Below are 144,179 nucleotides of genomic sequence, written 5' to 3' on the forward strand. Positions count from 1 at the left end.
GGATGATTCCCAGGGCAGCCTAGGCACAGAGAACGGCGCAGAATGGAAGGTCTATGCTGGATTAGGCCCCATCGACGAGGGCTTTGACCGGCCTTTGCCCAGTGTGAAGGAAGGAGCAGGGATCTCAGCTCACGCAAGCGCGCGGGGAAAGATCGACGGCCTCCGGGTTACATAACCGTCCACTTGCACGAGATGCTATGCCTGCGCGCGACCCCACCGCTCCCAGCATCTAAAACCCACTCAGTCCCTATCATTCTGGTTTTTCTCTTCCCTGAACTCGCAATAGCCCCTTCCCTAGGTAAGCTAAACCAACCTTCTGCCGCCTGGTTCCAAAACACTGGGTCTCTCTCATCTCTCTGTGTATATATATTTAAAAGTGTCCCTGACACCCGTCTTTCCAACCAAAGATAGAATAAATAATATTATATTATTAAGAAGCATAACTATCAGGGAAGAGTATTTTTTTTTTAAAAAAAAAACATTCTCATGTATCGAGATATATACGCACACCACGCAATTGCAAAACGCCAGACGCTCCTGGTTTTTCGATATTTATAGCTGTAGAGACGGAAGATAGTGTACACACGAACACACCGTACTACTGCAGAAGCCAGCTCTGAACACACACACAAAACCTTCCACTGGTTCCATTGTTTCAATGCAAGATTTTGGGGTGTTTTGTCATTCATGACTATATTTTCAAGATAAGAAGATATATATATATATATATATATATATATATATAGGCGGCGACGTGGGGGAGGGGGGAGGTTTGCAAATAGGAAGGGCTCTCCCTCTCTGAAAAGCACTGGGATGTAACCAATTTTTGTTCTGAACGTGGCACTCAAAGACGCCAGGGGCCAAACAAACGGACGGATTCTTCTTCTATTCCGCCCTTGGAATAGATCGTAAAACCATCCTGCGGTTGCTGGTGGCGAGGCGGGGCCGTATCCTTACCCAGACCGATCCACAAGCCTGTTAAGGCGCAGCACTGAACGGCAAAAGCCGCCCCAGTCCCAATATTTCCCCCGTTTTGAAAAATTGCGCGAGAACTGGCGGGTGGGTGAGTGGGGAGAAATAAAAGGGGGAAATAAGAAAAAAAAAATCATAATCCGGGTTTGCAAAGCAGCAGCAGGTCTGTCGAGGGCTGCAGACTCTTGCAGAACCATCCGCGAGAAATCTCAACCTTCAAGGTGTGTGGGGCGTGAGTAGAGGGGGGGGAGAGATAAACAGCAGCTATCCCCCCCTTTTGTATGTGTGCATCTAAGCCCAACTGTGTGGGCGAAAGCAAAGGGTGGCCCTGTATTTTTACACTCAAAAAATATTGCTTGAAATATTGGGGAGGGGGCGATAGGAAGAGGAGAGCCCAGCCAACGTTGCGCGCTCTCGGGTAGCGAATGCAGTTTCCATTCTCTCAGTTCCTCTCTCCTCCTGCTTCCTGCTCAGCCAAGGACGAGGGAGGCTCGGACGCCTCGTAAACTGCTTTAGCCTCCCTCCAGCTACAAGGCCGCGGCCGGCGGAGCCGAAAGCGCATCCTTTACCCGGCATCCACTCCCCATCCTTCAGCTGCGTTGGGTCCTCGGCTGCATCTTTCCTTCCCAGCACAAGTAGAGTCACATCCCAGCTGGGGAGAAGCGAAAGGAAAAGTCCCAAAGCGTTTCTGGCTTGTGCCATGTCCCCGAGATGGCACTTGAGGGAAATAACAATAAAGAGAAACGGATCTCTGGAAGCCACGGTTCCGGCCACAGTGGAAGCGCTGATCCCACTGGGAAAAGACGCAAAGTTTGTTTGTTTTTTTAAAAAACAACGCGCGAGTGTCATTGCTGAGGAGGGAGCCTCATTGAAGAGGACTGACTCCGGAGTAAACCTCCCCAATTGAAATAATAATAATAATAATAATAATAATAATAATAATAATAATAATAATAATATAATGTACAACTTTGGCTAGCTGGTCTTCCTAGTTCCTGTCATCCATCTAGGCCTTCGAAACGCCTCCAATCTTTCACATTTGAAGAGTTCAAAGTCAGGCTGAATTTCTACGAAGAGGCTGCCGAATCGCTTGTATTCTTTAAATCTCTCCTCCCCCAGTTCCCCTTTTTAAAAGGCACCAAAATGTGGAAAAGGAGGACATTTTTTTTGGAGGGGGTAGTAGCATAGGGCCAGTGATTATTTTGGGGGGAGAGTGAAACCCCCATTCCCTCGGGTGGGCAACCCCCCCGACCCCCCCCCCCCCCAAATAACAAAACAAAAACAAAACACCTTGCACCAGTCACCCAAACCAGCTCACCCCTCTTGCCACCCGGGTCCCCTTTTCTCTCCGGGCCCTTGTGCCCCCCCCCCGCCTCGCCGTTCTCTGCCTGACCCAGCAAAGTTAGACGGGGTGGGGTGCGATGGACGGTGGCCGTGCAGCTGTGCGGTCCAAATGGTGCTGAAGCGCCTCGGCTACCGCAGCCAACGGGCCTGGCTTCTCGCTGCGGCGGCGGCGGCGCGCAGCTTCGCTGTCCATGGTATTGATGCAACCCGCGCTCGCCTTCCCTGGTCACACTTGCACCCACCTCCGTGTAGGCTCAGTTTTGCTGCCTCCTCCGCCTCCCTCCCTTCTGCTCCCCTCGCCCCCACCCGCTTCTCAGTCTTTTCTTTTCTTTAAGCTGCCCCTTGGATCCCCCTTCCCCCATAAATCAAAAGTATCTGTAAGATCAACGTCCTTCCTTCCTTCCTTCCTTCCTTCCTTCCTTCCTTCCTTCCTTCCTTCCTTCCTTCCTTCCTTCCTTCCTTCCTGGAATATAAAAAATCCCAGCAATGGGGTTTGGGCTAGATTACCCATTGGGTCCCTCCTAACGCTACAATTCTATTATTTGCAATCCTTCGAAAGGCCGTGGTCTTTCACTGCGGAGCGGAACGCTAAACGGAAAAGGGGTAGTGGTTTTTTATTATCCGCGGGTGCATATTATCCACACAGCGATCTCAAGGCCCCTTGCCTTCTCTCCTGCCATTGTCCTTCCTCTTTCTTGATTGCATGTTCTTCGGGGCAGAGAGCCGCCCGCTCTCGCGCTGAAATTGCTCTGCAAAGCGCCCCACTTGACAGGCGCCGGTGGGTGAGTCGCATGTGGCAAGCAGCAGCAGATGTCGCCACGTTAAAGCGCCTCCTGGCCTCCCTCAGTGAAGCCAATTGGGCTTTTAAAGGCGCCTTGTACAGTTGCTAGTCCTCAGTAAAAACCGATCTGCTAAGTCCCATTTAAAGTCTAGCAAAGTTGACTGAGGGAACGGAAAAGGCACCACAATACAAGCAAGCAAGCAAGTACACTGAAAAGCAATTAACTAAAAAAAGCAAACGAAACGATTTGCAACACAGTTAAGCTTACTGGACACCAGAAACTGCTAGCCTGCAACCGCAGAGCCAATGCGTTCAGTACCACGAATGAGAATTGTTTGGCCTGCATTTCCAGCGTCTTCGGCTTAAGCGGGCTGAGGATCGGGGCAATTAAAGGTGGCGGTGAGAGATCTAGGCCGTGTTTCTACTCGGCTGTCTGAGTGTGCATTGCGGCGCGCGCGCGCGAGGGGGGTGGGGGGTGGGATGCGGATTAAAGTCCACCTGTCATTGAAATCCCCATCGCGGCTCGTCCTGGCAATTTTGCATTTAATTGTTCAGCCTCGTGGTCTTGAAAAGAAAGGTGGGAGTTGTTCCTCCCTATCTCTGTGGGACCAGACCAAGAGGAGGGCTCAGGGAGGTGGGGAGAAGAGAAATAACAACTTTGGGGTTTTGAAAAAGCCGGAGAAGGAAAATCGAAAGGTTTGTGCGCGGAGCGCTGATCTCCGTGGGCCATCTGAATACAGTTTCGTTTTATTTTATTGTTCAGTCCCAGGATTTGATTGTTTACAATCGACCTTTTAAAGCGCCTCTTCTTTTCTTTTGGAAGGGAGGTGTAGTTATATCTTATCCATTTCGCTGAACATTTCTCTGTTGGCATTTTCACCCTCTCCGCTTTAAGGCCAATTGCATTTCTTTAAATAATGCGCCCAAATGTGTCCATTTTCTTTCTCTTAATGATCAGAGGAGCCAATTGATTCGAAGACCTTTTCTTCCTTCCTTCCTTCCTTTCTTTCCTTCCCCTCCCCCCAGACCACCACCTACTGTTTCTCAGACAAAGAGATCGTAAACGTGCGAATTTCGCTCCTTCCTTCTCCAGACCTTCCAATACACCCGCAAAGGGGGGGGGGAGCGCATTAAAGGGGGGGAACCACCCCACCACCCCATTCCCCAGTCCATAAGACCAGAAAATCCACCAAGCAAATGATTATCCTTAAAAAACCTGCCGGTTCGGCACCTACCCCAAACGCAACGCCCCCACACGCACCTCGGTAAAAAAATAAAATAAAATAAGAAACACACCAAAACCTCTCTATGCAATTGACCAAGAAAGCCAGACTTCTTTCTAAAAGCAAAACCCATCGTTCATTTTGCTGATCTGAGCGACGCTCAACAAATATTTCCTCTCCGCATCTACAATCTTATTCGGGCTACAGATTTCGGCACCTCCATCGCTTACCCCCCACCCCTAAGTGCTTCCCACTGATTTATAACTGGGAAGATACTATCTATATAGTAAGAAGGTGCGTACACACAAACATCACACATCGGAGAGAAAGGGAGGGGACAAAATGATATATTCGCAAACGGGCACATGTTGTCAGAGTCAGACCACATATTATAGAATCTCTCTCTCTCTCTCTCTCTCTCTCTCTCTCTCTCTCTCTCTCACACACACACACACACACACACACACAGTATATTTTATAAAACATTCCCGCATCACATTCTCATCGAGGTGCACACAAACAGGCGCTCCGTAAACGCAGGTGGATCTTTTGTTGCAATGTCCCAAAAAATCTAGATGGGGGGGGGGGGAGGGAGAGAGAGAGAAAATAAAATCCACGTGGAATTTGAAAAACGAGGACAAAACCCGCTTTCTGGTTGGACTTACAAAGGGGCTGCAATCTTCTCTGGTCTTCTTGTCCTTTTCTTCTTCTTGGCCTCCTTAAGAGTTGATATTATTATTATTATTACTACTACTATTATAATTATTATTAAAAAAACAAAATAAAATAAAAAACATGGTGTGCAGATCTGCAATAAAAATAAATACCCATGTCTCCCTCCCCATCATCACTCACCTTCGACAGCCCCCAATCTACCTCTGGGTGCCCCCCTTTCCTCCTCCTCCTCTGATTTCTCAGAGTCTTTCTCTAGGTTGTAAAATGAGGGGACGCTGCGAGCTTTTCCCAAGGTACTTCTGAGATCCCGGCCCCTCAGCCCCTTAAGAAAGGAGGTGGGGCCCTTTGAAACGCATCCCCCATTCAATGGCATTCATTCTGCCCGCTCCTAACGGTCTTTGGCCAGCAAATCCATACCAAGGGGAGGGGGAGGGGGGTCTCGAAGCCCCCCTCCCCCCCTCTCCTCCTCACCTCCCTGTCTTACGAGCACACAATAGCCACCAGCTCACCAGCTCTTTCTCAAACATTCGCCGAGCAGAAGAATGCCTTCTCCTCCCGCCCCCCCTCGCCTCCACACACCCCTCACCGCAGCAAACTCCCACTGCCACTTCTCTCTCTCTCTCTCACCCCCCCCCCCAGCCCCACACACTTCCCACCGGCTCCTGAATGTATGCAGAATCGCAAGGAGACCATCGCCACGTTGGGGCTCCGACCCCCAGTTTCTCCTGCCCCGAGAGAATCCTGGTGCGAACAAGGAAATAAAAACAATTCCCCAAAAAATGCACCTTTATTAGCAGGAAGGAATAATGATTTCCCCAATCCACGCACCCACCACCTTCTTTCCCTTTTGTGAACTAGATAATGGATACATAATGGCATTTTATGCCATTTTTAGTCGTTTCTCAGGACAGCAAGGACCGAAATGGGGTTTTCGCTGCCCTGCTTTGGGCTGTCAGCACCCAGTGATGTTTTTTGGCTCATTGTGGGATGTTCCGCAGCTCTTAAGATCCTTGGAATCGCCACCCCACAAGTTAGAAGAAGATGGAGGAGGGGTTACTTTGCCCCTAGGAATGGTCAAGCGAATTTCCATTTATGCTCAGCCCTCTGATTGCAAGTGTGGGCGCTTCCCTTTGGGTTTGTGGTGGTGCTATTTTGGGCTTTCTCTGGCCACATTGAGGCGCATTTCCCCAGAGCCAGTAAACACTGGTGCAATAGAGAGTTTTGCTGGGGACTCGCTTAGACCAGGCAAGAAAATGGGCACCTGAGATCATATTGATATTGACAGCGATAAAAACAATGTTAAACAATGCCATGGTTTGTCCCCACCCCATACTGAAGCATGCTTTTAAGATGGCAGTGGCGGAGGAGGGGGTAAAGCAAGATGTCAGTTTGTCCAGAGGCTTGGAAAGGGCAGCAGGTCTGCTGGGCAGAACTCTGGCCACTCTGGTTTGCTTCATGTCTGCAGCCAACACTGCAAGGCACATTTGGCCGCTGATCATTGGTGCTGGGGAAGAGCAAAAAAAAGAGGCACATTGTATCATCTTGCATTGTTGTTGTTGTTGTTGTTTAGTCGTTTAGCCATGTCCGACTCTTCGTGACCCCCTGGACCACAGCACGCCAGGCACTCCTGTCTTCCACTGCCTCCCGCAGCTTGGTCAAACTCATGTTGGTAGCTTCGAGAACATTGTCCAATCATCTCGTCCTCTGTCATCCCCTTCTCCTTGAGCCCTCCATCTTTCCCAGCATCAGGGTCTTTTCCAGGAAGTCTTCTCTTCTCATGAAGTGGCCAAAGTATTGGAGCCTCAGCTTCAGGATCTGTCCTTCCAGTGAGCACTCAGGGCTGATTTCCTTCAGAATGGAGAGATTTGATCTTCTTGCCGTCCAAGGGACTCTCAAGAGTCTCCTCCAGCACCATAATTCCAAAGCATCAGTTCTTCGGCAATCAGCCTTCTTTATGGTCCAGCTCTTACTTCCATATATCACTACTGGGAAAACCATAGCTTTAACTATACGGACCTTTGTTGGCAAGGTGATGTCTCTGCTTTTATGTTGCATTGGGGACACTGAAAGCGGCCTTCTGCTGAGTCAGCCCATTGGTCTACCTACACTGGCTGGCAGCAGCACTCCATTGTTTCAGGCAGGGTTCTCTCCCAGCACCACCCTGGAGGTGCTGGGGACTTAAAACGGGGTCTTCTGCATGAAAAGCCTATGCTCTGCCACTGAAAGCCGCAAGATATTCTGCACAACAGCTTCTGAGCAGGAGCAGCCCATTCGCGTGGCGAGAGATTGGGTTGTTAGAAAGACGCTTGGTTGTTTCCTTATTTTAGCAGTTCCTGTGTGGCTCAAGGTGGCCTCCAATGATAAAGCGAGCTGAATTCATTTTGAACACACTGGGCTATAGTGAACTGGTTTGTGGGGAGCAAATTGGAAGCCTAGGCAGGTGCACCTGACAATTTATGGAGATGGAGGAGGAGGAGGAGGAGGAAAGAAGAGGAAGAAGAAGAAGAAGAAGAAGAAGAAGAAGAAGAAGAAGAAGAAGAAGAAGAAGAAGAAGAAGAAGAAGAAGAAGAGGAGGAGGAGGAGGAGAGGTCTCTGCCTCCAGGAGCTTACAGCCTAATCGTATGACTGGGCCAATTTGCTAAAACATATTTTCAAGTCTCATTGTTTTTAACTGGGGAGTTGGAGGGAAGAGAGACTGGAATTTGTAAAAAAATACTTAACTTTGTTGGGATTTGGAGGCGGGCAGGTACCACAGGGAGGCAAGAAAGACATAAGGCAAGCCATGCCCATATTAAACATTTAAAGCACATAAGCTTACCCCAGTAATCATGGGGAGTGTAGTTATTTTAAAGGGTGCTGGGAATTGCAGTTTGAGGGGTGCGGTGGGATAAAGCACAGACTAACAAGGCCAGAAAATGCTGTTTGGGAGAATGTGGCTCAGTGGTGGAACATCTGCTGGGCATGCCGAAGGTCTCAGGGTTGACCTCCTGGCATCGCCAGGTAGGGCTAGGAAACAGCCTGGCCTGAAAACCTGGAAAGCTTCTGCCAGTCAGTGTGGGCAACATTGAACTAGACCAGGGTTCCCCAAACTTGGGTCTCCAGCTGTTTTTGAACTACAGTTCCCATCACCCCTGGCCACTGGTCCTGCGAGCTAGGGATATAATAAAAATATAATGTAATAATATAATAATATGATAATTGCCCGGCTTAGTATATGATAGTTTCATATAACAAAGGTGAAGTTTTCACTGTCTATCCATTTTTCTTACCTTCCTTTGACCCTGTTTCATGCAAAGGGGGAAGAGAGAGACAAGACAAAGTACAGTATTTTTCGCTCTATAAGACGCACCAGACCACAAGACGCACCTAGTTTTGGGAGGAGGAAAACAAGAAAAAAAATATTCTGAATCTCAGAAGCCAGAACAGCAAGAGGGATCGCTGCGCAGTGAAAGCAGCAATCCCTCTTGCTGTTCTTGCTTCTGTGATAGCTGCGCAGCCTGCATTCACTCCATAAGATGCACACACATTTCCCCTTACTTTTTAGGAGGGAAAAAGTGAGTCTTATAGAGCAAAAAATACGGTAAGTATTTCTGATTGCCAAGCCTATGAAGTTGCCTTTCAGAATCACCTTTACCAGAACAAAACCTGTTTGACTGGAATTAATATTTGCATTCCACTTTCCCAGCAACAATGCTAAGCTCAGAGTGGCTCACAACAATAACCTTAACATCAAAAATTAACAAATGTCACAACCTCCTTAATGATGTCAAAAACACAGTTTCATATAAATAGGGCGAAAAGCCCCAGGAAAATTCATCAAACAATGAATAATACAAGCTCATAGTGATTCAAAGTATCAGAAATGGCTGCTAATAAACACAAAAACCCTTTGCCAGTTGGACACATGATATTTTGCTAAATTATGAATCTGCAGCATTAATGACAGCAATAGATTTCCTTTAGATCTAAAATCTCTCTCTCAAACAGCTGCACATTTTGCAGCATAGTAAACCATTCCAGGCTAGTTATTGCAGTTTCCATACATATGGCATGCCAAGATTTTGATTGCCTCTCTTTTATGTCACCTTAACAGTCATGGCTTCCTGCAAGGGATCCTGGGAATTGTAGTTTAGTGAACTGCGACAATTTTCCTGTCTGAGACCAGTAACCTTCCCTCGCAGCGTTAATTCCCACGGTGCCCTGTGGAAATAAATGACAAAACTGTACAATAAATCTGCAGCACAGAGGAGCCCAGGCTGGGCTTTTCAAAACAGAGAAACGCACAGAAGCGGGATGGAGATTGTTGAACGTGTTGCGGTTGTGCATAGGCCATATTTGCTGCTAAATGCATCTCTGCAGTGTGGCTAGTGGAAAAGAGTCTTGCGTGAAGATAATCAGTACTGATGCATTTATGTACTTTGTGCATTTACTTTGTAGGCAAATCTGAACTGCAGATGCCTTTCCACAGGGTTTCATGCAAAATCTCTCTCTCTCTCTCTCTCTCTCTCTCTCTCTCTCTCTCTCTCTCTCTCTCTCTCTGTATCTCACTGCAATCAGTTCCTGCTTGCAGGCTTCCCACAGGCATCTGACCGGCAAATGTGAGGGCAGGGTGCAGGATTAAATGGGACATTGGTCTGGTCCAGCAGGGTGCTTCTTAAGTTCCAATGCCCACTAGACATTGGCTCCAGAAACAAAATGCCCCTTTGAGGTGACTTGGATTGGTCTGCATGTCCTCTGATTGGCTCAAGCAGCTCAAAAAATTACATACAAGTGTGGTGTAGAGGTTAAGAGCAGTGGACTCGTAATCTGGTGAACCGGGTTCGCTTCCCCGCTCCTCCACATGCAGCTGCTGGGTGACCTTGGGCTAGTCACACTTCTCTGAAGTCTCTCAGCCTCACTCACCTCACAGAGTGTTTGCTGTGGGGGAGGAAGGGAAAGGAGAATGTTAGCCGCTTTGAGACTCCTTTGTTGTTGTTTAGTCGTGTTGGACTCTTCGTGACCCCATGGACCAGAGCACACCAGGCACTCCTGTCTTCCATTGCCTCCCGCAGTTTGGTGAAATTCATGTTGGTAGCTTCAAGAACACTGTCCAACCATCTCATCCTCTGTAGTCCCCTTCTCCTTGTGCCCTCCATCTTTCCCAACATCAGGGTCTTTTCCAAGGAGTCTTCTCCTCTCATGAGATAGCCAAAGTATTGGAGCCTCAGCTTCAGGATCTGTCCTTCCAGTGAGCACTCCGGGCTGATTTCCTTCAGAATGGATAGGTTTTATCTTCTTGCAGTCCATGGGACTCTCAAGAGTCTCCTCCAGCACCATAATTCAAAAGCATCAATTCTTCACCGATTAGCCTTCTTTATGCTCCAGCTCTCACTTCCATAGGAAAAAAATAAAGCAGGATATCAAATCCTGCTCCTAAATTAAGCCCAGGTTACTGTCCTCTTGAACGGCCTTTCATCACATTGCAAAGCCTTTTTGGAAGACTTTTGGTTAAATCATTCAATCCTGCCAGAAGCTGTTTTGATTATTTTATGGAGCACCTTTGGATTATTATTTTCATTGAATGGGATTTTCAGGCCACTTAGTGATCCATAACCTTTAAGTGGCTTGCAGAGTATATTTAAAAATATTGATAAAAGCAAAGATTAAAAGCGATTAAACCTAAAAAGCTGATCGCAAATTGATCAGCGTTTGTTTAAAATATGCATGTTAAAATGAAATTGTATGTTAAAATTGTATGCCTGGGTAGCATGCTATTACTATTTCAAGTTCCGCTGCTCCTGTATTTGTTAGCTTTATTTTCATTCGGTTTTCGTTTGTTGTTTGCCTTGAAGTCTTATGGGAAGAAAGGCGTGATAAAAAAAAACAGACAAACAAATAAATAGAATGAATCTGAAGCCTAATATAATGCTTGCGTATTCAGCCTGATTCCTGCATGTTTACTTAGCAGAACCCTCCACCCCACCCCACCCCACCCCACCTGGAATTCAATGTATCCTGTTCTTGCAAGACCTTTCTTGCCTCTTGAATCATCAGGGGTGGCTCTGCTCCATGTTTTACCTCCATCTAAACCACAGAGCCTAGGGCTTGCCGATCAGAAGGTCGGCGGTTCAAATCCCCACAACAGGGTGAGCTCCCGTTGCTCAGTCCCTGCTCCTGCCCTCCTAGCAGTTCGAAAGCATACCAGTGCAAGTAGATACATAGGTACCACTCCGGCGGGAAAGTAAACGCCGTTTCTGTGCACTGCTCTGGTTCGCCAGAAGCAGCTTAGTCATGCTGGCCACATGAACCGGAAGCTGTACGCTGGCTCCCTCAGCCAATAAAGCGAGATGAGCGCCACAACCCCACAGTCGTCACTGACTGGACCTAATGGTCAGGGGTCCCTTTACTTTTACCTAAGGTTAAATTAGTGGGCATGTGGCTGGTGCCAGGTTTACAGGGCTTTGTTACTACTACATTTCAATCCCACTAAAGCAGTCCAGGACGACAAACACACAAGCAATAAAACAACTGAAATGTCTGGAAATGTCTGAAAACGGAGGCAGGCTGGGAAAGATCTTTGCTTTAAAAGGTTTGTAGAAGAGGAAGGTCTCCAGCAGGTGTTGAAGAAACCACTGAGATAGCGCCAGTTTAATATTTGGGGGAATATTTCAAAGGGTAGGTGCCACAAAACAGAAGGCCTGGTTCCTACGTTGTGCACAACACACCTCCTGATAGAATGCATCTGCCGCAGGTCCTTTCCTGCAGAACACAGCGATCAGTTGCACATATAAGAGGTGAGGTTGTCTTTCAGGTATCCTGGCCCCAATGTGTGGGAATGTGCAGGGAGGCAGAAGAGGATATATTGTTTATTAATATCCTTCCTAACTTGTGTTGACAAGTTCCTTTACTTAGCAGAGTTTACATTCCCCTTTTACATACATAACGGATAGTTGGTTACAGGCTTGTGTAAGCCTCTCACTATTATGTTCCTGGTAAGTTCCCTTATATCCCTCTTAAAAGAATAAACATGCCACAATCTTATTTAAAGTCAGTGAAAGAAGTTTACTCACATCATCAGTTCACTGTTGGATCCCTGAAGGCAGACTTAGTTACGGATATATATATGTAGATCTATCCCATATGGAGATAATCCCAGTGTCCTCTGTTGGCTGAAAGCAACAGAGCATTTCTAGCTAAAAAGCTGCTCCAATGATGAATGGAGTGAGTGAGTGAGAGAGAGAGAGAGAGAGAGAGAGAGAGAGAGAGAGAGAGCTGTGTGTCCTGTCCTTTTGTGTTACCTGGACAGGTAAGGTCACCCCCACCTCTAGTTACATGCAAAGGAAGGATGTTCCAGCCCAGGAGGAAACAGGAAGTTTTCGACGTGCTGGACCTAACATTCCCCTGCATGTCCATTCTAGGAAAACAAGGAATGTTGTACTTGACTGCTTCTTATGTATCACATCCCACATGAATTTGTCCTCTTTTAAAGCCATCCCGGTAGGTGGACATCTCTGCCTCCTGGGCAGTACCATAGTTTGACTATGTGCTGCAAGAAGAAATATTTTCTTTTAACTGTCCTAAATTTTTCAACATCCAGATTCATTCGATGCCTGTGAGTTGTAGTGTTTGGAGAGAAGGGAAAAACTTTGTTTTTATCTGCTTTCTCCATGCAGACATAATTTCGTAAGCTTCTATCATGTAGGATGTGATCCATGGCAGGCAGTCAAGTACAACATTCCTTGAAATGCTAGAGAAGACATGCGAGGGAATGTTTGGTCCAGCCAGTCGAAAACTTCCTGTTCCTCCTGGCTGGAGCATCCTTCCTTTTCCACGTGATAGAAGGTGGGCACGACCTAAGCTGTCCAGGTAACAAAAGGACGAGTCACGCAGCAACCTCTCTCTTTTTGACTCCCTTCTTCATATGATCAGCTTTCAGCTAGCAGAAGCACTGGGATTATTCCCCCCTATGGGGTAGATCCACATGTACGTATTTGTAACTAAGTCTGCCTTCAGGAATCCAACTGTGAACTGATGTGAGTAAACTTCTTTTACTGACTTTGAATAAGATTGTGGCGTCTTTATTCTTTTAAGAGGGATTCAAGGGAACTTACCAGGAATGTACAATTCAATCTGAGACAGACTGAATTGAATAATAGCTCACACGAGCCTACAACCAGCTATCTGCTATGCATGTAAAAAAAAGGGGGGGAATGTAACTCTGCTAGGTAAAGGAACTTGCTAGCACAAGTTAGGAAGGATATTAATAAACAATATATCCTCTCCTGCCACCCTGGACATTCCCACAATTCATGGTTGAGGGAGCTATCAATGGCTACTAGCCAGGATGTCTATGTTGCAGCTCCACAGCTGGACGTCATAAGAAGAAGAGTTTGGATTTGATATCCCGCTTTATCACTCCCTTTAAGGAGTCTCAAAGCGGCTAACATTCTCCTTTCCCTTCCTCCCCCACAACAAACACTCTGTGAGGTGAGTGGGGCTGAGAGACTTCAAAGAAGTGTGACTAGCCTAAGGTCACCCAGCAGCTGCATGTGGAGGAGCAGAGACGCGAACCTGGTTCCCCAGATTACGAGTCTACCGCTCTTAACCACTACACCACACTGGTTTCCAAATACCAGTTGTTGGAAACCATGGGAAGGGAGAGGGCTCTTGTGGTCAATGGGCTGCTGGACTAGATGGACCATTGGACTGGATCCACCAGGCTATTCTCATGTTCTTATGTGCAGAAGAAAGGGAGAGAACGTAGTACTGGGCTACCGTTCACAATGACAGTCCCCTCTTTTGACCATCACATGTAGAGGCAGCCTAACTTCCATGTTTCAGTGTGTAGCAGTGTATTATATACAGGTGGCGACCATTTTGAGTGGGGGAGAACATTCCATTGCAGAAAGAGAAATCCTTTCGTTGATGGAATGTTCACTTTATGTTACCTTTGTATAGAACCAAAAGCAGGTAGGTCAGTAACAGGTCGACACAGTACACAGCGGTTGTGAAAAATCAAATGCCATGTTAGATATCACTAGGAAAGGTATCAGAACTAAAACTGTCAACATAATAATGCTGTCATGCAAAATTTGTGGGGTGTCCGCACTTGGAATACTGTGTTCAGTTGTGGTCACCACCTCAAATGAGGTCCTGTTGAGCTGGATTTTAGGTGCTGCAAGCCAATAACATCTCCTGGGGCACAGGTTAGTTACTCCTGATGAAAGCACTGGGTGAGGTGAGTTTCATCATCATCATCATTTATTATTTATACCCCACCCATCTGGCTGGGTTTCCCCAGCCGTTCTGGGCGGTTTCCAACAAAAGATTAAAAATCCATTAAAACATCAGTCATTAAAAACTTCCCTAAACAAGGCTGATTTCAGATGTCTTCTAAACGCCAGTTGTTTATTTCTTTGACATCTGATGGGAGGGCATTCCATAGAGTGGGTGCCATCACCGAGAAGGCCCTCTGCCTGGTTTCCTGTAACTTCACTTCTCGCAGGGAGGGAACCGCCAGAAGGCCCTTGGAGCTGGACCTCAGTGTCTGGGCTGAGCGATGGGGGTGGAGATGCTCCTTCAGGTATACTGGGCAGAGGCCATTTAGGGCTTTAAAGGACAGTTTTGTGTTCTTGGTGGCCACTCCCAGTCACCAGTCTAGCTGCCACATCATACCTCCCCCTGATAGGCCTGTGCTCATTTTTTAAAATAGAAAAATCAAACCAAAACTAACATGAGCCACTTTCAGAGACCATAATGGTACGACATTTATCTTGCTTATTTATTACATGGCCTGGATGGCTCAGTTGGTTAGAGCATGGTGCTGGTAATGCTAAGGGTGCAGGTTTGATCCCCATGACTAGATGATCCTCAGGGTCCCTTACAACTCTATGATTCCATACCCCAACTTTTGTCCAAGGAGCTCAGATTGATGTACATAACTCCCCTTCTTTCCACTTTAGCCTCACAACAGGACTGTGACGCAGGTTATGCTGAGAGTGAGGTCATCCAGTGAACTCCATGGCAGAGTGAGGATTCGAACCCTGCTCTCCCAAGCCGTAGCCCAACACTCTAGCCACTACACCACGTTGTCTCTCCAGAGAGTGAGAGAGCATCATAGGAACCTGCCTTATGCTGAGCCAGTCATTCAGTTCCTCAAGCTCAGACTGGGTACATCTCCAGCCCAGCTCTACCTGAAAATGGAGAAGATTGAATCTGATACCCTTCTGCATGAAAAGCAGATGTTCTACCAGGACAATAAAAGCATAATAAATACTTTAGGAATGGTGTAGAAATGTAGGGGAGTTCTCTGCACTATTTGGCAGGAAAGAAGCTTGCCAAATGGTTGCATCAGTGATGGACTTAAAAGGTAAAGGCAAAGGGACCCCTGACCATTAGGTCCAGTCGTGACCGACTCTGGGGTTGCGGCGCTCATCTCGCTTTATTGGCCAAGGGAGCCGGCGCACAGCTTCCAGGTCACGTGGCCAGCATGACTAAGCCTGGCGAAACAGAGCGGCGCACGGAAACGCCGTTTACCTTCCCGCTGGAGTGGTACCTATTTATCCACTTGCACCTTGACATGCTTTCGAACTTCTAGGTTGGCAGGAGCAGGGACCGAGCAACAGGAGCTCACCCCGTCACAGGGATTAGAACCTTCAACCTTCTGATCGGCAAGTCCTAGGCTCTGTGGTTTAACCCACAGCGCCACCCGCGTCCAGTGATGGACTTAGGGCTCTCAAATTTCAGCGGCACCCTGAGTGATTCTAAAATTTGGTACCCACTGCCTCTCACACTTTGTTCTATAGCACTGTTGATGTGTCCCTTGCAGTGTGGCACCCAGTTCACAGTTGGATTCCTGAAGGCAGACTTAGTTACAAATACATACATGTGGATCTACCCCATAGGGGGGAATAATCCCAGTGACTCAACTAGTTGTGTTGCCCTAAAACTGCCTCTGGTTACATGCACCCAATGACATGCTCTCCCTCAGCAAGTGTGTATGCTATATACCGTATTTTTTGCACCATAACACTCACTTTTCTCCTCCTAAAAAGTAAGGGGAAATGTCTGTGCATGTTATGGAGGGAATGCCTACGGGTGGCATGCCTACGGATTTTCCTCCTCTAAAAACTACGTGCGTGTTATGGTTGAGTGCGTGTTATAGAGCGAAAAATACGGTAAGTTAACACTTGGTACATGAACATCTGCATTCAGCCACTTTCTCCTTAGGAAATGACTTATTCAGGCTTACGATCACAACATCTCAACATAACCCCAAATATGATGGATTCTCCCTATCTTCAAAGGATGCATAACGGCTTGAGTTCTACTTGCGGGGAGGGGAAGAGGGAGGACTTTGCTGACAGCACTTATTTCACCAATTCGTAGAACCAGCTGTCTCCTTGTCATTCCCGGACTCGGTTCTTAGTTGATTGCGAATCCATAATTTGTAAATCTCTGTATCTTGCACGTGCTTCCAGCGTGGCTTGCTTCAGGATTCAAACGGCGACTTGTGAGTGAGCCCGCCTCCATGCCTAGCCGAGAATCTGCAAATGACAAATTGTGAAATATGGATTAAGCCGATTATCTTGCGCCAGTCAAAGTTTGTCAGAGTTTTTCCGAGGGTGTGAATGTGATTCTGAAGACTTGTCAAGAAGGGGGAAAGATGTGGCTGAATATGATTTGCGGAACTGAAAAAAAAGCCTCATGCGGTTTATAGGACTCCTTCTACCAATTCAGTCCAGTGAATATTTCCTAGATCAAAGAGAATGATTTCAAAGTCCAACTTGACAAATGTTGGGGCAGGGGAAAGATGCAGGCATACGTATTCCACATTTCATATCTATTTATCTGTTTCAGTTCAGTCCTATCAGATCCAAAACTCACCTTTAACTGCAGTCTGCAATACGGGAGCCATGTTTTTACTGTTTATTTGTTTGTTGCTGCTAGTGTTGTTAATTTTCTTGAGTTCACATACTAGCGCTGCAATCTATGATTTAAAACAGAGTCATCTCCACACTCAGCTTTACAAAGCAAGCTAAGCCTACCAGAAAGAACTCTGCCCCAAGGGGGTTCCAATCTTGAATTCAATGGGGGGGGGGTGTCTCTGTGTGTGTGTGTGTGTGTGGAAGGAAGAGGAGACCAGGAAGGTGGGGAGGGGGAGGGGAGGAGAGACAAAGGAGCAAAACAGCTGAGAGGGTGGGACTTCTCTCTTTAGGGGTACCAGATACACAGAGGGACATATCCTTTGTTCATTTTACAGCTGTATAGAGGAAAGATCTTGTCAGGGATGAGAAAAGCTCAGTCCCCTGAAATTCCCTGTTCTGCATAAGAACATTTGTTTGTGTCTCTTTTGTTTTCCTCCTCCCAGTTCTTCCCTCTTCTCTTTAAACATCAAGAAAACCATAAACCTAAAAAATGGTGACTGGTCTAATCAACCACAGGTCAGGATGCAACCTCCTTCTGGGTCCCAGTCCGCTTTGTGTCCTCCTCTTCTTTCTCCACCAGAAAAGCAGTAGGGGAGAGGCAATGAACTCCCACCTTCCCAGCCAGGCTACCTCTACTCTCTTTTCTCCTCCTTGCAAAGGTCCATCTCCTGGAGCAGAAAACAGGAAGTGATGTTGCAGCATCAGCAGCCCAGGAGCTGCCCATGTGCCTGTTTTCTCCCTACGCTTTTGTGACCCGTGATTAAATGCTTTCTATACATTGCCCTCCTCGTCTTGTCAAGGCCAGTTGGCCGATGGCTGCCGCTTTCCCAGGCAAATCACACCAATTTCAGAGTTGATGTTGAAGGTCCATCTTAGCACAGCAGGAGTCCCCGAGAAAGCTCTCATCCATAGAGCAGGGGTCAGATACTGCCTTATTTCCTTAGCAGAGGGTTCTCTCTCCTCCCCACCCCCCAACACACTTTGCAAATTCATTGGTTACAATAAATCTCTCTCTCTCTCTCTCTTTCTCTCAAACCTTGGCCTTGCCAGATTAAGAAACTAGGACTGAAAAGAAAAGGCTAGGAATGAATGGATGATACAGAATTCCCCCTCCCAGCAGTTCCTGCAGGTTTAATATCCATTTTCTCAATGGCTTGTGGACTTCATACATGTAAATTTTGAGAAGGTATATAAAAAAGGCTCTGAATTGCAGATAAATGCAAACAAACATAGACACACACGGAGAAGATAGATAGATGTATGTGTGTTTGTACACGCGCGCACACACGCACACATATGATGTATATATCTGACATAAGAGCATTGAATGCTTTTCTGAATAATTTAAAGAAACTATTGTCTGCTGATCACCTTTTGATGTTGTATTGCCATTTTAACTGCTTTATTTCTCCTGAATATTTTACTTATTTTGGTCTCCTGTTCACAGCTCTGATATTTTATAATGTGAATAGCATATAAACATTTTAAAAATAAATAAATACATGCAATATATATATATATATATATATATATATATATATATATATATATATGTATGTATGTATTACACTAGTGAATAAGTCTACATATATCTGTGTACGATATGTTTATGTTTGCCAGTATTTACATGTTCATATAATATGCAGAAGTTAATACATTTGCACAAACCCATATGTATTTGTTTGCTTGTATGCCTGCACTACATTGTGTGAATGAAATATACATTTTTCTCTGTCTCTGTATGCAAACACAAACATACACACACACAAGAATTGGGAACTTATCTACACATAGGTCTGTGTGCAATATTATGTTGCCATATAATATTTAGATATTGCAAAGATGCCACCTGAAACTACCATTTTTAAACTTTTCCCCCCTTCCAGATAGCCATAGGGATAAATGGCAATATCAGTAAATAGATGGATAATGGCTACAGATATTTTGCAATAAAATATCTTTTAGCCCCCAGACACTAAGAAGAGTGTTGGTTATTCACTGCCCCTCCCATTCATATATTTCTCTCTTCCAATAAAAAAAAAATACTAGTATTTTTTAATTGAATTAAAGCCTCAATAATGTTTTCCTAACTACAGCCCTCTGCTCCCTTTCGGAGTTGCTGGCAGAAAGGTATAATTTTGCAAACACTTTCTTGAAGAGCTGAGACTGAAGGACCCTCAACAATGTGGGCAGAGAGAATGGGAAACACCTCCACAAAGGAAAGGATTCTTAATAGCGGAGAATCTAAAAGGAACCCAGAGCAGGCCTGTCCTTCACAATAAGGACAGAGGGCCATGATTTGAATGGAGGGGGCCCCTACTTTTTAATCTGGACAAAAACAAAATGGTAATTAGGTCTGAAATCCCTGACTGGTCAAAGCTGTGGGGGCAGCAACTGGAATCTTTAGCTCCCTCCACCGCCCCCCTCCACCCAGGCCCCAAACAAGAAGAACTCTGTCTGTCTCCTCCTCTTTAACTTTATTTCATCAATTAGCTCTTTAAAAAAAAGCAGTTAGGGAGAGAGAGAGTCTTAGTCAACTACAGAAACTTTTAAAGGGGTGGGCTTTCAAAAAGAGGGCTCTCTTCTTCTTCTTCAGAACTGAGGGAGGCAAGACTTCCAAAGGGCAGGTAGGTTTTTTGGAGATATTTCAAATTTTTAGCAGCACAAAGTGGACTGCTGAGGGAAGCTTCGTTTGCATTGAAATTTAGGTTGGCTCTCTTCCCATCTCTTAACATCTCCTTGGCTTTCCCTTCCTGCTTATTCTAGATGCACCCAGCTCCTACAGAGGTTACCTAATTTTGTAGATTTCATTTTTTTTGTTTGTTTTAAGTGTGCATATTCAGATTTCAGGACTGGATAGCTTCCTTTCCGTCCAGCCCCCCCCCCCCAGCCTGTGATCTTATAAACACGTTTACTAAGGGGCAGATTCCACTGAACTCAACTGAAGTTACTTTTGAGCAAGCGCACTTTGCTAGTTAGCAGTGCACGCACCTTTTTGAAGTTGCAGTCACTCAGTTACCATGGAGGAGGTGGGTGTGAAGTAATTTAAAACGGTTGCAGCTGGTTTTGTCTCAGGATTTGTGCAGTTGGCATTTCATATTCCATTCATCCATGGGCCAGGATTTGACTGTGCCACATGTTGGCATTGTTCTGCAAAGTCGGTATGGTTGGAAACAGACAGTAATTATTTTATTTTATTTTGTCCCCGGGGTTTTGGGAGGGGGGTAGCTGCATCCTTCCTTGTGGTCTAGGAATTTGCCCCCCTGATGGTTTGGAGTCAAACCATATAGCACTAAAAGGAGAAAAACCCTGTAAGAACTATCTGAGCAAAGTTGATAGCAGGATTATTATTATTATTAGGAATTAGTTTGTGCAAACACCACAAATGACTTTGTGCCTGTGTCAGACCCGTTTCAGCTCTCTGAAAAGCTACTTTCTGCTGTCCAAAGCTATGACTGCTGTCCATAATGGAGTTAAGCTGCAATGCTTGCATCTTTGATGCTGATGCTCAACAGAGCTTAACACGTTTGTGGATGTGATTATGTCCTACATATTTTGGATTCGTTCATTCATGTTTAAAAAGTAAAAGTCGTGTGGTTTCTCTTGGGGAGGGGGGTGGGAGGCCGGGAGTTTAAACACCGAGATTTCAGGAAATATCCTGACTCTTAATTGATAAGCGAAGGCAATTTAAAGGAGGGAGAAGGGAGAAGGTTCCTAATCACACTTCCTGTTTCCTAAGTTTTGGGGTCGGTTGGGCTGGCATCTGTTCACCCCTTTGTTTATTTGGAGGAAAACGAGTTTGGATCTTTCTACAAACTGATGGTCTTGTAAGCGACACAACCAGCCTCCGATGTTGAAGAGGGTTTTGTATACACGCGTCTGTCTGCGTTATGGGAATGTAAGACGATTTGCCCCCGCCGTTATATTTCCCGTGTCTAAAGACCGCATTGTTTCAGCGATTCTCTCGGCTCCTGGGTTCTTTTGTCCCACAACTTTTATCCTCCCTTAAACAGAAGTCGTTCCTGTCCTCACGGAGATATATCCACACCTGTCCCGTTCACAAAATACGCCTTCCTCTGATCCGTATTAGTTAACCCCAAAACCTACCACGGGATGAATATCAGGCTTTTAGAAGCGAGCACAAGGATCTGGTCTCGCCCCTCTAGCCTGAAGAGGGTTCAGCGTGTGTGTGCACACGCGCGCTCGTGTGAATGGTGATGGAGAGGCAGGGCAGCTAATCCGGAGGCAAAGCGATCTGGGTTGGTTCCTGTAAACGCAGACCAAAGTGTTCGTCTGTAGGAGCTGCTATATACTGAACAGGTCTAACCTCAGCCAGGTGGTTGCATCTGAATCGTGCAGAGCTAGAAGGGACCCCGAGAGTTATCTAGTCCAATTGTGTCTCTGTATGTTTGTGTTTGTATTTGAGAAACTGATATGCTTCTAAGCAGATAATTCTTCGCGCACTATCAAGCCCTTTCATCCCCCCCCCAATTCCTTGCACAGTTGCCCACAGATTTCAAGTAGGAGGACTTAATCACACTATTGTAACTGCCCCCCCCCCGACATAAAATGGACCGCAGTGTGCTTAATTTTGGACCGAATGCTCCCTCCCGCCGTTCCCAAACAGAGATCAACGAAATGGTTCATAATAATTCCTGGTGCGTCGGTGGCAATTTGCCTTTCCTTTCGGAGAGCTCAGAGTTGCGTCTTTAAAATAAAACAAATAAAAAATCCTCGCACAACAACCTTGCGAGGTAGGCGACGCCCGAGAGATACCGGGCCGAGGTCACCAGCTGGTGTGCTGGGTGCGATTTGAACTCAGGCCCCAAAGCTCTGTTCAGCCAGAAACCCCGCTCCCCCCTCTTCTGATCAGATTCTGTGGATTCGATCTGAAACCGGTTCTAAGGAAAACCAAACCCCTGTGATGCGCAGATTATCCTTCCTATCGAAATTTAAGACAGGGACACGCACATTCTGTCTGGTGCAGTGAAATATTTAGCTTAGCTTTTGCAAACCAGAGACTCCCCGTTTGGGAAAGCACTGCAATGTGTGCTTTGGGTGACACGCTCCGAAATGTATCATCTCTGCCCTGACGGGAGTTAATTGCAGGAGCGTTTGGCCACAGTTTTTTTTTTTGTTTTTTTACTACGCTCGTTTTTCATTCGTTCCTTCTTCCGTCCGTTCATTCCATTCATTCATTCATTTTTATTTTTTTAAAAAAATGAGGCTAGGATGGTGCATAATTTTTCCTCCCTTACAGTCAGCACAGTGATTATTCTACTATAAAACCATTAATGCAAGAATCAAATCAAAATAGTTTATGGGCCAAAGCGCTCGTGCGTTACTGGAAGTAAATCACTTCCCACCCAGCGCCCTTCTCCAAAACGCAAACAGAAACCAGTCAGGGAAGGATCATAATTGTTGCATTAAAAAGAGGAGGGGGCGAGAAAAATACCCCCCCCTCTTTAGACAATGCGAGCCTCAGCCCTTAATGTTTACAATTCCACCCCCACCCAAAAATATGGTGAATTTAGATGTGTTAGATTTCAAAGTATTTCGTTTTTCTAGGATGGGTTTACAATTAAATACTTAAGAATACCTGAGCCCTGTGGGATGCCATCTTATAAAATGTGTCTTTTAAAACACACACACACACGAACACACAAACGCAAACGCCTCCTAAAACGATATCAATTAAAATAACCCATTTTTGAAAATAAAAAACCCTATTTCCCTCTTGATGTGAAATTCTATTCTTCCAAGGAAAACGGCTTCCTCTTTTAAAACTTTGCAGACTTTTTTTTTAAAAAAATTTTTCTGCTCAGGTTAATATTATTAACTGTGAACAGTTTTTCGCTTTGCACCCACCCCCTTAAATGATGAAAAATCGCGGGAGTCCCTTCCCCTCCCCAATCATTCTCCAACATCCCCAGCCGGAGCATAAAAAATATTTAATCGCAAACTTTATTGCGTGAATAACGCTGAGAGAAAGAGGCAATCTTTCAGTTTCACTTTAGTTTTTGTTTTCTCTCTGAGTCATTAAATGTTGCGAGAGTGGGGCCAGAGAAGATGGATTTCTCTCTCCCGTTTTTCCTTTAGCAGGAAGCTGTGCGGCGGGGCGGGGGGTGGGGCGGGGAAGGCAGTTGCCTTTTGTTATTTATTTATTCCTTTCTTCCTTAGATGTCCCAAAACGTTCTGAATTCTAAGGAAACAGCCAGCTGATTGATTCAGAAGAACTGCCTCCCCCCCAGCCAAAAACGAAACAAAACAAAGCAAAGAAAAAAAAAATCCCAATAGCACAACATAACCAGATATAGAGAGCATCTCTTTCTGGTACCCAGAAATGCTGGATGAAAACAAGCTTCCTTCCATGATTCTGCTTACAGGGTGTGTGTGTGTGTGTGTGTGTTAAGCATCAAGGAGAATCCATTGGTGGTTAAAATGGGTGCGCCAGAGATTATTTAAGGGATGGTGTGGGGCGCAGGGGAGGGAGAGAATAGTTCTTCTTGTGCTGTTTTCCTGAGAAACCATCACACAGATGTGATACGTTTATGGATCTCTTAAGCAAGTAATTGCAAAAGCATTGGGGTGGTGATGGTCAGCCTCTCTCTCTCTCTCTCTCTCTCTCTCTCTCTCTCTCCTGTGTGTGTCTACATTTGTGTGTGCTTTTATGCGCCAGTGTGTTGTGAGACCCATCGCCTCTTTGCCTCTCAGCATCAAACTCCCATCTATTTCCAACATGCAGGATGCAGCCTTCTTGTAGCCTCAATTGGCCAAATGATGAACTCCTGCCAATCTTGTGGGGGCAGCTGCCTTGCCACTGGGGTGAAGGGGGTCACTGGGGTGGGGGCAAAGCATGTGGGTGAGAGGAGGCGACCATGAGTCCTTTGCAGGTCTGCAAACTTCTGGGCGCTGCAGAGAGGAGGCAAAACTCTCCATTGGGAAGTTGCTGTTGTTTAGTCGTTCAGTTGTGTCCGACGCTTCGTGACCCCATGGACCAGAGCACACCAGGCACTCCTGTCTTCCACTGCCACAGTTTGGTCAAACTCTTGTTAGTAGCTTCGAGAACACTGTCCAACCATCTCATCCTCTGTCGTCCCCTTCTCCTTGTGCCCTCCATCTTTCCCAACTTCAGGGTCTTTTCCAGGGAGTCTTCTCTTCTCATGAGGTGGCCAAAGTATTGGAGCCTCAGCTTCAGGATCTGTCCTTCCAGTGAGCACCCAGGGCTGATTTCCTTCAGAATGGACATTGGGAAGAGGGATGCTTTTAATAGAGGGGAGAGCCTTTGATACTAAGTCAACGGAAGGAGGGGGAAGAGGGGCCAGGGTGGTCCATCTCCCCCACTGCCCCACCCAAATACTTGAGTTAACCGAAGGGCTACTGGATGCAGCTCATTTGCATGCCCACGTGTAAATGAAGTTCTGTATAGTACAATGGATTCTACCTTCAAGGGATGAGGAGAGCTAACCCATAGCAAGGAACTTGGGAGACAGTGGGACTTCCTTCTGAGAAGATGTGTAAGGGGATGGGGCAGCAAGCTGACAGTGGACTTAGCCTGCAGTGGGTTGTGTGTGTGTGCGCATATGTGTGGCTTTCATATCACCAAATCGTCTCCATTCAAAAAGGGGAAAAAATGCCACCTGGGTTTCGTATCCCCAGAAAGGGATCTCATTGCTTTGCTTGTTTGCCTCCTGAATCTGGGTCCAACTCCACCTTGTTTTAAAGAAAGTGACAAAGAAATATTTGCAAATGATTATGAGGGAGTTAATGCAGCTGGAGGCATGGAGCAATTCCTCAGCAATTCATGTGTGGAAATGGATTTCTAGCGCAGAAATCGGTCAGAGGAGAAACATTGCTCAGATCACGTCATCACCATCGCTTAATCCTCAGAAGGTTTGATGCACAGAGCGCCAAGATGAAATCCCCGAAGTCAATAATGTTCTTCCCGAAACCCTATTCATTTCAGAGGGACTTCTAAAAGAGCATCCTTGAATATATCTCATCCATTTCAATAACGCTTGCACGACTTCTCTGCTGCTCTCCTTCTTTCCCTTCTCCTCCAACCCCAGAACCACTTGGGATGAAATTCAGGGTGTACCTGGCCAGGCCTGACCGACCTAGTTACTTTAAAGTGGGGGTGGGGAACAGCCTAGTCATTATCATCTTGGGGTCTCATTATTTCCTTGTTGTAGGAAACAACACAAAAGTTTAGAAAAAATGCTCTCAGTTCAATTCTTTAAAAAATCCTTTCAGTCATAGTTGTCTATCTATCTATTTTACATCCAGTGTTAGAAATTAGCCAGGCGCCAGGCGCGTTTTGTCGCTGGCGTAGGTCCAATTGTGACCTATATTTTATTTTTTATTATTATAAAATAAGCATAATAAATAAAAATAATACATGGAGATTTCTGGGCATTAGGTTGGCGACCACATTTTAAAAACCACTGCCTTAGTTCATACTGTGCATGTTTCCCCTTCTTGCATAGTGGCACAAGTGAATTGTTGTAAGAGCAAGCTACTGTCAAGCAATGTAGTTAAGCTCATAGAATCATAGAATTGTAGCATTGGAAGGGACCCCGAGGGTAGGGCTGCCATATTTCAATAGGCAAAAATCCAGACACAACAGTTTAGCTTTTTTGGGCAAAGTTGTTGATCTTTATTAGGAAAATCACATCAAAAATAATAACTGTTGTTGAGCTATTATTAAGGAAAATCAGCAAAAACGACACTGCCAACATGGGTTGCCATACGTCCAGACATTTTGTCTGGGAAATTCTGGGTGTATGGCAACCTTTCCTGGGTGTCATCTTGCTAAGCTCCCTGGTGAACAGACATTCCGTTGTGGCGACTGCAACCTAGATTTAAGGTGGCATTTGGCACCTAGCTTATATTATCTAACACTGCTCACATAACATCCTCAAATGCAGCGGGCTCCAGAACACCTCACACATTTTGTTGTATGCTTGTTTCAGCTCTCCTCTTGGCCTGGATGCTAGCTATGATATAGGAGCACCATATCACCCCTAGGTGGACTATACATTCTCCTTGAGTTTGAATCCCATCCCTGATTGCTGCCATTCTCACCACACAACAGCAACAGTCGGAAGTTGAGTCCTATTGTCTTAAGTGGGGTTTTTAGACCCAAAATGCTGGGGATTAGGGTCGCACATCTAGAGAATTAGCTGGAAGGAAGAATAAAAAGAGGGACCCAAGACATCACACCACAGCAAAAATTGCTCATTATTTTAATTTTTATTAAAGGGATCTTTATATCTCTTCCATTTGCAAGAAATGAAATGAAATGCCAAATTGGTGTTTGATGCGGCGTGTTACTTTTCACGCATTTTCTACTGCAGCTGTTTCCTTCTCACGTTTCCCCCCCTGGTTTGATTTCTCTGATGCTTAGGTCAGCCGAGCTACACAGGAACAAACTAGTGCATGCAATTTCCAGTTTCTCTCCTTTGCTCCCCTCTCCTGGCTGGAATTCTTGCTCCATGCGGCTTTAGCAAAATGCAATTCAGGCTGTTTGGAGGACAAGGGGTCCAGATACCACCCAAGCTGGCCTCCAGCACCACATGGCCTCCAAGATTAAAAATCTGTCACAATGGGGAGGTAACATCCACCTTCTCTTAATAGAGTTTCCTGAGGACATGGATTAGCCACGCTGGATCTCAGCTCTCAAACAAATAGGGAGGCTCCTCAGCTCTGTAAATGACCCAAGGAGCAGAGGGATTTTTGATATTATTATTATTATTAAGTTCTGTCCTTCAGCTCTTTCCATTTTCAGAACACCAGGGATGAGAACAGGCAACCCACCAGCCAACTAAGTCCAAAGTCATTGCCAGAAACACCACCAGAGAAATAATCTGTCAAGAGACTTTCCTACAAAAGTTTTGTTCCAATGGACATAAAATATCGGAAGCTGCCTTATGCTTGGTCCATCAAGTTCAATATGCTCCACAATGACTGGCTGTGGCTCTGCAAGGTTTCTGGCAGGGCTCTCTCCCAGCCCTACCTAGAGATGATGGTCTACCACTGATGGTAGAAGATGGCCTACCACTGATGGTTTCCTCTTAAAATAAAGTAAGATTCTAGTCCTCATGGCGGGTCAGAGATCTGACTACTTGGGGTAGCAGTGATGGATGTGTGTTGAAGTACTTTGCCTTGATTTTATTTATTAGATTTGCATCTCACTTAATACTAATAGAAAGGCACCTCAAATCAATTTACAATATAGACCAGGGTAGCCAATGCAGATCCCTGACCATTGACCACACTGGCTGGGGCTGATGGGATTTGGAGTCTACAATATCTGGAGGGCCACAGGTTCCCCTTCCAATTTCACCCACACATCTACCCTATGAAGCATGTTAGGCTGAGAGATGGGGGCTGACTTTGCCACCCAGTGAGTCTCAGGGCTGAATGGGGGTTTGGATTCCATCTTCCTGACTCTAGTCCAGCTGCCACACCACACTGTCTCTGGGTTATACAGGGCTATGCTATCAATATATTCCCATGGCAACATCAAGGGCAGTTTTTGTGCCTGAGGCAGATATGAATGCCCCTCCCCCTGCCTCAATAATCCACACTTGGTTGGGCACCCCAAACCATATCTTTCTGCTGCCATAATTTATTGCTGCTGTAATTCTCTACGATTGCAACTCACCAGCTATGATTTAGTCAGGAGCATGCAGAAGAAGAGTTTGGATTTGATATCCCGCTTTATCACTACCCGAAGGAGTCTCAAAGCGGCTAACATTCTCCTTTCCCTTCCTCCCCCACAACAAACACTCTGTGAGGTGAGTGGGGCTGAGAGACTTCAAATAAGTGTGACTGGCCCAAGGTCACCCAGCAGCTGCATGTGGAGGAGTGGAGAGGCGAACCCGGTTCCCCAGATTACGAGTCTATCGCTCTTAACCACTACACCACACTGGTCTTCTAGAGGGTATATGGGTGGTCAAAGTGGGCTCCATGACACCATCGAAAGCATTCGTTGGCACCTCTGGGGCCTTATACCCTGAGCCAGCACACCTACACATTGCAGCCAGGAAGAAAGTTATGGAACAAAATGTGCAGGTACTCTTCCAAGTGATATCTGTGAAATGAGCCCGTCTGGCTGCTCCTATTGTCAGTGTTTTTAGCCAATGAATGAAGTCAGAGTTGTGATTGATAAGTGAGTTGTTTGGACATTAGACAATAGGAATCTCTGGGATTCCAAAGAGCTTCTGTTTCCCCCTCCCCTTTATTGCACTAATCCTGCTTCCTTATTTTCTAGTAGTTCTCAGAATCTCTGTAGTTTGCCTTTCGATTTGAAGCTTCCATTTTATTTTCAGGGATGCCATCCACAGGCACATAGGTTTACCTTACCGCACAGTAATAATGGGGCTGGCCATCAGAATTTAAACATGATGACCAATATCAACCCTCCTCATAAACAATATCTTGGAAAGCTCCATTTGGAAGGCCGAGGCACCTCCCCCCTACTCAGGTTTTGCTTCTCCTCCTTGCTCAGTGAACTTATCTTTCTCTCCCATACATTTTAGAAAATGTAGGAAAACATAAGTTTATGCAAATGTGCCTGATTTGTATCATTTGTGTGGTCCGCTTTAAGTGTCAAAAACAATTTATCTGCAATATCCCAATGATCCTTGGAACGTTGATAGCTTAGTCGGTACAGCATAACCCCAAGGTTGTGGGTTCAAACCCCACGTTGGGCAAAAAGATTCCTGCGTTGCAGGGGGTTGGACTAGATGACCCTTGTGACCCCTTCCAACTCCAGGATTCTGTGGTTTTATGAATCCTGGTAAGTTTGTCAGTATTATTGTCCTCATATAGGAGCGTTTCCACCCCCATCGTTCAGCCCGGACACTGAGGTCCAGTGCTGAGGGCCTTCTGGCGGTTCCCTCACTTCAAGAAGTGAAGTTACTGGGAACCAGGCAGAGGGCCTTCTTGGTGGTGGCACCCGCCCTGTGGAACGCCCTCCCAGCAGATGTCAAGGAAATAAACAACTACCTGACTTTTAGAAGACATCTATCTTAGGCAGCCCTGTTTAGGGACGTTTTTAATGTTTAATGCTGTATTGTGTTTTTAACATTTGGTTGGGAGCTGCCCAGATGGGTGGGGTATAAATAATAATAATAATAATAATAATAATAATAATAATAATCATCATATCGCAAAGGGTATGTACTAAAGCAGTGTGTGTGTGTGTGTGTCTGTGTGTGTGTGTGTATTTGTGTGTGTGTGTGTGTGTCTGTTGCCCATTGCCACTGCAACGGCTATGGCTAGATTTGAACCAGGGTCTTTAAGGGTCTAATTCTGAAAGAACACAGGAAGCTGCCTTATACTGAGTTGGTCCGTATAGTGACTTGCAGGGTTCTAAACTGGGCCTATTTCCCAGCCCTACCTGAAGATGCCAGGGATTGAACCTAGAACCTTTTGCATCCAGAGCAGAAGCCTAACCACTGAGCCATGTCCCTCTGTCATTGGGAGACAAAATGGTTAGGCATCTGCTAAGGCCCACAGCCTAGTGGGGGCTTGCTACCAATCCACAGAACCCTTGGCACTCCTACTTTACCTCCTAGACATTACTGTCTGTTCTTCTGCCCTCTCCAAGCATTCGTGTGCAAGTAAGGAGAAGCTTCTCTTTGCCCTACTCTGTCTCTCTGGGCAGTGGTGGGAAAGGCTGCAGCTCAGTGCCAGAACATGCTGAAGGTCCCAAATTCAATTCCTGGCACCTCTACGTAGGACTGAGAGAGAATCCAGCCGGAAACCCTGTAGAGCCATAGCTAGCCAGTGTAAAGGTAAAATATGGGTTTGACTCACTATAAAGCAGTTTCCTTTGTGGTGTGGACCAGGTTCAGAGGTCAAGCAAATGGGCATCCCTAACAGTGATGCCCCCTTAGAAACCTATTGCCCAAACTCCTACCCCCAAATTCCTGGGGCGGCCCCCACTCACAGCTCCCACACTACGGCAGCGAGCGCAGAAATCAGAGGTTTTCTAGTAGAAGAATTCAAAACGCCTTTAATGCACGGAAATATACGCAATCCCCCAGCCGCAGGCATCTTTCAGGGATCAGCCCCAAGTTAACAATTTGCTGCAGTAACCAAGCTTTTAAGTCTAAATAATTGCATTTCACAAGCGTTCTGTTGCGAATGCCTCCCCCTATGGTCTCACAAAATGTCACCGTTCCTAAAATACAGATGAGCGCTAACAATAGCACAGTTTCGCGGGCGAAGGTGTCTAACGGCTTATGCCACACAAGATTAGGCAGCGGTGCCTAAATTAGCAATGTGTATCCTCCCCACCCCCATTGTTTGCCTCTGAATGCCTTCCCCCGGGCAACAGTTGAGCGGGATGATGGCTATAATAATTCGAGCACCACCACTCCCTAATCCCATCCGAAACAAACGGGAGTGCGGTTGCATTTGCATCAAATAAGAACCACCTCAGTAACTTCAAATTCTCCTTTATGTTGCCTGCAGGATGCTGAGGAAGCCTGCTAGATAGTTAAGAAGTGGGCTCCCCCTGCAGATTAACAGGCCATTTCTGACATGATTATCATTATTGCAGCTCCCCGGCTTGCAATCCGAAAAAGCACACAGGGAAATGGGTCAAAAAGGAACATGCAGGTGTTTCACCTTTTTTCAGTGCTGGGACATTCAGAGGTGAAAACACCAGAAATACGACTTACAGGGTAGGGACTATGGAGCGTGCGAGAGGTTCATCTCCTTGCCAGTGTGCCCATAAAGAAGACTCAGGAACCCCTTATTTGAGAGGAGAAAGGTTATGGTACAGTATTTTTTGTTTGTTTTTGTTTGCAAAATGTGACAACATAGAGGAGCTGCAAACAGGAAATAAATATAATTAAACCTATTCAGCTGAATCAACATATAGTCCAGGCGGGGAAGTTCCCTAAGGCTGGAGGGATCAACTGCTCTTCACTCCTGGGCAAGTTTACAGGCTCATTCTGTGGCAAAGGATTGAAAGGAATTTTTCTTCCTTGCTATGTGAACCTGATAGGCACACTGTGGCCCTGCCAGCTCAGTGTTCACTCTGGTGTGACCTAAGAGTGCCCTTAACCCATCAACACCTCAAATATTTGTCTTATGAGATTCCTGTCTAGACTAAAAGCCAATTGAACCAATTAAAAACATGAGTTCCCCAAAGTGTGGAGAAGATAAAAAAGGAGAGTCCCAGGGCCAAAAAGGTTTTTGTTTTTTTAAAAGGTTGTTGGTATCTTGTTTGTCTCGAGAGACCATGGAGTGAAGTCAAACCGCCGTGGTCGCAGCACCAAGAGGCTGAGGAGTTATGCCTACACCAATCTGGAGGGTGATCCAGATGTTGGCTTGTAAACCTCCTTGCAACCAAAGAGTGCTTCCCTTCAAAATCCCCCTTCAGACCCTAAAGAGTCAACCAGCAAAGCCCCCATTGCACAGGGAAGAAGGGTGTTGCCGTGTGAAGAGAGAGGAGCCTGCTTGCAAAGCCAACTGGATTGGCTCCCCAACATGATCGGTTGCCAACTCCTCCCTAGGGACAAGCTATGCCAAGTCTTCTTCTGGAGGTAGAGTTGGGGTGTGGCAAATAGGTGCAATTTAATCCTTAATTGTCATTACACCAGTGTGCTGAAGTTCCCCCACTCCTAATCTACACATATGCAGTGGGATAATCTATTCGAATATACACCTATTCCAAAAGCTGCCATGCATGGGCCAAGATAATAATAATAATAATAATAATAATAATAATAATAATAATAATAATAATAAATTTTATTTATATCCCGTCCTCCCCAGCCGAAGCCGGGCTCAGGGCGGCTAACAACAATCAAAATAGTCCAACATTCTAAAACATTCATTATAAAATTGATTAAATCAAATTAAAATCAAATTAATGGCAACCATCAAGCAAAATTTTGTGCAGATTGCCAGAGGAGGGGGTCAGGCTGCGCCCTGACAAAAGGCCTGGTGGAACAGCTCTGTCTTGCAGGCCCTGCGGAAGGATGTCAGGTCCTGCAGGGCCCTAGTCTCTTGTGACAGAGCGTTCCACCAGATTGGAGCCGCGGCTGAGAAAGCCCTGGCTCTAGTTGAGGCCAACCTAACCTCTCTGTGGCCTGGGATTTTTAGGGTATTTTTATTTGCAGACCGTAAATTTCTCTGTGGGACATACCAGGAGAGGCGGTCCCGTAGGTACGAGGGTCCTAGGATACATGGACATGGTGAGACCAATTCATCCATTTGTTCTCATAGCTTTCCCAAACACCTTTATGCCAATGGTGCCATCCCAATGGCCTGCAAAAAGACTATTGTAACAAAGTATAGTCAAGTGACCAAAAAAAAAAATGAATTGATAAAGGATAAGATTTCAAAAACCATAGAACCAAATAGCAACATAGTAGGAGGAATTGTCCCTGCCTCCTTACCCCTTGTAAAGACATAGCAAGAGGAAAAAATTCAAGTCTCCACCTGAAAGTTATAAAAGTGGAGGTCCTTCTGTTATTCAGAGGAAATTGGCTCCAGAGTGAGGGTGCCGTATCCAAAGGCACCCTGATCCTAATACGCATGAATGTCAATTTTTCTAAAGGCGGATCCTACCATTCATCTAGTCCAACCCCCTGCATTCTACCTTACATGATAGCTTTCCATAAGCAGCATGATTTTAGCCCAGAGAGGCATCAAAACATGCAGCCCTTTCAACTTCCTGGGATTAATGTGAGGGACTGTGCCACGTGCCCTAAGTCAGAGGAATCTTAGAATGGTTATCATAAGCTCATATTCTGGGCCATTTAAAACATTCCCCCCATCCAAAATTCATCACTCACAAATTGTTTTCCCCTCTTGAAACCAGGGAAATTAATTGAATTTTCCTCATGAGATCTAGAACACAAGGGATAGAGTTTTCAGTTCAAAACAAAACAAAACACGATAGTTCTTTTAAGGTAGAACGTACCAACTTCCAGAATTGAAGTCCCTGTGTAGAATCTGTGCTGTGACTGTCAAAGCTCTGTTAGTCCGTTCAAGCTGTTTGCCTCTAAAATAAATATATAAATAAAATGAATTGAACTGGGCGAGTTTCTCCCAGAAATGGGGGTCACATGAGTGCCTAACCCAGAGAGCCGTCCCCAGAAATAAGCCATCAGTGAAGCTGACATTTTTGAAGGATTTGGTCCAAAGATTGTATGATTCCAAACTGACAGAAAATGGCACATGGCCAGTTATTTACACATTAAATGCCCTTTCCTATCTCGATGATAAAAAAAGCTTGGAAAGGTTAGCTAAGAACTGATCGATTGAAGCTGACAAACGGCAAAGGTGGCGGAGAGGTGGGGGGAAGACCCCGATAGTGTGTGTCTGTGTGTGCGTGTGTACGTCAAATAAACTGTTCCTTGGCTTTATTGCTTAGAAGGGCAATATCAGGTCAAACTTGCCTCTCTGTGAGTATGTGTTCTGGCTTTCGAAAAGCAAGCTTTCCCAAAGCTCGAGACCGATAAAAATTGATTGCGTAAAATTAAAACAAAATCCAATGGAAGAGTCAACCCTTTTGACACCTCATTTCCCACATCTCATTGACCCCTTATTTTTTTTGGGAAGCCATTCCACATTGCAGGAAGCAGGGAAAATGAAGACATACTTTTCTCTCTCCCCAATCCTCCCCAGCAACAATACTTCTGGGTTTTGCAAAATACAGCCTCTGCAGTTGAACCATATTTATTTTGACCAAACAGTACTATTCACTATTGACCTCAATGATAACTCAGATGATAAATAATCAAGTGTGTCTTTGTTATCTTAATATGGTTTTGCTCCATGTTTCCCATCATTAGTTTCCCTTTAAAGGAAAGTGCCATGGAGTCTTGGAATTAAATTCGGAATACCGTTGTGCAAGATGATTGTGAGAGTAGTAGTTACTACCACCATCACTATGAGTAGTAGTACAACTACTGCTATTTGATCTAGTAGCAGTACCAGGCATAACATAAAATTCTGTACCGAACAATCCACATTCTGTGCCAAGAAAAGATTCTTGTGAGCTCAGCTGATGTGACTTGGCATATCTTCCTATATACCGTATTTTTAGTTCCATAGGACGCACACACATTTCCCCTTCACTATGGGGCGAATGCAGGCTTTCGCTGAAGCCTGGAGAGCGAGAGGCATCGGGGCTCACGGACCCTTCTCGCTCTCCAGGCTTCAGGAAGCTATCTGCAAGCCTTGCAAGCCCGGTGGGAGTTCCCGCGGTCTCACAAGGCTTGCGGGCAGCAGTCTGCAGCCCGAAGCACGGGGAGCCCTCCGGAGGGCGCCCCGTGCTTCGGGCAGGTGTGCGCAAGGCTTGGTGCGGCAGCCGCGGCTGGGGGGAGGAAATAATTTTTTAAAATTCACCCCCCCCCCAAATGAGGTGCGTCCTATGGGCCGGTGCGCCCTATAGGACGAAAAATACGGTACCTAAAAACACAAGGCTGTCAACATGCAATTCCCATTGGAGGAATTGTAGTGCCACACCACAGACCCAGATATGCATGAAGTTAGGTCAAGGGAAGGGAGCAGAAGAGAAAGGAGGTTTTTAAATGGCAGTTTTAATCTACAGCAGAGGTTAAAGTAAAGGAGGGATGGAAGGAAGGAAGCAGGGGAGTTGTGTGGGTATTGGGGGAAGGCCTTGAAGGAATTGTGACGATATGGGGATGGAGCATGAAGGAGCTGTGAGGAGATGGGGAGGTTGCAAGGTTGGCAAGCAATGTGAACAGAGCAACAGTTATGTGTGTGTGTTTATAGAGTCAGATATAGAGTACATTATGTTAGATACTCTATTCTAGTTACAAAAAATGGACTAACAGAGCTAAAATTAAACCTGTCTGACAGATATCTAGGTAACTGGCTTTTCCCACACTGGATTGAGTCCTTAATTAGGAAAAAGAGCGTGTGCACACACTGTACATTTGTTTCATTTGCTGACATAAATAAAATACTTTAATGATCAGTTACTATTTCTGGCTTCTGCAGATTTTCCCGTCGGTCCATCTCTGTACCTGTGAAAATCTGTCATGCTGCAGTGTTGACCAAGGAAGAGAACCTAGGATGGGGCTGTGTAGGCAGGAAGCAGGCTTCTCTGATTTCTTAATGGCTTGTCGGGGGGGGGGGTTGTGTGTCACTAGGAGCAGGGAGCAGGTTTAGCCGCTCCCTTCAATGGTCTCCTCCTGAGTGCACCCCTTTCAGTCTCGCTCAACTAAAGGAAAGGCTGCTGTTCGTTCTAATGGTATGTAGGTATCATAGCTCAGCGGCAATGCATATGCTCTGCAGTCAGAAAGTCCCAGCTCCGATCACTCATTCATTTCCCTTCTCTTTAGGTATTATAGTAGTGGGGTAGCTGTGGCCCTTCAGAAACAATTGGATTCCAACTTCCATCAGGGCCAATGGGATAATGGAGGTTTGATCGCTTCAGAAAATTGATATACCTCTTGGTTGTAAAACAAATAAGCACCACACAACAACAACCCTCCAAGAAGCTTTGTTGTTGTTTAGTTGTTTAGTCGTGTCCGACTCTTCGTGACCCCATGAGAGCACACCAGGCACTCCTGTCTTTCACTGCCTCCCACAGTTTGGTCAAACTCATGCTGGTAGCTTCGAGAACACAGTCCAATCATCTCGTCCTCTGCCGTCCCCTTCTCCTTGTGCCCTCAATCTTTCCCAACACCAGGGACTTTTCCAGGGAGTCTTCTCTTCTCATGAGGTGGCCAAAGTATTGGAGCCTCTGCTTCAGGATCTGTCCTTCCAGTGAGCACTCAGGGCTGATCTCCTGCAGAATGGAGAGGTTTGATCTTCTTGCAGTCCATGGGACTCTCAAGAGTCTCCTCCAGCACCATAATTCGAAAGCATCAATTCCTCGGCGATCAGCCTTCTTTATGATCCAGCTCTCACTTCCATACATCACTACTGGGAAAACCATAGCTTTTACTATATGGACCTCCCAAGAAGCTTAAAAAGAGAATAAAACAAGAACACTATCAGGAAAAACAGTTAAAGAAAACTATTTACAGCATTCCAAAAAACAAAATCAGCAATAAGCTAATACTCTCTCTTTTTCTTTTCTTTTTTTAATTAATTTTCTGGTTTAAACAAACAAATACAATAAATTTAATCAATCATCCATTCATTTCCTTATCCACCACTCCACCTAGCAATGACTTCCCTCCCTCCAACTGGATTTCCTTTTTCAATCTACTTCCCGCAGTCTCTTTTTATTTTCCCAGTCCATGTTGTAAGATTTATTTCAGTCCTGCTAGTGTCTTCAGATTCCTACAGTTACTATTTATATAATCCATAAATTTACTCCAATCTCTTTGGAATTTTGCTTCATCCAGGTTTCGGATCCTGCAGGTCAGTTTTGCTAGTTCCACATATTCCAACATCTTCGTCTGCCACTCTTCCACTACTGGTAACTCCTGTACTTTCCATTTTGGGGCAAACAAGATTCTCACAGCGGTCATTGCATACATAAATAACCTTTGATCTGCTTTTTCAATTTCCTCTCCCATCAAGCCCAGCAAAAAAAGCTTCCGGCTTTTTGGGAAATGTATATTTAAACATCTTTTTCACTTCGTTGTAAATCATTTCCCAAAATGATTTTGTTTTTTCACATGCCCACCAAAATCACCAATAAACTAAAAGCAGAGCATGGGAGCCAAAATGGGACGTCTGAGATTGGGATCAATCCAGGATGTCCTGCTTAAAACGGGACAGTTGTGCAGTATGTGTTGGATATCTTGTGAATTTAATAAAAAAATGCATAGCCTCCTGCTTTGCAGGGGGTTGGACTACATGATCCTCACGGCCCCTTTCAACTCTACAATTCTGTGATTCTATGACGTGGCAAAAAAACAATTTCAGGACCCTCCATCTGGGATCAGCGAAGTCTATGTTTACGATTTAATTATTATCAAGTAGAGATGGAGGAATGGGACTGGTGAACTCAGAATGGCTTCCTTGAGAAGCCCTCTAGGGCTTTGAGGAGGGCAACCAAAATGGTCAAAGGCCTGGAAACGATGCCTTATGAGGAACGGCTAAGGGAGCTGGGCATGTTTAGCCTGGAGAAGAGGAGATTAAGGGGTGATATGATAGCCATGTTCAAATATATAAAAGGATGTCACATAGAGGAGGGAGAAAGGTTGTTTTCTGCTGCTCCAGAGAAGCGGACACGGAGCAATGGATCCAAACTACAAGAAAGAAGATTCCACCTAAACATTAGGAAGAACCTCCTGACAGTAAGAGCTGTTTGACAGTGGAATTTGCTGCCAAGGAGTGTGGTGGCGTCTCCTTCTTTGGAGGTCTTTAAGCAGAGGCTTGACAACCATATGTCAGGAGTGCTCTGATGGCGTTTCCTGCTTGGCAGGGGGTTGGACTCAATGGCCCTTGTGGTCTCTTCCAACTCTATGATTCTATGATTCTAGGAAATCTTTTTTTTTTTAAATTGTCATAAAAAAAAAATCTGTTTGCTGCTCAAACATCATTAGAGAAGCCTTCAATTCAGGTCCAGATCTTTCGCAAAACAAGGTGAAGCTTCCACATGCTAAGCTACATAGCACAGTGCTTTCTGTCATCTCAAAGCCGTTCTTGTACGGCGCTACAAAATATTTTTTTATATACTTCCTGTCCTCTCTCTCTCCCCCCCGCCGCCCCGTCTCCTGCACCTTCCTTCTGCTAGTCATTTAGAGAGCATCAAATAATTCCCAGGTTCCAGCAGAATGCTGCGATTCAGATGGAAGAAAAACAGAGGAAATGAAAGGGAGAGCCATGGAAAGTTTTGCTGCAATCATATTGTGTGGGAAGGAGAAAAGCAGAAAGCTTGTGATCAAAAGGGCCTTTTTAAAAAAAAAAAAAAAAAAAAGCACAATGCCTTAAAATAAGATTTTAAAAATCAGTTTACTTTTTTTTTGCAAGGCTTACTTATAAGCCCTACATCTACAGCACAGTTATATAAATACTAGCAAGCTGAGGTTGTTGACATGCCATTTTCTAATAGCGAGGAACAGACATCCGAGTTACATATGCAGGGTGGAAAAAGAGGGGGCCAGCCTAAATGTGGTGCTGAAGAGAACTTCCCTCCATGGGACGAACAGTAGCGTTCTGGGGAGGGGGTTTGTGTGTGTCAGGATCCTGACAGGATGGGAAAGGGCTGATTCCTCTCTCCTTGCTATGACCCTGGTCCTGTGTGGGCATCATAAAAACAAACAAACAGAAAGAACTGTGAATGTTCAAAAACACATTCAATGCCACATTAATTTTGGCTCATGCTGAACATTTCTGTAGCGGAAGGGGCAATCCTGGAGCAGGGGCAAAACTAGGCTTTATTTCAGCTGGGTCAAAGACCCAGTTGGGCACCACCCCATGTGTATTTATGTACACAAACACACACAGGCTGGGAGATTTAGTGATGTCCCTCTGCAGGCTTCACCGGGGCATGAAAAACCGTCTAGACCCCTGGATTTGGTCCTGCAATGTCCCCCTTTCCCTTAAGATGTCCCTCCACCAGGGCCAGGGCCTTCTCAGTGATGGCTCCGACCTGGTGGAATGCTCTGTCCCATGAGACCAGGGCCCTGCAGGATTTAACTTCCTTCCACAGGGCCTGTAAGACAGAACTATTCCGCCTGGCTTTCAATTTGAACTTAGACTGATCTTTTATTCCCCTTCCTTCTCCCCCTCCGCTTTTTGTGAAGATTACCTGCTCTGAGATCTCACAGCTAATTCTCCCCTGGTCTCCTCACTGGCCCTAATTTAGCCAGCTAGCCCTGGTGATCATCTAATGTTTATTGGATGGATTTCTCCCCTAAAATGATTTTTGAATTCTGAATTTATTGGTATTTCATACTGTATTTTATGCTGTTTTTGTTGCATCAATTAAGTGTTTTAAATTTGTTGTTAGCTCAGTTTTCTGAACTGGGAAGGGCGGGGTATAAATAAAAAATATTATTATTATTATTATTATTTATGTTCTTTGGAGAAATGTCAGAGGGTATGGAGTTTTGCGACCCTTGACCCAAGGAGATAAGTAACTATGTAACCTTTAGAAGATACCTGAAGGCAGCCCTGTATGGGGAAGGTTTTTTTTTTTTTAATGTTTATATATGTTGGAAGCAGCCCAGAGTGGCTGGGGCAACCACGTCAGATCATAAAATTATGATGAGGATGATGGAATAGGACGCCCCTATTTTCACTGGAGAAAGTGACCCCCTAAGAGGGTCACAGCTGAGGGGTACAGCCATTAAGGACAGATTCGCTTGTTGACCTTTCTCCTGCCTTGTCATAAGCTGCCTTAGCATGAGACTCACGTTTGCCATCACCTTGCAGCAGATAAAAGCAAAACTGATTACCCTAAGCAAATAATAATAATAATAAATGCAGGTACAGTTGTTGTTGTTGTTTAGTCGTTTAGTTGTGTCCGACTCTTCGTGACCCCCTGGACCAGAGCACGCCAGGCACTCCTGTCTTCCACTGCCTCCCGCAATTTGGTCAAACTCATGCTGGTAGCTTCGAGAACACTATCCAACCATCTCGTCCTCTGTCGTCCCCTGCTCCTTGTGTCCTCCATCTTTCCCAACACCAGGGTCTTTTCCAGGGAGTCTTCTCTTCTCATGAGGTGGCCAAAGTCTTGGAGCCTCAGCTTCACGATCTGTCCTTCCAGTGAGCACTCAGGGCTGATTTGCTTCAGAATGGAGAGGTTTGATCTTCTTGCAGTCCATGGGACTCTCAAGAGTCTCCTCCAGCACCATAATTCAAAAGCATCAATTCTTTGGTGATCAGCCTTCTTTATGGCCCAGCTCTCACTTCCATACATCACTACTGGGAAAACCATGGCTTTTACTATACAGACCTTTGCTGGCAAGGTGATGTCTCTACTTTTTAAGATGCTGTCTACGCTTGTCATTGCTTTTCTCCCAAGAAGCAGGCGTCTTTTAATTTCGTGGCTGCTGTCACCATCTGCAGTGATCATGGAGCCCCAGAAAGTAAAATCTCTCACTGCCTCCATTTCTTCCCCTTCTATTTGCCAGGAGGTGATGGGCCCAATGGCCATGATCTTCGTTTTTTTTGATGTTGAGCTTCAGACCATATTTTGCACTCTCCTCTTTCACCCTCAATAAAAGGTTCTTTAATTCCTCCTCACTTTCTGCCATTAAGGTTGGCTCATCTGCATATCTGAGGTTGTTGATATTTCTTCCGGCAATCTTAATTCCGGTACAGTAGATGGTCTTTATGCACAGATTTAGTGTGCCTTGGATCAGAACTGGAAGGCTACCCCCCCTTCACCTCCACCTGTGAAAGAGAGAAGAGGAAGCAAAGGAGGAAGGCCAACTTCAAAGGAATATTTTGCAGACCAGGACAGATCCTGAACCACCAAGCTGAATGGAGGGCACAGCACCTTCTTGAAGGGCAGTCTCTTGCAAAGACGATTGATAAACCTGCTTTTTTCCTTCTTGCCGGGTTCTGCAAAGATAGCGGGGTTGTCAAACACCTGGCAGGTCGCAATTCATACTGCAGTGAGTCACGGGCTCTGCTGGCTTGGTTGCGACAGAAAGCAGAGACGGAATGGATTTTCTTCTCCTGCACCCCTCCTTCTTTGTTCCATGAAGTCTCTCTGTTCTCTTGCCTTATGCCAAATCAGACTATTGGCCCGCCTGACTCCGTACTGTCTATCCCAGCGCCCTGCAACCATTGGGTCCCCAGGCCCAGCTGGACTACAACTCCCATCATCTGTGACTGTTGCCTCAACTGGCTGGGATGATGGGAGTTGCAGTCCCAACAACATCCGAGGAGCCAAGGTTGGAGAACACTGGTCTACTTGGCTGATTTCTGAGAAGGGGATTTCCCAGGCACAGCTGGAAAAGCCAGCGAATGAACTTGGTGCCTTCTGCATGCAGAACACATGCTCTTGAAGGTACAACCCTTCAACTTCTGCTTTGCCTCTGAGCTGGGATGGACCCCCACAATCCATTTTGGGAATAGTAGTAGTAGTAGTAATAATAATTTATTATTTATACCCCACCCATCTGAATGGGTTTCTCCCGTCACTCTTGGCGGTTCCCAACAAAATATTAAAAATACAATAAAACATCATACATTAAAAACTTCCCTAAACAGGACTGCCTTCAGATGTCTTCTAAAAGTCAGATAGTTGTTTATTTCCTTGACATCTGATGGGAGGGCGTTCCACAGGGTGGGCGCCACCACCGAGAAGGCCCTCTGCCTGGTTCCCTGTAACCTCACTTCTCGCAGGGAGGCAACCGGCAGAAGGCCCTCGGAGCTGGACCTCAGTGTCCAGGCTGAACGATGGGGATGGAGACGCTCCTTCAGGTATACTGGGCCAAGGTCGTTTAGGGCTTTAAATAGGTCAGCACCAACACTTTGAATTGTGCTCGGAAACCCACTGGGAGCCAGTGTAGGTCTTTTAGAACCAGTTTTGTATGGCCCCCGTGGCTGCTCCCAGTCACCAGTCATGTACATCATTCCTCCTTCCTTCTCCTGCATCAATTCTGCTGCCCCTTGATTTAATAGTAAAATATCAAATTCTATAAATATTCAAATGAGGCAAAAACTGCCTAGTTTCTCTCTGCTTGTTCAGTCTACTTGTAATATGATCTGGAATGCTGAATTTAGTAGTGAACGGCCTAGGCGCTGCATTGCAATCTGGGCATCAGCTGTGAAGGCCAGTGCCAGAAATACACCAGGTCAGGCAGGGAGTGAGATGATCCCATTTCAGATTCCTGTTGCTCTGTCTTCTTGGCAGAAATTGCTTCCTCATCCCTCTTTGCTGGATATTCTGCTGGATGCCCCTGTTAACCAAAGCCTCCCAGTCACCAATCTAGCTGCCACATTCTGGATTAGTTGTAGTTTCCTGGTCACCTTCAAAGGTAGCCCCACATAGAGCGCATTGCAGTAGTCCAAGGTAGGAAAGCTGCCTTGTCCCAGGTCAGACTATGGGCACTTCCACTGGGACCATAGAATTCCACCATTGCAGATATTAATTTTAGAAGAACATATGAAGGCCAGAAGAGCCTCCAAGATCAGGCAGTGGCCCATCTAGAGACAATCTGTGTCCTTCTTGAACAGCTCTTGCCCTCAGGCTCTGTTGTGCCAAGGAAGGAAGAATAGGCGGTGGCTAAGCGGTGGCGCTGTGGGTTAAACCACAGAGCCTAGGACTTGCCGATCAGAACGTAGGCGGTTTGAATCCCCACGACAGGGTGAGCTCCCGTTGCTCGGTCCCTGCTCCTGCCAACCTAGCAGTTCGAAAGCACATCAAAAGTGCAAGTAGATAAATAGGTACCGTTCTGGCGGGAAGGTAAACGGCATTTTCGTGCGCTGCTCTGGTTCGCCAGAAGCAGCTTAAGTCATGCTGGCCACATGACCCGGAAGCTGTACACTGGCTTCCTCAGCCAATAAAGCGAGATGAGTGCCGCAACTCCAGAGTCGGTCACGACTGGACCTAATGGTCCCTTTACCTTTAAGCAAGGTGATGATTTGCCAGCAGTCAACAAATCCACCCAACAGTATTCAGAGTCCCAACGAGACCTATCTAGAAGTTGCATCCTGGGGGTTGGAATTTATGAGCCTTGGGATCACCCAGCTCTACAATTCTATGACACTATGATTCTAGGATTCAGAAGAAGAAAGAATAAAGACCTTTTGCTAAATCTAAGGACCAAGAGAGTTGCATGTACTTGGTTTAACAACAGCTTTATTTATGAACAACTTGGATTAAGAACGCTGCAAACCTGGAATTAGGTGTTTTGGTTTGTGAACTTTGCCTTGGAAGCAGAACATGTTCCCCTTCCTGTTGAGTGCGTTCCATTTATAAATTGAGTCCCTCGCTAATATGGGAAAGCACGCCTTGGACGCTTTGGTTTAAGAATGGACTTCCGGAAGGGATTAAGTTCATAAACCAAGGTACCATTGTACATAACTATCTCCTGAAAGGTTGTTCCAGTATGACCTTGGGGCTACAGCTGTAAAGGCCATGCCAGCTATCTCTATGGACCCAACACAGGGCAGGACCCTACATAATGGTATTAAGAAGCTGTGGATTCAGAAGGGGTGGGACACGGTCGATGACGAATTTATAAATCCATGCTGTTATCCTGCCCCTCCCCAAGCTTTCACATGTGTAGTTTATAAGGCATTTAGAATGGCTTATTAGAGCAAGTGGAATAAATGCCTACAGTTGTGACACGCACTGTGCCAAAAATAGCTACGGAAGGTGGGTCTGGAACACACAGTAAAGACTGAGACACTTTGTAGTGAAGTTGAGAATTTCTTTTTGTTGTCTGAGTTAGCCTAGTAATTATGTTCTCATTGCAATTTTCTTAAGAGTGTTGATATGGAGGCTGTCAGTTCCTGAGACACTTGCCTGTCTTTCTGGGGCTTCTGGGGGGGAGGAGGGGAAAGGATTTTGTTGGTGGTGTGTGCATTTTTATGCCACAGACGTTTAAAGAGGATTCTCTCATGGCATGTTTAGATCTGAAATCTTAAAGTCATTGGACAAGATGGAGCCTATTGCATGGGGTGCAAGGAAGCTATGCTTGCATTCATTTTGAAAAAAAAAAAGAATGAAAACATATTCCCCCCAAAAAAGAGAGATGGTACAATTTGCAAAAAGGAAGGCTTATATGCATAGGTGGAAACTTAGAAATTATTGCTGTACTGGAAGTGGAAATAAAATGGATCTCACGAAAGTAGGGGAGACCCTTCTTAGGGTCCTTGATATTTAAACCAGATAGCTCTTCAAATAGAGGAGTCCTTCAAATAATGTAGGAGTGGGGAGTCTCAGGCACAGGGACCAAATGAAGATCTCCTGGTGACACACTCTGGTCCTCAGAACTCTTCTCTGGCCACCCTCATCACGCAGTACACTCTCCTTGGGTGTTTTTTGGACACATCCTCGAACTTGTCTATGGTTCTGTGGTCTAAACCACTGAGCCCCTTGGGCTTGCCGATCAGAAGGTCGACGTTTCGAATCCCCGTGACGGGGTGAGCTCCCGTTGCTCTGTCCCAACTCCTGCCAACCTAGCAGTTCGAAAGCACACCAGTGCAAGTAGATAAATAGGTACCGCTGTGGCGGGAAGGTAAACAGCGTTTCCGTGTGTTCTGGTTTCCGTCACAGTTTTCCATTGCAGCAGAAGTGGTTTAGTCCTGCTGGCCACATGACCAGGAAAGCTGTCTGTGGACAAATGCCGGCTCCCTCGGCCTGAAAGCGAGATGAGCGCCACACACCTATAGTTGCCTTTGACTGGACTTAACCATCCAGGGGTCCTTTACCTTTTTACTTTTTTACATGGAGGACAGAGAAGGGTGTGTGAATGTATGTAGAAACCGGCCTATTTTAGAAAGGTAAACATTTACACTTGTTGCTCCACCTACTTTCGGTTCTGGCCCCACCCACCACTAGCACATGGTACTGAAGAGGTTGCCCAGAAGGGAATGTGGCTCTCAGGCTGAGAAATGTCCCCTGCAAAATGGAACAACCTCCAAAACTTTGAAGCCAAAATCCGGGACGCCATCTTCTCAATTTTCATTGCAAGAGCATGGCAACCATTTTGGTTGCTGTGATCTCATACTATTGCGCACCATGATTCCCCCCCCCAAACAAAAGCACAAAAAAGCACATTTTCTGGACATGGCACCCTAAAACACGCATTTTGGGGTGCTTCATGAGATCATGGGCCCCCCAAAAGTGTTCTTTTTGGGGGTGAGGGAATTGTGGTATGAAATCGTGTGAGATCACAGCAACCAAAATGGGTGCCATGCTCTTGAGATAAGAAACAGGATGTCCTGGTTTTTCTGGGACACTTGTGGGTTATGCAGTCGTAGAAATGACCCAGGTTTGGGGGCCATCTTGGTGGCACTACTGCCACTCAGATCTAGTCCCTGGAGATTCATAAACCCTTTGGGTCTACTTCCTTACCAGTGTCATGTATATACTATTGTATACTATTGTATGACCAATAGTATAATGTAGCAAACATAGAATAGCAAACCTAGAACCTCTACATTTCCCAGATAGCTAGCTTTTCAATGCCTCTGCTGGAATACATAGGCTTGCACCTTCTCAGAATGCATTCAGAACTGAGCCCTGGGTCTAAAGTAAACAATTCTGTTGAAACTGTTGAGGATTTGATTCAAGAAGAATCTGCAGCTGGAGAAGAAGAAATTTGTGTTGTTTTAGAGGAGTCGAATGGAGGAGCTGAAAGGCGGCAGGTGGAAAAGGACAACCAGAGGCCTGAAGACCCTTGGATTACAAATTCGATAAAGCTGAAAATTGAACTATTTGGGACATTGGTATCTGAAAAGACTAAGAAACAGGATCTGGACTTTTTCTTTGAATTTGGAGGCCTGGTTGGAAAAAATATAGACCCTAGTGGGTCAAAGCTGCTCCGAGACTTGATGTTCAACATGAAGGATTGTCAACAAAACCGGCTGAAAGGGACTGAAAGAGACTTAAGGGCCTCGGACGTGATAGGCCCAGGCTGAGAACTGATAGATTGAAAGATAATTTTGGGGGTTCAAAACCGGGGAAGGGGGGGAATTTTGGAATCCAAAGGGGTACAATTATATGTTTTTATTGGATAAGTTGTTTGGTAATAAATGTAAAAACTGGGAAACTCGTGAAAGGGAATTTGGGTCGACTTTAGAAAAAGGGGTAAATGTTATGTATTAAAATGAGGTTTAGAAGTTTAAATTTGGTTAATTAAGATGATCTAAGTAAAATGTTAATAAGGGATAATTTGGGGATAAGAACTTGTTGAGTTAATTATTGGAATAGGGATACAAGAAGGGGAGGTGGGGGAAGTCGGGGAAAATTAAGGTTTTAAAATTATATCTGTTATGTGTGTGTTGTGTCTGTATGTTTTTGTGTTTGTTAATTTTTTTTTGAAAACCCTAATAAAAATTTTATTTAAACAAAAAACAAAAAACAGAACTGAGCCCTGGCTTTGGTTGTAGGTAGGGTGGTTTGATACTGTCTCTTACTGATGCTGAATTGACATAGCAGTTAATTCCATTTTCCCTTTGCTTCCAGGAAAAACAAACCCCAAACCCATTGGCAAATAACACATAAACAAACACTAAACTTGTGCTATATTCGCTACATTTCTGGAAGCGGTTTTTATGTCGTGCAAAAACTCAAACATAATACGGAAATTAGCAGTTAAGGAAATGTCAGCGGAATAAAACTGCTCTCTGAATGCAGCCTGACTGAGACGTATTGTTGCTTATGTCTTTGGGTTTTGTTCATGATGCACCAGCCAGAAATGTTCCACAACTGTGACACACTTGACGGATAAGTGCTGCTGACTTCACTGCACTTTAAAGGTGTCAGGGTTGTAGGTGAGGCACACATGAAACCAAAAGGAAGCAGCTTCCTCAATGGCAGATTTCAGGTATCGTCTGAAGGAGGCAAATGGTCCATCTTTTTATATTTTTTACTCAGGGGTACTACCTGAACTAATGTCACAATGCCTCGACTCCGAAAGCTGTCTGGCGCACTTAACCTCCTGGTTTTACGCCTGCCTGTGTTGCGCCTTCTCTGCAAACTAGCAAAGCAGGAAATGTGTTCTAGGTAGTGTGAAATGGAAAGGAGAACGAGGCTGTAGAATTTCTCCTTCCGCTATATACGTATTTATATACTGGGGGAGGACAGGATTCTGTGAAGCATGTGGTGTGTTCTGGATTTCAGTTTTGAGAACCGGAATGTGGATACAGTTGTCTTTGGCGCTGGGGTTTGGTGTGCTGTTCCTCTCAAAGGTTAACAAATGGTATGCAAATCCTCTTAAGCTGCTGTGTTTCCAGCAGGGCTTAGCAACCGCTGATTCTTATTTTTTACCTTTTAAACTTGGTAGCCTCTCACCCATCCCTTAGAGTGATTTGTTCCGAGATCAGGCTCTGTCGAGGGATTGGCGGTTGCGTGTGTGTGTGTGTGAGAGAGAGCTTTGGATGAGGAACAAACAAACAAACACTCTCTCCCAGATACACCCTGCCACATCATCTCTCTTTTTATACAAATGATGTTGCTGAATAAGCGGGCTAGGACAGGGGTAGACCTAATGAATGATGAATAAGGAGGAGAAAAGGCCAGTTCAACAGAGTAAATGCTCAATAACAGCTCATTTAATCATTGGCAGAACAGCTGCAATAGCCGCATTAGCATTAACGGAAGGCTGAAATGGTGCCACGGTGCCTCCCCAATGGCTGATCTTTCTATTGGACGTATCGGCTTTGAAAATGTCAGGTCCTCGCAGCCAGATCCTGTAAAGTGCTCTTGTGAGTTTGGGGAGTGGTGGAGGTTAGGCTGTAGGCCCGAGTCCCTCCTGGTTCCTGGATCCAGAAAGGATTCAATTGTTGGAATAGCCAGGCCAGCTTTTTGGTAATGGCCTAAGTGGGTCATTAAGGTAACAAAGGGAGTGGCTTTGTGCTAGAAAACAAACAGGAGGGGCCCCTCCCTCCCTTGGCTGCTGGTGACAAGGGCCAGAGAGGTGTGTGTGAGAGAGAGCTAGAAGCTTGAGGAAGATGGGAGGCCAGAAGTGCTGGTTCCTGGTGACCAAGCCCTTTTGGCCCTCCTATATTTAGGGGGTAGGGCCCAAGCCCCCCAATTGCCCCAAAGCACAGAGACAAAGCATGGAGAGCCCTAGGAAGCCGGATCAGCTGCTCCCTGGTGCAGTCCAGCCCTCTTTCCCTCTTGGTTCTGGAGCTCTTTTCCCGCCTTCTCTCTCTCTTCTCCTTCCCTCCTCAGAGGAGAAACTTAGTGTGAGCTACAGGAAGTGCCTTCTCTCATGAGCCCAGGACGCATGCAGCAAGTTCCCTGTCTCCAGAGTCTGGAATGGGGAGGTAGGTTTGAGGCAGTGAGGACTACTACAGGTCCCAGGAAGGCCATGCTCAAGAAGGGAGCCTAGAAGTCCTGGCCTCTCTTGCATCCTGAGACAAGTACCAAGAGAAAACAGCACACCAAGAACTAAGACCTTCATGTCGAATCTGACTATGGACTAACATGAACTTACTGGTTTCTGATCCTTAATTGGATATCCATATGAGTTTGAGTTTGTAATCTCTATTTGAGTTTGTAATCCTTGTCAGAATTTTTGTGGTTTAGTCGTTTAGCTGTGTCCGACTCTTTTTGACCCCATGGACCAGAGCATGCCAGGCACTTCTGTCTTCCACTGCCTCCCGCAGTCTGGTCAAACTCATGCTGGTGGCTTCGAGAACACTGTCCAACCATCTCGTCCTCTGTTGTCCCCTTCTCTTTGTGTCCTCCATCTTTCCCAACATCAGGGTCTTTTCCAGGGAGTCTTCTCTTCTCATGAGGTGGCCAAAGTATTGGAGCCTCAGCTTCAGGATCTGTTCTTTCAGTGAGCACTCAGGGATGATTTCCTTAAGAATGGATAGGTCTGATCTTCTTGCAGTCCATGGGACTCTCAAGAGTCTCCTCCAGCACCATAATTCAAAAGCATGAATTCTTTGGTGATCAGCCTTCTTTATGGTCCAGCTCTCACTTCCATACATTACTACTGGGAAAACCATAGCTTTAACTATACAGACCTTTGTCGGCAAGGTGGTGTCTCTGCTATTATGTTGCACTGGGGACATTGAAAGCGGATTAGTTTTTGTTGCTATTGACTATTGATTTGTGAGTAGGGACCACTCCCACTATTGAAACTTATATTGGCCTGAGTTCTTGGTGTGCTCTTTTCTCTTGGTATATTTAATAACAAGAACTCCTAAGACATGTAGACATTCAGCAGCTGCTCCACATGGTGCAATAGCTTTGGAGGCATTGCATGCTGGGATTTCCATTTCTCATTCTGCGGAACTCAAGCTACAGGCTCAGATCTGTGACTCAGCTGTTGCCAGGGGCTGGACTGAGGAGGAATGGTGGGGATTCTCCTGAACTTTCCTGAGAACAGGAGAACAGTATAGATTTAGAACAGTGGTTTGCAGAAGGGCATAGTTCAGAGGCTGCAGAGGGGAGAAGCTGGGAAATATTGGGAGAGCAGCAGGAAGAAGACGCTCCAGGGGATTGACAGCTGACAGACTCAGTGTCTTTGGAAAGCATTCCTGACCCCACCTCTCCCACAACCAGGTGGGTGTTGAGGGTGATAGAACAGAAAGCTCAGAGGCAGAAAACTCATATTAGGCAGTGGAGGGATGATGTAAAATAGGAGAGATGGAGGGGGGTGGGACTTTACTTGGAGCAACTGCCATTATTTAAGGAATACTGCATTCCTTCTTCTTTCTGTGAATGTTAATAAATTGCATGGTAAGGACCGTTATTGCTTCTCTGCTTCTTGGCTGCTACTGTGGGAGGGATTGGATTCCTCCGAAGCCTGACAGCTATACAGCTACGAATACGAATACTAATAATAATTTTTTATTTATATCCCACACTCCCCATAGAATCATAGAATCATAGAATCATAGAATCATAGAATCATAGAGTTGGAAGAGACCACAAGGGCCATCGAGTCCAACCTCCTGCCAAGCAGGAAACACCATCAGAGCACTCCTGACATATGGTTGTCAAGCCTCTGCTTAAAGACCTCCAAAGAAGGAGACTCCACCACACTCCTTGGCAGCAAATTCCACTGTCAAACAGCTCTTACTGTCAGGAAGTTCTTCCTAATGTTTAGGTGGAATCTTCTTTCTTGTAGTTTGGATCCATTGCTCCGTGTCCGCTTCTCTGGAGCAGCAGAAAACAACCTTTCTCCCTCCTCTATGTGACATCCTTTTATATATTTGAACATGGCTATTATATCACCCCTTAACCTCCTCTTCTCCAGGCTAAACATGCCCAGCTCCCTTAGCCGTTCCTCATAAGGCATTGTTTCCAGGCCTTTGACCATTTTGGTTGCCCTCCTCTGGATACGTTCCAGTTTGTCAGTTTCCTTCTTGAACTGTGGTGCCCAGAACTGGATACAGTACTCCAGGTGAGGTCTGACCAGAGCAGAATACAGTGGCACTATTACTTCCTTTGATCTAGATGCTATATTCCTATTGATGAGGCCCAGAATTGCATTGGCTTTTTTAGCTGCCGCGTCACACTGTTGGCTCATGTCAAGTTTGTGGTCAACCAAGACTCCTAGATCCTTTTCACATGTACTGCTCTCAAGCCAGGTGTCACCCATCTTGGATTTGTGCCTCTCATTTTTTTTGCCCAAGTGCAATACTTTACATTTCTCCCTGTTAAAATTCATCTTGTTTGTTTTGGCCCAGTTCTCTAATCTGTCAAGGTCGTTTTGAAGTGTGATCCTGTCCTCTGGGGTGTTAGCCACCCCTCCCAGTTTGGTGTCATCTGCAAATTTGATCAGGATGCCCTTGAGTCCATCATCCAAGTCGTTGATAAAGATGTTGAATAAGACCGGGCCCAAGACAGAACCCTGTGGCACCCCACTAGTCACTCTTCTTCCCCAGCAGAGGCCGGGCTCAGAGCGGATAACAACAATAAAAGTAACACAGCATTCTAAAATCAATTCATTCTAAAATCAATTCAAAATCAAATTAATGGCAACCATTGGGCTAGAGTTTTAAGTGTGTTTAAAGTGCAATATGCAATGTGACACTAGATGGTGATGGTGAGCCTTATGGAAAATTCAATGTTTGTTTGTTTTTTTTTTAAAAAAAGCAGTTTCAGAGCATTTTTTTATATGTGTGTAGATTCCACCCTGGCGTGCCTCTAGCAACCAGCTCCTTTCCCTCCAGCTGTGGAGGGGAAGAAGGGTCAAAGCAGGCTGCCGCCGGTGGCAGCACTAAGAGGCTGGCAGAGGAGGAGCCATTGGCCATTGAGCTGCTTGGCCACTGCATTCAGCTCTGCTCCTGGCTCTTCCTAATATCCTAACATCATGCACATTCCCTATGAGGAATGGTTGAAGGAGCTGGGTATGTTACACTTGGAAAAGATGAGGCTGAGATGAAATATGATTGTTGTTGTTTGGTCGTTTAGTCGTGTCCGACTCCTCGTGACCCCATGGACCAGAGCATGCCAGGCACTCCTGTCTTCCACTGCCTCCCACAGTTTGGTCAAACTCATGCTGGTAGCTTCGAGAACACTGTCCAACCATCTCGTCCTCTGTCGTCTCCTTCTCCTTGTGCCCTCCATCTTTCCCAACATCAGGGTCTTTTCCAGGGAGTCTTCTCTTCTCATGAGGTGGCCAAAGTACTGGAGCCTCAGCTTCACGATCTGTCCTTCCAGTGAGCACTCAGGGCTGATTTCCTTCAGAATGGAGAGGTTTGATCTTCTTGCAGTCCATGGGATATGATAGCCACCTTCAAATATCTAAAAGCCTGTCACATGGAAGATGGAGAAAGCTTGTTTTCTCCTGCTCTGGAGAGCAGGACTTCAGCCAATGGCTTCAAGTTACATGAAAGGAGATTTCAGCTAAACATCAGGTTGAACTTTCTGACAGTAAGAGCTGTCCGACAGTGGAATGGTCTCTCTCGAGAGTTGGTGGACTCTCGTTCCTTGGAAGTTTTTAAGCATAAGCTGGATGGTAATCTGTCATGGATGATCTAGTTGAGATTCCTGCATTGCAGGGGGCTGGACTAGATGACTCTTAGAGATCCCTTCCAACTCTTCGATTCTGTGATTCTAACTCATCTTTTCTAGCCTTGCGGAACCTGCAGCTTCCCTCTTTGGCACTTGAACCTTGATAGCGGTTATTAAGCTTGTTATTGTTATTTTATTGTATTTCTTTTTTAAAAAAAAGAATCAAGTGCCAATGGTTTATTTTATTGTGCTTAATGCTAACATTTATCAGGTTGATGGGTATTTTTTCGTCTTCCAAGGCACTACGGTATAACTACGTTTCCTGACAGAATCTATTTTTATCTTCAATGGTTTTCATAACAAGGTCATCATTTTTTCCCCCCGTCGCGTAATCACTGGCTGATTTACTTTTGTGTTCTGTCTTTGCTTTTACACTCATTTTGATAGCCTGGAGTGACAGGCTTTCGTGCTTGCTTGGCTGATGAAGGGCACTTCAACAATTCTCTGTTGGCACGAGCGTGTTTTCCTTTTTCCTTCTTATGCCCTTCTTTAAAAATCCTGTTGAAAAGACCTATTGTGCACACATTAAACTCCGCTGATGTTTGTTTTAGAAAGACTTGTTCCTACATTTCACCGAACATCATCACAACAGCAGCAACAATAAAATGTCTCAAATCATAGTGGCTTGGGTATGCATTTCCAGATGGGAGAGGTGATACCAATGTTTTCATGTTATTTCATTCTGATTGCTTTCCGTGAGTTCAGACACCCTGGAAATGTACAGTTTGCAAAAATCGGTGTATTTTGCTTATGGATGGGGGAGAAATTCAGTTTATAAACATGTCTACCCTCCAGGAAATTCACAATCCCTGAAACAATACATGAACCAAAAACACAGCCATCTTCAAAATTTGAGTGGGTATAAGTAATAAAATTGTCATTATTATTTGTCCTTCTCTGGATTTTTTCTCCAACTAAGTCATGTGTACGAGAATGCATATAGTAGGGGATGGCATGCAAAAAGATATATTTTAGTGAAAATAACATACAGAATGCATTATATTAGGGAAGATTGCTTGCAGATATCTGTGTTTCATGAAAAACAGCATACAAAAAAAATCAGAGGTATTTGCATGAAAATGTGGGCAGAATTTCAAGGAGGACTTAGAAAAAGAAAGAAAAGGATTTTTGCAGCCTAAAATGGGAGTGTGGAGAACTAAATTTAAGACTGGAAAAATGGGAGATGGAGAGAAACTCACATTGAGAGATATGTCCGTCCCCCCAATTTTACATTCATATGGCATGAATGAATCAGATGGAGGGGAAGCAGTCAGCTCAGGGTGTCTTAGTCCATGACAGGAGATCTTATAGGTCAGAGATGCCAAGATGCTCAGACCACATTAGACTGTTTCTATTTAGCCTCATGCTTAAGCCTGCAGTGAGATAATGGACTGTTCCATTTTAGACTGCAGGTCTAAAACGGCCTGGTCTCAGTGACAGCCATGCAATCTGCACAACTCATTTTTTTCTGGTCTCGAGACAGGGGTTTAGCATTTCAGGGAAAACCCATTTGTGCAGAAAACTGCCTTGTGGCTATCGTCGGCGCAAAGGCCATTTCGTGCAGCATCTTGCAGGTGGGATCCACGTGAAACAGACTTCACTGGAAGGGCTGAATTGTGTTTGGGATGGTGATGCTAGCATGCTCTTTTGCCTGCCAAGATTTGAGAGCGCGTTGGAAGAAATGTAGCCTCAGAGAATCAGGGCTGTCCAAGGCATTGCATTTGAGAGGGGCACCGTGCATGTCATGCCTCGGGTGTAAGTAACACAGTAAAGTGTGAGTGCCAGAAAAGCAGGCATAAGGATACCTAGTGCAATGGTACCATACAGGGGATCGCTAAGTGAAACCAGGATTTGTTACAGGGTGTGATTACAAGGATTGGTTCCAAGACACAGAATCACAAGAAAGGAGAAACAACAACAATTTATTTATTATTTATACCCCGCCCATCCGGCTGGGTTTCCCCAGCCACTCTGGGCAGCTCCCAACTGAATATTAAAAACACGATACAGTATTAAACATTAAAAACTTCCCTAAACAGGGCTGCCTTCAGATGTTGCTTATTGCCTTGAGATCTGAAGGGAGGGCGTTCCACAGGACGGGTGCCACTACCGAGAAGGCCCTCTGCCTGGTTGCCTGTAACCTCACTTCTTGCAGTGAGGGAACCTCCAGAAGGCCCTTGGCACTGGACCTCAGTGTCCGGGCTGAACGATGGGGGTGGAGACGCTCCTTCAGGTATACAGGACTGAGGCTGTTTAGGGCTTTAAAGGTCAGCACCAACACTATGAATTTTGCTCAGAAACCTTCTGGGAGCCAATGCAGATCTCTCAGGACCGGTGTTATATGGTCTTGGTGGCCACTCCCAGTCACCAGTCTAGCTGCTGCATTCTGGATTAGCTGTAGTTTCTGGGTCACCTTCAAAGGTAGCCCCACATAGAGCACATTGCAGTAGTCCAAGTGGGAATTAACTAGAGCATGCACCTCTCTGGCGAGACAGTCTGCGGCAGGTAGGGTCTCAGCCTGCGTACTAGATGGAGCTGATAAGCAGCTGCCCTGGACACAGAATTGACCTTCCTAACTAAACCTTAGGAAGAACTTTCAGACGGTAACGTCTGTTCAACAGGGGAACAGACTGCCTTGAAAAGTGGATGGCCATCTGTCAGGGATTCTATACTGTAGCTGTGATTCCTGCACTGCAAAGGGTTGGACTAGATGTTCCTTGGAGTCCCTTCCAACTCTACAATTCTACAATTCTATGATTCCTGTCATAGGTTCCAACTCTGTGGGGCTGAGGTCACCTCAGCTCCCCCAAAGTATATTGAGACAGGGGTGAGCACTCCCAATCTTGAGGTGCTGGAACCCGTCAGACCTCCCTGTGGCTGTGGCAGACCTCATGATGTCATGTGCGTGTTGTATGTGTGACATCACACGTGCACGATGACCCACAACAAAGTTGGGTGGAACCTGCTGCCTATGATTCCTGTCGAGCTCAGTTGCAAACCCAGTTGCAAACCTAGGCTTACTGCCATGTACGTATGTAATACATGAAGCAGCCCTATATTGGCAACCCAGGTTCATTCTCCAGGATCCCCCATGATCTCCCCCCTTCTCTGCTATTTCCCCTCCACCCATCTGTACATGTGCAGAGGCACCGCCTTCTGTTTCCACTGTGAGCATCCTCATTTCAGAACTCCAATCTAGGACATTATGTAGCCTAACATGTTTTCGGCTCCTGCTATTGCTTTTGGGGCTGCGCTGGAACTGCTAGAGTTAACAAACAGAAAAATATTCCTCTCATCTTCCCTCCCTCCCTTCATAATAATAATAAAAATAATGGCTGCTATTTTCAGGAAGAAATGGACTGTACTGGCCCGGTGCCAAAGGCAATAGTCTCAGTGCCAGGGAGCCAGATTCAGTAGTCTCATTGCCAGCCTATCTTTGGCAAGGACAGAGAAGCTTCAGCAGGTGTGATTAAAGAGCATACCAGAGCCTCAGTCTGGCATGGAACAACTGCCGCCCAGGTGCCACTGTGGCTGTTTTGATGCTTGAGGAGCCTGTTCAGCAAGTAAATGAGATGCCCTTACTCTCTCCATCTACTCCTAGGAAAGCGGGTGCCTTGCACGTCGTTCTGGTGGGTGCCAAAGCTGCCCCCTAGGAGAGGGGGAGAATGAGCCTCTGGTGACAGATGGTGGTAAAGATCCTGGAGGTATGAAGGCAATTCCCCACCACACTTAATTGACCCCCTACCCAAAAACAAGAGCCTTGTGTTGATTAACAACAACTAGAGGGTGCAAATGAGCTATGCCGTGCAGGGCCAACCAAGATGGACAGGTCATCGTGGAGAGTTTTGACTAAACGTGATCCACCTGGAGCAGGAACCGGCAAGCCAAGAAAACTCCATGGACAAAAACAACAGGCAAATAAAAGTTATGATGCTGGGAGATCCCTGGAAAAGACCCTGATGTTGGGAAAGAAGGAGGGCACAAGGAGAAGGGGACGACCGAGGACAAGATGGTTGATCAGTGTTCTCGAAGCTACCAACATGAGTTTGACCAAACTGTGGGAGGCAGTGGAAGACAGGAGTGCCTGGCGTGCTCTATGGGGTCACATAGAGTCGGACACGACTATATGACTAAACAACAACAGGGGGTGCAGATGCAGAAGAAGAATCCTGAGGAGCAATGGCGCTTGGGTACAGGCAGGAAGAGCACCAAAATGACTAATGGAGGGGGTTGTTTCATGGAGTATTCCGTTCCAGCACCAAAACTATAGTCCATGCAAGTTGGGGTGTCATTTCATAAGACTTCATAAAATGCTTCCTAAAGAGGAGAGGGAGAGGGGAGGCCAAGAGTGGAGAGAGACAGAGAACATTCTGGGGAGAGGAACCAGTAGTACATATAGGTCAATTTCTAAAGGCACACACATGTTACTTCCAGGTAGGGATGGGCAAATCTATCAGATTTTGTTTCTCTCGGTTTCTCATTTTTTCAACCTCACACCCAGTTCTCCACATTTCCACATTCATTGGCATTACACACACACACACACACACACACACACACACACACACACACACACACGACTTCATGAAAATTCATAAGCATTTTATTGTGACTCTCCTAAATATAATGCACATTTCCATATATGCAATTCTACATAATATACACTTCTTTTTTTGCAAAGCTGTGTTACCTAATATAATGCATTTTTGTATGTATTTGTATGCCATTTTCACTAATGGCATAGAGATTGCCTGCTTGCAGAAATGCACTGCAAAATTTCAAAATGTGCAAATTTCGGAGGATGTCTGCATTGTTTCAGAAAGTGCAAATTAGGTTGGTTCACCTTTGAATTTACAGAAGCTGTCCTGGTTTCTGATTTGATCCTGGAATGTCCCATTTTTCCTTAGGACATCCCTATTTTCATTGGAGAAATGTTGGAGGCTATGGAATAGGATGTCCCTATTTTCACTGGAGAAATGTTGGAGGGTATGTATTCAGAAACCTTGAAGATTCAGAATAGACAATACTGTGCAAGATGGAGCAGTGCAGCTTTGCATGTTCTTATGGCCTCCTTCTTCAGCAGTTGGTGCCAACAATTCATTGGCTCACTCACAAGATGTTATTTTGGGGCCATTATGTCAAAACAAGAACAGAAAGTACCACTACCTTGAAAAACTCGTTTAAAAAAGAAAATCCCCTGGCTTCTTAAACACAATGTCCCCGTGCTGCTGACGGAAATTTCATTTCAATCTGACTATGCAGAGCGAGGAACAAGCGCCAGGGTAATAAGTTCCCCTCCATCTCCCCGCTCCTGAAATCCTTCCGTACTCCTCAGCAATGTTGCTCGGAGATCAGGGGACTTGCAGTCAGCAGCCTGCTGTGGCAGATGGCTGGTCATAAGCCCTCGTGCTAATCTAATGCCTCTGCAAAGCAAACGAGGCCTTGGGATGTGCGGGGAGGGGGGTGGCTGGGTGGAGGCAGTACCTAGGGCTCAAGGCAGGAGCATGATGGAAATCAGCGCTCCAGGTGACATGCCCTTGAAGGATCGCCTGATCCCCTAGGGGACCGTGCATGCATTTCGGACAAGAAAACGACAAACTGGAGATGTGCTTGCACAACGAGGCCAGTGTGTTTTGGAAAAAAACAAAACCCCACAGGCTTCTTTTTTTAAAATCGCAATGGCTTAAGAAACCAGATTATTATTAGCAACTAACATCTGAATCACCACCCTCTCCTCAAGGGTCATAGCTTGGTGTTAGAGCATCCTCCTTTTGTTCAGAAGGTCTCGGGTTCAATCCCTGATGACTCCAGATAGAGCTGGGAGAGGAACTCTGTGTATGAAACAATGGAGTGTCACTGCCATCAGCACAGACAATACCGACCTCAATGGACCGCTGGGTCTGAGTCAGTGCAACGCAGCTTTCCCATATTCATTTTCTGCTGTCTGGGTTTGAAAAGATATCCAGAGCTGTTTCTATTCAGTGCAAACGTGCATTGTTGGTTTGACTGCATTGCAAATATCCCACAAGCTGCCTTACCTGCAGAAGGTGTCGGGTTCAGTTCCTGGTTTCTCCAGGTGGGATTGGACATGTCCCCAGTCTGATAAGCTGGGGAGCCGTTGCCAGTCAGTGTAGCAATGGTCTGACTCACTATAAGGCAGCGTCCTCTGTTTCCAGTGACACCGACCAAGTGGTTACTGCATAGAAGCTGCAGTTTTTTTCCAGCCCTTCTATTTGTTCTGCTTCCTATTAACTTTTTAAAAATAAAATTGCATTTGTAACTTATTTCACTGTTTAGATGCATGACCTGCATGCATGATTTCCTACGCAACTTTGCATGCATGGAATTGCTCATATGTTCACTGTTTGCTCAATGGGTCCTGGTGTTCTACGTTTTCCCAGGAAGGAAAGGAAAGGAAAAGAAAAGAACATTACTGCAACATTGGCCATGCAGGTCAGCAATGCCAGCTTTACAAATGAAGATGAACTGTCTGTACTGCTTTGCATTCAGCGGTTGAATGGGTACTTAAGTGTAGAGATAGCTCAGAACAGGTGCCCCCCCCCTCCACCACCAAATCCCAGTGTCCCTGGCAGTTGCTAGGCTCGCCTGCCCCAAATCTAGCCCTGGAAGGCGGAACACACAGATTTCCTCAATGGCAAAATGCACAAGAGCTATGTGCGATGGGCTGAAATGTCCTTTCCCTTCCCTTCCTCTGCAGCCTGCTGTCATAAGCAGAACTCCGCCTGCATTCCATAGCAGGCAGGGAATATGGATAGGTGAGGACAGCTGGAATGATGAGGTAAAAGGCTTGGCTATGGTTTAATCTTTCATTGCCTCTGAGCTCTTAGTAACTGGCAAAGTGCTGGTTCTAACTGGTGATGCTGCTGAGAGGCATAATTAACCAGTTGGTGCTGTGAATCCACTTGGTTTGCATTTCTTATACATATATTAAGGCACGGCTCCGATGCACCAAAAATGTAGTATGTTCATAATAATAATAAAAAGAGTTTTATGATGGGTTAATTTCTCCCCTTTGTGCCTGCATGATAGGGGAAGTTGGCATGACTAAGCAGCCAAAGTCAGGGAGGCAGTGGTATGTTTCTGCATGCTCAGATATGACGCTGTTTAATTCTTTGGTTATTCTTCGTCTATCTAGTAGTTTGTAAATAAACCACTTGCAGTGAGAGTCAGTTAGAGAACAGGGCACTGAGCGAATATGACTGTGTGATGCACCAAGACAGAAAAAGAACACACCACATTTCCCGAGTGTATTTTGGTAATGTGCATGTGCTAAAATTCATGCATGATTAGAGGCTCGGGATGTAGGAGAGCTTTCTACCAAGTTTTCATTTAGCCGTGCCCATAATTCAGAGCCAATTCTGAATTGCAGCAGGGTCACTCGGATCTAATGCAGATCCACATCTCTCGATACTAGTATGCATGTACTTTGCATGCTTAACCCTAACCCTAGGCAACTCAGAGTGGGTGGCACCTGCCTGGCTCCCTTACAAACCGTTGTGCTCAAAAAGATAGGAAAGTCCGTTCCTGCAGTTGTGGATCTGCAATGCTTCATTTACATGAGTCCAGAGTTGTTGGACGCTGCAGTCATTGAGTGATCAGTGTGAATGTGGGGACCAGCACATAGTCTTCAGGCTAGGAGCCCTACTGGAAGTGGGGAGATAAGGATGATTCAGAATGGGCTAAAAGGATCTGGCGTCCTGGTTGTGGTTTGGACTTGACAGATGAATCCGGCACAAAGGCGAAACTCCGCTGGCGCATCGTCCTCGTAAGATGCTTGTGAAATGTCGCCTTAATAATAAACAGCTCGGGCTAATGAGATGAGAGAGAATTTCTGTTTATATCCACTTGCACAAACCCTCCCTGGCATCCTGGCGAGGGAGGGCGCGTGTTGGGAACGGAATGCGCTGAAAATGAAAGGAAGAACAAAGCCAAAACGAAAGCACAACAACAATAAAAAGGAGAGACTCAGAAGCGTCCCGGAGGAGTGCTTAAAGCAGAGCTGGGTGCTTTATTTTTAGAACCCTTTTGAAAACCAATATGCAAGTCCCCATTGTGCTTAGAAATCCTCACTCCAAATAGGCCACCCAAATGCCTTTCTGGAAAAGAAGGCAGGAGAGATGCTGAATATTAAAGGAGCCAACTCATCATCAAAGATGTCCCAATCTGTCTCCCTCTATCAGCATTTACTAGGATATATATATAGAGGGAGGGAGGGAGGGAGGGACGGACAGACAGACAGACAGACAGACAGACTTATTCCTTACGGGGAGCTATACACACTCAAGTGAAAGCAATGGGTTGAATTCAATGTAGTACTAAAGAGAATGTACCATCAGCGCCAGGATTTCTCCTTGCTCAATGGACTGCTCTCCCCCTCCCTCTGTGCACCCCTAAATCTGTTCTGGGTCCCCCCCAACCCTCCAGTTGGGGATGCTGTGGGTGTCCATGGGGGGGGGGGAGAGATGTTCAGTGGTGTAGCATTGAGGAGGCCCACATGGGGGCATAAAATTGTTAGGGGCATAAAATTTCAACACCCGGTGCTGTCTCAATAAAGCTGTAAGCTTCCGTTCCTGGGCTCCACTGAAAACAGCTTCTCCATGCAAACCAAGAAGTGGCCTCTCCAGACAACAGAACACCTCTTCTCTTCTTTTCTTACCTCTGTGGCTGCAATCTCCTGGGTGATGTGGATGCCATTAGGCAGCTGAATGTGCATGTGTACTCCATCTGTTTGCCTCCCACCCACCCATCTGCATGCAGCCTTGGGCCCTGGCAACCCACGCTACACCACTGGAGAGGCGGAAAGTCCCATTGTGCTAGCACTAATCCTTGTGCTACTGCAAATCTTTAGTCAAGCACCACCCAATATTTTTAGAGTTGGTGTGGTGTGGATGTAGCAGGCTTACTGTCAGCCTGGCATTGGAGAGCCCAGTTTTTAAATCTTTACTCATGCCCGAAGCTCGCTGGGTGACCTTGGGTTTGTCACTAGCTCAGAGTCCAACCTACCTCACAGGGTTCTTGTGAGGATATGATAGAGAAAGCAATGTAATAATAAGAATAATCACACAGAAGTTGAGTATAAGATGTACCTGCCTATTGCTTTCAACTGGACACTGAAATCTTACTAGGAGCACCATTTAACTAGCCTGAGCATGGAATGAGAAGGGCTAGGAGCATGAAGACAAACCCTCACTCCAATGTTGTTCTATATATCTTGTGTGTTGGGCCCCGAGCAGGAAAAGGGTGGGCGAACCAATCTAATTTATACTTCCCAAAACAATTGTTGTTGTTGTTGTTTAGTTGTTTAGTCGTGTCCGACTCTTCGTGACCCCATGGGCCAGAGCACGCCAGGCACTCCTGTCTTCCACTGCCTCCCGCAGTTTGGCCAAACTCATGCTGGTAGCTTCGAGGACACTGTCCAACAATCTCGTCCTCTGTCGTCCCCTTCTCCTTGTGCCCTCCATCTTTCCCAACATCAGGGTCTTTTCCAGGGAGTCTTCACTTCTCATGAGATGGCCAAAGTATTGGAGTCTAAGTTTCAGGATCTGTCCTTCCAGTGAACACTCAGGGCTGATTTCCTTCAGAATGGATAGGTTTGATCTTCTTGCAGTCAATGGGACTTTCAAGAGTCTCCTCCAGCACCATAATTCAAAAGCATCAATTCTTCGGCGATCAGCCTTCTTTATGGTCCAGCTCTCACTTCCATACATCACTACTGAGAAAACCATAGCGTTTATTATACGGACCTTTGTTGGCAAGGTGATGTCTCTACTTTTTAAGATGCTGTCTAGGTTTGTCATTGCTTTTCTCCCAAGAAGCAGCCATCTTTTAATTTCGTGGCTGCTGTCACCTCCCAAAACAATGCATACCTGAAACACAGATATCCTTCAAAACCCGCTTCTATCAATGCAATCTCCAACGAAGTAATGTGTACAAAAATACACGTGCTAGGGTAAAGCGTACATAAAAGCACACACATATGTATTACTGAAAATAACAGTCTAAAATGCATTGCATTAGGAAACATTGCACACTAAAATGAATATATTATACAACATTGCAAACAAAAATATATAAGGAAAGAGAGAAGTTGCTGTCATCGTCTGTCTCGGGAGACAATGGAGGAGTGTGCCTTTGGGGGTGAGGTCAAGTTGTTGGAAGATTGCAGCGCCTGCTGTGGCTGTAGAGACTGATACGGGAGAGACATGTTTTGTTGCAGCTGGGAGAGGGAGGGGGCACTAAAATGCTGGTGAATTTTCGTGAAGACTTTGTCAAAAATTTCAAATGGATAGGGAAATGTGATGAACTGGGTTTAAGATTAGAAAAACAATAAACCAAAATGGTCAGATCTCTTTATCTCTATCGCAACAATGTTCTTGCAACGCCCTCCTTTTATTCTTATGGGATGTTGTGATCCTTGTAGTTTAGAAGTCTGACTCCACATTTACTAATACAGTGGTACCTCGGGTTAAGTACTTGATTTGTTCCGGAGGTCCATTCTTAACCTGAAATTGTTCTTAACCTGAAGCACCACTTTAGCTAATGGGGCCTCCTGCTGCTGCCGCTCTGCCGGAGCACCATTTCTGCTCTCATCCTGAAGCAAAGTTCTTAACCTGAGGTAATATTTCTGGGTTAGCAGAGTCTGTAGCCTGAAGTGTATGTAACCTGAAGTGTATGTAACCCGAGGTACCACTGTATATCGTTCTGGCTTCTTCAGCAAAGATTCCCTGGGTGAAAGTTCAAGCATGGCGCACAAAGGCGTTGAGCCCTTTTGGATTAATAAACTATTTAGCTCATCTGCATCTTCCTGTGGAAACTATGGTTGTTTGGGAACAGCCCCTTGAACCAGAATACAGCCAGAAGCCATGCCAACAACCCCCCCCACCCCACCCCTGAAGGGATAAAAGCTGGAACCAGGGAGCTACCAATTCCCGTTTTGTGCCCATAAGCGTGTGCCGAGATCTCTGGGTGAAAGAGGCCTTGTCGAAGCAATGCTGCTCCATGCCAAAAGTTGCAGCCGAACAGAAAGACAAGCGCACTCCGGCAGTGTGGAACCATCTCCAGGCAGGCGAGTTCAAGCAATTCCCTCAGCTGCGCTTATCTCTCTGTGCCTTTGGTTGGCACATTTGCTTGACAAAGGGGGCTTAGTGCAACTTGGCAAAGCAGCTGGAGTGTGGGGAGGAGGGAGGGGGGAAGGGACCTGTTTAAAATTTCCAGCAACTGGAACAATTAAGGGAGCTTTAGAAAGATTGTGAATAGGGGCTTTCCCAGAAGGATTCCTATCGCCAAAGGATAACATTTGCCAGCTTTATCCGGGGAGAGATGTTACTTTGTTGAACAGTGGTGCTGACAATGATGATGAGACCAGGATATTGCTTATTCTATCGGGGGGGGGGGTATCATCTCCTACAGTTGCTGGAGCTTTTTGGAGGGAGGGGGCCAGGAGAAGGTTTTTCTTGGTGCTGCTGGCAGCAGATCTTTCAAAGCACGATTTTTGCAAGCGCTAAAAATGAAAGCTGCCATCTTTCAGAAGCAGTGGTGTGCGGTCAGTAGACTAAGGAGGTTAGGCTAGTTCCCTGAATGTTCCGCTGGCACCCCCTTCCCAACGGTGGGAAGCTTCTGTCCAGCTTAGGGAGCGAGGCAGGCACGATGCTCCTGTCTGGCTTTGGGAAAGAGGAAGGAGGACTCTATTATTTTTTTAAGAAGATATTTATGAAGAGTTTTTAAGGTATAACAAAAAAGTGAAAAATAAAAAGAAACATACAAAAAAAAAAAATTCCTTCCAGTAGCACCTTAAAGACCAACTAAGTTAGTTCTTGGTATGAGCTTTCGTGTGCATGCACACTTCTTCAGATACACTGAAACAGAAGTTGCCAGATCCTTCTATATAGTGAGAAGGTGGGGAGGGGTATTACTCAGAAGGGTGGTGGGAATGGGAGATTGGCAGATAGCTGAGATGAGCCTGTTGACGACTCTAAACGACTGTAATAGGTCTTACAGGAAAAGGCAAGGGGTGAGAAGGTGAGAAATGGCTTAGTCATGTATAATGAGATAAGAATCCAATGTCTTTGTTCAGACCAGGTCTCTCCATGGTTTTAAGTTTGGTAATGAGTTGCAATTCAGCAGCTTCTCTTTCCAGTCTATTTCTGAAACGACCTATTACAGTCGTTAAGAGTCGTCAACAGGCTCATCTCAGCTATCTGCCAATCTCCCATTCCCACCACCCTTCTGAGTAATACCCCTCCCCACCTTCTCACTATATAGAAGGGTCTGGCAACTTCTGTTTCAGTGTATCTGAAGAAGTGTGCATGCACACGAAAGCTCATACCAAGAAGTAACTTAGTTGGTCTTTAAGGTGCTACTGGAAGGAATTTTTTTATTTTGACTATGGCAGACCAACACGGCTACCTATCTGTATACAAAATAAAAATAGTTAAAAAACACATTAATTTTCCATAACATAACTTCCTTACACTTATTTCCCCGGACCTCCTCATACCTCCCTTCTTTGTATTCAGTTCAATTTGTTAGTTCAGCAAATCCTTACCATTAAACTTTTACCTATTTGTAGAACCCTTTTTTCATAACTCTTAAAGCATTACAGCTGTAAACCACTTAGTTTCTTTCCAACATCCTTCTAACATTCATTAATTTTACAATATTTCTGTAAATAGCCTTTAAATTTCTTCCAGTCTTCTTTCACCGACTCTTCTCCCTGATCTCGGATTCTGCCAGTCATTTCTGCCAATGAGGAAGGAGGACTCTATAGCATCCTGTCACAGACCTGACACTTCTTTCCCAAAGCCCAGGTAGCTTCTACCCGGCTTAGGGAGAGAGGTGCAATGTTCATGTGCGCATCATTTCACACAGACGCACCCACATACACCCTCGCAAGCTGGTATTTCTGGCCCTAACTGTTCCCCTGTGAAAAATTTCACCACTCGGCACTGTTCAGAAGGGAAACTGATAGTGCAAGTTGAAGCTGGAAACAAGGAGTCGTTTTTAAGTGTTTAGAGGCACTGGCAGAGGAAGAGGAGTGCGGGGGGAGCGCACCGCCCCCGGCAGCGCAATCCCGGTGGGGTGCCATCATGGCTGCTCCCCCGCCCATTCTGGGCACCATACCCCACGCCAGCCACACCCCCTCCTGCTCTCCACCCCACCCCCGGTGCCGGAGCATTAAGCTTCGCCACTGTTGAGAGGGGCTTCATTTCCCATGGTGCAACATATACGTTGGTGTGGTTTTGTTTTTTGTTTTAATCCCACCAGTGCCTCTGGACGAAAAGGTCTGGCAGAAACCTTGCAAAACTTGTTTGTGGAATGTGGCATAGGTGTGTTCACCAGCCTTCCCATCAACCCCTGCCAGAACATTCTGCTGGGAAGTTACAGCTCAAAGCACCTGGGGACACCTGCTTAGGAAAGGCTGGTATGCGCCCTCAGCAATGATTCCACTGGAAACAACAACAACAACAACAACAACAACAACAACAACAATTTATTATTTATACCCCGTCCATCTGGTTGGGTTTCCCCAGCCACTCTGGGCGGCTTCCAACAAAGTATTAAAATACAATACTCTATTAAACATTAAAAGCTTCCCTAAACAGGGCTGCCTTCAGATGTCTTCTAAAAGTCTGGTAGTTATTTTTCTCTTGGACATCTGGTGGGAGGGCATTCCACAGGGCAGGTGCCACTACCGAGAAGGCCCTGTGCTTGGTTCCCTGTAACCTTACTTCTGCCGTGAGGGAGCCGCCAGAAGGCCCTCAACGCTGGACCTCAGTGTCCAGGCTGAACGATGGGGGTGGAGACGCTCCTTCAGGTATACTGGACCGAGGCCATTTAGGGCTTTAAAGGTCAGCACCAACACTTTGAATTGTGCTCGGAAACGTACTGGGAGCCAATGGAGGTCTTTCAAGACCGGTGTTATGTGGTCTTGACGGCCGCCCCCAGTCACCAGTCTAGCTGCTGTATTCTGGATTAATTGCAGTTTCTGAGTCACCTTCAAAGGTAGCCCCAAAGGTAGAGTGCATTGCAGTTGTCCAAGCAGGAGATAACTAGAGCATGCACCACTCTGGGGAGACAATCTGTGGGCAGGTAGGGTCTCAGCCTGCGTACCAGATGGAGCTGATAAACAGCTGCCCTGGACACACAATTGACCTGCACCTCCATAGACAGCTGTGAGTCCAGAATGACTCCCAGGCTGCGCACCTTGATATCCTTGTTGATATCCTTCCTAAATTGTGGTACCCAGAAGTGGTCACTACTACAGTTGGGTCTGACCAAGGCAGAATAGAGTGGTACCATTACTTCCCTTGATCTGGACACTATACTTCTGTTCTTGATGGGGTTACACAACCTGTGAAAGATCTGGTTTGTAGCTTGGGGGTAACTCTGGATCTATTGCTGTCACTTGAGGATCAGGTGGCCTCAGTGGCACAGAGTGCTTTCCGTCAGCTTCAACTGGTGGCCCAGCTGCACCCCTATCTTGGACAGGGATTGTCTAACTTCTATTGCCTATGCTCTGGTAACCTCTAGGTTGGATTACTGCAATGGGCTATATGTAGGGCTGCCTATGAAGACGGTTTGGAGACTTCAGCTCATGCACAACTCAGCAGCCCGGTTGCTCGCTGCAGAGATTTAGGGCAGCGCGACTGAGCGCTGAACTTAGGGGGCACTGCAGGGCTTCACAATTATGATGTAGTGAATTGAACAAAATGGAAAGCGAGAGGCAGGGGGTGCCAAATTTTGGCTTTGCACAGGGTGCCACTGAACTGTGAAAATCCACTCCTGCTCGCTGAGACAAGGCGGTTTGAGCATATAACACCAATCCTGGCCCAACTGCTCCGGCTGCCAATCTGTTTCTGGGCCCAATTCAAATAAATCAAATAAATACATAAGTGAATATTGGGTCATTTTAATTGTTTGTAGGTATCTGGCTTGCAACGGCATATCCAGTTTTCAGGGCCCAACTTATTTTTTGTAATCTTGTTTTGCATTGTTTTTAATATTATTATTTAATATTAGTGGCGTTTTCAGTTGTTGTAACCCAGGGGTGACCAAACTTTTTTCAAAGAGGGCCAGATTTGATGAAGTGAACATATGTGAAAGCCAACCAAAGTTAGGACATATACTGCCACAGGGGCTGGATTAAATTGACTGGATTAGACCCCCGAAACGGACTTTGAACATGCCTGTTGTAACCTGTTGTCCTTATGGTAAACAACAACAGCAAATATGTTTTTAGCACGTTCCATCCTGTGATAACCAGTGGTTCCCAATTAGCTAAGTACTGCACACACCCAGTTTTTCAAAGACCAAGCTATGGACCCCCTACTTTTGAAAATGTTGATATCTCTGTGGTAATTTTTGTTATTTGAATGGTGCCACAGACCACCTGGGTGGGTTCTGCAGACTCCCTGTGGTCCAAGGACCACCCATTGGGAACCACACAATCGCTTTGCACACTTAGTTTGGGGAAATAGAGGGGTTGTTAAAAGAAGCATTAAGAAATATGTCATGGAGAAGCTGGAAATTCACCATAGAGGCTTCAACCTTGCATATTATTACTGACATGATCCTGCTCTGTATAATCTGTTTTCATCTGTCAGGGAGAGAGGGGAGTCTGTTGTCCCTATTTAGTGTCGTCGCTGATCTTACATCCACCCTAGCCTCTTTTCCTTTGTGCTTTAAATTTTATATTAAAACATTGCTGGAGAGATGCCATGCCGACACACAAAAAAATGGGGGCGAGCGGTGGGGAGGGCGATCAAGATTTTGGAGAAGGATCTGTAGACAAAAATAAATCCAATTCAGAAATGATTGCACGCTACCGCACAAACAGTTGCTTTATTATCATAAAGGGGAAGGCGGGGGGAGGGGGGAGAGAGAGAAAGGGAGAAAGACACTCAAAAAGATTTTAGGATCAAAATATACAAAAGGAAAATGCAAAACAAAATTAAAATGAAGTCAGTTTATTCACTTTGTCAGCAGTTACTTTGTCATGGCAAAACATCTCCTCAGAAGGAAATGCAGGGGCCTGAGCAGAAACCAAAAGGAGGAGGCAGCAGACCCGGCATTGCCTACAAATAAAATAAAATAAATAGGAGGAGGGATACACTTTCAACTGCCGTAATGGGTCCCTGAGGTTCATCCGGAGCAAGCAGCTACCAGGAGAGCATTGTAACTTCAAATCAACCATGTGGACGCTGAGGTGGGCACCCAGGCTACCGGGCTAAGATCAAGGTGCTTGTTCTGGGGTATATAGCCCCATAGCTGTGTAATGCAGTGGTCAGTGTGTTGGACTAAGACCTCCGAGACTGGGGTTCAAATCCCCATTCAGCCATGAAGTTCTCTGGATGAACCTGGGCCAGTCACTGTCTCGTGGCGTAACCTTCCTCACTGGGTGTTTGTGAGGTAAAATGTGGAGGGGGAGAACAGTGTGTGACACCCATCAATTACTGTGCTATGCAGGTTAGGGCCACCTTGTCAGGAGGTCCATTCTGCATGTATATTGTTGCAGCACCGACCCTTCGGAAACCCCTCCCACTGAATATTAGACGGGGGCCATCACTGTTGTCTTCTCAGTGTCTACTGAAGACCTTGGTCTTTCAACAAGCATTTCAAAGTAGAGATCTTCCCCACTCTGCGTTTCTATTGGAATGGGTTTGGTGGGGTCCTCTCCCCACCCGATGTTTTTAGATATCTTAATTGTTTCATTGCTTGTGTGTTTTGCTACCCTGAGGTAACCTCCGGGAGAAGGGGTAGGGTGTAAATTGAATACATGAATAAATGAATAAATAGCAAGTCACTAATTGTAGCATGAAAACTGCCTCTGAAATCGAAGGCTGCCTGGTGATGAAAATGTCCCTGCTTTGCATGTTCCCCCTCACCACAATGCTTGGTGAACAACTCTCATCGATTCATCTTTAAATTCTGGAGCTCAATATTATGTTTTTATATTTTGTTGGAAGCTGCCCAGTGTAGCTGGGGAAACCTAGCCAGATGGGCGGGGTATAAGGTATAAATAATAAAATTGTTGTTGTTGTTGTTGTTGTTATGGCAAAAGCTACAGGTGATAGTGCGGCCAGCCATTTACAAAGCGCATATGCTCTTTCCATAAGACAGTCACCTAAATCCCATGCAGATCAGTGATGTAGCATGGGTTGACAGCGCCCGGGGCTGCATAGAGGGGGCTGAGAAGGAGGGAGGGAAAGTACAGATACACATTCAACTGCCTAATGGTGTCTGCATCACCCGGGAGATTGTGGCGGCAGAGATAAGAAAAGAAGATTCATTCCATTGTCTGGAGAGGTCACTTCCAGGTTCGCATGGAGAAACTGTTTTCAACAGAGCCCAGCGATGGAGGTGTGAAGCTACATTGAAATTTCGCATCCCTAATGATTTTCCGTCCTCTGTAGGGCACAGAGTTAGTACTTACTGATATAGACACAGGGTGCTTGTTTCCAATCAAGAACAATGAAGGATGAAAGTGTTTGCATGGTGCTAAATATTCTCTCTATTTTGACAAATATGGGAAAGGGCAGCTTCCTTGATCCTGTTACCTGCACACTATGCATTGAAAATAAGATCTAAAAAGGATTTTCGTGCTGCAGACTCAAAGTGTTAAAAATGCAGGTGTGAACCAACCCTTAGTGAACAAAAATTCTGCTTACTAGTCGAACTACCACTATCTCCTTGCATTTGGAACTGCCTTCTCTAAGAGCAAAATTGTGAAGAGTCTAGAATTTTCAGTGCACATTCGCCAGTTTGGGTATGTGAAAAACACACCTAACCATCCATATAGGACATTTTATTTCAGAAAACCATTTTAATGACTTGCAGCGGGGGGGGGGGTATCCTATAAGATGCTGGGGGAAATAAATCTTACTCTGTGTGTGTTTAACTGCTGCTTCCATCTTCTTTTTGTAGTGACCTTTTCGCAACAGTTTGACCCTCATTCTGCTTAAATTTCAAGGAGAGTTATTAAGCAATGGATTTGGCAGCCAGCTCACTCTCACGCCACAGAGGAGGCTGAGGACATGTATCGTGGAACCTCTTAAATATCGGAAAGTCAGGTTTCAGATTCAGAATTGCAGATTTTTTATATATATATAAGATATTTATTGAGATTTTTTAACATATTACAATAAAAATAGAAAAAGAAAAAGAAAAATACAAAATAAAAACAGTTAAAAATACATTAATTTTCCGTTTCTTATTTTCCTTAAGCTTATTTCCCCAGACCTCCTCATACCTCCCTTTTTTGTATCCCACTTAGATTTATTAGTTCAGCAAATCCTTGCCATTAAGCTTTTACCCATTTATAAGCCTTTTTTCATATTCTCTTAAAGCATTACAGCTGGAAACCACTTAATTTCTATCCAACATCATTCTAACATTCATTAATCTTACAATATTTCTGTAAATAATCTTTAAATTTCTTCCAATCTTCTTCCACCGACTCTTCTTCCTGGTCCCGGATTCTGCCAGTCATTTCTGCCAATTCCATATAGTCTATCACCTTCATCTGCCATTCTTCCAAAGTGGAAGATTTTGGTCATGCAGATGTCCTGCTCCAATAGTTCTGCAGAAAAGTGGCTATTGCTAAAATTCCAAAAAAAGAGAATCTGAGGCTGCAGCTTGCCCTCTGATTCAGAAAATAACCACACCATTCTTTTAAGAAACTAAGCAAATTTCTCACTTTAAGAAACTAAGCAAATTGCTCACCCCAGTCTCCCTTTGTATGCCTGGAAAATTGGCAATGTAAGAAAAACGAAGTTCGTTAAGTAAAATGCTGAGAGTTTAACTTTCTCCCCCTTCTGATAACCGCACAAACAGGAGGAATTTGTTGTTGTTGTTGTTGTTTTTAAAAAGTCAATGGACCCACTGACATTAATAGGCATGACAAGAAATATACAAACTATTTGAACGGCAACTGTAATCAACAAATTACGCTAGTATGACTACAAGAAGTTTTGTAAGGAGAAATATATGAAATATTGCAAAGAAGAGAAAGAAGAGAGACATTAGTTATGATATTCAAATGTAATAGTGAAAGTGAGAAATGTAAATTAAGTGAAAAGATTTGAAAATTTTCAGATGTGATTGATTGAAGTAAAAAAAATTGTATAAGATGTAAAAGTATGGTTAATAATTGTTGAAAATGATATGTGCATACACACACACACACACACACACACACACATCATTTTCTATCTATCTATCTATCTATCTATCTATCTATCTATCATCTATCTATAAAAATATCTGGTGGGGAAAGAGCACCCTTGAACATGAAAAAAGAAAGAAATTAATTAATAGGCATGACTAACAGGTTCATTTATTTCAGTGGGTTTATTCAGAGTAGGGCTGGTATCAAATATGCAACTCAATGTCACCCCCTGGCATCCAAACATTGAATTGTTGAGGCGAGGTGAAGCAAGTCATATTGTATTATCTTACTTGGGCTTGTGGTGCAAAACATGTCTGGAGTCTGCTAGGGGTGGAGGAAGGCTCCTACATCTGTGGGAGGAGCATGGTTAGGAAGAGGGGCAAGCTAGGGGAGGAGGGGGATGCAACACAGACAATTTTGTGTATGCCCTCTCCTGGCTCCTCCAACCAGGAATACAGGATTTGCCCTGTCAGCTAGTCCTCAGGTCTGTGGGTGCTGCTGCTGAATGCATGGTAAAGTTGGTCTCCTTCCAGTTATGCTCACCTGGGGTTCTGATGCAACACCAGTCAAGATGTTATGTCTGGAGTTTGGATCCTAGAATAATCGGCAGGGAGGGTTTTAGAATGTAGCATCTGATTGGTCGTTGGAGCCGTCCAATCCGGCTCCAGAAGGGAAGTTTGAACTAGCCTATCAGGTTTGACCTAGGGTGTGAAGAAAGGATATATAGCCTGGGTCTGGGAGCGTCCAGCCAGAGGGGACACACCTGATGACTGACTGTTTTTATCACAACACTGAAACAAACTCCATGAAACCGATGGCTTTTCTCTGAGTATATTTCAGAAGACCTGATGGGATCCTCTCTCACCCACCCCCCGGGCTTGGTGTGAAGGGGCACTGGATTGCCAAGCCAGTGTTTCTTGTGAGCTGCTTTGGCAACCGTGGAAAGCAGCACCTAAACAATAAAACCATTGGGTTGTGTTTGTGGTGGTTTTTTTTGCCACCCATGAATCTCAGGCTGCTCAGTGTCAGTCCATTTAATTCAGGGGGGTGGTGGGATGTGCTTAATGCCATCGCACCCCTGACATCTCTTTTCCTGGGTCATGTGTGGAAGGGTGACAGGGGGAGGCATAGACCTAGCAGCCCCCAGGTCACCTACAGTGTTAATTACATTGCTCCTGTGACATAATAAACACTAAGAACGAATCCAGGATGGATTATTTATGATGCCACCTGAACTCCAAGTAATTATAAGCATGTAATTTAACTCTCCCCCTTTGCCATTTCATATATAATGTAATATTTCAAAACATTCCGGTCTACACCTATCTCTGATTCTATATGCAGCCTAATAAATTGTGATCCTCTTTCACAGGTAATATATCAGCCGGGGTCCCTAAGGGAGGGAGCTGTAGTCTTGTCAAGAAAATCCATAAATTAATTTATATATAAACAGAGACAAGGAAGCTCTTAGCACCGGGGACACCCTGTTTGCAGCCAATGGATGTGCATTTGCCAACATCCAATACATTTTCGCTCTCCTTGTTCTTCAGAGAATGAAGCATTATAGACACGCTATCCGTCTCAGTCCAATAGCTTTCAACAAAACATTTCCCTGTCAGAAATATTAAATCTGCTGAGGTAAGCCGTGGAGGCAAGACGGAGAAGGAGTCAGCAGCTAACTCGTGGTGAAAGGAAGTAAAAGCTGCACATTTTAAGGCTGGCAATTATATATTTTTTAAATTACTTGGTGTGCATTCTTATCACATCTGAATCCCATTTACACTCTACCAAGGAACTAAGGATTGCATACATGATACCCACCCCCATTTTATTGTCACAACAACCCTGCGAGGTAAATTTAGCCAATAGGAAAAGATAAAGGGACCCCTGACCATTAGGTCCAGTCGTGGCCGACTCTGGGGTTGTGGTGCTCATCTCGCTTTATTGGCTGAGGGAGCCGGCGTACAGCTTCCGGGTCATGTGGCCAGCATGACTAAGCTGCTTCTGGTGAACCAGAGCAGTGCACGGAAACCCTGTTTACCTTCCCGCCGGAGGTAAGGTACCTATTTATCTACTTGCACTTTGACGTGCTTTCAAACTGCTAGGTTGCCAGGAGCAGGGACTGAGCAACGGGAGCTCACCCTGTCGCAGTGATTCGAACCACCGACCTAGGCTCTGTGGTTTAACCCACAGCGCCACCCGTGTCCCTTAGCCAATAGGTAGAGACTGCCTAATTTTGCATGACTTGGACGCACAGGGAACCTCCCATCAGTTGCTGCCAGCATGGCCAATGGTCAGGGATTGTGGGAGAGAACCCTGCCTGAAACCCTGGATTGCAGCTGCCAGTCAGAGTAGACAACACTGTGCCAGATGCAACAATGGCCTGACTGCAAGGCAGCTTCCTAAACCCCACTGCGTTTGCCAGTCCCATTTGAGCATTTGGTACGATGACTGAAAGGGAACCATGCTTATGTAAATCTAGCTGTCCTTGTGCAATAGTCTCTCTACATGATCAAAAGCAACTTGGATGACAGGCAAGACTCAGGATGGGAGAGAAATTAGTCTCAGTTCACATTTAACAGTCTTCTTCTTCTTTGGCGATCCCTTGTAGCCAAGTAAGATTGTCTTCCATAAACATGGTTTTAACAATGAGTCTGTAAGTGACTGTGGAGGCCAGTTCTGGATCCACACGTCCTTCCACAGTGGGGACATTGGTTTCTGGGCAGGACTTGTTCATGGTGAGAGTTTTCCAAGCGTGCCTTCCTCTTAGCTCGTTTCTCCCTTGCGTCCTGAGTTTGAGTGTCTTCAAAACCCACGACACCTTTGGTAAAGGCTGTTCTCCAATTAGAGCGCTAACAGGCCAGTGTTTCCCAGTTGTCAGTGTTTATACTACATTTTTTAAAGATTTGCTTTAAGACAGTCTTTAAACCTCTTTTGTTGACTACCAGCATTACGCTTTCCATTTTTAAGTTCGGAATAGAGTAGTTGCTTTGGAAGATCATAATCAGGCATCTGCACAACATGACCAGTCCAACGAAGTTGATGTTGAAGAATCATTGCTTTGACATTAGTGATCTTTGCTTCATCCAGTACACTGGTATTAGTTCGCCTGTCTTCCCAAGTGATGTGTAAAAATTTTCGGAGACACCGTTGATGAAATCTTTTGAGAAGTTGGAGATGGCGTTTATAAGTGGTCTGTGTTTCACAAGCATACAGTAAGCTTGGTAGTACAATAGCTTTGTAAACACACATTCAGAAACAGCATACATGCTGAAACACAGATATCATTCCAAATTCGCGCTTCTCTGAATTTTGCAATGGAGCTTTCCAGTCAAGTAAAGTGTACAGAAATGCATATAACTAAAGTAAAGCATGCAGAAAAATTTCCAGCGACTGGTATTTAGAAGCATTTCTCCCTCCAGCTGTGGAGGTAGAACATAGCCAACTTGGCTAGTGGCTGTCAATAGCCCTCTCCTCCATGAATTTGTTCCATCCTTGTAATGATTAAATGGGCAAAGGATTTTGGACACTCCATTCAGATGGATGATTAGGAAAAATTATGGAAAATAGATTTGAAATCCACGACTTGCTACACACTAAAGGAAATTTTTATTAAAATTATCTATAAATGGTACGTGACCCCCAGCAAATTAGCCAAAATATGTAAAACAAACTCAAACATATGCTGGAGGTGTAAGCAAATGGAGGGAACAATGTACCACATTGGTGGGGTTGTGAAAAAAAGGGGGGTTATTGTCTATGAGGAGTTAAAAAAAAAAGTTTAAACAATCATTTGGGAAAAAGCTGGAAGCCTTTCTTCTAGGCATTTTGACCTCCGATGTACCAAATAATAATAGGAGGTTTTTCTTATATACAACAGCAGCAAGAATGCTAATTGCTAAAAACTGGAAAGGAGAGAAAACCCCTACAAAGGAAGAATGGCAAATTAAATTATGTGAATACCTAGAACTAGCAAAACTTGCAGAGGCAATCAGGAACCAATCAAACCAAAAATTCAAACATAACATGACTGGGATTGTTACAGAGTGTATCTGGGGGGAAAAACATTGTTCCCAAACAAAATCCTTAATTTGCCTTGACTAAGTTTCACAAAGTAGACAACAGATAGATAATGTATATTATGAAAGACAAATGAATTAGAAGAAAAAAGGACACAGTGAAAAAGATAAGGAAGAAGTAAGGAACCGCAAAGACTTATTGTAGCAGTATTATCAGATGTTGAATTATTTTGGTTTCGTGGTGTGTAGTTTATTATGTCTTGAATAACGTATGGATTAACTGTATAAATAATGAAACCCAATAAAGAATATATGGGGGGGGGAGAGAATTTGTCCCATCCTCTTTTTAAGCCATCCAAGTTCATGGCCACCATTGCTTCCTGCAGGTGCGAGATTCATAGTTCACTTACGTGTTGCACAAATAAGCACTTTCTTTAATCTGCGCTGAATATTCAGAGATTGTAAATATGTAAATAATTGTAGTAAATAGAAATGGGGGGGGAGAGCAGCAGGGAAACAGTGAGTGTTTGCATTTTGGAGTTTGACTCATATCTGTCGGGTTAGTCAAATCGGAGGAAGGGGTACAGTGGTATATTGACTGCGCTTGCAGTTGGCACTGGAGATGTTGCGCTGAAACATTCCCAGGTTTCCATGACATCATACAGTAAGCTGTGGAGCCCATCAGTTAATTAAATACTATATCCATGTGTTCGAGTTAATTGATGCTTCCTTTATATGGCACAATGTGCTGCAGCTCAGCAATGTTTCTGTCTCACTGAGCAAACACAGAGAAAGAGGAAGACATACGCTCCCACATTCACAGCAATGGTGTGTTTCTGCCCAGGGCAAAATTTTTGGAGGAACTGCTGTCTCCATAGCTCGAATAAGTGGGATTTCCAACGGAAAAGGTCTCCTCCACTCACTTTGGTAGTATCGTTCCAAAAGCGTTCCTCGGAACATTGAGACTCTTCAGCATCTTTTAGAATTGGGCCATTGACCAATGGTAGGCACATACCTTGCAAATGGCACGTCCCATGTTCAGCCTTCGGCATCTCTTGTTAAAAGGGCCACATAGCAGTCCTGGGCCTTGGCTCACAGAGCAGAGGTGTGGACCCTCAGGCCCAGGGAACAAATATGGCCTTCCATATTTCTCTGTCTGGCTCTCACGCCTCTCCCTGAGCCATCGCCCCTTCAGTCCTCTGCCTACTCATTACGGTGGTCCATAAGATGTCTGCCTAAATATTCACATTGATTCTTAATTGCTTCTTTTATTTCTCAAGTTGTATTTTATTGTATTGCAAATGGTATGAATAAGAAAGAGAGTCTTTCTGCAGTCAGAAGAACGGGAGGGTTGCATACCATAGGGACAGAATCCTATATAATGGGGAAATTGGATGGGGAGGGTGAAAGCTGAACCACAAGATTTCTCTCTGGGTGCAATAAATTGTTCACCATCTTTATTTGCTGTTCCCTCACTCTGCTCAAATACATTGGGAGAGCAAGCTTTGTTCCACATAGCAGAGAGGGCACGCCACAATCAATTTGAGGCACTGTTTTTCTCTTTGTGCGATGTTAAATATTCTTTACCTTTAAAAAGGCCCCTGTCAGCACCACTTGGCACTAAGTCATCCAGCCGAGAGAATGTGTGTGTGCTCACTTGGTCCTCAGAGGTCTCTTTGGCTGCAAAAAGCTTGTGCAACATCAGCGTCTGTGATTGGCTGGCAATACTAAATATCCCCATAGACCATGACCAACTGGAGGGAGCTTTGTTGGACAGGGAAGAGGGTAAACTAGTCCAACTCCCTGCAATGCAGGAATCTCAGCAGCATCCATGGCAGATGGCCATCCAACCTCTGCTTGAAAACCTCCAATGAAGGAGAATCCACAACCTCCCGAGGGAGACCTTTCCACAGTCAAACAGCTCTTAATTTCAGAAAGTTCTCCATTCTTGTAACTTGAATCCATTGGTTTGGGCCTACCCTCCGGAGCAGGAGAAAACAAGTTTCCTCCATCTTCCATGTGACAGCTCTTTAGATATTCAAAGATGGCTATCATATCTCTTCTCAGTCTCCTCTTTGTCAGGGTAAACATACCCAATTCCCTCAACTGTTCCTCATAAGACTTGGCTTCCAGACCCTTGCTCATCTTGGTCACCATCCTCTACACACCTTCCAACTTGTCAATATCCTGCTTAAACTGTAGTGCCCAGAATTGGACACAGGATTCCAGGTGTGGTCATTTGTTGTTGTTGTTTAGTCGTTTAGTCGTGTACGACTCTTTGTGACCCTATGGACCACAGCACGCCAGGCACTCCTGTCTTCCACTGCCTCCCGCAGTTTGGTCAAACTCATGATGGTAGCTTCGAGAACACTGTCCAACCATCTCGTCCTCTTTCGTCCCCTTCTCCTTGTCTTTCCCAACATCAGGGTTTTTTCTAGGGAGTCTTCTCTTCTCATGAGGTGGCCAAAGTATTGGAGTCTCAGCTTCACGATCTGTAGAATGGTATTATTACTTCCCTTGATCCAGATACTATACAGTGGTACCTCGGGTTACATACGCTTCAGGTTACATACGCTTCAGGTTACAATCTCCGCTAACCCAGAAATAGTACCACAGGTTAAGGACTTTGCTTCAGGATGAGAACAGAAATTGTGCTCTGGCGCCGCAGTGGCAGTGGGAGGTCCCATTAGCTAAAGTGGTGCTTCAGGTTAAGAACAGTTTCAGGTTAAGAACGGACCTCCGGAACGATTTAAATACTTAACCCGAGGTACCATTGTATTTCTGTTGATCCTTAACCTCCTAGGAGGAAAGACTAGATTTACATATAACAATAAATACCTCTGACCAAAAGCGGCTTCTACCAGCTCCCTAGTCGATCAGAAGGTTGGCGGTTCAAATCCCTGTGACGGGGTGAGCTCCCGTTGCTCTGTCCCAGCTTCTGCCAACCTAGCAGTTTGAAAACACACCAGTGCAAGCAGATAAATAGGCACTGCTGCGGCGGGAAGGTAAATAGTGTTTCCATGCACTCTGACTTCCATCACGGTGTTCAGTTGCACCAGAAGCGGTTTAGTCATGCTGGCCACATGACCCAGAAAGCTGTCTGTGGACAAATGCCGGCTCCCTCAGCCTGAAAGCAAGATGAGCGCTGCAACATCATAGACGCCTTTGACTGGACTTAACTGTCCAGGGGTCCTTTACCTTTTTTTTAAATCAGTTTCCCAGTGATGGCTGTGCTGTGGGCTATGGTGATCAGGCATCTGCACTCAAACTTTGAGTGGAGAATTTTCCTCCATAGGTGCACTCTTGATTTTTCTGAGTGCTTCTCTCTTTGGGGCACATAAAAATTGTGCAGGTGATATTATCCTCCTAATTCTGGTGGGAGATATTGTTTCTGAAAAGGAAATGTTCAGACTTCCTCAATTCTCCTCCTCAAATTTCCCTTTTTAATTTTAAAAATTTAAATTTAAATTTAAAAATCTACTGTTGAGGTGGAGATGATATACGGTACACACTGAGGTTGGCCCCTTGTCTGGTTAACACAGCCATGCATGTGGTGGCCTGCTGTCCTGGCCATGCCTCCATGCACCACCTTTCATAGAATCATAGAATCATAGAGTTGGAAGAGACCACAAGGGCCATCGAGTCCAACCCCCTGCCAAGCAGGAAACACCATCAGAGTACTCCTGACATATGGTTGTCAAGCCTCTGCATAAAGACCTCCAAAGGAGGAGACTCCACCACACTCCTTGGCAGCAAATTCCACTGTCGAACAGCTCTTACTGTCAGGAAGTTCTTCCTAATGTTTAGGTGGAATCTTCTTTCTTGTAGTTTGGATCCATTGCTCCGTGTCCGCTTCTCTGGAGCAGCAGAAAACAACCTTTCTCCCTCCTCTATGTGACATCCTTTTATATATTTGAACATGGCTATCATATCACCCCTTAACCTCCTCTTCTCCAGGCTAAACATGCCCAGCTCCCTTAGCCGTTCCTCATAAGGCATCGTTTCCAGGCCTTTGACCATTTTGGTTGCCCTCCTCTGGACACGTTCCAGTTTGTCAGTGTCCATCTTGAACTGTGGTGCCCAGAACTGGACACAGTACTCCAGGTGAGGTCTGACCAGAGCAGAATACAGTGGCACTATTACTTCCCTTGATCTAGATGCTATACTCCTATTGATGCAGCCCAGAATTGCACTGGCTTTTTTAGCTGCCGCGTCACACTGTTTCAAGGCAGCAAGGATTATAAAAGTGTTGTTCTTGGTCAAAGAGGGATGCCATAGTAGGAAAGACAAGTAACCATCTTTTTTCCTGCACCCCTCTGTAGTCAGACACCTCTCACCTCGTCACCTCTGCCACCAATCTGCCTTCTTTCTTTTCTAATTACTGAACATGGTTATTGCAATGGGAGGGGACAACAGGGATGAGCAAGATGGTGGAGGGAGGGAAATTCTGCGGCAATTTGCATTTAAACCTGGCGTTCAGCGTTATATCTCCCTGTTCACCCATTGTCTATAAGCATTTTAGCTCTTCCTTCTGCCTCATCTGAATGAATTAAGCATTTTCACTCCACCTCCAGCCTAATTAGAGTCATTTGCTATGTTGACACAAAGGTGGTTATATCTGAGAACATCTCGATTTCCAAATACACAATGGCAATGCTGGAAACCTCTGGTGAAAATGGTAAAGGATGGTTGGTTGAGGGAGTTGACAGTGATATTTTCCTAAGATATCCGTGAGAACTAAGGCAAATTCATAGAGGGTTATGTAATCTGGGGAACCAGGTTCACGTCCCCGCTCCTCCACATGCAGCTGCTGGGTGACCTTACGCTAGTCACACTTCTCTGAAGTCTCTCAGCCCCACTCACCTCACAGAGTGTTTGTTGTGGGGGAGGAAGAGAAAGGAGAATGTTAGCTGCTTTGAGACTCATTAAAGGGAGTGAAAGGCGGGATATCAAATCCAAACTCTTCTTCTCTTCTTATAAAGGATTACTAGCCATGATGGTTGTCCCCTCTCCACGGTCTGAAGCATATAGAATTGTAGAATTGCATAGTTGGAAGGTATCCCAAGGAATCACAGCTAAAGAATCCCTGATAGATGGCCATCCAACCTCTGCTTAAAAACCTTCAAGGAAGGAGAGTCCACCACCTTCTGAGGGAATCCGTCCCACGGTCAAACAGCTCTTGCCACCAGAAAATTCTTACTAATGTTTAGTTGGAATCTCCTTCCTTGTAATTTGAATCCATTGGTTCATGGCCTACCCTCTGGAGCAGAAGAAAACAAGCTTGCTCCATCTTCCACGTGGTAGCCCTTTAGATATTTGAAGATGGCTATCATGTCACCTCTCCATCTCTTCTTCTCCAGGCTAAACATATTCAACTCTCTCAACTGTTCCTTGGTTTCCAGCCCCTTAATCATCTTTGTCGTTCTTCCTCTGCACACATTCTAGATTCAGAATTACCTGATAAGGTAGGGGATAGAACTATCTCTCTTTTTGCCTAGTTAAGTGGTTTGCAAAAAGAAGAAAACTAGAACTGCAAGGAGAGAGAGAGAGAGAGAGAGAGAGAGAGAGAGAGAGAGAGAGAGAGAGATTACATTTGGCCATCAAAACCTGCTCAAAGCTTTTAAAAAGTGTTTGCAATGGAATCCTGCACTTTTTACCCTTCAAATGGTAGGGTTTTAAAAAACATATTATTTGTTGTCTGGAATAGGGGGGATGTATGAAAGAACACAATAAACTGATCTAGCAATGGTATTCCTTTTTGTGTTATGTCTTATCTATTTGTAATCAATACAGCAAAGTACACATTATGTTAGATACATAGTTTGGTGGTACCTGCTTTTTATTTTAAGAAAACCTCTTCTTACTTTTAAAAACTAAAATTGGTTCGTTTGTAGTTTGTATAGCTTGTAGAAGAGTTTAAAGCTTGGAAGCTGGATCTATCAAGTTCTTCTACTACTTCCCATTCTGTCTCATTCACACATTACTAGCATGGCTTAAAAAGAGTAAATGAAGTACACAGGTGCCCCATTGCTATTGAGGGGAAAAACTGTTTCTCCATATTTGTAAGTCTCGTGGCTTTGGATTCTAAGCCTACATGGCTTCTCTGTAACCAGGCCTTTGCCTGTTTAAGCTATCTTCAGTTTCTCCCCCCTTTTTTAAAGAATATATCTTTATTGATTTAAAATACTATCCTACAAATACATTACAAATAGTTACAAGAGAATTTCACACGAAAATGAAAAAGGAATAACAAGAATAAAAATAAAAAACAAAGAAGAATGAACATTAAAATAAAAGAATATCGGTTGTATTATCATATCTTGATCAATAAAGTCTTCTAGAGCAAAAACTTCCAATCATTCTCGTTGCACTTTTTCTAATATCTTGATTTTATCGCACAGTTTATTTTATAGCTTTTTCTGCATATTTTTCTAAGGTATTTTTCCAATTATTTATTATACACAAGTAGCCTTCAATTCTGCCAGGAAAGTTTCATTTTTACAGTGTGATCTTATATACTCCTTTGGATTCTAAGCCTACATGGTTTCTCTGTAACCAGGCCTTTGGCTGTTTAAGCCATCTACGGTTTCAATCTTCTCTTTTCTAGGCTAAACATACATGCCCAGCTCTCTCACATGGAAGCTTGTTCTCTCCTGCTCCAGATGCTAGGACCCGAACCGATAAATTTAAGTTACAAGAAAGGAGATTCCAACTCAACATAAGGAAGAGCTTTCTGAAGGTAAGAGTGGTTTGACGGTGGAATAGACTCCAACGAGAGGTGGTGGACTCTTCTTCCTTGAAGGTTTCTAAGTAGAGGTTGGATGGCCATCTGTCGTGGATGATCTAGTTGAGATTTCTGCATTGTGGAAGTTGGACTAGATGACTGTCCACAAAAGATTTGAAGGATAAAAGGATTTGAGATTCCTGCGTTGCAGTGGGTTGGAGTATCATCACCAACATCATCATTTTACTTGTATGCCGCCTTTCCATAGTTGAAATGTTGCTTAAGGCGGCTTACAACAAGACAAGATTTACATAATAACAAACAAAACAGAAGTCATAAACAATGAATAAAACACATCAAAAAGTACGCAACCAAATGGAAACAATTTCCACGTAAATCATAAGATCTAAAACTAAAGATACAACAATAATATCAATAACAGCAAGAAGCTCGCTCAAACCCCCCATAAACAATACTCCAGGCCCAAGAATTTGTTCAACAGCCTCAGCTTTTGTAGCTGGAGTCAGTCCGCACTCCACTCTCCCAGACCAGATGGGAAAAGGCTAGCAAGGCAGGGTGCGGGTCTTACAGGGCTCACAGGCAAGATGGTCTCATTAGAAACAACACAGATGGAAATTAAAAACAATTTAAAAGAGGAGCCCTCTCTGCTGAGCAACAGCCGCAGTCCTCGTGAAGCCTGTCAGGCCCCGTCCTAGGCCAGGTGGAAAGAGGCAAGAGCAGAGCCCTTCAGGCCCTCAGCAGGACTAGATGACCCCTGGGTTCCTTCCAACTCTAGTAAAGGTAAAGGTAAAGGGACCCCTGACCATTGGGTCCATTCGTGAGCGACTCTGGGGTTGCAGCGCTCATCTCGCTATATTGGCCGAGGGAGCCGGCATACAGCTTCTGGGTCATGTGGCCAGCATGACTAAGCCACTTCTGGCGAACCAGAGCAGTGCACGGAAACATTGTTTACCTTCCTGCCAGAGCAGTACCTATTTATCTACTTGCACTTTGACGTGCTTTCAAACTGCAGGAGCAGGGACCAAGCAATGGGAGCTCACCCTGTCATGGGGATTCAAACTGCCGGCCTTCTGATCAGCAAGTCCTAGGCTCTGTGGTTTAACCCACTGCACCATTCTACCATTCTATAAAAGGGGAATCTCATATTCCTAAAGGACTGAAACAGAGGGTTGTCCACAGTAAAGGAAGACAGATGGTCACCCTATAACATGTGTACTCCCCTCCCCCACAAATCATGTGTATTAATCATTGTGCTAGAAAAAGGAACATCAGATTCAGCCTTGAACAGCTGGACAGGTAACTATGGTATTTCTGAAAAATAGAAATCAGTGAAACGACGGAGCTCACTTTAGAATTCTAAACATACCTTCTGAAGAATCAATGGGACTTTAAAGTGTATTTGAAAGATCCTGGCCACTGAAAGCCACTTTTTAAGAACAATTAAAGGGATTGAATTAAATGTCTGGAAGGAAAGGAATTCGGAATTGAGACTGGATGTGTTTTGCTTGACACCGTTGACCTTAATTCACCTTACTGTCTTGAGGGGTGGGGGAAGGAAATGGCTGCAGCTCAGAAACCGGGCTTAGGACCTGAGCTCTGATTTTTCCCGTATATTTCATTAAATTTTTGCGAGAATTCTCCTGGCTTCAAGCGATAGATTCTGTGCTTGAATATTTCATTGTTGCTTAATGAAATTTGCGCAGGCAAAGAAATTGACTAGCAACTTCTAGCCGAGATAAAATGGAAGCCGGGGAAGCGGGGGAATCTTCCTCTGGTGCAATAGGTTATGTAGGTTTCTTGAACAACGAAATAAAACCAGCAGCCTGTCTACCACTCCCCAGAGTGCCAAGTGACCCCCTTTCCAGCTCTTGGGGGGTGGGTACCACTCGTCTCTAGCATCTGACCCGGATAGTATAGTCAGTTGAAAACCTATTCATCTTTTGAAGCTTGGTAGCTGCTGGACTGCTAGCAGGAGGTATTTATTTATTGGGGGGAGGGATTGAAAGCTGTGTCATTTGGACAAGTCGCCTTCCCAGGAAACAGAATGTTTAGGATTTAAAAAACATGCATTGAAGATAAACCCAACCTTCCGCTACAGGAACACTTGATGCTCATGGAACGCAGAGATTGACAAAGCTAGCAGGTGCTGGGAGGGAATCCCTTGCATGAAGTTGTTAATGCGTCTTAATCCTGACCCTGTGTCACCCCTCCATGCTAATACCGTGGCCTCCTATGGCCAAGCGATTCTGAAACCTACCTCTTTGTTGGCTAGAGGGGCAGGGTTTTTTCTCCACGGACTGCATAGCATTAAGAAGACCCCCCAAGCTCATTCCGCATGCAGCCTAGATATTCTTTCGCTCACAGAGACACTCCCGGTTATGTCAAAAACGGTTCGTGCTTTGCAGTAGACGATGAAGCCATGAAGTGGGAATTTGTCAGCCTGAGGTCTTCCAGATGTGCTGGCTGGGGCTGATGGGACTTGGAGTCCAAAACACCTGGAGAGCACCAGGTTGGCAAAGGCTGCAACAAGCTTTGAGAACGATTGACACCACTCCCTGTAAGAGTAACCACTTGAGCAAATCCAAGCTTTTGTCTGAATTAGGCAGTTTGGGATGAGAAAGCTTGAAAATTGTTGGTTTTTCCTTTTCCTTTTCTGTTTTGCTACTCTGCAATTTAAAACTGTTGTGTTGTGCCTTCCTGTTTCACTAAATAAAAGCAAGCGTACCCCAAGGGCCAATCTTGCACATGTTCCATCCGCCTGGAGCTGTTGTGGATAGCTGAAGCTCGAGCATCTGAAATAATGTGAGGTGATAGGAAACAGACTTGGCTGAGAAACCCAGCGCCCTTCTCATATTTCGCTCCTGGGGGTGCTCGCAGTGGTGCCTACTTTGCACCCCTGTAAAAACGTTGCACAGCCAGTCCTCAGGTCCACTGTTTTTAAAATATCCCAGTGGCAACACAACAAGGATAAGAGAATGTGGTTACTGAACATCAAACATCTTGGGCCCTGCAATCAGCAGGGGAGGTCCTGTTGGTGCAGCGGCGGAGGAAGACACTCGGGCTACTGGGGCAGAGCACCCAGGGGTGGGGTGAGCTGCTCATAGGGGCTGGGTGCACCGTGGGCCTCTGGAGTCTGTGTGCCTCCTCCCACTCAGCCACCCTAGAGCTGGGGGGGAGGCAGCGGGCGAACCGTTTGGGCAGAACGGAGCCTGTGCGTGCCCAAGCCAACCTGTCTCTCCCAGGAGAGACACATGGGTCAGGCACACTGCAGGCCCCGTGGTGAGTGCCACCTGGCATTTTGTCACCCCCCCCTTAGTGGTGAGACCCAGGGCGACCCGCACCCACCGCACCCCCTTCCTCCGCCCCTAAGTTGGTGGTGCCATCCTTGCCTGGCCTGCGCCGACCCATTACAGGGCTTTCTTGGTGGTGGCTCCCTATTTGTGAAAGGACCTCCTTGGTGAGGTGGGCTTGTTTCTCTTATCATTAACTTTCAGGAGGAACTTGGAAACATTCCTGTTCACCCTGGCATCTGCTGGCTGAAAGATACTGTTCCTGGAAACCTTGAAATGTATTAGCTGCAAGGATATGTGACTGACATGCTCTTCAACATTTTAAAAATGTTTCTGGGTTTTAAAATTGCTTTTCAAAATTTCATGGCTGAAATGACTGGCAGAATCCGAGACCAGGGAGAAGAGTCGGTGGAAGAAGATTGGAGGAAATTTAATTTTTTTTTACAGAAACAGTGTAAAATTTTTGAATGTTGATGACGTTGAAATGAATTCAAGGGGTTCTAGCAACAAGGTAAATAGATAAACTAAATTGGATATGAATTTGCTGAACCAACTTTAAAAAAGGGATACAAAAAAGGGAGGCATGAGGAAGTCAGGAAAATAAGTTAACTAAAGATGAGTTTAAAAAGAGGGAGTTTTGCTTTTTTCTTTATGTGTTTTTCTTTTTTTCTTCTTTTTTCTTTTTGTGCTTAATTTTGTATGTTTGTATTTTGACTTTGTATTTTTCTGTTTTTGTATTCTTTTTGAATTTTTTTACTGATAAAATTTAATAAAATATTAATAAAAAAATAAAAAAATAAAATTGCTTTTCAAAATTTTAAATGTGCTTTGCTTTGATTTTAATTGCTGTTTGCCCGCTAGACTCCTTTTTTTCAGGAGGGGCGGGATAGAAATTTAATAAATAAAAAAGTAATAAACGCAAACGGAATAGTTTTCATAATACAGGCCTGGTGCTGGTATAGTGTAATTTTCATGGGAATGAAAAATAACATGTTATTTTTGTGCATGTCTTATGCCTCGTGGATTTACTGTATTTGCACATATGTCGAAATTTGCAGTCTATTTACTCTAGGGTAGTTGGGGGGGGAAGAGTCTGTAGTTGTGTGTTTGCATTTTATTTGAAGTCAGCCTACAGGAAATAATTATTGCCATAATAATATGTACATGTTATCCTACGTTGCAGTTAATATCCAACATTTGGCAAATGACACGCATAAACGTTGACAGTCTCAAACAGAATTTTTGAAGGCCGACAAAACTCGGAAACGGATAAGTTATTGAAACATGATTGCCAGCAATAACACATTTGTGGAATTCGTGATTGTCAGAATTCAAATGTCAATGTCAATATTCCCCAAATTTTGGACATTTGCTATAATTTCAAATTCAGAGGGTAGGGGAAACTAAGCTTGAAATGGATGAGAGAGAGAGAGAGAGAGAGAGAGAGAGAGAGAGAGAGAGAGTTGGGCAAAAAGTAATAATGTCAAAGCACGTAGTGTTAACTTTTTCTACTAAGTTTTAAAATACTCCACTGCTAACATTGTACAATACAAAGCTACATGCATTTCTCTCCCCCTAACACAATATCATGCAATTTTAGCACCTACATAGATTAAATGTCCCAATTCTCTCTCACACCTGCAAACCCACATTTTCCTTCTAAACCTTTATGGGTTAAATTTCCTGGTCACTCCTTGCCTCAAATTCACTTCTCTCTGCTCCTTCAGCAACCCAGAAATCTGAACAAGGGCATTTTGGTAGACAGGAGGAGGGGTCAAAAGTAAACAGGTATTTGCTTGCTTTTGCATTTTTTAGTTTCTCCAAATTTATAAATGTAGTCATGGAATGGCTGGGAATCCCTTTAAAAATCCATGTTTTGTTGTCAGTTTTGCCAGCTTTCTGTATTATTTTAATTCAATATTTCCTAAAGACAAAGGGTCAATTATCATGGAAGCTGCTTCTTCTTCTTCTTCTTCTTCTTCTTCTTCTTCTTCTTCTTCTTCTTCTTCTTCTTCTTCCCAGTCTATTGCTTATATTAATTGGACCTATTAATATATCTCACACAGAAGAAGACCCAGAGCAGTGTCTCTCATCGGAGAGTCTCCATTTAGATTATAAATACCACATGAAGAAAAACATTCACTTTAAAATTGGAGAATTTGCAAATTAAGATAGGAAAGGTCATAACACACACACACACACACCATCTATTTTTATATTTGTCTGAATGGTGCTTACAAAACACCAGGAATTATTCATGTTGATAGCAGGGCAAGAAATAGGATTCTACAGAAGTGTAACTTTAATTTCTTGGATGACATGTTTTTGAGAGAATATTTCGGAAAAATAATGTATAATTACAGAAGCGTCTATATGTACTATAATCTCATTTTCCTTTTTTTAAAAAATACCAACAATGTATCTCTAGAAGACATTGATGCCTTTGAGATATTATTTGATTTACCACAATATTCCTATTTTTAAAAGGTGGCTATCTTGCCATTTTGCCTTGCTTTAACAGAAGCTTATTTCAAAACTATACTGCCCTTGACATCAGCTGAGATCTCCCCTGTCTTGGAACTCGAGAGAGGTGCCAATTTGTGTGTGTTTGTGTTATTGCAGTATTTTGGTATTTAAATCTCCTTCATGTTTTAAAGGAACTGAAGGCAAACCATTAAGGCAAACCTCAGCTTACCAGTAACAGAAGGCAGTAACCCTATAGAAGAGCCGAGTTTGCTGGTGATTTTTTTCTTTATTAAAAAACAAAAAAACCGCTGTAAAAACCTGGAATAGGAGGTGTGATTGTCAGTAAAAAAACCCAAGAAATACACATAGCAATCCCTAGGAAACAGGGAAGGAGAGAAATAATGGCAAAGGAGTATCTCTGCTCCCCAAATGGTGAAAAGCAAGGAAGAATATAATCAAGTTTGGGATGCTTAAAAAAAAAAAAAAGAGCAGTCAAGTAGTTAATTGACTTTGCTTTAATCAGCCCAATGAATATTCATTAGTGTGCTGGTCCTAATCACAGGGGCCATGTTGTCCGCATTTAGCAAGCACACGATCAGAATCATACAATGCCTCAACAGCTTCCCTTCCTGTCTGCACTGACATTAAATTTAGAGGTTTTACGCCTTCACTAGCTCACAGTTAGCACTGATTGGCCCAGCTGCTCTACTCGAAAATGCCATAGCAACCCCTGGCTGGTTGCCTAGCAACTTTTTTTGTGTGTGTGTGCAAAAGCCCAAGCCAGTAATCCATAGGCTCAGCATCGTTGAAAATATGGTTTTGTAGGCGTGGATTTGTGCATGTGTGCTGATTCCGCGGAGAAGAAGGTCAACCTTTTAAGTTACAGTTATATAGAATCCACTCTCGCTTATAGCGTCTCTCCTTAAGAATTGCTCAGATTTTTATAACCTGGCGGTTGCACGGTATCATATTTCTAGCGTGTGGCTCTTATACTATCTGATCCGGTGATCTGGGCTAAGCCAACACAAGGACAGCACACAAACCACACACACAATGTGGATGTAACCCCAAGATCTTCATCGGCAATGACAGGAGCCTTTGCATAAAGCCTATCTGACCCCAGCGGAGCAGAATCGCTCTCTGGGCCTCTCCCTTCGGCAATGCGGGCTTGAGTTCTTCTGCGTTTCGCTATAATCTGTCCTAAATGAAACAGAGATTGCAAGCTGAATTTTGCAAGCTGTGCAATTTTCTAAAAGCTGGAGGATTGTGCGTATGAAGCTCTGACCAGGTCTTGCCCACTGTCTTTGATCTAGAGGGGCTCTTCCACTAACTGGAACGGCCTTGGGCTCCTCTGAGAGGAAGGGTAGAGTATAAATTCAACAAACAACTGCGAGTCTCACTTCTAGCCTCAGAAGGACTACAGTGGTACCTTGATTTTCAAATGCCTTTGTACTCAAACAGCTTGGAACCTAAACACTGCAAACCCAGAAGTAAGTGTTCGGGTTTGCAAACCTTTTTAGGGAAGCTTTTAATGTTTGATGTATCACAGTATTTTAATATTCTTTTGGAAGCCGCCCAGAGTGGCTGGGGAAACCCAGCCAGATGGGCAGGGTATAAATAATAAATTATTATTATTATTATTATTATTATGAAGCCGAACATGCTCCATTTTGAACGCTACACTTCCGTTTTGAGTGCCACACTTCAGATCTGAGTGCCACACTTCCGTTTTGAGAGTTACACATCCGATATGAGTGCCATACTTCCAATTTGAGTGTTATGCTGAGGTCTGTCTGTTTTTGCTATTTATTTTACATTTTTATTGCTCTTTTTTGTGTGACTGTGTGGAACCCAGTTCAGCTACTGATTGATTGATTGTGTGACTGCAGTACATTGTTTATTGCTTTCATTTTGTGGATCAGTGGTCTCGTTAGATAGTAAAATTCATGTTAAATTGCTGTTTTAAGGGTTGTTTTTAAAAGTCTGCAACAGATTAATCCATTTTGCATTACTTTCTATAGGAAAGCACACCTTGGTTTTGGAACGCTTTGGTTTTGGAACAGACTTCCGGAATGAATTAGGTTTGAGAACCAAGGTACCACCGTATTTCCAACATAGCAGAAGAATGCTGTGTGAGAAAAGTGTTCCAAAATCCATAGCAGTCTTTCCATTTGACATGGAGTGCTAGGTCCATAATAAGGGCGAGACTACCTTATCCCTTAAATACCCAATAGATCACTGTGGTCTGCAGGAGTCTCTCACTTGCAATTTTCAAATATCTCAGAAACCTGCTCTGCCCTAGCTCAGACCAGGACTTTTAGTGTGGCTGCCCCTCTTCTGTAGACAGCATTCATGTTGAGATATGACAGGCACCCTCTATCTGCACTTTCCAGAAACAATTGGTTTTCCACTGGTTCCAGCTGCTTCTTTGATGATTTTTTTTTTTTTAATGGCCAGCACTGTCAAAATAATATGCGTACATTCATGGATTCCATAGTCAGGCACAGTAAATTAACTGGGTGCTATCCCTTTTAGTACATCCCAGCATCCATATACCCTACACAGTCAAGCTCAATTCCCATTATTCTTCTCCTTTAAGTGATTATAATGTAGTGATGTTGGAGCATGCAGATCATGCCTGTGAATGCACATCATATGTCTTTTTCACTATTGTTTCTTATGCATGAGGAGGAGGATACGCTCATCGTGCACAAGAAATGTTCTACAGATACTGGATCCTGACTCAGGGCCAGTCCACTAGGTGGGGTGAGGCCTCAGGTGACAAAAGCCCCCAAGGCACCACCACCAATGGTGCCCTGCTTGCCCTGCTGCCTACACCAGCAGCAGAGAAGTGGCACCTGCATTGGCACCAATTTTTGCCAAGATCTTCTGAGATCTTATGGAGCATGCAAGCTCTTGCACGGTTTCAGGTGAGATCGTGCCCCAGTGAGGCATTTGTGAGGACTGAAGGTCCCCGCCTTCCCACCGCTCTCCAAAGGGACTCCTCCAGGTCCTTCCACAACCACCTGAGTCTCCTTCATCTTGTCTCCCTTTGCTCAGCCCTCATCATTCCCCTTTGTGTAATGGGAGACCATGGGGGGTGGGGGAGCTGGTCACAGCAGGAGGTGAAGCCTCCCTAGATTCTTCAGCAGCCCGCCTCATCTCTGTCTCCTGAACCCACTCCTGCCTCTGTATTGCTCTCCGCCACTGCCTCTTCTTGCTCACTAAATCCTGTTACCTGCTTGGCTTCCAAAACCTCCTCCCCCCAGTCTGCTCCCTCTTCTCCCTTTGTCCACTCAAAATCAAGTTAGAATACACACCACCTGGCCACCTCTTAATTATTTTAAAGCAAGGAAGAGGAAGAGACAAAAGCTGATCACTGTCTGATTTTGGAGGTTTAGTTTGCCTAAGAAATGTATCATCCTAATATGGATTATGGAGGAATAGGAACTTCGATCTGCAATTTGGCAGGCTTAATCCATTCTCCCGTGCCTGCAAATTTCATCTGCTTCTGCCAAAAAATGGGGGAAAAAAGGTTATAGTCATATTTTGTCTCTCTGTGTGAATGGGTGGGTGGGGTGGGAAGTAGCTCTGAATCTAAATCAGAGATTGAAACAGGGAGAGCACAGAGTGATTCAGATCAGAGGAGTTGTTGTTTTTTAAGCACAAAAACAGATACAAGGGGAACTTGGGGGCCCGTGCACAACCCTAGTATACATACCCCCATGGACATGTTTGTGTCTCTGTGTGTGTTGTATTACAGAATCTGTGGCACATACACTGGGCATTTCATTTAGCTGGTATTTGCTACGTGCTATTAGTTGGGATCAACTGAGGGCATCTCAAGGGATAATCAGACAATCTGTTGTACTCGCAAATGTCCCAATCTTTCCAATCAACCAGGGAGACTTGTAAGAACATTGCAGTTGGGGCAGAAGGCTCTGATGCTAGGGATTGTTTGGGAAATATCCAAAGCAGCCTAAGACAATTTGCTTTGATTTGCAGTTGGTCCAGGACAGACACAAAGGAAACCCTTCTCCACATACAAAGAAGCAACTCGAGAGACACATACTCACAGGCATCAGGGTAGATAATTAAGATTAATAGAGGATATTAACAGAGAATAAGCATATCCATAACTACTGGGTGATTGCAATGGCAAGGAGAGGAAGTTCTGTTGCAAAAGTGGAAGTTCACCCATTGGTTCCAAGCTAAGCTTTTGCTGCCTAGTGATCTGGAAGGGTCTGGCAGGAGAGAGAGTGGACACACCTATACAGGTGTTATTGTTGCTTAAAATCAACCAACTATGACTGTAGGTTTGCTTAGATCTAGTGCAGAAGATATGTGAAATGATTAGCATATCCCACCTTTTGGACACAGGTTTGGCATTGCAGAGGTGAAACGAACCCTAGCAGAAAATGGACTCTTGCTGAAGACACCTTGCTAACATATTAAAAACCATTCCATTATCATGTACAAATGTTCATAAGTAAAGAGAAGCTTCGAGAAGTCTTCCTGCGTGAACCTTGGGCATGGATTAGAGCTGCCATTGGGTCTTTTTGTTTCTGTTTCTGGTAAGAGTTCTGAGTGGTGCTTTTTTTTCTAGGGACACCCAAGGGTACAAAGTACTGCCACCTTCTCTCTAGAAGAAAAACACTGGTTCTGAGCCTTTAACCAGGAACCTGACAGGTGGACATTCAACCTGTTAAGGAAGCTTTGGGAGTTGACAGTTCTGCAGAGAATCACTAGACTGATCAAATTAACTCTGCATAAGATCTGGGCTGTGAGACAGAAGGCTTTCATTACTTTCCAGAAAGAACATGGGCACGAATATGGTTTTGTTGTTATTGGAGTCGCAGATAGAGTTTGTGGATTATTGAGATGATAGCCTTGCTCTCTGATTATTTTCCATGGTCCTTTTGCCTCCTGCAACAGTTTCCCCTTCTCCTTTCTGTCAAAATCTTGATAAAATGTTAATTCAACAAATGAGAAAATGAAAGAACAGGCAGACATTCTCTGGACACAGATGGGACGCTGTGGACATGCCACATCTATTTAATTTCTGCATCTTGGGCAGCCCTTAAAGGCACAAGAACCCAGCCAGGTGAGCAAATGAAGTACCAAACCCAGGAGGCAACTCTCACAAGTGGGATCTTCAAGCACTGCATACAACTAGCAATTTAGGAGCAAATTTATGGAGCTCGGACCCATGTGTCGGAATTGAGTTCATGCCAATTCTCTAAGTTATAGAGCAGGAGTGGGGAAAGCTTTGCTGCTCAAGGGCCACATGGATGATCTCCTGGGAGCCACGTTCCAGTGGTGGTCAAGGACCAGAGGCAAACGTGGATGGACTCTGGGGAAGATCTAGGTGGGGAAATTGTGGTGATATAGCTACATTTCAGCCACACAAAAGTCAGAGGTTTCTGACAGATCTCTCCAGTCTCCATCCAGGCGTGTACAAGGCATGATTATCCCAGTTCAAGGACTCATTCCAAGAAGGCAAAACTACACAAAGGGTGTGGAGAAGAGCTAGGGAAAGGTGTGGCCTGGGAAAAGTCCACAGGGCCAGATAGACTGGGAGGGCCACATTTGGCTTTGGATCTCGGGTTCTCCACAGCTGTTATAAAAGCTTATAAACTGTGTTTTGGAGCATGTGTGTGTGTGTGTGTGTGTGTGTGTGTGTGCTAGACATGTCCCTAATGACTCTGTGAGGGCTTGTCCCCACCAACCTTTCATGCATTGAAGCCAAATGTTTGAAGGGAGAGTCTAACCACATCCAGCTGAACGCAACTAGTATCTTCCCTTCTTTTGTAAACCCTTCTTATTTGGGTATTGGGGGCAGGAGGCATCACGGGTGGGGAAGCAGCCAGGCCCAGACAGAGGGGGTCATATGGGCCACTTGGCCTGGGCCTCCGATTCCAAAGGGGGCCTCGGTCAGCATATTCACAACCTCAGGGGATGCACTGTGGTGAACACAGAGGCGCAAATGCGGCAGTGGTGGTGGGCGGATTCCCTGTGGCCATGGCTGTCAGCACAAGAGACAAAAGGGGGGCACATGATCTACCTGGCCCGGGCCTCTGCCTGGCTCTGGAAGCAGTGGTGGAGCAAATTGATCGGAGGCCTGGGGTGGTGCGCATGCCTTGTGCCCAGGGGTGGGGCCAGCCACCCATGGGGCGGGGTGAACCGGGGCAGGATGCTCAGTGGGGTCTCCGAGGAGTCTGCCTGCCTTTTCCCACCCAGCCACCCTACAGCTGGGGGGGGGGAGGCAGCAGGCAGACCATTTGGGGCAGCGCGGAGCCTATGGGCGCCCAAGCCACCATGTCACTCCCAGGAAAGGTCCGTGGCTCAGGTGTGCTGCAGGCACCGCGGTGAGTGCCACCTGGCATTTTGTCACCCCCCTCAGTAGTGACACCCTGGATGGCATGCCCCCACCGTACCCCCTTCCTCTGCCCCTGTGGGGAAGTGCATATGCACCCATGTGTCCACACAGTTTGAATAACTGTGAATAGGGCTTCTGAGACCATTATACTCAATGAATTGGGCCAACCTTGGCTCCGAGGCTTCCATTGTAGGGCCAGGGGGACTCACCTTGGGATCCTGCCTTCCTCAAACTGAACTGTGCGCAACTGGATTTAGCTCAGTTGGGAGAGCATGAGAGTCTTGATCTCAGGGTTGTGGGTTCAAGCTCTACGTTGGGTGAAAGATTCCTGCTTGCAGGGGGTTGGAACAAATGACCACGGTGGCCCCTTGCAATGCTATGATTCTAATTTGGTTGCCCGGGTTCTTCATTGCTCCTGAAATATGTCCAAAGTTGCCCGCTTTGATTCCAGAGTCGGTGCTCATCTGAATTCACTGCATACCCCTAATTTAAATGCAAAGAGTGAACACACAGATTGCACGGAACAACCTTAACTGTGTGCTATAGAGCTCTCTCTCTCTCTCTCTAAACCTGCTTGGCTGTCCTTAGACCTTTGTTTCTGATGCCTTCTGCTCCCTCTGGACACTCTCTGAGGCTCTAGCATTAATCACACCAGTTATTGTTTAATTTCCTGCCTTGCTCTGCAAGGCCTACGACACTGGGCTTTTAGAAGAACAAAGACAGCAAGAAAAAAATATTTTGCAGCAATCAACAACTGGGGTCATTACACCTTTGCCCTGGTGTTCCTGTTTGCATTAGGCATGTGTCCCTGTACACAAATTAGGCAGGCTGTACACAAATACTGCCGTCTCAACCACTAACACCTCTAATGAGATGAGAATGAATCGCAGAAGCTCTGTGGTCATGGGGTGCTGGGATACTAGGGCAGTTGTGCATCAAATTCCTTAAAAACACGAGATCTCTGCTGCACCAGCTCAAAGGCTTATGCGGTCAAGCATCCTGTTTTCCATAGTTGCCAACCAGTTCAGTGGTGTAGCATGGGGTGGGGGGGGGCACAGGGGTGCTTCTTCTTGTTGTTGTTTAGTCGTCTAGTCGTGTCCGACTCTTCGTGACCCCATGGACCAGAGCACGCCAGGCACTCCTGTGTTCCACTGCCTCCCACAGTTTGGTCAAACTCATGCTGGTAGCTTCGAGAACACTATCCAACATCTCGTCCTCTGTCATCCCCTTCTCCTTGTGCCCTCCATTTTCCCCAACATCAGGGTCTTTTCCAGGGAGTCTTCTCTGGAAGTGGCCAAAGTATTGGAGTCTCAGCTTCAGGATATGTCCTTCCAGGGAGCACTCAGGGCTGATTTCCTTCAGAATGGATAGGTTTGATCTTCTTGCAGTCCATGGAACTCTCAAGGGGTGCTTAGCCAATGGTAAATGGCATTTTCATGTGCTTTGGCACTCGTCACGGTGCCCCGTTGCTCCAGAAGCGGCTTAGTCATGCTTGCCACATGACCCAGAAGGCTGTTTGCAGACAAACTCCAACTGCCTCGGTCTGAAGCAAGATGAGTGCCACACCCTATAGTCAAGTTTGATTGGACCTAACAGTTCAGAGGTCAAAATAAAAAAAAATCCTTCCAGTAGCACCTTAAAGACCAACTAAGTTAGTTCTTGGTATGAGCTTTCGTGTGCATGCACACGAAAGCTCATACCAAGAACTAACTTAGTTGGTCTTTAAGGTGCTACTGGAAGGAATTTTTTTTATTTTGACTATGGCAGACCAACACGGCTACCTATCTAGTCCAGAGGTCCTTTACCTTTACTTTTACCATGGGAGAGTTCAAGGAATCTACAACACCTTTCTCATTTTCAGCTCTGAGAAGGAACAGGAGTGAATTGTGGAGCTGACACTTAAAGCTTGCTGTGGATTTGGCCAAGAAACATGATACTGCAGGATTTGATGAGAGTCTAAGCCATAGATGACAATATTGCAAGAAGGTGTTACAGTGATGCATGTTCTCTAACTTAAACATGGCAACCAGGATGGGTAAATCTGCCACATGAGGTTTCTCTCAGTTTTCTATTTTTCTAATCTTAAATTCAGATCTTCATATTTCCACAGCAGTTTACAGACTCTTTTGTGTGTGTGTGTGTGAATTTGTCAATTTTGCCTAATAAACACATTTTTTTTGCAAAGAGTTTCCCTGAACATTATTCATTTGTGCTTATATGTCACTTTCACCAGAATATGCATTTTTATGTACACTTCACCCCCAAAGTATGCAAAAAAAAAAAAAAAAAAATTGTACAAATGACCTGGCTGGAGCATTGCATTGAAAAATTCTGAATATTGTGGGGAAAGTGCAAATTTTGAAAAATGGCTGTGCTTTGGTTCACAGATTTGGCAGGTTCATCTTTAAGCAAACCAAATCAAATTTCTCCTCCATCTCTAATAACAGCAACATAAAAAGTATGAGTGTTTCAATATCATAGCACACACACACACACACACACACACACACACATATATCCTTCAAACACATGTCAAAAACTATACTGAAAATATTCAGATTTGTGTCAGTGTCTCTCTCTGTGTGTGCATGAATTCTGAACTGTGGCCAAATTTAACATATGTGTGAAATTTGCTTTGCTGTGGACTTCACATTTATTCTGAAGCAGAAGCTCAGACGTTTCTTCATCATCTTAACTGAGAAAGAGGCGTCTGATCATTTTGAAGCAGGCTGATGCCCCTCGCTGAGTCCATCCACTACTGAATGCTGTCCAAGAGAGCCTCGGATGTAGCTTTATAAGGCTCCCAGCATTGCTGCAAAGGCTGAAAATTCAAACAGCAGGAGGGGGAGGGATCTTCTAATCCATTGTGCTCTATTTAGCAAGACCAGAATAGTCTACAAGCATTAACGTGAGCATTGGTACTTTGCGATAACTGGCTATTATCTCACCTGAAGCAGCTGCAGGGTGTCCAAAGTATCCAATTACTCAGACAAGAAGGAAATGAACCTTCAGGGTGAATCATTTTGGAAAATATGCTGTATAGCAACGCAACATTGTTCCAAGTTTCTCCCCTTGACCCTGCTAACATTCAACCTTAACACGGAATGTTAGATACATATTAACAACACTACTTTTTTTTTTAAAGGGAAAATATTATATTCTTACGCTTTTGAGAGAAGGAAGGCTATAGCTGGCATGTCCATCTTCTCTCTCTCTCTCTCTCTCTCTCTCTCTCTCTCTCTCTCTCTCCATAGGTGTGTGTGTGTGTGTGTGTTTTGCCACTTTTGGTCCCCTTGATTGTGATTACAAGGACAAAGACACCCCCCAAATTCCACACGCAGCCATTTTGTTTGCTGACGCTCATACTACACAATTGCAGTAGCATTCAAAATGGCAGTCCAGGCTCATAGCGAATCATTCAAACAGCCATGAAATTGCTTGGGTACTAGCAGTGTGTGTGGCAAAGCCACCCGAAAGATAACTGGTGCCACATTTATATATTGCCTAGAGCTGCTCCAGGCTCTCTACTCTATTTCCCTCTCATTAAAAAAAACCAAACATTTGCCTTACACTTTTACCCTTAGAAAGCTTCAATATAGCTTGCAGGTTTCTCTTCCCATGAAACCTTACAAGGATGTACCTCCTTAGCTTCAGCAGTAAAATTGCTTCATTGTGTCTCTTCAGGCTATTTGATGTCTCAGTAGTGAAGTAGATTGTGTATCACTGATGACACAACCCTTCAATGGAAGCAGAGTCACCAGAATGCCTCTCCACAGTCTCCCTAACCCCATTGGGTGGAATATGTAGATATTCTATAGAGATGGGTCTGGGTGGGAGCAACCTGGAAGTATACGAAGCCAGCCATTTTGAATTTCCCACAATGCCCATGAGGGGCCAGCATAGTGCTGCACTGTGGTAACTTACAATTTTGGATACTCCTCAGGTTCTGCTTCTGCCAACAGGTAAACCCAGGGCTGGACAAGAGAGTGAGGGAGTGGGTGAGGGGGCAACATTATTCTAGAGTTTAGCCCTAATCTGGATAGAGCTTCAGAGGTGTGGAGACCTGTGGTGCCAACACAGAAGGCACTAGACCCAAGTACCACCACTAAACTGGAGAACACCAAGCCCAAGATTTCATAGACGTCTGGAACTTGGATGCCAGATTTCCCTGAGCTAGGGACTCCTGAGTCTGGACTAGAGACTGTAGTCTAGTAAAAGACGTGCAGATGTGCTTCAAATGACCTCATACGTAGCCAGCAGTACCAATGCAGATTGTGTGTCCAACATGAGTTTCTGGGGAGATAACTGAGTGGTAGGCTCCAGGCCAGGTCCTTTTCAGCATGGGGGGGGGGGGGTAATCTTCTGGAGGCCACATATCAGTGTTGGGTGACGCAAGGGGCAAATCTGGGCTCAGAGATTTGTGCAACTTTTTACCTTTGCACAATAGACCTGTTTCTACCCACGTTATGCACACCCCACTCGATCATGGATCCAGGTGACCATGTTCAAGAACACAGTCTGGGCAGGCTAAAACAATGCTTTGCAAAGCAGAGGTATGGCTTGGGGAGAGAGCCATGAGCCAGACAGAGAGACCACAAGGATGGCATTCAGCCTCTAGGTTGGAGGCTCCCCTCTGCTGCTTTAAGGCTTTCCATTTTTCAAAGAGGTGGCAGAAACCGTGGGTGAGTTCTGAATACCAAGGCATGAAAAACTTCATCTGGTCCCATCTGTCGTCAGACCAAGTTGCTCCCCGAGAAGAACTCTCCTTAGCGATGGGATGACCAGCTTTGCTTGCCTCCACTTTGCTCCGGGGGCACATCTCCAGGCCCAAAACAGGACAAGGAGGGCCATCAGCATAACAAGGGCACTTGGTCAGGGGTGGGCTCTAACCTGGAGCCTGTACTAGTCATGGGAATACCTGGGACCCCAAACTGGAAATTAGAGTGTTGAGACATGGTACTTCAGACTTCAGATGGATAGCTCACTTGGTTAGAGTGTAGTGCTGATTACTCCAAGGTCGCATGTTATGGGACAGCCGTATGGGACAGCTGTATATGCCTGCATTGCAGGACTTGATGATGCTTAGTGTCCCGACAAAGGTCCCTATAGTTAAAGCTATGGTTTTCCCAGTAGTGATGTATGGAAGTGAGAGATGGACCATAAAGAAGGCTGATCGCCAGAGAATTGATGCTTTTTAATTATGGTGCTGGAGGAGACTCTTGAGAGTCCCATGGACTGCAAGAAGATCAAACCTCTCCATTCTGAAGGAAATCAGCCCTGAGTGCTCACTGGAAGGACAGCTCCTGAAGCTGAGGCTCCAAGACTTTGGCCACCTCGTGAGAAGAGAAGACTCCCTGGAAAAGACCCTGATGTTGGGAAAGATGGAGGGCACAAGGAGAAGGGGAACGACAGAGGACGAGATGGTTGAACAGTGTTCTCGAAGCTACCAGCATGAGTTTGACCAAACTGCGGGAGGCAGTGGAAGACAGGAGTGCCTGGCGTGCTCTGGTCCACGGGGTCACGAAGAGTCGGACATGACTAAATGACTAAACAACAACAGTGTCCCTTTCAGCTCTACAATTCTATGATTCTATGATGTCAAGTCTACTCCAGCTATCAGGCTTTCCGTACCACTCCTTCCATTGCTGCCAAATTAAATTTATAAAGTAATCTTGAAGAAGACATGCTATACTACTTGGAAGGAAGGGCTGGAGGCCTCCCTTCTCCTCCTGTAAATTGAATTCCCTATCCTGATCCACCATTGGTGGAATGCCAGAAGCTGTATCTTCCGGCATACTTGACTGAGCCATCCATTATTTCTGCCACCTCTCTGCTGCTCCTAGTGGCCATGGCGCCGCACTGCATGCATGGTTTAGCCAGCAAAAGGATGGAGTCGTGGGGAGGGGGGGGGAGAGAGAAGCTTACCTCACTTGACCTCCAAATCCTTCCACCGTGTGGTTTATAAAGGGAAAAGCACGAGGCGAAAGAGAACAGGAGAAAAGCAAGACCAAGGTGGGGTGTGTATGTGTGTGTTTGCATAAGTAAAACTCATACAGCCGTCTGGTGCACAGACACCGCCCCCCCCCCTTGCCGTTTTGCTTCTCTTTCATCAGAGAAAGTCTTTGGTAAAGTCTGCAGCGGCATCTCTCAATGGGGCTGGTGGCATTCTGCAGGCGTTCTGGTGACCCTTGGCATCCTCTCTCCCTTTTGGCACGGCGGAGTCAATAAAATCAGATCAAGGCTTAGCAATCCTCAACAAAAGGTGGAGGAGGTGAATTGGCTTTTAAAGCGCTGGCCCCTCTCCAGCTCTCTGAGAAGCCGAGAAGGAGGCTGGAGGTGCCAGGCTTTGAGAAGAGGGCCACTCGTGAGCAAAGTTGTTGGAAAGTCATCCCGCTAGCCTCTGCCTGCCAGCTCCCACTTACGTCGCAATTGCTGTGTGTGTGTTTGGAGGGTGGGGGGAAGGTTGCAGAACAGATTGGCAGGTCCTTGTACCCATGGAAGAGGGAGGGGATGGAGAGAGGAGGTGGTTGGCTTGGAAGGATGCCAAGGCTTCATGGGCATTTTGCCATGAAAGGTTCTTCCCCCTTCCCTCCCCCCCCCCCATTGATCCCCCCCCAATTTGGTCTTCTTCCCCTCCTCCTCTTCCAAACACATTTGCACAGGCTGGCAGAGAGAAGCTCTCTGAAAAGGAGCTGACAGTTTGAACAACACTCGATGACTTAGTTCGTTGTGTCCTCTGACTTGTTGCCAGCTGAGCTGGTTGGGTGGTTGGGTGGGAGATGAAAGACTTTTATTAGGTGATTAAAGCCACTGGCATCGGGTGTTTCTCTTCCTTTTGACCCAGCGTACTTGAGCAGAAATGGAAACAATGTGCAACCTTTCAGGAACACGGAAAGGATGCCCCAACCAAAGAATAGTGTTTACACAGAATCCAGAGTGTGTCCCCTCTTGCCCCTTGCCAAAACAAAAAAAACCCCACTTCCTGCAGCGAAATGGAATAGAACATAGAAAGATATCGTTCTCGTCAACAATGGGGGAAATAAAAATATGCATGATGTCAGCGAGTCCAGCAAAGAAGCAATCCAATCTGGCTAATCAAGGGGCATCAAAAAGTTGATTCCAACCACAAGTCATCGCTCATCTACCAGCCAAGCATGGCTTTATGGGGAGAAAGTATTTAGAAAGAACAGGGAAGTCCCCATCTCAGGGGGAAAATCTTTGTGGGGAAATGAAGAGATAAGTCTCAGCTTCTCATATTCTGCATTCATGGTGAGATATGGACTCTCACAACCTACAATTAGTTATGAAGAGCAAGATATCTAGCTGCCTGCTGCATATTTAAGTGTATGTGCATGTCTAGATTGGCCTTAAGAACATTTCCCCTAAAGGACACAAATTATATAAGCAAAAACATTTCATGAATTCGAGGAAATGTCTCGGGGAGGGGCAGTCCATGCACCTCTGTCACGACATGCTTGAGGTGGTAGGCAGTTTTGTCTACCTGGGTTCCACCATAACCATCAACCTCTCCACCAATGCTGAGAATGTGATGCTAGCAAACCAATACCAAGATGAAGGTCTGCCAGGCTTGTGTGTTGAGCATGCTGCTTTATGGAAGTGAGTCAAGGGCAGCTTACAACCATCAGGAGTGATGCCTCAACGGCTTGCACATGCCATCAGGAAGATTTTGGGCATCACATGGTGGGACAGAGTCTCAAAGAAAGATGTGCTCTCCCAAGCTCACATTCCCAGCATGTTCACACTTCTGCCTGTGCTGGCTTGGTCATGTTCACAGAATGGAAAATGGCAGGATCCCCACGGACGTGCTCTATGGGGAGCTGGCTTCTGGCTCCAGGCCCATTGGCAGACCAACTCTGTGCTACAAAGATGTCTGCAAAAAGGACACGAATGCTGGTAACCTCAAACCCACCATGTGGGAATCCCTTGCAGATGACCCCGGTACTTGGAGACAGACGGTCAGGTTGCGTATCCATTGCAGTGACCAGAGCAGGAATGACTGCAGAGAGAAGAAACGCCATGATGCATCTGCAGCAGCACAACTGGACGCCTTGATCTGCCTCGGCTGCAGCAAAACATGTCTCTCCTGAATCAGTCTCTACAGTCACAGCAGGTGCTGAAACCTCCCAACAGTCTGACTTCACCTCGCAAAGCTGCACTCTTCCATTGTCTTGGTAGTGGCACCCTCCCTGTGGAACAAATTTTAGAAGACATCTGAAGGCTGCCCTGTATCAGGCAGTTTTTAACACTTGATGCTTTTATTATGTTTTTAGATATGCTGTAAGCCGCCCAGAGTGGCTGGGGAAACCCAGTCAGGTGGGCAGGGTATAAATAAAGTTGTTGTTGTCGTTGTTGTTGTTGTTGTTGTTGTCGTCGTCGTCTCCGTCTCCGTCTCCCAAGACAGATGGATGATAGCAGCAACAACAGGGATGCATAGGATTGGACTTTTGCATTTTCCCCACCCCAGATTGTATATTTTGCATAGTTTATGTATGTAGAGACTGATTCTCCTTGAACTATGGAGATGCTGCTCTTTAGCTTTTAAGATTCCATTATTATTATTATTATTATTATTATTATTATTATTATTATTAATTTTATTTCTATACCGCCCTATACCCGAAGGTCTCAGATTCTACTCACATTGGTTATGTCTTCACATCCATGAGAACCAGGATCTTAGTTTTTGCTTTGTTTTAATGAAAGTGGGCAGTATTAGGTTCAGCTCATAAAACTTCACAGCACAAACACAGCCATTTCCTTGGGTGGGTCAGAGGCACTATGCTAGCTTCCTGGCAGGTGAGTTGCTATTGTTTTCCAGCAGGGGGAGGCGGGGTGTCAACACAGCAGGAGGTAATTGAGATGCAAATGCACCAGTAAGAGCACTGGATTGCCTCAGCCTTATCCAGTGAGCCACTTCTGCCACACTGCTCTGAACTTGGTGGTACTGTTCTTCAACAAACAAATGGAAAGTGTGCAAGAATGTGTATGTTTAGGGGGGAAGTGTGCTTAGAATACACATTTCAAAACACAGATTGCAAAAATGTGCCCATACAAAATTGCATGCCAAAATGTGTATGTTAGGAGAAATGTGCTCTAAAATACAGGTTTTTGTGAGGACTTAAAAATAATAATAATCACAGACTGATGTGAAAATGTGGCAAGGTAAACTTAAGACTGGCCAAATAAGAAAGTTGGAGAATCTAGAGTTGACAGATTTTTTCATCCGTAGTCTAAGCCCTTGGGACATCATGTCATTCGTCAGTTATGCCCAATAACATTACAATGAAAGCTAACTTGTGCCTAACTCTGATGATTATTTTGATGTCTTGTTGACATGGTAAAGTCACCACCAGCTTTTTGGGGTGTGTGGGGGGGGGGAGTAGGGTAGTCTTCCCTGGCCTGGTATTTCTGAGATGTTCTGGACCTCAGTTTTTGTTTCCTGACAACACATCCCATGCTGGACAGAACTGATGGGAACTGTAGCCCCAAACATCTAGAGGAGACCAGTCTGGAGAAGGCAGATGTCTGGGGATTGTTGTCAATCCCTTGATATGAAGGTGCCATCACAACTCACCACCAGAGAGACACTCTTCTTAGTCTCCTTTATATGACAACGTTTGTTTCCTTGGCAAACCAAACCTATTTCATTTGTCACATGCTGGAGTTCCTAAAGTGTCATGGACAGTTTTCCTTTACACATGTAATAGTTCTTTGATAACCTTTAGATTCCCCTTAGCCAATGTGTGATGTGCCTTGAATAAATGCTGAAAGAACGGGAGTATTCTCAAACACTCCCTGTTGGAGCATCTTTTATCCATATAGAACTACTTTTCTTTTTTAAAGAATAATGAAGGACCCCTGCCAGTCTTCCTTCCCTCTCCACAGTCCTTTCAAAGACTTTCTGCATCTCTGAACGGGAACATACCTTCCCTTTAATTTTCTAATAAACCAAAGGCCCCCAATAAAAGCATGCAGTCTGCAATAAGCCAGGAGCTGATCTGCATGGCCTCCCCCCCCCCCATTTAAAAAAAATAAAAATAACCACCCATCGGGTTTTATAAACAGCAATCATACTAATAAATAAACTAAGTCTTCTTGTGTCATTTGTACATCCCAAAAATAGCACAATAAATTTGCAGTAGCATCTACAGCATATGGCTCATGATTCATGGTCAATGTACAAGTTATTGGTTCGTGGAGTGGTTTAAATAAAAAAGCAATAACAATAACAAAGGGGAAACAGGAAAGAACAGATAACATTCACCGTTGCAAAGAGAAACCACCTAATCAGGATCCCCTGTGGTTGTGCTTAGATTAGGTATGAGTAACAGCCATTTTTTCCTCTTATGTTACCAACGAAACAATATAAAGGGTTGGTGTAATGATGGATGTGGGAGTGGGGTTCAAAGTGAAGATAATAATCTGTGTTTCAATTTAAACTCCCCCCCCCCCCCGTTTTATGGAATTTACATTGCAGCCTCAATTCTCTTTGCATCTTCACATCAGCGATTTTGCAGTTGTGACAAGATCTCAGACGATAAACATCAGAGGCTCAGTGGCCTCAAAATAGACAACGAGAGCTTCGGAAACAGCCTCTCCTCTATCTTGCTCCTTTCCCTAAAGGCACGGCTGTGTAGAGGAAAGAGGGTAGACAAAACCAGAGTGATGAGGACTGGATTTCAATCGGATTCACACAGGATGAAGCCCACTTCTGCCTGGGGGAATATTTGCTGGGAAAGCCTCCCACTCTGGATGATGGCAGACCAGCACTTGTGTCCTCTGGGGCCAAACACAGCCAGGGAAATTATTATTTATTTTATTTCTTAAATGCATATACCGCCCTTTATCCCGAAGGTCACAGGGCAGTCTACAACATGAAAATACAAAACGAAAATACAAAATATTTATCATAATAAGAGCAACAACAAAAACGAAGAAACCCCTCTCACAAGCACATTTAAAAGACCATTTAAAGATATACAGTGGTACCTCAGGTTACAGACAATCCGGTTATGCAATTTCGGGTTGCACATGCGCAGAAGCACTGAATCGCAACCCATGCATGCGCAGACGCAGCGCTGTGGGTTGCGAACGTGCCTTCTGCATGGATCATGTTCACAACTGGAGGTTCCACTGTATAAAGAAGGTGCCGGGCGAACCTCGCTGGGAAGAGTGTTCCACAAATGGAGAGTCACTGCTCTCCCCTCCAGACCTCTCTTGGCAAAAGACCCCATTCTCCCCTCCAGACCTCTCTTGTCAAAAGGCACACGAAGAAGGGCATCAGATGATGATCACAGGGTTTGGGTTGGTTCAAATGGAGAGAGGCGGTCCTTGAGGCATTGCAGTCCTGAGCCGTTTAAGGCTTTACACATCAAAACCAGAACTTTGCATTGGGTCCAGAAACTAATTGGCAGCCATTGCAGTGGGACCAGAATTGGTGCCATATGCTCAACCTATGCTCAAACCTAGCTGCTGAATTCTGCACCAGCTGAAGTTTCTGAACCCTCTATTATGGTTCGGAGACTGTTATACCCATCTCTCCCTTCCTGAACCAGTGGGTGGGTGAATAACTCAGCAACTCATATACTCAAGCTTGCGGGTGTTGCTATGGTAACCCAGTGCACCTGGTACCCTACCTTAGAACTTCCAGATATGGAGGACTTCCTCCTCAAGACATGAGCCCAAGCACTGTGTAAGTTAGCCCATTGTTCACATTACACCAACAAACATCTCTCCATCCTTCATCCAAGCAAGCAAGAGGTGCTAACACAGTTTAGAGGCACTTTCCAGCTAAGCAAGAGCACTTGAGTGCTCTTCTTTTCTTCTTTATTTTTCCTTTCTCTTCCTGTGATGAGGCTGCATTTCAATACTTTAAGGTTTCAATATTTTAATGTATTTTAATCTTGTTTTTAAGTTGTATTTATTCAACTTGTTTTTATTATTGCTTGTTAGCTGCCCTGAGCCGGGCCTTGGCTGGGGAGGGGGGGTATAAATAAAAAATTATTATTATTATTATTATTATTATTATTATTATTATTATTATTACTGAGTGGAGCAGGAACAGTCAGCAATGGTGCCTGGGGAGAAGGGGTTTTGCCTTGTGAGAGTTCAGAGGGCCAAATGGTCAGGTGCGAAGTGCCATGTTTGGTCCATGGGCTGGAGACTCCCTACATCTGATCCAGATACTGTTGTCTTCCCATGCTAGGGATGGAGAATAAATTCAGCTTGGCATGCATTTAAGGCTGAATCCATCAAATTTGCACTTTCTGAAACAATAAGCGAACTGAAACACAACAGTGCAGTGGCGTAGCGTGGGTTGTCAGCACCCGGGGCAAGGCAAGTAATTTGCGCCCCCTAACCAGTGGATTTGCGCCCCTAACCCTAACCCCCAGATGTTGCGCCCGGTGTGGCCGGCCCCCCCTGCACCCCCCACGCTACGCCACTGCTTTCACCCCTCGAGCTGTTGGTAGAGCCGGGACTAAGAGGCCATCCAAACACCCCAAATCCCATTCACCCACGCAGGACAACGAGCCAGAGTGGGCCCCTCCACCTATAAACTCCCCTCCTAGTGATCTGCAGCGAAGAGGCTTGTAAACCCTTCAATGGAGTCCCGAAACCCCTCAATGAAACATCAGGATTTCTCAAAGAACCATCGCTGACCAATGGGCATCGTCCAAGGTGAGAGGCAGCCAATCCGAAGTCAGGAAGCAGCAGCCCCGTGTCTGGAGCGCGCGATCCGCCAGGAGAGCGCAAGAAACCGAGAGCAGAAAGAGGGGAAGAAGCGCGCTGCAAAATGTAGCAACAGCGGATACAATGCATCCTCCTGTTTCCTTGTTTCTTGCAAGACAGAAACAGAGGGCGATCCAGGGCTCCCCTCCCTCCCCCCTCCCTCAAGCAAAAGGTCCTTTGCCCTTAGGGGGAATCCAGCTTCGCCCCAGGAGGCAGCCCATACCCCAGACAGTAATCCGGATCCTGCCAGAGGAGAAGCGCAGGAAAGCTTCGCGACTGGGAGGAGGCCGGCCTCCGGCGCGGGTGGGGGGGCCCCGTCGGGGCGGGTGGGCGGTCTTGGCGCGCAGGCACTAGAGCGCCGCCAATGGCACGTTTGGCGGGCTGCGCGCATCCAGACAGCGACCCGAGTCTGGGCGGCGTGGCGCTTGGTGCCGGAGCCTCCGCCCGTAGCGCCCCGTCGGGAGACCCAGCCTCGAGCCGGCTGTCGGACGCGGTTGAAGCAGCCAGGGCGGCATGGCAGGCGGCGGCGGCTCCTCGGCGACTCCACGCGGCCAGCCCAGCGCGCTGGCCGAGCCCCGCAGGCGAACGCTGCCCGTCGGTGAGGAGGGGCTGCCTGGCGCGCCCTCCGTGGCCCTGACGCGCGGGGACCGCGGCGAGCGCTGAGAGCCGCTGCCAGCTACAGCCTGCGCCCGAGGCTCTTTGGCGATTCCGGAGGCAGCGAGCGCACCCCCCCAGACGTTGCGCCCGGTGCGGCTGGCACCCCTGGCACCCCCCACGCTACGCCACTGCAACAGTGCTTAGAAATTCACCCTTATTTACATGTTTTCAGTGCAGTGCTCCAACCAAACCATGTTCAGCAATAGGAAAATATGAACATACCAGTGAAAACCACAAGACAAAATTGTGTACACCAGTCAAAGCAACAGAGAAAAACAAGTTTTATCGGGAGAAATCTGTGATAAAATGCTGGTGAAATTTCATGTGTTGTTGTTGTTGTTTTTTACTCACAGATGTGGCGAGTGGAATTTAAGATTGGGAAAATTAGAAATGGAGAGAGAATTCAAATTGACAGATCCTTCCATCTTAATTCCAGGCTTACAATTCTATACAATTTTCCCCGGCGTTCTGAAAGGCAGTCAAATCCCATCTCGAAGAGTGACATGAAAAATTAGCCGGGCACATCCTTCTCTGACGGAACCAGGTGACCTCACAACTCTGGCTTTGCTAACATTCGCATGAAATGTCTCCACTGGTTGTCGCCCTGGGATGGATCATTAAGGCTAGAGGACACAGATACACACTCTGTCCTCCAATTGTTCACAACAGCACTGGCCTCTTCCCCCCTCCACTTCCTCCCCCTGATTAGGGAAAGGAATCATTTCTGGAAATGAGCATAGTGACCTCCTCTGAATAACTATCCCTCTCACCCAAGGTGCAGGGAGAGTTCTGTCAAGGGCAAACATACTTATCAAGAAAGATAAATAGAACCTTCTTCATTGTTGCCTTGTGATATCCCATGCTGCGTGTGACTTTTTAAGTGGCAGAATGCTATTCTGCTGAAAAGGACGGTGAAAGTGGGCCAGAGACTTTGGATATAATATACAATTTGATGATTGGGTAAAAGTATGGAAAGAAAATATAAAATTTACAGCACGTACTGCATTAAAGGAAAATGTAATGAAAATGGTATATAGATGGTATATTACACCGGTTAAATTAGCGAAAATGTTTAAAACATGTAATAAGTGTTGGAAATGTAAAGAAAAAGAAGGGACATTTTACCATATGTGGTGGGACTGTAAGAAAGTGAAAGGTTTCTGGGAGATAATATATAATGAATTGAAAAAGATGTTGAAATATACATTTGTAAAAAAACTGGAAGCATTTCTTTTAGGAATAATGGGAAACAAAATAAATAGAAAAGACTGTAAACTTTTTCAATATGCAGTAACAGCGGCAAGAATACTATTGGCCCAAAAATGAAAACGAGAGGAACTACCGACGTTGGAAGATTGGAGAATGAAGCGGATGGATTATGCAGAATTGGATAAATTAACTGGGAAGATTAGATATTTACGGGACCATAAATTCACCGAAGACTGAACTTTGTGGAGTATCTGAAAAGCATATGTGATGAGCAAACAACGCTTGTAGGGTTTCAAGAAGCTCTGTAAAAGTTTGAGGAGTATTGTTAAAAAGAAAATAAGGGGGAGAGGGTATATTAAAAGACAATATTAAAATTAGGAAATGCGAAACAAAAATTTAACTACGGATGATTGTCAGAGATGCTGAAGGAAGTCCAAAAGAGAAAATATGTGATAAATTTGGATGTGACGTGATATATATATTTGTATCGAAAATTAATAAAAATTATTTAAAAAACAAAAAACAAAAGGATGGTGAAAGGACATGGGCCTGGTCCTCTGTTTTTCCTCGCTGAATAACAACAACAACAACAATAATAATGATGATAACAACAACAACAATTTATTATTTATACCCCGCCCATCTGGCTGGGTTTCCCCAGCCACTCTGGGTGGCTTCCAATAAAACACTAAAATACAATAACCTATTAAACATTAAAAGCTTCCCTAAACAGGGCTGCCTTCAGATGTCTTCTAAAAGTTTGGCAGTTATTTTTCTCTTTGACATCTGGTGGGAGGGTGTTCCACAGGGCGGGTGCCACTACCGAGAAGGCCCTCTGCCTGGTTCCCTGTAACTTGGCTTCTCACAACGAGAGAACCGCCAGAAGACCCTCGGCGCTGGACCTCAGTGTCCGGGTAGATCAATGGAGGTGGAGACGCTCCTTCAGGTATACTGGACCGAAGCCATTTAGGGCTTTAAAGGTCAACACCAACACTTTGAGTTGTGCTCAGAAACGTACTGGGAGCCAGTATAGTTCTTTCAAGACCGGTGTTATATGGTCTCGGCGGCTGCTCCCAGTCACCAGTCTAGCTGCCGCATTCTGGATTAGTTGTAGCGAAGCGGAGTCCAGGCCAGATTTACAGTTTGGGAAACGCACTCTGCCTTAAGCTTGTTCACATTAGCACCATTCTGTGGGTTAATTCCACATTGGAACTATTGGGCTATTGTCTAAAGGAACTGCGCTGGGCCACATATTAGCTGCATGGGAGAGTTGCATGCACACCAACATTATAGCTTGGATGAACTGTAAATCTGATTATGCTGGCAGTGTCTACAATGAGCGAGAAAGTGGGTGGAGCAATGTTACCATTATCTGGGTGGTTTTCCGGAAATACTTAAAGGATTCGAAATATTCTCTCTATCTCTTTGCTACCTCACTCTTTGCTTATTTTAGGAGTTTGCATTGAGGGAATAGTAATTTAAAACTGCTTCAGATAGGGGGCCACTTCACTTCAGTCTGCTTAGGGCAAAACCCACCTTGTTTTGAACCCAGAGCAGTGTGTTCTCTAGCTTTGGATGTTTCCTGAATGGCAAGCAGGGCCTGTTCTGTAGAATCATCAGAGCAGCCTGTAGAATCATCAGAGCAGGGCCTGTTCTGTAGAATTATCAAAGGGACCACCCCAAAGGGGCCCTTCCGAAGCGAGGCAGACATCTCCCCTTCAGCTGCCATTCTTTTAGGTACCATTCTTTGTTTCCCTCTGTGCAAGTCGGTAGAGACGACATTCTCTCAACTAACTTGCATGGAGGGGGGTTATCAACTGAAGCCCTGAAAACAGCTGGGGGAGGAAAAAATACCACCCCATTAAGGACCCCTGGGACAATGGGATTTCACTGGGCTTCACCTGCAACCAGTCATTTTCACAGGCGCAGTTTTTCACTTCCCTTCTTTGACAGCTACCCTGATCATCTTCTTCTTCTTCTTCTTCTTCTTCTTCTTCTTCTTCTTCTTCTTCGGCAATCATTCATAGCCGAGTAAGATTGTCTTCTATGAACACAGCTTTAACAATGAGTCCGTAAGTGACTGTGGAAGCCAATTCTGGATCCACACATCATTCCACAGTGGGGACATTGGTTTCCAGGCGGGAGTTGATCACGGTGTGGATTTGCCAAGTGTGCCTTCCTCTTAGCACGTTTCTCCCTTGCATCCTGAGTTTGAGTGTCTTCAAAGCCCATGACACCTTTGCTGAAGGCTGTTCTCCAATTGGAGCGCTTGCAGGCCAGTGTTTCCCAGTTGTCGGCATGTAAACTACATTTTAAAAGATTTGCCTTGAGACAGTCTTTAAACCTCTTTTGTTGACCATCAGCATTGTGCTTTCCATTTTTAAGAATAGAAGCAGTTGCTTTGGAATATGAAACAAGGAAGTTTCAGAACCAGACCAGTTTGCTTCCATCTGCTTCCGGGGAAGACCAGCCTTGCTGGTCCAAATACTCCTGAAATGTTCCACTTTGATTTGAGGTTCATCCAAAGAGGATGGTACACCCCTTAGTTGGTTTAGGTTAAATCAGGCATGTCCAAAATCTGGGGCAAAATCCTAAAAAAACCCTCAACAACTTTGGGGTAAAACCATAAAAAAGCTCAACAGCTTCAATCCTAAAAAAAGGTTAACAACTTTGGTCGGCCCTCGCAGCCCTTCACTTCATCAAATCTGGCCCTCTTTGAAAAAAGTTTGGACACCACTGGGTTAAGTGGTTTCAGCTGTGCAGTTATGGCAGTGGTGAATGGTGACTGGTGCTTTCTAGGGACAGTTTCTTGGGGAATTGTCCGTGGCTACCATCTTGATGAGTAAGTGGTGCTTCAGCGTTTATTCAATGGTGCTATTGTGTTGCAGAATTGCTGGTGGACAAGTCTAGGATCTCCAGATCTTTGCACTGCTTGAGATCTGAGATTAGCCATGAATGAGGAACTGGATCACTTGAGGAAAGCCACCATCTTGGCCTCAGGGTCCTATTTTCCTGTTGGAATAACAAGAAAAAACAATTCTGGCATAACTTACAAAGGTTTTGAGACCAGTATTCGGATAATAAATTGAAAGCACTCTCACCATTTAGGAGCTTTACCTCGTTCCTTGTTACAACAGCTTTCCAGGTTATGGTACAATGATCACCAACGTGATGATGATGATTCTATGATAATGAATAATAATGTTATGCACAGAAAAGGATTCCCTATAGTGAGCTAGGTGCTTAGGGTGTCATTCTGTGTCTGCACAACATTTTACTAGATCCTGGTCTTGGCTTGGGAACATATTTGCATCTTTAAAAATTAATCTAGCTTTCATCAGGATGAACCACGAAACATCCCCTTAAATAAAGGCACAGGAGCTTGCAGCAAATGTAATGATGGAGGATATCCCAGTCTTAGAGGAACAGAAATTTTGCCCCAATTAACACACCAATACTTGTTGATTTCCTGCAAAATTTAAATCAGGGAAGAAGAAAGAAAGTTAAAGGCAGAAGCCAGAGGAAGATGGACGGAAGTGGGTGGATAGAGGTGGCATAGGCACTAAATATGAGGTAGGCTATTATTAGGGTGTGTTGAATTTTTCAACTTTCCAATCAAAAAAACGAAGAGTGCCAGAAAGTTGTGACTTGGGAATTCAAAATATATTTTGGTTAAATTAATACAATTTAGTTTTGCTTGGTAAAATGTGTGTACAATTGCACAGAAATCATTAAAAATGATTGCCAAGTACTTGCCATTGTGTTATATATTATTATTATTATTTTATTATTATTTAGCATTACCTGACATTTTCAGAAGGTAAAATTAAAATTCTTTGGTTTTCCAAAAGCAGTTTGTGTGCTTCTTCATCAAATGTAGACTTACCAAGCTAAATGTTGTCCGATCACAAAAGTCACAGCAGAGTCAAATGCTTCACACCCTCAAAATGAAATGTGTCCCTGAATTACGCTGATTATTTGTTGTTGTTTTTTTAATAGAACTCTGTATACCACAATTGCATTTTTTAAAAAAATATTGAATGGGTTTACAATGCAATAAAAAAACCAACCCATGCAAAAATTGAAACACATCATCTGCTGACTCTTACACAAAATATTATCAGTTGGATAATGCCTTTTGCTTGCCTAGATGATAGATGAAGAGGAACAATGTGGGTGGGTGTAGAAATTAGCTTCCTGGTCAGAGGTAAACTTTGCAACCATCCAGCAGGGCTTATGTTCTCATGGCTTTTGGAGATGATTAGAAAATTCACGGAGGAGTAGCCTATTAGTCGTTCTGGCTGTGTAGAACCACCATCTTCAGGGGCAATCTACCCTCTGAATATTAGATGCTGGGGAACAATAGTAGAAGATTATGGCCCTTGTGTTCTGCTTATGAGCTTCCTAGAGGCAGCTGGTTAGCTACTGTGCAAAACAGGATTCTGAATTAAGAAGGCTGTTGGTTTGCTCTCAGAGAATAATTCACGCACTTTGCTGCTTAATGGAGATTCTAACTAGATGATCTGTAAAACTGGTGCTTCAGTGATACTGCAAAAGATCTTAAGGATTCCATGTCCATACTCTGAATCCCTTATATTTGCTGCTTGTCATTTCCAAGATTTCATCAGATGCTACTTGGAGGTAACCATTTTTTTCCATAGGCTTGAGGAGTAGAACAATGGTTCCACCCCCAAAAAACAATGAAAAAGTCCTGGTTTTCAGAGACTAAATGTTGTTCCACTTTTGGGCAGTGAATTTGGAAAGACTGGAGCTCCCGGGCATCATCTGCTGTGGATCAGGTGGGTTGGAATCCTTTCTGGGACCTTTGTCTAAATATAGGTTTGATGATAACACAAAATACATCCAAAATAACTTTTAGAAAACCCCACTGGAGAACTCTAATTACACTAGATGCATTCATCCCATACCCCCCTCCCCTCCCAAAAATCTAATTAAAATGGAAAGGGAGCCTTCCGTATTACAACAGCCTTATGGCACCCCAGGGTGTGTTTAACTGGGCTATAAATGCATTTCTCAGGTGGTTCAAACGCCTTCGGCCGTCACCCTGTGCCTCTCATGGCCCCACTAATAGGCCCGTACATCATGGCTCTGTCACATTTTTAATCGTACGTTGCACAGCAGGGTTACAGCTGAGATTTAAAAAAAGAAGAACTCCCCAGTCACTTCATGGGCTGAGATTCCTATTGAGTAGCACAGGGGAAAAAAGGCAGAATGTAATGAAGGGGGGAGGAATAAGCAAATACAACCATTATTGGAGTTAGTGTTCAATCTAGGTTGGGCTGATGGGTTGAGGGGACCCATGGAATGGTATCTCCTGATGGGCCCCTGCTTCTCGCAGTCGCCAATTTTCCCTTAATGCCTTGGTGTTCTATTGTTTTGGGCTAGTGTGGGTTAAAAAAATGGGGTCTTTACCACAAGCCCCTCCCCTCACGCTATCACTCATGTGTTCACCAATTGCAACGAGGGGTTATCATCTGCATACCCCTAGAGTCTTGGGAGAAAAGCAATGGCAAACCTAGACAGAGACATCACCTAAGCAGAGACATCACCTTGCCGACAAAGGTACGTATAGTTAAAGCTATGGTTTTCCCAGTAGTGATGTATGGAAGTGAGAGCTGGACCATAAAGAAGGCTGATCGCCGAAGAATTGATGCTTTTGAATTATGGTGCTGGAGGAGACTCTTGAGAGTCCCATGGACTGCAAGAAGATCAAACCTATCCATTCTTAAGGAAATCAGCCCTGAGTGCTCACTGGAAGGACAGATCCTGAAGCTGAGGCTCCAATACTTTGGCCACCTCATGAGAAGAGAAGACTCCCTGGAAAAGACCCTGATGTTGGGAAAGATGGAGGGCCCAAGGAGAAGGGGACGATGAAGGACGAGATGGTTGGACAGTGTTCTCGAAGCTATCAGCATGAGTTTGGCCAAACTGTGGGAAGCAGTCGAAGACATGAGTGCCTGGTGTGCTCTGGTCACGAAGAGTCAGACACGGCTAAACAACAACAACCCCTAGAGTCAAAACTCAGGGTTGCAGGGCTGCCCCCCCACCAAGGCAAGGTGAGGGGGCAGCAGGATCTGCAGGGACAGGAACACTCCCATCTGCCCCAACCAGCATGACCAACAGTCAGGGATGATGGGAGTTGTAGTCCAACAACATCTAGGGGGGTCACTGGTTCCCCCAGTCCTGCTGTACACCTATTAAATAAGATAGAATTCACCAGGTAACTCACTACTTCCTTAAACTAATACTATGCTGAATTTCTGGCTGGTATCACCAGGACCAGTGAAACTCACATCTTGAAAAGACAAGGCAACTTCACCAGGAACCAGTTTCACGCATCCTAGGATGAAAGGGGAGTAAGAACAGAAGTCTTCAAATCTAGGAGAGTACCTTTCAGATCTCTCCAAGATCTAACATTTGACGTCACCATTCAAGGGGAAGGGCTGTAGCTCAGTGGGCGAGCATCTAGAGCTGGGAGAGAACTTTGTCCAAAACCATGGAGAGCTGTTGCCACTCAGTGCAGACAATACTGCAGTATATGGACAAATGGTCCAAGTCAGTATAAGACAGTTTTCATTGACTCTGCAAACAGACGCCAGCTTTTCCCATCTAGATTTCCGACTCCAGTCAACGTTATCACATTTGGTTCATGAGAGAGTTTTTCTTCAAATTGATTGTCTGTACAAGTGATTTCAAATTAATTCAGTGTGACTGAGCTGGAGACATTTTACAACAATCTTCTGGGTCCTCAATATGTCCTTGTTTATTTTATTTTATTTTTATTATTTATCTTGCCATTATTATGCTTTGATCTAAAATTCAAGACTCATTAGATACCATAAAAAGAAACATTTACATAATTTTTTCCCCAAGATCTTAGGAGCGCTTTAATAAAAGAACCCACCTTTAAATTGAGTCACATAGTCAAATTGGTATCTTTGAAGGAGTAGATTCTATTCCCAAACACAATAAACAGCCTTCTATTACTATGCTAATTTGAAAAGCAGGTCATGGGAAATTAAATTGCTTAAAATAGGTCACCAATTATAATTCTGCATTCTATTAAAAACATGTGCATCTCTGAAATCTTTATTAGTTTATTTTAATTACAAGCACAAAAATATTCAGCGCTAAACGATGACTGTTCTGTGTGTTTTACACTGGTCTGGATATATCTTTTGTTGCTGTTTGGTTTTCTCCAGTGCTGAATTCTGCAGATCACACTCTCTTAGGTCGTGTGTATTTTTCTTAATTTATTTACTCATAATTGTAATGTTATGATCGAGTTGCATTTTAAACCAAAATGGAGGACGGGAGAAGAGGGAGAACGCGCAGAATATTAAATATTGATGCGCTCTTAATTAGCTCCCCATTGATACGCCAGAAATACAGTGCCTATTTGAGAACTACCAGTAAGTAACCACTAGTCAACCACCGTAGTGTTATCAACAGCAGCCCAAATTAAATTCTTCAGCAGGCGATTCATTATTTCGAAATTGCTGGAATAAATCCTGCTTCTGAACACCCGCAATCGCATTTCCTCCTACTGGAAGCCAAATGATGACTTTGGCAGTTGAGCCTGCCTCGTCTTTCTTTCCCCAGGGGTGCCACATCAAATTTTAGTTGGGGAGGGAGAAAAAATTAGGAAGGGGTGGGCAGAATGACAGTTATGTTCTCAACAGCTTGAACTAGGGTATAGTCAGGATGAATGGCTCTCTCCCAAAGCAGGTTGTTTTGCACAGGTGTACGGCGTTTAATGTGTGCGTGTATTCAATCAATTTATTGATTTAATTTTAATCGTACCTGATCCAGCTTTGCAAATATTCCCTGAGTGTTACAAATAGAGATGGGTGAATCTGTCAATTTTGGTTCCTCTCAGTTCCTCATATTTCAGATCTTAAGTTCATTTCTCCATATCAGTTTGCGTTAAAAAAGAGAGAGAAAGTCCTATTGAAAATTCCTAAGCGTATTTCTTCCAATAGACACATTTTTGCAAAGCCATTTTCTTATTGCGTTGCATTTTTGTCTGTTATTTTCACTAATAAATGCATTATTACATGCATTTTTGTATTTGCAACTTGGCTGGAAAACTACACTGCAAAATTCAGAGAACTGCAGATTACAAAGGAAGGCTGTGTTTCAGTTTGCGTATTGTTTTGGGAACTGCAAATTAGGTTAAATGTGAACTGGGTTGAAATTCTTCCCCGTTCCCAGATAACTAAATGTTTAAGTTACCTTGAGGCTGTACAGCAAAACAAGGGATGAAAGTCCCATCGACACATACAGTTTAAAATCTCAGCAGAAATATTGCAACCTCCCAAATTAGCCCTCCTTCTCAGAGCTTTGCCAAATCCATTGGCTTCCATCTTGCCCTTGTTATCTCCTCCTGAAGACATGGCTACCTTAGATCAGTGAAGGAAGGGAAAGAATGATGGCTCAGTCTCAGAACATCTGCTTTGCATGTAAAGGTAAAGGTAAAGGGACCCCTGACGATTAGGTCCAGTCGTCTCGCTTTATTGGCCAAGGGAGCCGGTGTACAGCTTCCGGGTCATGTGGCCAGCATGACTAAGCCGCTTCTGGGGAACCAGAGCAGCGCACAGAAACACCATTTTCCTTCCTGCCGGAGTGGTACCTATTTATCTACTTGCACTTTGACGTGCTTTCGAACTGCTAGGTTTCCAAAGTTCGTGTTGGAGAGAGACGTATGGAAGAAAGCAAGAATCTCTCTCTCCCCAACAGTTTAATCCCTGACATCTTCTCCAGTTTAATCCCTGACATCTCCTCCAGCTCAAACATTTGTTGGAAATGTAAAGAAAAGGAAGGGACCTTTTATCATATGTGGTGGGAGTGTAGAGAAGTTTTAAAAAATGGGGAAATGATATACAATGAATTGAAAAAAAATGTTTTAAATGACATTTGTAAAAAAAAAAACCAGAAACATTTCTGTTAGGGATTGTGGGACAAGACCTGCCAAGGAAAACAAAGAACTTATTTATGTATGCTACAACAGCGGCAAGAGTCTTGTTAGCACAAGGATGGGAGAATGAGGAAATCCCGACGAAAGAACAGTGGCAAGAGAAATTGATGAATTATGCAGAACTGGCCAAATTGACTTACAAATTGCAAGACAAGGACAACTGTGACTTTAAGGAGGAATGGGAACTTTTTACAAACTACTTAAAAAGACAACAAAATGAATTGGACTCATTGGCAGGTTTTGAATAAACATGCACAAATTTATTGGTTAATAACATGATGGATGGATATGTAAGGATATGTACAGTTTTATAATATGCAGAGAAAATATGTGAAGAGAAATCAGGGAGAGGAGCTGAGGGAAGTCCGGGGGGGGAGGGAAAAAATAATGTTTGTGATTATATGGTATGATAATTTGTTATATGGAAATTGAGTAATAAAAATATTTACAAAAGAATAATAAAAATCCCTGAAATCTCCAGGAAGGACTAGAAGAGATTCCATCTGAAACCCTGAAGATCTGCTGACAGTTAGTGTAGACAATATTAGCTAGATAGACAAGTATTCTGGTTCATAAGGCAGCTTCCTATGTCAGCTTTGATGCCCAGGAATTCTAAACATGGCTGATTTTTAAAAAGGAGATAAAGGGGGAACGTAGTTTTTTAACTTGCCATGCTTCTGAACATTGCTGGCATCCATCTGTCTTGAGAGACAATGGCATGCCTCTCCAGTGGTGAAGTCACACCACTGTATTAGCAGCACTGAAGTGACTTCTCTGTGGCTCAATCCAGGGCAATATGTATGGAGGTCCTGGTCTGCCCAGACAGCAACACGCCCCTCTCAGCCTTGTGTCACGGTCTGGTTCACGGGCGATCAAAGTCCTGGCTGGGGACATTGGGACCAGGGGCAAGATGGCGGGGTGGGAGCAGGAACGGGAGTCCAGAAGCCAGGAGTCAGGAAGCAAGGAGTCACAAAGTCAAGGGTCAGAGGATCAAGAAGCAAGGAGTCACAAAGTCAGAGGTCCGAGGATCAAGAAGCAAGGAGTCACAAAGTCAGGGGTCCAAGGATCAAGAAGCAAGGAGTCACAAAGTCAGGGGTCCGAGGATCAAGAATCAAGGAGCCAAACACAGCAGGGCAGGGAATGTGTTGCTGTGGCAAAGAGCCGAAGGGAAATTCTGACCTTATATCCCTTCCTGGCTCTTGTCACCAGGTGCTGTGAGTTACCAATCGGCCTCACCTGTGTGGCTGCACCTTGCCTCCCCAGAACAAACTTAGGAAGGCCCCAGTCCTGCAAAGTCCTACTGGTCACAGGGCCTGGCTCCTGCACACACTCCTGACACCTTGCTGCTGTGGTCCAAAGAAAGCAGAGCAATATGTCTGGCATCAGCTGGGCTGCAGAAGTTGCTGGAAGGAGGCGTATAAGACACCATCCAACAGTCTTTGGGGCTCCACTCCAGATTTGTGTAGGGTTTACACCTCAGCCTTTCCTTGTCCTGAAGATACCCTGCAAGGAAGTGGAGGTTTAGAATCAGAGTTTCTGAACGTAGGAAGTTGCCTTATAACCACCTGGGACTCTTGGCTGTTTATACCAGGGGTCAGCAAACTTCTTCAGCAGGGGGCCGTTCCGCCGTCCCTCAGACCTTGTGGGGGGCCGGACTATATTTTGGGGAAAAATAATAATTATGAACAAATTCCTATGCCCTACAAATAACCCAGAGTTGCATTTTAAATAAAAGCACATATTCTGCTCATGCAAAAACACCAGGCAGGCCCCACAAATAACCCAGAGATGCATTTTAAATAAAAGGACACATTCTACTCATGGAAAAACATGCTGATTCCTGGACCGTCTGCAGGCCGGATTCAGAAGGCGATTGGGCCAGATCCGGCCCCCGGGCCTTAGTTTGCCTACCCATGGTCTATACTGACTAGCAGAAGCAAGCTCTCTGGGTTTTCAGACAGGTTTTCCTCCAGCCCTACCTGGAGATACTGGGGATCAAACTGGGACTTTTCCATTCCTTACTCACTTCTCCTCCACAGAGCTCAGAGAGGCTCTGAAGCCATCTACCATCCATCCAGGCTGAGACCGGCCTGGTTTTAGCAGCAGAGCTGTTTGCTGGACCAGAGCACAAAGACCTTTCTGTTGTTGCACATGGGAGGTTGAGGGCAGAAGGCCTTGGAAATGTCTTGGAAGAGCTCTAAGTCTACAGAAGGATAAGCCCATTAGGCAACTAAGAGGCTGCAGATATAGCTCCCGGGGCAGCCCTCCATGAATTATGCAATGGAACATTTCTGTGTGATGTGTTTAGGAACCACACAGATTATTTACTCAGTGGATTATAATAGCTCCGAAGGAGTTGTTTACGATCAAAGGTAAATATGTAGTTTGGTTCACAGGCAGTCAAGGTGAAAATCCAAGCCCAACACACTCAGTCTTGCTCACAGAGGCTGCATCTCCAACACTGTTTACCCCAAAGAGTCCCACTGAAATAAATAAATTGGGGAAAATGGGTTATATCCAGCAGTAGTCATACTTACAGTAGACTCATTGAAATCAGAAGGAGCGTCTCCACCTCCATCGTTCAGCCTGGGCACTGAGGTCGAGCTCTGAGGGCCTTCTGGCGGTTCCCTCCCTGCAAGAAGTGAGGTTACAGGGAACCAGGCAGAGGGCCTTCTCTGTAGTGGTGCCCGCCTTGTGGAATGTCCTCCCATCAGATGTCAAGGAAATAAACAACTATCTGACTTTTAGAAGACATCTGAAGGCAGCCCTGCTTAGGGAAGTTTTTAATATTTGATGTTTTATCATGTTTTTAATGTTCTGTTGGGAGCTGCCCAGAGTGGCTGGGGAAACCCAGCCAGATGGGCGGGGTATGAATGAATGAATGAATATTATTAATAATAATTGAAATCAGTGGGCATGACTATCTTAGGCCTATTAATTTCAATGGGTCAAAAATGTTGTTGCAGGCCCATTGAAATCCATGTACCTAAGTTAGTCATATTTATTAACTACAATGGGTCTACTCTGAGTACAATTTAGTTGAATGCACTCCCTAAACTCCCAATGCTGATGGCTGCAGGAGAGTTGGAATAGTATTGCCTATGAGATGACCTGGCAGCATGTACACTTATGAACACCCCACCCATTGAGATCAAGCAGTTGCCTTTACATTCTGGTTTAGAAAAGCCTACCCAGATGTTTAGAATATTGAAGTACCGTATTTTTTGCCCTATAGGACGCACTTTTTCCCCTCCAAAAATGAAGGGGAAATCTGGGTGCGTCCTATGGGGCGAATGCAGGCTTTCGCTGAAGCCTGGAGAGCGAGAGGAGTCGGTGCACACCGACCCCTCTCGCTCTCCAGGCTTCAGGAAGCTCTGTGCAACCCTCGGGAGACCGGCTCCGAGGGTTGCGCAGAGCTGCCTGCAGTCCCCGGCTCAGCACAGCTCTGTGCCGCCATCAGGAGCGGGGCGCTAAGTCCCGCCCCGCTACAGATGGCGGCGCAGAGCTGCCTGCCGTCCCGGAATCAGCGCAGCTCTGCGCGGCCACGGGAGCTGGGGGCGAAGCCCCGCCCCGCTCCCGATGGCCGCGCAGAGCTGCCTGCAGTCGCGGGATCAGTGCAGCTCTACGCGGCCACTGGGAGCCGGGGGCGAAGCCCCGCCCTGCTCCCGATGGCGGCGCAGAGCTGCCTGCAGTCCTGGGATCAGCACAGCTCTGCGCGGCCACCAGGAGCGGGGCGCTAAGTCCCGCCCCGCTCCGGATGGCCGCGCAGAGCTGCCTGCAGTCCCGGGATCAGCGCACTTCTCCCCATCGCCAGCCCCACAAGCTCGGGGGACAGCGGGGAGGCAGAGCGTGCCTTCCCACTGTTCCCTGACCTGGTCCTTCCAGCCCCGCACCTGGAGGGGAAATAATTTTTTTTTCTTTATTTCCCCCCAAAAAAACTAGGTGCGTCCTATGGGCCGGAGCGTCCTATGGGGCGCAAAATATGGTAGTTTTAAATCAGGGTTGTAAATATTTCTTGATTTTACTGTTTTACCTTTTGCAATCTGCTTTGGTATTTTTTTTAACATGCAGGGTATAAATTTTATGAAATAAAATACGTCATTTATTATGTTGTGAGTTTGAGGGGTAGCCTGCACGATGCCTGAGATCCTTGTAATTCTCAGGGTCCTGGATCCAGAAAAGGTTAATATCTGATGATGATGATGATATATTTATACGCTGCCCTCCCAGCCAGAGCTGGGGTCAGGGCGGCTAACACCAGTAAAATTGCAATAGACACATAATGGGGGGGGGTAGCCAATTTAAAATACAGGTTAAAAATACAATTTAAAATGCAGCCTCATTTTAATAGTAGCCCATAGATCAAAACCATAAGGGTAGGGAAAAATAAGGGTCAGACTGAGTCCAAACCAAAGGCCAGGTGGAACAGCTCTGTCTTGCAGGCCCTGTGGAAAGATGTCAAGTCCCGCAGGGCCCTAGTCTCTTGTGACAGAGCGTTCCACGGGAGCCAGTATTGAAAAGACCCTGGCCCTAGTTGAGACCAATCTAACCACCTTGCAACTTGGGACCTTCAAAGTGTTGTCATTTGTGGACCTTAAGGTCCTCCGCAGGGGATAGAGGATTCCATTGCTGAATAAGCCAGGCAAGGGACCTTATTGCCACTTAAGTATGGCTTGCCTGACAAAGGAAGCTGCTCTGCGCCAGAGAGGAAATGTGTAGGCCCACCTCTCTCACCACCTGGTGAGAGGGACAATAGGGAGAGCTGGGCTAGAAGCAGGAAGGAGCCAGAGAGTGAGAGCCGTGCTTGACTTCTGCTGGAATCCAAGTCTATGACTATGGGAGAAGCAGGTCTTTCTGTGTGGCCAATACTGCGGACCCCTCTATTGTAGGCTCAGGTTGTACAAATGCATAAATAAACCATATATCCTAAAGACACTACAGTCTCCACTGTCCCTCATTTCAAGGAAACTGAATCGTGGAACCCCTGGATCCACACACCGCTCAGAGATTGGGGTTATGTGCAGGGCTTTTGTGTTTTAGCCGGAACTCACCAGAACTCATTTTCGGCACCACTCAGGTGGGCGCCATTGCCATTATAAGAGAACAAGGGAGGCAGGCATTTGTGGTGAGTTCCGGCACCGCTTTTTCTAGAAAAATAGCATGTGCAATAATTACTGTTGTTGTTAATTGCCTGCCTTTCAGCTTAAGGTCCCAGAGCAGGTTACAACATTATATGACAATATTGCAAAGAGTTTGAAACAACTTACAACCATAGAAGTAAGTTTAGTCCTAAAAAAATACACCTCAACTGTCAAAAGTCAGGGTGAAGAAGCATGTCTTCAATGTCTGCTGAAAGATCTACAATGAAGGTACCAGAAGCATTTTATGGGGAGGGTGTTCTGCAACCTAGGGGCTGCCACAGAGAAGGCCCTCTCCCAGGCCACTGTATCTTGAGGTTATGAAGGTGGAAGAACTACCAAGTGCCCTGCTCTGCAGATCTTAGTGCCTGAGAGAGTCTGTGTCAGACCAACACGGCCACCTACCTGAATCTAGAATGTAGGGAAGGAGGCCATGTTTCAGAAAGCTGAAGCCTGAGTCATTTATGTTTTAAACACTGATATGAGCACCTTGAGGGACGCTGGTGGCGCTGTGGGTTAAACCACAGAGCTTAGGACTTGCCGATCAGAAGGTTGGCGGTTCGAATCCCCGTGACGGGGTGAGCTCCCGTTGCTCGGTCCCTGCTCCTGCCAACCTAACAGTTCGAAAGCACCTCAAAGTGCAAGTAGATAAATAGGTACCGCTCTGGCAGGAAGGTAAACGGTGTTTCCGCGCGCTGTTCTGGTTCACCAGAAGCGGCTCAGTCATGCTGGCCACATGACCTGGAAGCTGTCTGTGGACAAACGCCGGCTCCCTTGGCCTATAGAGCGAGATGAGCGTTCAACCCCAGAGTCGGTAATGACTGGACCTAATGGTCAGGGATCCCTTTACCTTTACCTTTATGAGCACCTTGAACTGGGCCTGGAAATGAGCTCGCAACCCATGTAGCTGTGTTAAAACTGGGATTTTATGAGATCTAAATGGAACCCCAGCCAGAAATCTGGCAGCTGCATTTTGGACCAATTGAAGCTTCAGATCCAGTCAATAACCAAACAACCAAGGCCATTAATATACTTTGCTATCTTAGCATTTTGGTTCCCATATCCAGAAATCTGTTTTCTAGTCTCTAGTTTTAGAATCATAGAATCATAGAATCATAGAGTTGGAAGAGACCACAAGGGCCATCGAGTCCAACCCCCTGCCAAGCAGGAAACACCATCAGAGCACTCCTGACATATGGTTGTCAAGCCTCTGCTTAAAGACCTCCAGAGAAGGAGACTCCACCACACTCCTGGGCAGCAAATTCCACTGTCGAACAGCTCTTACTGTCAGGAAGTTCTTCCTGATTTGTTTTATCATTAAAACAAATAAAAATAAAAATACTTAGGACCCTGTTCTCATTTGACCTGTTTTTTCTGATTTCTCTTTCAGCATAGTCTTCTCCTTTGCCAACCTGGCTCTCAGTGTCAAGTATCTGAGGATTTTAAGCAGAAAATGGGGGTGCAGAAATAGAGGGTGCAAGGAGAGCGAGCAAGTTTATCTTACGCACAACTGCACAAACAGCACGGCTATATTCTGCATAAAAATGCGCACAGAAGACCTGCAGCATTAGCAATTCATTAATATGCAATGAAAAGCTTATTTGTACTTTGTCTAAAAGTAACAGTAATTCTTTTTTTCAAAAAAAGAATTATTTCCCTTTCATTTGCATAAGTGATGAAGCACAGAAAGCTCAGCCTTTTTAGCAACGGCCCTTTTCTAGGGGAGTAATAATTTAAAGATTTTATGTATAGGATGGCGAACTGTCCATTTAAGCGCATTTAGGCTAATGTACAACAGAGAACCCGAGTGATTGCGTTAAGGAACATGCTAATTTACTGCATCTCGTTTCCACGAAGCCATTTATTGGGGTCATTTTTCATGGACCGCGGTAGTCACTTAAATCATCATATTTCATAATAAGCATTGAGGGTTACTATACAGTGGGGATTGTAAAAAATAAAGGAGAACTGCCTGGGGGTTTCCACTAATCTCTGCTATAGTTAGGATGTGTGAGCCGAAGATGGTGAGCATCAGCCTTTTGGGCACAGGCTTTGAGCCTAAAACAGGGTTTTGATTTATGCTTTTTATCGATCACATTCATATCGTTCTTCTTCCGGGGATGTTAAGGGTGTTTTCTGGAGACGCTGCCTGCTCCAGCTTCACAGCCTTGGTGAAGAGAGGCTGTGATTGCAGACTTCCAAGTCTCCTTATTTTCCAGGGACAGCCCCAGATTTACAGAAGCCACGCCTGGTTTCTGATTTAATCCTGCAATGTCCAGCTTTTCCTTAAAGGTAAAGGTAAAGGGACCCCTGACCATTAGGTCCAGTTGTAGATGACTCTGGGGTTGTGGCGCTCATCTCACTTTATTGGCCGAGGGAGCCAGCGTACAGCTTCCGGGTCATGTGGCCAGCATGACTAAGCCAATTCTGGCAAACCAGAGCAGCACACGGAAATGCCGTTTACCTTCCCACCAGAGCGGTACCTACCGTATTTTTCGCCCCATAGGACGCGCCGGGCTCCGGAGGGTTACGCAGAGCTGCGCCAAGCCCGGGAGTGCAGGCAGCTTCGTTTTTGGAGGGGGGAAAGTGCGTCCTATAGGGCGAAAAGTAAGGTATTTATCTACTTGCACTTTGACATGCTTTTTGAACTGCTAGGTTGGCAGGAGCAGGGACCGAGCAACAGGAGCTCACCACATCGCGGGGATTCGAACTGCCGAACTTCTGATCAGCAAGTCCTAGGCTCCGTGGTTTAACCCACAGTGCCACCCGCATTGGAGGGTATGGTAGGATGTCTCTATTTTTATTGGAGAAATGTTGGAGGGTATGTGTTTGCTCCTTGGGCAAATACTTAACAAATGAGACAAAATGAACTAAAAATATAAGACTCATGCTGGAACGGACTGAAAAAGTCCATCTGCTCCAGAGGCAAGGAAACCTTTTCAAACTGAGGGCCACATTCTATTTTCAGAAACATCCCAAGTGAGCGGGGCCAAAGGCAAAAGTGGGCGAAGAAACAAATGAACAGTTTACCTTTGTGAAATAGTCTAGTTTTGACACACACTCCTCTTTATCCTTTAACCTGGCCAGCAACAGACATTATCAGAGTTCAGGGACTCATGCCAGTCAGCAAAGGTCTTGTCTAATGTGGCACCCTGAGAGAGGACAAAATTAGGCGCCCCCCCCTTCCTAAATATGTCTTATTTTCACAATAACTCCTTATTTACTTCTTATTATTTTGTTTCCCCTCAGTTCAGCACCCTGTGCGGAGGAACCGGCCATGCCACCCTAAACCTGGGACTGCAGCCAGGCATTTGGAGCACAGATTCACATTTATTTTTTGACATACTTATTTAAAATCTTCTACGGTCTCTCCCTCCCTACTCATCTTCCCCCTACGCCAAGAGGTGGGTTAAGCCGAGAGACAGTGCCTGACCCCAAACGCATCCAGTAACAGATTGTCTTGCCCCTGGTATGTCAAACTGATCCCTTCTCTCTGCAGGAGAAGGCTTCCAGCAGATACTATCTCATTCGGAGGTTCGTTCCATACAATATGGGAACTTCTCCTCAGGTGTGGTGGCACCTGCCCTTTGGAACTCCCATTGCACATCAGGCAGATACCTTATCTATTGTCTTTTCAGCACCTGTGAGAGAACTTCCCTTTCCACCCATGATTTTAAGTGGAGATCTCTATCCTAGCCTGCACCTGTATTGTGTGTGTGTGTGTGTGTGTGTGTGTGTGTGTGTGTGTGTGAAATTGCTTTTACATGTGAAATGGGGATAAGGTGAGGGAGCCTTACCCAATGGATGTGCGCTTGGCTGTTCTGATCTGTGGAACTGGCACTGTTGCAAGTGTCATATAATACTCGTTCTGCATTTGTAAAAAAAAAACAAAAAACCCACACACACAATATTTTAATGTGGAACTTTGGAACTCCCTGCCTGTTGACCTCAGGCAGATGCCTTCACTGTACTCTTTTCAGCAACAACAATTTTGTTTAGACAGGCCTATCTGGATATGAGCAATGACAAACCTAGACAGCATCTTAAAAAGTAGAGACATCACCTTGCCAACAAAGGTCCGTATAGTAAAAGCTATGGTTTTCCTAGTAGTGATGTATAGAAGTGAGAGCTGGACCATAAAGAAGGCTGATTGTCGAAGAATTGATGCTTTTGAATTATGGTGCTGGAGGAGACTCTTGAGAGTCCCACGGACTGCAAGAAGATCAAACCTCTCCATTCTGAAGGAAATCAGCCCTGAGTGCTCACTGGATCGTGAAGCTGAGGCTCCAATGCTTTGGCCACCTCATGAGAAGAGAAGACTCCCTGGAAAAGACCCTGATGTTGGGAAAGATGGAGGGCACAAGGAGAAGGGGACAACAGAGGACGAGATGGTTGTAAGGTGTTCTCGAATCTACCAGCATGAGTTTGACCAAACTGTGGGAGGCAGTGGAAGACAGGAGTGCCTGGCATGCTCTGGTCCAGGGGGTCACGAAGAGTCAGACACGACTAAATGACTAAACAACAACATCTGGATATGAAGAACGTTGACATGTGTTGACCTGGTTTTTAGCTTATTGTTGCTTTTGGCTATTTTTTTGAAGGTTTCCAATTGTTGTTTTTAAATGTTAATTATAGAATTATAAAATTGCAGCGTTGGAAGGGACCCTGGTGGTCATCTAGTCCAACCGCCTGCAACACAGGATTCTATTTGCCCAACCTGGGGCTCAAACCCATAACCCTGTGATTAAGAGTCTCTACCGACTGAGCTATCCTGCTTGGAATGTCATTGTTTCATTCTTTTTGTAAACCGATTTGAGGTGGTATATAATTTTTACAAAATAAGTAAAACCAATGAATAGTTTGTATACCTAAAACAACAACAAACCTATGGTTACGTATAACATACTCAATAAACACACAAAACGTAACCGACTGTACTTTTGAATAAATAAGGTATACTATTCATTGTATCAATTTGTAGATTTCAACATAAGTCTCATAAGGTTCAATGAAAAAAGCAGAAGACCCAGTGGATCAGTTCGTTCTCTAGTCAGTTTATGCATAAGGTCCATACATGTATAAGTATCTATTCCACCTGTCTGTTCAAAGAGTCCAATAATCCACATGAAGAGTTGTTACAGTTCCACAGAATCCTTTCACAGAGTCTCAGACAAGGATTTCTGGAATATTAGCCTTGTTTTGCCATCCTAGGCTTCATCAGTAGAACAGGCTCTAAGTAATGCAAATAAATACTGAAATATACTCGGAGTCGAGAGTGGATTTCATGCTCTTTATTCAGCTCATAGTGGTGAGGAGGAATGGAAGTTCCCCCACAATATCTGCTTTATATACATTATTTACACAAGGGGCTGCACGTGATTGGCTAATTCCGGGATTCACCTGTAGGCCAATCAGGTTGCGGATTCACTTCCACCTGGAGCTGGATTGGGTGGCTCCTGTGGACCAATCATACTGCTGCATTGTTCTAGGACCAATCAGACTGCTGCATTCTGAATCCTATTGTTCCAGGACCAATTAGACTGCTGCATTTTGGACCCTATTCAACTCAGTACATAACAAATACAATATCATAATCTCACACATTTTTACAGCAAAATTAATGTAACAAACCATAAACAACTGTACATACCATATAATATTACAGGATAGTGGATCTTATAGCATAGTAGTGGTTGCAGTAAGCAGCGACTGTTACAAAGCAGGATTATATGGACAAGCACAATATTGGTTTGAATAATAGGTGTTGGCAATCCACAGATACAAAATTTCTTTCTTAAAATGACCCATATGACACAACAGAAGTAAAGCACTCCGTGCTCAGATGTTATACGTGTAAACTCATACATAAATGTAATTCATTTTCGGATCTAAAGTAATAGCAGTCCACAGATACAATTCCCCCCCCCCCCAAAGTACAGTGGTACCTCAGGTTACATACGCTTCAGGTTACAGACTCCGCTAGCCCAGAAATAGTGCTTCAGGTTAAGGACTTTGCTTCAGAATAGGAACAGAAATTGTGCTCCGGCAGTGTGACGGCAGCAGGAGGCACCATTAACTAAAGTGGTGCTTCAGGTTAAGAACAGTTTCAGGTTAAATACAGACCTCCGGAACGAATTAAGTACTTAACCTGAGGTACCACTGTAATCCACTCAGCCCACAGAGGTAAACCAAACTTAGCCCCTGCTCAGGTGTTCTACATATAAACATTAGTCCACATTCATAAAAAGCAACTATAATCAATTTCAGTATTCAAACCTGAGGGATGCAAATAATTCATTAAGAAAATAAACCCTCAGACCTATCAAAGTAAGAATATCAGAGCACCGATCTAGGATCAGGAACAATGTAACAGATGCTCCTCTAGTACAACATTTTATTGAAGCATCTCATTCTGATGAGGACTGGACCTTTTTTGTAATTTGGACGTATTTAGGTCCTACTGAACGAGCTAAAGAAATCCTCATGCAGAAAGAAACTAGGTTTATTTCCTTATTGAATTCTTTGCATCCCAGGTCCTCTTACCGCTCACTGTCTTACATTTGTGTTGGGTAGACCAGCAAAGGAGCAAGCTGCTTTGGGGTGCCGCAGAATTTCATTCCAGATTAATTGCTGGACAGGCATCTGTTAGAGATGGGCAGATGAGCTCAGTTCCTGCCATCGCAGGATAGTCCCTCGCCTATCCTGGGCATGGAATCAAGAGAGCTGAAAGGGACCCAGAGCTCTCTGGTTCAACTCCCACTGCAGGCAGGCAGGCAGGCAGGCAGGCAAGCGTCCTGTGTGCTGGGCTGCCCACAGATGAAACCACACAATGTGGACCAAAACCGTGCCAGAATCAAGGAGCAGGGGCACCAGATAATGGCGCCAGCTGCTCCAGAAGACTCAAGCCAAGCGAGCCCAAAGTGTGCTGGAAAAGGGGGGGGGGGAATAACCAGCCTTTCAACTGCCATCTTTCCTCTCTGGATGCTTGTCACGCTAGCGTAAGGATGGCATTTGGCCACAAAATAGCCTCTGCTGTGTGATTCATGAAATCTGGCAGGTTGTCTGATGTGCTTCCCAGAGGTTCAGGCTGTATATGTAGAGGAATGCTATCACACAGCCCAGCAACTTGGCACGCCGCTACAACTCTCTCTTCCCCTCCCTCCCTCTCCCTCCATCCTTCCCCGTCTGTGTTTGGGATGCAAACGACGACCAGTATGAATGTCTGCAATTTCAAATCCTTCAATAATTAACTCCAAGACTTGTGCATTCAGGTTCTGCATAAGTGTGGATTAAGGATGGGGAAAATCTCTCAGTTTTGTTTTCTCTCCTCTTCTCATCTTTTATCGCCAATCTTCAATTCAGTTTTCCATGTTTTCACATCAGTTTGCAGTAAAATAACAATAACAATAAATTAAGTCCTCATGAAAATTCAGTAGCATTTTGGTGTGACTCTCTTCCAGTAGATACCCCCTTTTTTGCCTTCAGGTTTTGTCCAATATACACATTTTCATTTCCCCCTAATATGATGCATTTTTATGTAAGTTTCGCCAATAGATGCACTGTACACTAGTGTGTGCATTTTAATAGGGTGCAGAACTGCGCTGCACAATTTGGAGAAGAGTGGGTGTTGAAGGGTGGCTGTGTTTCATAAATCACAGAACTGTAGCGTTGGAAGGGGCTACAAGGGTCATCTAGTCCAACCCCCTACAATGCAGGCATCTCAGCTAGATCATACATGACAGGTGGCCATCCAACCTCTGCTTAAAAACCTCCAAGGAAGGGAAGTCCATCACCTTCCGAGGGTACTCTCATTGACAGCAATGTGCATACATTTCTTCAGTCTCATGGGGAAATATTCCCAGAAGGTTGCATCCAGCCAGGGATTAGTTCAAGGTAAGTAGCTTTAAGATTACAACCTAAAAAATTGAATTCCCCCAACCTTCTATGGTTTTAACCCAGCATTGCCCAAAGTCAGAACATGAGTGCAGTGGTGCTCTTTTAATTGGCAATGCCTGGAACTGAATCTTCAACCTTCCATAGCCCCTTGAACTGTGGGCCCATAGAATGGGGTTGACCAGTGATCCTTCCGTTCCCCCATAGTGGTGAAAGCAATCCTGAAGGAGCCCTCACTCCTAGGAAACCTGGGTCCACTTTGTACATCTCATTCTGTGACCCAGCTTCAAGCACCTTGCTGATCTGACAGCACATGAGCATCATTGCTTCCTTTGAAGTTGTGGAGGTGAAAAAGCAGCTCTCACCACGATTCCCCCACATTGCCAGTTTCAGTGTTGCGGAATCCATCCTCCTCCCTGCAGTGAGGCCGATTGCAACTGAGCGATTTCAGCTGAGTCAGCCAGAAAGGCTTTGTGAATGAATGGGCAGAGTGCAGGATGTCAAGTCGTTCCCACTATGACTCATTAAAAGACAGTGGGAGAGGGTGGGAGAAGGAAAGGAAGGCATATCTGTTGCGGAAACATTACCAGCAATGTGCCTCCATCAGGAATGGGTCTTGTTATTTTGAGAGTTTCCACCATCTGTGCATATATACACATGTACTAGGCAGAAGTAGATGAAAGACTCACTGTTACACGACGAAGGTCTGGGTGCAGGTCAGGTGCACATCCTCCAAGCCCAATTACTTCCATCAAATACTAGTTGCATAGAAGCCTTCAAAGCAACCTCTTCCAAACTGGTACCTTCCAGATGCTCTGGACCAGAGTTCTGACTATGCTGGCTGATGAGAGTCGATGCCCAAAGCAACATCTTGAAGGCCACAGGGTTGGGGAGTCTGCTCTAAAGCATAAATTAGGGAGAAGATGAGCCTCTCAGAATGCACACCTTCAAATTCTTCTCCCTTTCTTGAGCTTAGGAGAAGGATGAGGAACCGGTGGCCTTTTCGTACTGCTGGACTACAACTCCCATCATCTCCAGCTATCATGTTCAGGGATGATGGGCAGTGGAGACCCAGCAACATCTAGAAGGCCAAAGGTTCCTCTTCCCTGGCTTGGCATAAACCTCTGCAATGGCTTTTGGAGGCTGAAGAGGAGGAAGAACTCTCACTGTAGCTTCAATGCTACCACAGAGTGCAAGATGCCTGATTATCATCATCCAAAGCCACTACTCTATTCCGAACTTAAAATGGAAAAGCGTAATGCTGGTGGTCAACAAAAGAGGTTTAAAGACTGTCTCAAGGCAAATCTAAAAAAATGCAGTATAAATACCAACAATTGGGAAACACTTGCCTGCGAGCGCTCCAGTTGGAGAACAGCCTTTACCAAAGGTGTCATGGGCTTAGAAAACACTCAAACTCAGGACGCAAGGGAGAAATGTGCTCAGAGGAAGGCACGCTTGGCAAACCCTCACCATGATCAACTCCCTCCCGGAAACCAATGTCCCCACTGTGGAAGGATGTGTGGATCCAGAAACAGCCTCCACAGTCACTTACAGACCGTGTTTATGGAAGACAATCTTACTCGGCTACAAGTGATTGCCAAAGAAGAAAAAGTAGAGTGTCTTAAACTCAGGGATTTCTACTTGTGTAGTTTGACCAAGCTGCGGGAGGCAGTAGAAGACAGGAGTGCCTGGTGTGCTCTGGTCTATGGGGTCACAAAGAGTCCGACACTTCTAAACAACAACAACTTGTGTAGTTGTTGATGGGATCCATCTGTCTTGAGAGACAATATAGTGCACCTCCAGGTGGAAACTCAAACTGCTGCATTAGCAGCACCAAAGTGACCTCCCTGGAGCGCAAGCCTGGGCAGTGTGTGTGGAGGTCATGGGCTGCCCAGACAACAAGACTCCCTTCTTGGCCTCACTGATGTGGTCCAAAGGAAAGCAGAGCAAGAAATCTGGCACCAGCTTGGCTGCAGGTGTTGCTGGAAGGAGGTTGCAAGGTGCCATCCAACCACCATAGGGACTCCACTCTGGATTTGTGTAGGGTTTACCGCTTAGTCTTGTCTTCTCCCAAAGATATCCACAAGCCAGCAGAGATTTAGGCTCAATGTTTTCCATCTCTTGGATGAGCTCCCTCCCCAGGATGATGAGCCCTACCTGCCCCTCACTTCCCTCTGCAGCAGCCTTTCTCAACCTGTGGGTCCCCAGATGTTGTTGAACTACAGCTCCCATCAGTCCTAGCTAGCAAGGCAAGAGCTCAGGGATGATTGGAGTTGTAGTCCAACAACATCTGGGGACCCACAGGTTGAATCATAGAATCATAGAGTTGGAAGAGACCACGAAGGCCATCGAGTCCAACCCCCTGCCAAGCAGGAAACACCATCAGAGCACTCCTGACATATGGTTGTCAAGCCTCTGCTTAAAGACCTCCAAAGTAGGAGACTCCACCACACTCCTTGGCAGCAAATTCCACTGTCGAACAGCTCTTACTGTCAGGAAGTTCTTCCTAATGTTTAGGTGGAATCTTCTTTCTTGTAGTTTGGATCCATTGCTCCGTGTCCGCTTCTCTGGAGCAGCAGAAAACAACCTTTCTCCCTCCTCTATGTGACATCCTTTTATATATTTGAACATGGCTATCATATCACCCCTTAACCTCCTCTTCTCCAGGCTAAACATGCCTAGCTCCCTTAGCCGTTCCTCATAAAGCATCGTTTCCAGGCCTTTGACCATTTTGGTTGCCCTCCTCTGGACACATTCCAGTTTGTCAGTGTCCTTCTTGAACTGTGGTGCCCAGAACTGGACACTGTACTCCAGGTGAGGTCTGACCAGAGCAGAATACAGTGGCACTATTACTTCCCTTGATCTAGATGCTATACTCCTATTGATGAGGCCCAGAATTGCATTGGCTTTTTTAGCTGCCGCGTCACACTGTTGGCTCATGTCAAGTTTGTGGTCAACCAAGACTCCTAGATCCTTTTCACATGTACTGCTCTCAAGCCAGGTGTGCCCCATCTTGTATTTGTGCCTCTCATTTTTTTTGCCCAAGTGCAATACTTTACATTTCTTCCTGTTAAAGTTCATCTTGTTTGTTTTGGCCCAGTTCTCTAATCTGTCAAGGTTGTTTTGAAGTGTGATCCTGTCCTCTGGGGTGTTAGCCACCCCTCCCAGTTTGGTGTCATGTGCAAATTTGATCAGGATGCCCTTGAGTCCATCATCCAAGTCGTTGATAAAGATGTTGAATAAGACCGGGCCCAAGACAGAACCCTGTGGCACCCCACTAGTCACTCTTCTCCAGGATGAAGAGGAACCATTGATGAGCACCCTTTAGGTTCGGTCAGTCAGCCAGGTTGAGAATTGCTGCTCTACAGCATGGACAGACACCACCTTCTTGACCATTGGACTAACTATCAGTCTTGTCCTCTTAATCTGCTGGAGTGTGTCTTCACATGCAGGGGAAGTCCCAAACTCACCAGTGGTTTGAAACGCCTCAGCTACCCTCACCTGCTTTAGCCAGTTAGTCAAAGCCATTCCTAGGGTGTTGCTGCTGTCACATGCTGACACCTTCCGAGTACCCCAGAAGAAGCGCAATGTGGATTGTGGATAAGTCATAACACAAACACCCTAAAAGTAATATCCCTTTGATTTTTATCATGGTGCAACTTCACATGGAAGACTTTCTCCTTTGTGCTGCAAGCCGGTAAAAGGGAATTCGCTGCCCAGTTGCTTTCATTTTCTGCATCATGCTAAATCGTTCCAGCGCTGGCCTTTTACAAGACTGTTTTCTCCAGCTATAAAATCTTAATGCACTCGAGTGCCTTCGGTCGTGCTTTCCAGCAGGGAATTGAGGAGGGGGGAGAGAGAGAGAGAGAGAGAGAGAGAGAGAGAGAGAGAGAGAGAGAAGGTTAGCCCCCAGTAGTAAATGAAATATTAAGTATTATTAAGTATGAACTAGCAAAACCTGTTATCCATTAAAATGAATCTTTCATGCTTTCACGGGCTTTATTTATTTATTTGCTCATTCCCCACGAGGGCATGGCACAATCTCGTGAGTTTTGGATACAGCCTTCACAGTATGTAAAACACACGCACACAGGTAATTTATGGTCCTGCTCTGTATTGCCCCAAGGAAACAAATCAAGGACACAAACCTTCCCTTTTTAGGGGGAAGGCCTGAGCTCAGAGGTGGAGCATCTTGATCTGAATGCAAAAAATCCCAGGTTCAGTCTACAGCATCTGCATGTAGGGCTGGGATAGACTCTTATCCTGAAACCTTGCAGAGCCTCAGTCACTCAGTGCAAATGGACCACTGGTCTGTCTGACCCTGTATAGGGCAGTTCCCTATGTTTTCTTCAGCTTCATATACCATCGGTGAGCCACTTTGTGATCTATTATCAAAGGTTCACTTAACAGCTCTGGCGCAATGCAAACTGACAGCTGCCACCAATGCGGAAACCTTGCTTCCAGTTACGTTAGCGACTTTCGTTTGTTGCAGTTTTAATCTTTCGCTTATTCCCCCCCCCCCTTTTACAAACCTTCCTTTGTTAGGCAAGGAGTCTTTTTAAAAAACAAAACAAAACACATTATCGTTGTTTTACTTGTGTTTCCCTGGAGTTGACATCCAACTGGAAGAAGATAGGGTTGTGCATAGCTGCTACCCTAGCATCCCGGTAGGTGGGTTGCTGTTGCTTACTGGGTAAGGGAGGAGAGCGGGCAAGGCACAGTGAAAACACACTGGCAGGAAGGGCGAATTAGTTCATGCCAGCGCATTCGCACCACAGCAAGCTCTCTGCTGCCCTGCCCCTTCTCCTCTCCCTCCTGGTAAGCAACAGTAACCCACCTGACAGGAAGCTAGGGTAGTAGCCCCACCCACTCAGCATGCTACTTCCTACAGGAAAGCACCACCTGCATAATTCATTTCTGTCAGCTGCTATGAAGCCCCCACCGCACCCTGCTACTGGGTAGGACTACTAGGGATAGCGAAAAAGAAGCAAGCAACCCTAGAATCGCCAGTACCACGAACGGGCTTGCTGCCCCCAGAGCTCTTCAAGCGAGAGGCAATAGCCCTGCAAAAGCTAGGGTAGGGAGCTCATCACGTTTTCGTCTCCCTTGCAAGATGCCGCTTTGAGATTGCAGGCCGTCAGAGCTCTGATCCATTTAACGAGAGAAAGAAAAGACAGCTTGAAGCACACGAAATCACAGAAAATTGGGGGAAATGGAGCAAAATGACTGGCGGGTTGATGTCTGTTGTTTTTTGTTTTTTTGGAAAACATGAAAACAAAAATGAGACAGATAAGCGCAGTCCCGTCCCAAGTTTCTGCTTGCCCTGAGCTTGACGGCAGGTTGAGCTATAAACATAAATCAATACATCTGCTGACACATGATGATGGAACTCTCTCTTTGAAACAAGGTCATTCACAGGTTTTCCAAGTTGGTTGCAATTTTCCCTGAACAATTTGGAATGAAACTTCAAGCTGAGTGTCTGACTGTGATTGGTCTTACTGTAAAGCTCTCTGTCATGGGTAGGGAGTATTTTTCCAAGTGGGGGCCAGATTCTCTTTCTGGGTAACCTCTCAAAGTGGTGGGCATGACCAGGCGCCAGAGGCAATACTGGGTATACTTTGTACAGTAAGCTGGTTTCTTCGTCTTCTTCTTCAGCAGTCACTCATGGCCAAATAAGATTGTCTTCCATGAACACTGTCTTAACAGTGAGTCAGTAAGTGACTGTGGAGGCCAGTTCTGGATCTGCACACCAGTGGCGTAGCGTGGGTTGTCAGCACCCGGGGAAAGGCAAGTAATTTGCGCCCCCTAACCCATGGATTTGCGCCCCCTAACCCTAACCCCCAGATGTTGCGGCCGGTGCGGCCGGCCCCCCCTGCACCCCCCCCACGCTATGCCACTGCTGCACACCCTTCCACAGTGGGGACATAGGTTTCTAGGCAGGAGTTGATCATGATGAGGGTTTGCCAAGCATGCCTTCCTGTTAGCACATTTCTCCCATGCGTCCTGAGTTCGAGTGTCTTCAAAACCCATGACACCTTTGGTAAAGGCTGTTCTCCAATTGGAGCGCTTGCAGGCCAGGGTTACCCAACTTTCTGTGCTTATACTGCACTTTTTAAAGGTCTGCCTTGAGAGCGTCTTTAAACCCTATTTGTTATGCTCTGGTATTTTGCTTCCCATTCTTAAGTTGGGAATAGTGTAGTTGCTTTGGAAGACAATAATCAGGCATCCAAACAACATGACAGTCCAATGAAGTTTCTACACACGCTCACCCACCCCTCCCTGTCCTCCATCCAAGCAAGCAAGAGGCACCATCAGAATTCCAGCCAGGCAGAAACACTCAGTATGGTGGTACAAAGCAGGGCAAATGAAGGGTAGGGCCAAGAGCAGGGGTCAGCAACCTTTTTCAGCTGTGGGCTGGTCCACTGTCCCTCAGACCATGTGGTGGGCCAGACTATATGGGGGGGGGGAATGAATGAATTCCTGTGCCCCACAAATAACCCAGAGATGCATTTTAAATAAAATAACACATTCTACTCATGTAAAAACACGCTGATTCTGAGACCGTCCACAGGCTGGATTGAGAAGGAGATTGGGCCACATCTGGCCCCTGGGCCTTAGCTTGCCTACCCTTGGCCTAGAGAGAGTCTCCAGGGCCAGATAACAAGAACTGAAGGGCCATGTTCCCACCGTGGATCTACAGCTAGTTTGTTATTAAAGGCACAGGGACCATAAAGAGCTGAATTTGCCCTTAGTCAACCCTCCAGGAACTGTATGATGATGGTGGTGGTGGTGATAATTTATACCCCACTCATCTGGCTGGGTTACTCCAGCCACTCTGGGTAGCTCCCAACAGAATATTAAAAACACGATAAAACATTAAACATTAAACACTTCTCTAAACAGGGCTGCCTTCAGATGTCTTCTAAAAGTCAGGTAGTTGTTCATTTCCTTGACATCTGATGGGAGGGCGTTCCACAGGGTGGGTGCCACCACCGAGAAGGCCCTCTGCCTGGTTCCCTGTAATCTTGCTTCTTGCAGTGAGGGAGCTGCTAGAAGACCCTCGGAGCTGGACCTCAGCCTGAACGGTGGGGGTGGAGACGCTCCTTCACGTATACTGGTGTATACTGATAATGGGGTCTGTGGCCACCCCCACACTCTTGCTCTCATGAACACACACACACACACACACACACACACACTGAGAGAGAGAGAGAGAGAGAGAGATGGAGACACAAAGGGAACCGTCCTTCATCTCAGCTGATCCACACAGATGAACAGAGGATAGGGTTTCCTGCTCACCAAATGATTGAAAGGCCATTTGCATCCCCATCAGGGTGCTGTGTTGGATAGAGCATCCCAGTGCTGTCTGGGGGGTTGCAAGGTAAAGGTTCGAAACCTAGCAGTTCAAAAGCACACCAGTGCAAGTAGATAAATAGGTACTGCTGCAGTGGGAAGGTAAACAGCATTTCTGTGGGCTCTGGTTTCTGTCTCGGTGTTCCGTTGCACCAGGAGCAGTTTATTCATGTTGGCCACATGACCCAGAAAGCTGTCTGTGGACAAATGCTGGCTCCCTTAGCCTGAAAGCGAGATGAGCGCCGCAACCCCATAGTCGCCTTTGACTCAACTTACTCATCAAGGGGTCCTTTACCTTTACCTTTTTAGGGGGGGGGGGTTGCATCAGGCCTTTGGACTGGGTGTTAGCAAATGCCCAGAAGGACAGTTAGTAAAAAGCAAAACGTTGGCAGTGTTAAGCATCTTACTGATCTTGTCCTGCTTCCTTGAATTTATCTTCGCTTTCTTAATTCTTTGAATGGGTCTCATTGTCCTAAAAAACAGGCAATCAGATGCATTTGCCTTACTGTTCCTTCCTCAGTTTCAGGAGATGGGATGACACTCTCACCCTCTACACAACAAACACACACACACACTCCTCCCAAATGCTCAATTTAAATGGCTTACCCTTACTGATTTGCTTGCTCACCACTGCCTTGGACAGCTTTGCATTCTGCCCTATGATATAAACAGGAGCGTGCCAAATGGCTGATCTACACGAGAAGAGATAGAACTGACATTTAGCGGCCGTATTTCATGAGCTTAAAAAAAGGGGGTGCTGTCACTTTAAGTACATCTCACTCAGGATCCTTGGCATTTTAATATGGACCAAAATAAAGAAAATAAAAGGAGCATTCGAAACACAATGCGACATCCCGACTTGCTTCACACAGCCAAGCGCAGCTTGCTCCCCAAGAACAGAAGGTTGATGCACTGACAGGACAACAAATTGACATAACAAATTTATGGGATTGAAAATTGGCCACAACTTTATTGCTTAGAGGTGTAGGTAGACTTTGGCTCAGGCACTGGGCATTGGGTGTGTATCCTGAATTAGCCTTCTGATTAAAGGTGGAACATTTGAACAGGGTCGTGCCTGGGTTATGGACTATCTCAAGATGCAGGTCAACTAAGCTGAGCTTCCCCAGGCTGCTGTTGGAAGTTCTCCACTCGGCTTTAGGACAGAAACTTCCACCCAGACTCCTATACTGCTAGTGAAACCAGGCATGGCTTAAATCCTCCCATGGCGGACCTGAGTGAAGACTTGTTCACTCAGCTCCACTGCTCTTGCCCCACCCTCCACGATTGGCCGATTTAAATGAAAGTATTTTTGGTGGGCAATCCCTTGAGCCCTCACTGCCAGCCAAGGAAGATTCCAACGGCCGGCCATAAGGGTAAACTGATTTTCTCCATGCCCCGGTGGAGTCGCGCCAGGCTGCAACTACTGCCCACCAATAATAATAATAATAATAATAATAATAATAATAATAATAATAATAATATATTTATACCCCGCCCATTTGACTGGGTTTCCCCAGCCACTCTGGACGGCTCCCAACAAAATATTAAAATATTAAAAATACAATAAAACATCAAACATTAAAAACTTTCCTAAACAGGAATGCCTTCAGGTGTCTTCTAAAAGTCAGATAGTTGTTTATTTCCTTGACATCTGATGGGAGGGCGTTCCACAGGGCAGGCGCCACTATAGAGAAGGCCCTCTGCCTGGTTCCCTGTAACCTCACTTCTCACAATGAGGGAACCGCCAGAAGGGCCTCGGAACTGGACTGAATAATGGGGGTGGTGACACTCCTTCAGGTATACTGGGCCAAGGCTCTAGATACAGGTAAGTAGCTGTATTGGTCTGACACAGTCGGGGGGGGGGGGAATTGTCCAGTAGCACCTTAGAGACCAACTAAAGTTTGTTCTGGGTATGAGCTTTCATGTGCACGCACACTTCTTCAGATACACTGAAACAGAAGTCACCAGACCCTTATATATAGTGGGAGGGTGGGGTGGGGTTTTTCTCAGAAGGGTCATAGGAGATGGGTGATTGACTCAATGGGTGTGGTAAACCTGTTGACAACTGTTAATGACTGCAATTAGTCCTACAGGAAAAAGCATGGGATAGTATGCAGATGAGCAAAAATAGCTTTAGCACATGTAATGAGACAAGAATCCAATATCTCTATTCAGACCAGGTATCTCCATAGTTTTCCGTTTAGTAATAAGTTGTATTCAGCAACTTCTCTTTCAAGTCTATTTCTGAAATTCTTTTGTAATAAGACAGCTGCTTTGCTGTTTGGGGCTTTAAATTTGGGTGAGCAACACTTATGCTAATTAAGGGTGTTCCTTGATATCTATGCGTTGTATCCAATGTTTGTCCCACGCAGAGTAGACCCATTGAAGTTAATGACCATGGTTGCCTTAGGTCCATTGCTTTCGGTGGGCCTACTCTGTGTACAACTTGGTTGTGTACAACACTGTATTTCTCTGCAAATGTTTATTGGCATCCCCTTTACAAATAAATGATGTACAACACCATTGGGATACTGACCAAGTTCCTTCCTCGTCCCTTCTCACAACCCTCACATCCCAGTGTGGCTTTCTGAAAGGTTTATCTGTTGTTCGAGAGGGCAGGCTGAGAAAGGAATGGGTGGGAATTGCAAAAAAGCAGATTTTGGCTAAATGGGAGAAACATCCCAATGGTAAGAGTTTCCTTTGCTGGGGGCATTTAAGTAGAGGCTGCCTGGACATCTCTATCAGACATGCTGAAGCGACAAGATTCCTGTATTGAGCAAACTAGGGCCCCGTCTGCACTATGCATTTAAAGCACTGTGACAGCACTTTAAACAGTCATGGCTTCCCCCGAAGGATCCTGGGAAGTGAAATTTGTTAAGTATACCAAGAGTTGCTGTTGTTGTTTAGTCCTTTAGTCGTGTACGACTCTTCGTGACCCCATGGACCAGAGCACGCCAGGCACTCCTGTCTTCCACTGCCTCCGGCAGTTTGGTCAAACTCATGCTGGTAGCTTCGAGAACACTATCCAACCATCTCGTCCTCTGTCGTCCCCTTCTCCTTGTGCCCTCCATCTTTCCCAACATCAGGGTCTTTTCCAGGGAGTCTTCTCTTCTCACGAGGTGGCCAAAGTATTAGAGCCTCAGCTTCAGGATCTGTCCTTCCAGTGAGCACTCAGGGCTGATTTCCTTAAGAATGGATAGGTTTGATCTTCTTGCAGTCCACGGGACTCTCAAGAGTCTCCTCCAGCACCATAATTCAAAAGCATCCATTCTTCGGCGATCAGCCTTCTTTATGGTCCAGCTCTCACTTCCATACATCACTACTGGGAAAACCATAGCTTTAACTATACGGACCTTTGTTGGTAAGGTGATGTCTCTGCTTTTTAACATGCTGCTAGGGGACACCAATTCCTCTCGCAGAGCTACAATTCCCAGAGTGGTTTAACGATCAATTCCTCTTCACAGAGAATTCTGGGAATTGTAGCTCTGCAAGGGGAATGGGGGGGGGTCTCCCCCGAATGCTCAGCACCCTTGACAATATTATTTGGGGAAAACCAGGGCTGTTTAAAGTGCTGTGAAACTGGTTTGACTGCATAGTGGCCTAAATGACCTCAGAGGTCCCTTTCAACTCTCAAATTCTCTGTTCTTTACCACTAACGAGGAAGGCCATCAATTACTAAGGAATGGGCAGCTTCTGCTGCTGTGTAATTACTATATGAAATTCTTTGCAACAAGATATGATAATGTCCACTGGCTTAGTTAGCTATTACAAAGATTTATAGAGGATAGTTCTATTGATATTCAGAGGCTGTATACCTCTGTTTATCCAAATCTGGGGACAAACAATGGCGTAGGGCTATTTCCCATCCTGAGCAGGTTTCTAGGGAAATTTGCTCAGGCACTGCTGAAAACGCAGTGCTAGTCTACATAAGTATTCTGATGTAGCAATTTGTGTGTGTGTGTGTGTGTGTGTGTGTGTGTGTGTGTGATCGGGGGGGGGTGCTTTTTATATATTATTAGGGATGAAAGCAAATGTCAGATATTCGCAGCTGCAGTTCGTGGTCCTAAATATAGCTTGAGCTTTCCAAATTGTTGTTGTGGATCTGCAGGGGTGGAAAAGATCAGTGCAGGGTGCCAAAGATGTTGTGCTCTCAAGCCCAGCTGTGCTGAATGGGAAAGGATGGGCAATGGCATGCCAGTCGGAGAGGCAGCAGAGAGGTAACTGTGGTGCAGACAACTTAGACTGGAGGGATGTACAATAGCTGGAAGACCTGTGATTTAAATGGGGAGAACAAGGATGTCCTTCGCCACCATCATTTCTGTTGGGAACCATGGGCAACGAATCCCCATTTCTGTAACTGATAATGGCGAGCAGTACAGTCATACCTCAGGTTACAGACACTTCAGGTGGCATGTTTTTGGCTTGCGCACTGTGCCGAACCCAGAAGTACCGGAATGGGTTACTTCCAGGTTTCAGCGCTCACGCATGTGCAGAAACACCGATTCGCAACCTGTGCGTTCGCAGGCACAGCACTGCAGGTTGCGAACACTGTGGGTTGCGGACGTGCCTCCCGCACGGATCATGTTCATAACCCGAGCATCCCACTGTACCTCATTCACCCCAATGGTGCAGCTTCCACTGTGCCTAACCCATTCTCTCCCATCTCCTCTCCCCAGCTGATTTTCACCCAGAATGTGTTTATTTTTTATTTCTTGAATTTATATACTGCCCTATACCTGGAGGTCTCAGGGCGGTTCACCAAAATAAGATTAAGATCACAATATAGAAAATCAAAATAAAATCAACAACCCAATAACCCTCCCCCTCAAAGAACCACATTTTAAAAAGGTATAGGATGTCCAGCTGAGGCTCCAATACTTTGGCCACCTCATGAGAAGGGAAGACTCCCTGGAAAAGACCCTGATGTTGGGAAAGGTGGAGGGCACAAGGAGAAGGGGACGACAGAGGATGAGATGGTTGGACAGTGTCTTTGAAGCTACAAACATGAGTCTGACCAAACTGTGGGAGGCAGCGGAAGACAGAAGTGCCTGGCATGCTCTGGTCCAGGGGGTCATAAAGAGTCAGACACGACTAAACGACTAAACAACAAAACAACAACAGGATGTCCATCAGGTCAACCAAAGGCCTGGTTAAAAAGGAAGGTTTTTGCCTGTCGCCTAATGGTGTATAATGAAGGTGCCAGGCAAACTTCCCTGGGAAGAGCGTTCCACAGATGGGGAGCCACTGCAGAGAAGGCCCTGTTCTCGTGTTGCCACCCTCCGGACCTCTCGAGGAGGAGGCACACAAAGGAGGGCCTCAGAAGATGATCTTAAGGTCCAGGTAGGTTCATATGGAAAGAGGAGGTCCTTGAGGTAGAGCCGTTTAAGGCTTTATAGGTAAAAACCAGCACTTTGAATTGGGTCCGGAAACTAATTGGTAGCCAGTGCAGTCGGACCAGGATCTGTGCAATATGCTCAAACAGCCGTGCTCCGGTGAGCAACCTGGCTCCTGAACTCCGCACCCATGTTCCATTGCAAACCTCAATCTGAAATCCTGACTTTGGGATGAGCTTAGTTGCAGAGGAAAAATGAGTGGGGCGAGGAAGGGTTAAGCATTCCCCTTCCTCCTCATTCCAGCTTTCTGGAGAAGTGGTGCGTCCTGAGTCTCAAGGCATGAGGTAGAGACGGAGTCTTCTGTTCTGCCTGAGAAGGCCTTTGACTCTCAGGGAGAATTTGCAGAGGCAATAGCAGATAACACATGAATCTTAATGTAGTTAGATTTGAAAATATGATGAGGCGCCAACATTTCATTCCTTTGCCGAGTGCCAAGTGTACAGGTCCTGATGATGGATGCGCATATTTATCTGCTTGGTGAGTTCGAGGCCAGGTTTGTCAAATTTCCTTACATTTCTAGTTATGCCATGTTCTGGGTTATTTGGAGCTCTGTTATCATTGCTCCCAAAGCTTTTGGGCCGTCTGTCCTTTCCACACACACACACACACACACACACACACACACACCATTCAAGTTAGAATTTTATCTGCTTCATACATCAAATGTGACAAGAACAAATTCAAAATCGGAGCTCACACCTTGAAGCTGAACTTTGTCAATGATAATGTATGAAGTTCAGAGCTGGCTTTTTTCATACTCTGCAATAACAACAACATGGATAAAACACTGCAAAAATAAATAAATGTGTGAGTGAAATCCGTAGAGAGTTGACACCAGCACTTATGAGGAGCGATGTACACACAGAATGGAATACCGAAGTTTTATTTCCAGCACAATGTGGGCATGTATCTGTGCATGGATAACTCAGAATACAGTGGTACCTTGGTTCTCAAACTTAATCCGTTTCAGAAGTCTGTTCCAAAACCAAAACGTTCCAAAACCAAGGCGCGCTTTCCCATAGAAAGTAATGCAAAACAGATCAATATGTTCCAGACTTTTAAAAACAACCCCTAAAGCAGCAATTTAACATGAATTTTACTATCTGACATGACCATTGATCCACAAAATGAAAGCAATAATCAATGTTCTGTACTATAAAATAAATAGGACAGTATTGTAGATGATAGGAACTAAAATTTATTTATTTTTAATACGTGCTACCTGTAGCTCT

At 45.3% G+C, this 144,179-nt stretch overlaps 1 long non-coding RNA gene across 1 annotated transcript; it reads left to right on the plus strand.

The window, feature by feature from the left end:
• Nucleotides 1-19,396: 19,396 nt before the first annotated feature.
• Nucleotides 19,397-85,000, plus strand: LOC310708967. The gene is made up of 3 exons (XR_014527269.1): nt 19,397-19,528; nt 81,284-81,415; nt 84,916-85,000. It is a non-coding gene; the product is annotated as an uncharacterized lncRNA (long non-coding RNA).
• Nucleotides 85,001-144,179: the final 59,179 nt, after the last annotated feature.

Source organism: Podarcis liolepis (genome assembly GCF_965112155.1).
Source record: "Podarcis liolepis genome assembly, chromosome: 6".
Classification (NCBI taxonomy): Eukaryota; Metazoa; Chordata; class Lepidosauria; order Squamata; family Lacertidae; genus Podarcis; species Podarcis liolepis.